Source organism: Melospiza melodia, chromosome 10 (genome assembly GCF_035770615.1).
Source record: "Melospiza melodia melodia isolate bMelMel2 chromosome 10, bMelMel2.pri, whole genome shotgun sequence".
Classification (NCBI taxonomy): domain Eukaryota; kingdom Metazoa; phylum Chordata; class Aves; order Passeriformes; family Passerellidae; genus Melospiza; species Melospiza melodia.
In genome coordinates this window covers 12,176,751-12,298,646 of record NC_086203.1, presented here as the reverse complement: position 1 = coordinate 12,298,646, position 121,896 = coordinate 12,176,751, and the positions used below count along the sequence as shown (strand labels likewise).

Genomic DNA, 121,896 nt, shown 5'->3' with positions numbered 1-121,896 from the left:
GGGCTTTGAGGAGAGTGGTTTGCTCTGAAATATTGGCACCCATCTGCTGCTAAGGCAAACATTTCCTCTTCATTAAACCCAAACCAAAGGAGCCCACTGCATTCACAAGCAATTGCACTTTAATATCAGTGAAGGCTCAAAATCCTGTGTGCTGTAAGGAGGATATGAGCCAGAAAAGACCGTGATGTTGCTGAGTGGATTGCTGTCCAGCACAGGGATGATTTACATTTTAAACAGCTGGGAGTGTGGGTTACTCTGTGTATTGACATTTCACAAGGTGTGCCCACAATGCAGGGAATGCCCATTTCCCAAATGCAAATCCTGTGTTCTGTAATTTTCAAGATCCAGTGAGAATTTCAGGACTAAAGAGGACCCAAAAGGCAGAACCTCCTTTGTGACCAGCTTTCTGTAACTCTTTTGCCAAAACCCCCTGGAAAGCAGGAAATTCTGAGCAGGAAAAGTGGCATTGACACGAGCAGCACAGCGGGACCCTGCTGGATTTGTGAAAGACACAAACCTCAGGTTTTATTGGGGAGCAGAGATCCAGAAGCTGTGGGACCCTCCCCAGACAAACCCTGGGGTGCAGCAGGGGAGTCCTGAGGGGAGTGGGGACACCCCAACCCTAAACCGGGTCCCTTGGTGGCACCCTCACCCCAGAGAACAGCGCAGGGCCCTGCTCTGAGCACATCTTCCTAAAATACATTCAAAAATAAATAAAAAGTGGGAGGTGCTGTCTGAGGAATGAAATATTTTTCAGCCTTATCTGTTTATATGTTTATCTCACTTTATGTTTATCTGTATATGTATATGTTATGTTTATGTGTATATTTTTCACCAGTTCTGTGCATCTTAGTCCAAAACTGCTTTCTGATCCCCAAAAGAAGGGACAGCCCACATCACCCTCTTGCACAACAACATTTCAAATCCATCTGCCACTGCACTCAGTGTTAGTTCCTACTCCAGCTCACCAGCTTTTTAACAGTGCACAGAAAATATGTGCAAAAAACACACTTCAGCAGAAAAGGCCCAGCCTGGCCCTTCCCCAGGGCAGATTTGGTCAGGATGGATTTGCCTATTGCCATTTCACACTGGAGATACTCTGGAATTCTCCTTTGGCTGCTGGCTTCCTCTTATTCATAGAATATCATATATATTTATTAAAAATTCACATGTATATATATATATATATATATATATAAAATTCATATCTATATATAAAAATTCATATATGTATATAAAATCCATACATGTATAAGTTCATATATATATAATTTATATACATATAATTTATATATATATAAAATTATAAAATTCATATATAGAGAGAGAATTCATATATATATAAAATACATATATATATAAAATACATACATATATATATATATATATATAAATATATATATAAAATTCATATAATTACCATGAATTTGGAAAGGAAAACTCTCAGTAAAAATTTCTGTAAAAACACAGGGTCGCAATATTTTTTTTTAATTAAAACAAAGAGAAAGGAAATCAGCAGGATATAATAATTAACTTGTCTGCTGCCTTATCCCTCCTGCAGTGCCCGGAGCTCCTGGAAGTGCTGCTGCTCGTGCGGAATGGATGATTTGTCACTGCCCAGCTGCTGGCCGGGCCCTGGGGAATGCATCCCTCGCATGTTCCCGTTCCTGCATTTCATGAATCACAAACTCCCCGGCAGCAGAGCAGCCCGGGCAGCGCCACCACACCCAGCCCCAGCAGGGCAGGCAAACACCGCTGGCAGCCTGGCTGATGCAAGCAGCAGCAGATCGATTCTATTGATTTTCACATGGCCGCCAACTCATTCGTAATTGTTTGTACAAGCTTTCCACCCAGGGCTTTGGATTTGAACTTGTGTTATCTGTCAGAGCCACTGCTTATTATTATGCCAAAGCGTAAAATATTTCAGAAAAAGGGAAATAGGTGATTATAGAAGGTCAAAACTGGGGATATGTGGAGAAAATCTCCACAAGGCAGATTTCAGTTTAATTTTAAAACAAAGTTTTAAAGCTTTAGTTTTAAAACAAAGTTTCCTCAGAGTTAATACCACGGCAGTGCTGCTGTCACATCTATTTCCTATCTCGGGTTCGGGGCTGAAAAGTGAGACTGGTCCAAGGTTTGGGAGGAGGGATTTGTCCCTAATTCCCTGTGTGTGGTATTTGTCCCCAGTTGCTATGGATGGGATTTGTCCCCAGTTCCTGTGTTTGGGATTTGTCCCCAATTCCTGTGTTTGGGATTTGTCCCCATTCCCGGTGTTTGGGATTTGTCCCCAATTCCTGTGTTTGAGATTTGTTCCCAGTTCCCTGAGGGTGGGATTTGTCCCCAGTTCCTGTGTGGGGGATTTGTCCCCAATCCGCTGTGGATGGGATTTGTCCCCAGTTCCCGGTGTTTGGGAATTATCCCAAATTCCCGGTGTTTGGGAATTATCCCCAATTCCCGGTGTTTGGGATTTGTCTCCAGTTCCTGTGTTTGGGATTTGTCCCCAATTCCCTGTATTTGGGATTTGTCCCCAGTTCCTGTGTTTGGGATTTGTCCCCATTTCCCGGTGTTTGGGATTTGTCTCCAGTTCCTGTGGATGGGATTTTTCCCCATTTCCCTGTATTTGGGATTTGTCCCCAGTTCCTGTGTTTGGGATTTGTCCCCATTTCCCTGTATTTGGGATTTGTCCCCATTTCCCGGTGTTTGGGATTTGTCCCCATTTCCCTGTATTTGGGATTTGTCCCCAGTTCCTGTGTTTGGGATTTGTCCCCATTTCCCTGTATTTGGGATTTGTCCCCAGTTCCTGTGTTTGGGATTTGTCCCCATTCCCGGTGTTTGGGATTTGTCCCCAGTTCCCTGTGGATAGGATTTGTCCCCAGTTCCCCATGCGTGGGATTTGTCCCCAATTCCTGTGTTTGGGATTTGTCCCCAATTCCCTGTGTTTGGGATTTGTCCCCAATTCCTGTGTTTGGGATTTGTCCCCATTTCCCGATGTTTGGGGTTTGTCCCCAGTTCCTGTGTTTGGGATTTGTCCCCGGTTCCTGTGTTTGGGATTTGTCCCCATTCCCGGTGTTTGGGATTTGTCCTCAGTTCCGGTGTTTGGGATTTGTCCCCATTTCCCGGTGTTTGGGGTTTGTCCCCATTTCCCGATGTTTGGGATTTGTCCCCATTCCCGGGGCTCGGGCTGGCCGCTCGTGGCTCGGTTGCGCTCCCGGCCGTGCCCAGCAGGCGGCGCTGGCGCTCCCCGCGAGGCTCTGCCGGGGCCGCTCCTTGGAGCCACCGGGGAGAGCCCGAACCGCGTCCGAACCGCGTCCGAACCGCCCCCGAACCGCGTCCGAACCGCACCCGAACCGCCCCCGAACCATGTCCGAACCGCACCCGAACCGCATCCAGACTGCACCCGAACCGCCCCCGAACCATGTCCGAACCGCACCCGAACAGCCCCGAACAGTTCCCGAACCGCACCCGAATCGCCCCCGAACCGCCCTCGATCCACATCCGAACCGCCCCCGAACCGCTCCCGAACCGCATCCCTCAGCCCGAGCTCCATCCCGAACCACAGCCAGAACGGCAGCCCGAACCCCATCCCGTACTGCATCCTGAACAGCAGCCCGCACCACATCCCAAACTGTACCCGCATCCCGAACCGCATCCCAAACTGCACCCTGCATCCTGAACTTCATCCCGAACCGCACCCCGAACCGCATTCCATCCTGCATCCCACATCCCGACCGCATCCAGCCCCACAGAGCCGCTGCAGGATCAGCCCTGGCAGCGACCAGGGAGTCACCGCATCCCGCATCTCCCCGCATCCCGCACCTCCCGTATCCCTCACCTTCTCGCACCCAGCTCCAGATGCAACCCCACAACCAGCCTCGTGTCCCACCCTCCATCCCACACCTTCATCCAGCTCCTCATCCCACCCCTCATCCTGCCCTGCACCCAGCTCCACACTCCACCCCACACCCAGCCCCACAAACTGCTCAGCATCCCACCCCACATCCAGCTCCTCATCCCACCCCATCCCATCCCACCCACCTCATCCCCATCCCACCCCACATCCAGCTCCTCATCTCAGCCCTGCACCCAGCTCTTCATCCCACTCCATCCCACCCCATCCCATCCCACCCACCTCATCCCCATCCCACCCCACATCCAGCTCCTCATCTCAGCCCTGCACCCAGCTCCTCATCCCACTCCATCCCATCCCATCCCATCCCACCCCACCATGCCATCTCCCATCCCATCTCATATCCCACCCCCATCCCACCCCCACATCATCCCATAACCCACCCCTATCCCACCCCATCCCATCCCACATCCCACCCCCATCTCATCCCATCCCACCCCATCCCGCCCCCATCCCGCCCCCCCATCCCTCCAATCCCTCTTCCCAGAGCCGTGGGGACATCCCAGGTTATCCCAGTGTCCCACAGCAACAAACTCCTGTCAGTGCTTGTTCCAAACTCACTCAGCGCTAAGAGCCCCAGTTAAAACTGAAAGAATGATCAAATTCAAGCACCATTAATCATTTCCTCATTTTTCCTCTTTTGTTAAGGCTCAGATTGGGCAGCCGTACCTTGGAAACTTCCATGTAAAAAAATCATATGAAAAGAGGAAATAATAAGCAACAGAGAGAGAGAAGGCTACAAATAACTGAGTGACCTACAAAAATATTGCCAAATCACGCACCGTGTCTTACCTCTGATAAGAAATTCCTTTTGAAAATGATTGCATTCTTTTTAAAGCCTTCTGTAAAGGGAAAACCTTAGGTAGAACTCTAAATTAAAAAAGAAAAACCACACCCATCCAATTAAAAATTCCACGTTCAGTTCTTTGGCTGAGCACAGGCGCTCAGCACATTTCACTTTCTTTATTGCAGCTGCAGGAAGGAGGGTTTTGGGGCTGTTCCTCCGGCCCTGACCCAAGTGCACCTCAGTGCCAATTCCCCCTGTTCACAACAGGGAGATGGAAGGGAAACGAGGGAACAGAAAAGAGAAACAGGGATTGGGGTTTTTTCCACCCATGGGCTCTGAAACTGATCTTGGCCACGCCACCTAAGGAAAGTTACAACTGCAGTTAAACTCAGAGCTCTGGAGCATCCCAGCTAAAAGAAACAAATCCCATTTGTAGGAGTTTTCCCCCACAGTTTTGTCCATAGATTCTGCAATCCCTGCTTTAAAAGGACGAACACCTTCAGCACCAAGCTGTGTGTTCAGGGAATAACTCAGCCCTGGAGTGCAAGACAGCTCATGGCAGGCCTGGGATTATCCATCCACACGCAGGAACGTTCCTGCCAGCAGTGACACGCTGTGTGCTGATTTATCCTCTGTGTGCTCCCAAATGCCACTGCAGCTCTGCTCACCATGGACTGGGCTTGGGCTGCGAGTGCCTCAGCAATGCACACTTTGTGTTTTAACAAAATATTATCCAATAAATAAATAAATAAATAAATAAATAGAATAGAATAACTACATTTAGGTTCTTTTGGGCATATAGAGCTGAAACGTCATCGTGTGTTTTCCTTTCCTTCCTAAAACCAAATTACAGCTGCGTACATATTGCGATGAAATATTTTTGTCTGCCACACGTCTTGAAAGGAGCAAGCCAATCCCATCAGTAATGAAGGATGTGTTGATGAAGAATTGGTTTGCTCTGTCCTGAAGAGCTCAAACTCCTGCCTTTTGTACTTCCATACCCACTGGGGTGGCAGAAAACTCGCATGGAATGTGCAGAACAAACTGTGTTTAAAGCCACCAGTCCTTACAGGAATAAAAAAGCAGGATCCTTTTCGAGTGTTTTCATATAAAAAAATTAAGATACCGATATTTGATTGTGAGCTCTGGCACTCCTTGCCCTCCTCCTCCTCCCCGGAGCAGGAGCCAGAGCGACCAGCAGGAGCTGCAAGGCAGTTTGATCTTTGTTACATTGGGACTGGGGGATCCGAGCAGCTCTTTTACAAGGCACCGTAATTGTTTGTACTTGCAAAACTGGATTAAGAAATCGGAGCTATTCTTAAAACCCATTTATCACACACACACACAAAAGTCAGCACATTTCCACCCGGAGCGCGGCCCCAGCCAACCGGAGCGAGCTCCCGCGTTCCGCCCACGCTCCCGCTCTCATCCTCCCCTTCCCCAGAGCAATGCTGCAGCTGGCCCTGCGGCCCGAGAGGGTCCCCCGAGCCCCAGCAGGGCACACCTGCCCCGGGCTGGCCCTGTGCCCCTCACCTGGGCGCTGCTGCTGCTGCTGCCGCCCTGCCCAGCTCCCCCGGCGCTGGATTTGGGAGCTCTGCACGGAGAAGGTGAAGCCATGGAAGGGTCCCGAGGTGGGGAAGGCACAAACCCTCTGCTGTTCCAAAGTCGCCAGGAGCTTCAGCAGTCCTGCAATTGAGATGAGGGAAAAAATGGAGTTCTATGTGTGGTGTCACTGGACCCGCAGGATTTTTAAATTTGGGGCTTTACTGAACTTCTCAGAGTTTCACGAAACGCGTTTTCCTGTTATTTAAATCCATTTGTTCTTCGACTGAAGCTTAATTTAAAAAACATGTCTCTGACTAATTCTGTTGTAAATGCTGCTGAAGATGAACAAAACTAACACTATAATTGAAAAGAAAAACCCAGAAAAGGCCTCATGCCTGCACAACAGCCACACTCAGGCTGCTGCCCAAGCTGTGAGAGCACAGCTCTCCTCTTGTTAACTGACTCTAAATCAACACCCGTCCTGCTAAAATCTGTACCAGACATGGGGAACTCTAATGACAGAATCCAGAAGATGGAGTTCCTCTACTCATCTGTTTTCTCTTTCTGTTTCTTTCTCATTTGTGTGGCTCCTCTGTTTCCCTTTTGTGGAAACCCAGAGCACAGGGAATATTTCTCTGTCTGCTCTGAGGTGCCCTGACCCCCAGGGAAGCTCTGACTTTGACCCTCATTCATGGAGAAAGTTTCCCAGACTTCAAGATAAACTAGAATCCACAAAAGTGTGAAATAGATTATAGAGAGCAGTGCAGTTGTATCACTTGGTGAGAAATTTAGTTTTGGGATTTTTAGTGTGTTGTGGATGGAAGCAAGATGGAGGGCACAGGGTGTCATCCTGGGTTTCTTCTCCATGCTTCTTCTTCCTCCTTCTCCATGGGTTTGGGTGGCATTTTGTAATCGGGCAGAAAAGTCCACATTGCAGCTCTTTGGGATCAGTTATTGGGTTAAAAGGGAAAATAATCCAGGTGTCAGTTCTTAATTGGATAGTTTAGTCTTAAAAGACCTTGTAACAAGAGCTTGTTGGCCATTTTGTGCCTTCTAATGAAAAGCTGCCGAACTCACCGTAATGAGACTGCTTTACTGATGAGAAATAATAAACACTTGAGTCTGAACACAAATTACTGTCTCAAGTGCCTTCAATCCAGACCCAGAAAAAACCAATGACTGGGACCCTCACATCCATTCCCAGTGAAGTGGGAAAGGGTGTGAGGGTCCCAGTTGATAAAAATGTAAAATAACATGTAAGCTATGTAAAGTAAAATGTAAATGTAAAATGTTAAGGTAAAATGTTGAGATAAAATGTTTCCATTTCATGCCTCCAGCCCTTTCCTGATCCACTCTCCCTCTCAGCACAAACCAAGTCCTTCAGCACTTTCATCTCTGTGGTGCTGCTTCTCAAAGGAGTTTTCTCCAGACCCAGCCTCCGTGGTAGCTGTGCCATTCCTTCCCCACTCTCCAGGGAAAAGGAGGGAAAAATACCATGGATATCATCCTTGCTTCTCACCTCAACCCCTGTGTCCTTCTCCCACGCAAGGAAAGCATTTTTGGGAAGCAGAAGAACCAGCAGAACCCTGGAGTAGCAGTCCTGTGCATTCTCTTGGCTGTTCCACACTTCCAGAAACTTCCCATGGGTATTCCCAGTCATGTTAGAATTTCTGTTACCGATATTTCATAAGCAGTATTATAACTTGGGAAAGCTGAAGAAAATGACATTTTTGTTTGTTATTTTCAGCTCAGGAATGTCTGTTTTCCAGACATACTCTGCCTACAAGCAAGATGCCCTCATGTTTTCCATAGGCACTCTAATTTAAATGGCATTTCTTTCTACCTGCAGGGCACGTTGAGAATTGAGATGCCCGTGGTTTCCTTTCTCCTTAAATGTTTGCTTTCCATCCTTCTTTATTCTCTTTATAGAACCTCCTTGAGCAAGAAAAGTCATTCTAGACCCCTTCACTGTCCATGTTTTCCGCAGGGCACCCTCTATTTTAGATGGCATTTCTTGCTACCTGCAGGGCAGGTTGACAATTGAGATGCCCGCAGTTTCCTTTCTCCTTAAATATTTGCATTCGAGTTTTCTTTCTTTTCTTTATAGAACCTCCGGGAACAAGAAAAGTCATTCTAGACCCCCTCATTTTCCTGGAGCAAGAAAATTCACTCTAGACCCCCTCACTTCCATGGTCACTCAGGGCACCCTCTATTTTAAATGGCATTTCTTGCTACCTGCAGGGCACGTTGACAATTGAGATGCCCACGGTTTCATTCCTCCTTAAATGTTTGCATTCCATCTTTCTTTCTTTTCTTTATAGAACCTGCTGGAACAAGAAAAGTCATTCTAGACCCCCATTGCCCAAGAAAAAAAGACATTTTGTCGACTGAACCTCGACGGCAGCCAAGGAGTGTTGTGGTGCCCCTCTGGCTGGCCAGGGCCGTGTGCAGCCTTACCTACATCCCAGCGGTGCCAGAGAAGGAAATGGATTTCTTTCCCCTCTTGGCAGCTCCTGGGGAGGTTCACTATTGTGTTCTGGGAGTCCTCTTTCCCCGGGGCTATTGTGAGGGCTGCAGTAAACAGAACTTTCAGCACCAGGATGCAAGAACAGGATCCAAGGCTGCGAGCAGGAGCCAGCAGGGGATGTGACCGCTGCCCCATTGCGGGGATGGCCCGGCCCTCCATCCCAGCTGCTGCCTGAGCACATTCCCTCTCCAGGGGGACAAAGGTGGCAGCACCGACAGCCAGCCCGCACACAACAGCACCAGGATGTGGAAAAAATTTCCTTCCCATCAGGGGAGGGAGGAAGAATGGATGTGGATTGCAGATAGGGGCTGCAGCTCCCTTTGTGTCAGCAGATTCCCAGCGAGTGTGGGGAGCCCTGGAGCCGATGGCAGTGGGGATCTGGGCCAGGGCTGGGGGGCTCACAGGGTTCCAGTGAGCTGCTCTGAGAATTCAGTGAGCTGCTCTGAGAATTCAGTGAGCTGCTCTGAGAGTTCCAGTGAGCTGCTCTGAGAATTCAGTGAGCTGCTCTGAGAGTTCAGTGAGCTGCTCTGGGAGTTCCAGTGAGCTGCTCTGAGAGTTCAGTGAGCTGCTCTGAGAGTTCCAGTGAGCTGCTCTGAGAGTTCCAGTGAGCTGCTCTGAGAATTCAATGAGCTGCTCTGAAAGTTCCAGTGAGCTGCTCTGAGAATCCAGTGAGCTGCTCTGAGAGTTCCAGTGAGCTGCTCTGAGAACTCCAGTGAGCTGCTCTGAGAGTTCCAGTGAGCTGCTCTGAGAATTCAGTGAGCTGCTCTGAGAATTCAGTGAGCTGCTCTGAGAATTCAGTGAGCTGCTCTGAGAGTTCCAGTGAGCTGCTCTGAGAATTCAGTGAGCTGCTCTGAGAGTTCCAGTGAGCTGCTCTGAGAGTTCAGTGAGCTGCTCTGAGAGTTCAGTGAGCTGCTCTGAGAGTTCAGTGAGCTGCTCTGAGAACTCCAGTGAGCTGCTCTGGGAGTTCCAGTGAGCTGCTCTGAGAGTTCAGTGAGCTGCTCTGAGAGTTGCAGTGAGCTGCTCTGAGAGTTCCAGTGAGCTGCTCTGAGAACTCCAGTGAGCTGCTCTGAGAACTCCAGTGAGCTGCTCTGAGAGTTCAGTGAGCTGCTCTGAGAACTCCAGTGAGCTGCTCTGAGAGTTCCAATGAGCTGCTCTGAGAACTCCAGTGAGCTGCTCTGATGTTTAGCACAGGGTGGGGTGTCAGCCAGGCCAAATGTTCACTCTATAGAGGAGCAGATAAGGAGCAGAAAGGGGTGAATGTGGGTGGCTGGGGAGATGGGATTAAATGGAGTTATACTGAATTAAGCTGTAATGAAGGAGTGGTATTTTGTATTGAATGGAATAAAATATTTTATCGTATATCAAATGAAAAGTAATGAAATAATTGGAATCATTTCATTTTATATTTATTGAAGTATTTATTATTTTATAATAAAGAAATTGAATAATAACAAAATAAATTGAATTATTTTATATTTATTTATAGTTATTGAAGTCTTCATTCTTTTATTATAAATAAATTGAAAAATAACAAAAATTGAGTTATTTTATATTTTTTTATATTTATTGAACTATTGATTTTATAATAAATAAATTGAAAAATAACAAAATAAATCGAATTATCTTATTTTATATTTTTTATATTTATTGATTTATTATTTTATAATAAGTAAATTGAAAAAGAAAAAATTAATGGAATTATTTTATTTAAAATTTATTTATATTTATTGAAGTCTTTGTTATTTATTAATAAATGAATTAAAAATAAAAATGAATTATTTCATTTGATATTTATTTATATTTATTGAATAATTTAGTAATTTATAATAAATAAATTGAATAACAACAAAACATTGAATTATTTTATTTTTTATATTAATTGAATTATTTATTCTTTTACAATAAATAAAATGAGAAATAAAAAAATAAATATAATTATTTCATTTGATATTTATATTTATTGAAAATTTTATTTTATAATAAATGAATCGAAAAATAAAAAATTAAATTGAATTATTTAATTTAATATTTTTGAATTATTGACTATTTAATAAGAAATGCATTGAAAATAATAAATAATATAAAATTAATAACATAAATAAAATACTGTGAACAGTTCTGAAGTAAAGTGCTCTGTGTTAAGTTTGCTATGGACATAGAGGTGTTCTTGTAGCTTCAGGAAAGAATGAAGGAAATCTGATGATAAATTTAATGTTTATGGAAATATTACATGGATTTCACTGATCATGAAATTATTCAGCATAGAGGAAAGAATGGATGAAAGCAACTCTGGATGAAGGAAATTAATTCCTTGGTACTACCAATCTTCAACACTCTGACACACAAAGAAATAAAGATATTGGGGGTCTTGAAGACAGCAAAGGTTTGATCAGATTTGATCCCAATCTTTACCTTCTCCTGTCACTCCACATCCCTGCTGTCTCCAGGCCACACGAAAGCTGGAAATTGCTTTTCCTTTCCTCCCACACACTGTCAAATACCCTCAGGTTGTACCAACAGCCCTCCAGTGCCCTTTGCAATGTGGAAGCCCATTTAAATTGCTAATTAATTCAGAAAAAGCCATCACCTGTTTTCACTGACATTTCATCACTCCTCGTGTCACTGTTAACTGGATTATTGGGTGGTGTGGAAACCAAACCTAGAGAAGCTGCTTGCCATGTCTGCAAGGCCATTGTGGCCCAAACCAGAGCCCTGCACCAAGCAAAATCCTTCTGACCATGTGAGAGGCTCTGTGCAGAAATGCCAGGGCCTCTTCTCAGTTTAACTCCTCACCAGGAGCCACCAACACAGAATATTGGGCACAGTTATCAGGGAGAGAGAGAAAAGAGGAGTCAGGGAGGAGATGCCACAAGGAGGACAAGATGAAGGTCATTTCCAGAAGTAAATTAACCCTTGAGCAAAACAGGAGTGCACAGAGCATCTCTGAGAACTTCACACATCTGTGGAAGCTGCTTCTCTCACCTCATGAGTTTGTCACCTTCCTCACCCTCAGGAAGGAATCATGTGCTGGAATCCAAGAAAAAGCTGGTTCACAATTCCCATTGCTGAAGGAATTTGTCTTCTGTACAAAAGAAGTGGTTTGGGTTTGAGCAGGAACGGATTTTTCTGTCTGCACACCAGATTTCATCCAGGCACCTTTAGCTGTGCAGGAGTCTGAAAGGGCTTTTCAGACTTGGGAAAGCAAAGCTGCAGAAAACAACATTTCCCTTTGTTGTTTTCAGTTCAGGAATGTCTGTTTTCCATAGTGGGCTGCACATCACCCACCAAAACAGAGCTGGGGCAAAGAGCCCCCTCAGAGCCTGCCCACACTTCTGAGAAAAGGAGCAAGACACTGAATTCTGCTCATCTTTCTTCAGAAATGAGCTGAAGCCTTGATTCCTGCAGTCCCTGACCCCCAAATCACCCCATGAATATCAAATATTCCACGGCAGTGACAGCAAACATGTGTCACCATGTGTGGCATTGGGGGACAAGTAATAATGCCACAAAGATATTTTTAAAAATTGACAGAAAATACAGAAGAGCTTTGCTGACAGAAAACTTCTGTAGCATTCAAAATCCAGCTTTATCCTTCAGCTCTGTCCTTGAAGGAAATCCCTGAAAAGGTCAAATCACCTTGCTGCTTTAAGGAGTAAAAAAATCAATAAAACCCAATAATTTATGGAAATGTCTTTATTCTCTTATATTCCAGGAATAACTAAAGGAATTTCCCAAATTCTGCTTTGAGCAGAAAACATCCTGGAAACTTTGGCTATGGCAATGCTTTAAAAATTACCCCCAGCCTAATTAACATCTGCTTCAGGAGCTGGAGTTATTGCAGGGCCATTTATCTGCTCCAAGGATCTTGTTCACAACTGAGCAGATTTTTAATGTTTAACATTTCTGCCCATAAACCACCAACAAGAGCCACTCACCTGAGGTTGCATGTAAGGGGTAATTCAGGGCTGTGTTCCTCATCAACATTTCCCATTAAATCCAGATTTTCTACTCCCAGGAGAGCTGACAGCACCCATGACAGAAGTGCAGCTCTTTTTAGAAAGCTCAAAGAAATTTTGGAAATTTTAGCACTGGAGGATAAACAACAACAACAAAATTATTAAAAAATAAATATTAAAACCCAAATTGGATATTCAAAAATTTAGAAAAGTCTTTCTGCAAAAGGCCTGATGTGAATGATCTCAGGTGCAGTAGGTTTAATAGGAAATAAATATGGAAATATGTTTTGCTCCAAAATGCAGCTTTGCCCACCTGCAGCCTGGCTTTTCTGGGACATGGCTGGTCAGAAGGTGACAACCAAATCTTCTGCTACCCTCGGTTTTTAGGGGAATTTTTCCTCTATCAGGGGAATTTCATTTGTTAGACTGGCCAGTTGCTTGGCAGGAGAAATGGAATTTTGGGGCACGTGGCACAGGATAGACCAGTCAGGCAGGGAATAAATTCCAGAATTTGAGAAGATTCATTTCCCTCAGCTCAGGCAAACTGCAGCACATCCATGGTGTCTCCAGGACTCAGAAAGCTCAGATTTTACCAAGGGTGATTTCAAATTTAAGAGATCTGAAGTCAACACTTCTTCAATTAACTTTGGCTTTTCCTAATGTTCTCATTATGCAAATCAATCTAAAGCCTTTGCAAGAACTTTTTGATCATTATTCTGCCTCTTCCTTCAGTTTTGGTTTGGTGTTTGGGATTTTTCTTGTTATTGCTGCACCCCACATAATGAGCATAAATTTCTAGAGTAAGGAAGTATTTCTTCTACCTGGTTTGTGTAGAAACAAAGGATAAAAAGAGGATTTTTAAAATCTTGGGGGCTGCTGATGTTCCTGCAGCTGAAACCCAACAGGTAAAAGGTGATAGTGGAGCAAATCAAAGATCCCCAAACAATTTTTTAGTCCTGTCTCACTTAAAAGGGATTTTAAGCCTGGCTTAAGTCCAGAGCAACTCTCTACCTTTGAGTCACACATTTGAATTTGAAATGAGTGCTGGGGAAGTTTCATAATTTATTTAAATGGCCATTCAGAAGAGCTCCAGCAGCAGCTCAATGGCTGTTATTTAAGCTCAAGGGGAACAGATAATTGGCTTCTGGAAAAGCAGAGCTCTGGGAAAGTGGGAAGGAAAAGTGTAGCTGGAAGCCAACAACACTCCAGAAAAAAAAAATCTATAAAACAGGATTTAGGCATGTGAGGGAATAATTATCAAATATTGTCTTATAAATAACTTGAGCAGGTATTGGAGAAACACAAATTATTTAGATAATCATTTTTAAAAGATGTAAAGAGGTGAATTTAACAAGTGGATTTGCTGCCATGCCCACAGATCCCAGAGCAGCTTGTGCACATTCCTACTCTCACCTGGCCACCAGAAATCATTATTTCTTTTCTCAATTTAAGCAGTTTCAGAGTTTTAGAGAACCAAATAAATGTCTCTGGGAAATAAGTTTTAATGCTGTCTAGTTGAAAAAAAAAAAAAAACAACCAGGTATTTTTACAGAAACTGTTTCTCAAATATACGAACATTAATTTAAAGTAAAGTTTGAGACCATTTAAAAACCTGAGCTGGTAAATGGATCAGACAAAAACAGATCATATCACACAAGTTAAAATAAGAATATTATAAAACAAAACCAGCTGAGGTAAAATATCAATGGAGCTGAAATTCCCAACAGCATTTAAAAAATCAATGAAATTAAAATGAATAAATGATTACGAATATGAATGAATGTGAATATATTTTTATGAATAAAACTCCAGCCAAAACCAGCCTGGAGCTGCATGATGAGTAAACAGGAAACTGGAACCAGAGAACACAGAATGGAAGGAGGCTGCTGTCATAGGTGAGAGCAGTGACCCCAAGTTTTTTCTTTCTCCTGAGCTAAGATCAGCAGGTTTAATCACTCAGTTCCAAGGAACAGGCTGAATTCTTAAAACAAATAACTTGTTCTCCCAATTTCTAGTAATTTTTTGGATGTATATCTACAGACAAAGCCAATTTTTAAATCTTTTTCATTCTCCTGATGTTAATGGAAGTTTAAAATCCTGCATTACTCCTGCTCTGTGTTACTGCATGGGATATTAAATCTGAAATTCTGCTTTTTACTTCTTGGGAATTTGTTATTATGCTTTTTATGTTCCATTATGAATCCTTGTTGTTTTATCCTGCCTGCCAAAATGTCCTTGCAGAGCAAAGCTGCCCAAGCCCCAGCACACAAAAAGCCATTTTCCCCCCAAAATCTCTCCTGTTGTAACTTCCCCCTGCTCTCAGTAGTGACCCATCTATTTCTAGGAGTGAAAGTGAGAACTAGCCCCAGTGAGCTGAAACTTATGTGCTCTGGCTGGAAGGAAAAGCTGTACATTGTTTTTCACTCGTATTTAAAGTGATGTTTTGCTCTCTGGAAGCAGGAGTAAATTATTCTTGAAAAAAACCCAAAATTATGGAAAAGCAGCTGGTACCAAAAAAGTGATTTCAATTGTGACCTGATTGGAACTGTTACACTCTGAGGAGAGGGGTTATGATAAGGTAATCTTGATTTCCGTACGCTTTATTATCTGTATTTTATCCTTTAAAAAATCAGCTTTTCAGTGATTTATGGCAGAAATTGAGTTACCTAAAAAGTCTATTTAGAGGAAAAAAATTCAGCAAAAGGCCAAACTCCACCCAATACAAAAAGTTTTTACAAGTGGATAGTTTGCTGCTAAGCATATTTGAGGGGGAATAAATCAAAATAAATTATAATATACCATGAGAATTTCTCACTAGAATCCAATTTTCTGTCCTACCATTCTACCCCTATTTTTGCACTTTTCTTCCACAGGTTTGGCTCCAGGTTCAGCTGCTGGAGCACAGAACTGTGCACAGAACAATGGCCAGGCCCAAACCTCCACAATTCTCAAATAAAGCAGGGAATTGATATTAAATTTACTGTGGATCCCTGAAACAGCAGTGGGTTGCCAGGTTCTACTCCATGGTGTACTGAACTGCTGCATTTTATTATTTATTGCTTTATATAAAACTCAAATGCAAAAATCAGCACAACGTCCTCTGTAAATTCCCAGAATTTCATTGTTTTGCTCACACAACCACAGGGGAAGAAAATACTCTTAATGAAGTTCACAGAGAAAAAAGTTTCTATAGGAAAAATGAGTTTGATGACATCTGCTCCTCATCCCATAGAAGGGATGCTTCTATATTAACTTATGCAAATAAAATTAAACATGCCAGAGTATGCAAATGAGCTATTAATAAAAAATTACCATACCTCACATGTGTATAAAAGACTTTTGGAAGAGCTTTTTCAGCTCTCCTCTGCTAATAGTGAGGACTCAGAGCCACAGAGAGCAATTACAATGCTATTACAATAAAATAACTCAAATTTCATTCTGAAAAACATTTAAAAAAATGTTATTTGCATTATCAGCTAGCTACAATCTGGGGGAATAAAAAATCCCAGCAATGTGGAAATATTTTTAATTGGGCTTTGAAACATATTAAAGCCATCAACCAACACTACCCTCTACTCTAGACCTGCCTTTATTTAATCAATTGCATCTTGTAACAAAGAAATTTTCAGCAGGGAGTATTTATATCCCAAATTAGAAATACCAGGTTTCTGGCTGCTTTGTGTGTTGTTCCTGACCCAGTGTTATTTTTCCTCCATTTCTGATCCAACCAGCTATTTAAATTCACCAGGATGTTTGCACATGCTTCCTAATTCACTTTATATGTTAGCTAGCACTTTTTTTTTGTTTCTCATTTTAAAAACTTCTTTGGCACTCAACCCTTGACATGAAAAGGCAAATTCTATAGAGCTCAGGTTGAGTCAGCAGAAGGGCTGCTGCTATAGAATGGCCAAAAAAAAACCTCCACAGAAAGTGTCAGATATCCTGAGAGAGCAAAACATGACAAACCCAGGAGCTTCTCCAGTGATGATGAAGGGTTTCAGGCACACAGTGGGCAGAAGTCCTAAAACACTTGAAAAATATTTAACTGAACAATGATGGAGCAGTGCCAACTACTAAAAGTTACCAAAGATAATTTTAATTGTTGTAGATATAATAGTGTTCAATGACAGCTGTTTTGGAACAAAAAGGTTATTTCCTGAAAATTATTGTAATATTTTTCTCCCCAAAATAGCCCCTGATTCACTGCTCAAGTTACCTGGCATCCTCTAATGCTCAGCACTGCCTAACAACCAGTTATTAACTTTATTTTTTAGGAGTTCTTCAGATCTTAAATGAAAGTAATGACTTATTTGAAAGACTACCAAGAGTCAGTTGAGCAGGGGAGCAGACAAAGCAGGAGAGCAATTTGCATGGCTGGAACATGATGCCTTTAATGTAACACCTATTCCAAGCTGCTTTGCCTGGCCATATTCTGTTTTCTTGTACTCTTACAAAGCATAATTCAAGTAAGGATTAAACTCCCTGTTTCTCTGCCCAGCAGAATTCCCTGCACATTTTTATGATGTAGGTTTAATCACGGAGTAAGGAGATATTTATTACACTTTTAAAAATCTCATCTGAGGTCTTTGGGTTCAGCATCTGAGTGCATTTACACCAAAAAAAAAAAAACCTGGGAATGGATAAAAAGGATAAATATTGGGGTGATTTTTCACTGAGTTCTGTCTGGATCTCCCATTCCTGACTGGATAAATCAGAAGGCAGAGTTTGGTGTGTATTTTGTCAGCTCACAACACCTGTGGATAAAGAAAAAAACACATTTTATTGTGATCCTTTCAGAACTGACAGGACTAAAATGACATTGTTTTAGGATGCTCAGTATTATAATAATGTATATTAATTACAAAAACAATCAAGAAATTGCTCTCTTCAATCTTTGGTCTTTTATCAAAAGCCATGCAACCCATTCACTGCAAAGACTAAAGAAAGAATTTCAGCAAACATAATTAAATCTATAGGATAAGCTGAATGCCATATACTGCTCTTCCAGTCTTTGCCACCTACACCCACCCTAAATAATCCCAAAATGTCTTTAAGCCTTTAAGTCAATAAACCTGCTTCACAGGACATTTGGGAGAGACCCTGATTTCCTTGGTTCAGAACTTCTTTACAGCAGAAATGCAAATTGTGGTGATGGGAATGAGAGATCCATGACAGGAATGCTGAGAACTGCTCCTCGGGAGGAGGAGATGCTCCCCATTGCAGGATTTTCCTGGGACTGAGGAGCTGCAGTGAGAACTGCTGCTCCACAGCATCATCAGCATTTCATGGGCAGGCAGCATTTCCTACGTCCATCCCAGCACCCTGGAGATTTGGGGAAAATATGTAAAAAGCAGGGGGTTTAAAAATAGTGCTTCAAATTAACTCCATCACAACAATGTATAAAAACTATAAAGCGGGACAAAGGTTATAGGAAATGGAAGTACCAAGAGATCTTCAAGCAGTCCTCCAAAAGAAACAATGGGAGGGGGGGGATTAATTATTTTTTCACAATTATGAGGGAGTGAGTACCTTTCTCATACTCTGACAAGGAAAACACAATCCTCCTCGTGAGCAAATGTCTGATTGCAATCTGGAGGCAAAGTTCTCCAGGTGTTTTGAGTAAAATTTGTACTTTAGAGTTTTTTGTCTTTACTGGAATCATTGACTTGCTGTGTCAGACAGCAAATTATCCACAGGAGTTACTTTAGAAATATAGCTTTATAATTATATATATATATATTCCTAAAAATTTGTGAATATAGCTTTATAAGCAGATATATTCCTATAAATTTAGGAATATAGATTTATAATTAGATATATTCCTATAAATTTAGGAATATAGCTTTATAACAATATATATTCCTATAACTTTAGGAATATAGCTTTATAACTAGACATATTCCTATAAATTTGGGAATATAGCTTTATAACTAGGTATATTCCTATAACTTTAGGAATATAGCTTTATAACTAGACATATTCCTATAAATTTGGGAATATAGCTTTATAACTAGGTATATTCCTATAACTTCAGGAATAGAGTTGTGATCTGCTGATACAATTATACACAAATAATGAGCATAAAATAATTGTATAGACAGCAATGGTTTGGCTGACAGTGCTTTAGCAATGCAATACTATTTCTGTTTTGTATATGAGTAAAATGAGCAGTCCTCCAAAGGAAATAATGGGGGGGATTAATTATTTTTTCACAATTATGAGGGAGTGAGTACCTTTCTCATACTCTGACAAGGAAAACACAACCCCTCTCATGAACAAATATTTAATTGGAACCTGGAAGAAAAGTTCTCAACACATTTTAAGTTAAAATTTGTATTTTTGAGGTTTTAGTCTTTAGTGGAATCATTGAATTGCTGTATAAGACAGCAAATTACCCAAAAGGAGTAACTTTAGGAATGTGGCTGCGATCTGCTGACACAAATTTCTCTTATGAGCATAAAACAATGGTACAGACAGCAGTGACTTGTCTCGCAGTGCTTCAGCAATGCAATATTATTTCTTTGTTTAATGAGTAAAATGAGACAGAGCTCAGTGACTGCAGTGACCCACAGGAAGTCAGTGACACAACCAGGAATAGAAGCAAGACCTCTCAGCAGCTCAGTCCCATGCTTTAACCACAAGCCAGCCACCTCCTTCCCATCTCAGATTAGCACAACCCTGAGCCCTGGTTGCATCAGCTCCTCATTTCAGATGTCTAAGCATGTATAATTGTAGAAATCTGGATTTCTGAAGTTGAGTTACATTCATAAATCTGTCTCAGCTCAATCAGCCAAGAAATTTGGATAAACTGGTTTTAAATTAGGCTCAAAACGACCTTTTGGTTGCTTTAAAAGGATTCCTTCAGAAATGAATTTTGGATGGATTAACACATCTGACATATCAGTTTGTGCTTGAGCTCCTTATTCCTATATTTCCCTTTGCCTGCCAGCTGTCTGTGAAGTGCAATTTGGGCACATTTAATCAGAATGGGAGTGGAACAGCAATATCATATCCCACTAGAGAAGAGCCAGGCAGTCCTAGAGAGAAAGTTATTCCCTCCAAGAAGAAATCAGAGAAGAGCTGGGGGGAGACTGAAGGCGAGGAAGAAAACCATTAAAATTAGACAAGAAAACCTACCTAAAATCAGGTAGGCAGGCTGGTGTGATCTTGGCTTTAGTGAATTTAAAGCAGGCATGGGTTGGATTTTGCTCTCTTTTTACCCAAGCCTGGAGGTTCAGGCAGAGGAGGCTCATTTTGAAGGGCTTCTTGTTTTGACCCGCTCTGCAGTTATCTGTGCAAAATCTGCACCGTGCCTGCTGCTCTCCCTCCTGCTGGATCCCAGCAGGGACTCACCCAGCACTCCCCTCTGCCCAAGGAATGCACTTCACACCCCAGCCTGTGCCATGGATCTGTGTAAAATGCCACTGATAGCGGCTGAAACTCGGAATTCCCTGCAAGAAAAGAGTGGGCAAGCTGCAGATAGCAGTGTGCTGTGATATTATGACTTGCTTTTTTAAAAACAATCCCTTCCCAGACCAAAAACCTGCCAGTTAAGACAGAAGGAGATATGCTGAGGCAAATAAGATATGCTCTTTATCAATAAAAGGACGCCAGATATATGAATTAAAATATTGCAGTACCCAAGAGACAGAACACGGGGTAACTTTCAAAAAAATGCAGCAATACAGGACATTTTTAACTTATTGAAACTCCATTCCTTTAAAGCATTGCATTTTGCACAACCAGGGCTTGCTGCTGAGGCTGTCAGATTTCTGGCTGCACTCTCAGAGCAGGAGATTGCCCTCTAGATGTTAAAAGTTTGGCTCCTTCTCCATTGCATCCCACAGCACCAGGATGGGACACACTGCGTGAGGGGTGGTTTTAAACTTGAGTAATGCACCCAGAGAATGAGCACAAACCCAGGGGAAGCATAAAAAGTCAGTAAAAGATGGTATTTGTGTCTTTGCAGAGATGGGAAGGGGTAGAAATCCTTGCAAGGTTGCCAGCGTGTTCAAAAAAAATGTCAAAATCACAGCATCACCTCCAATAAATTAGTTTTTCTAACCATAAATGCCTACCTGGAATTCCTTAGGAATTGTTGCACAGAAATTCCTTCACCAAGATGGGAAAGAGAAATGAAACCACTCAGGGGAGGTTATTTTGTCATTGCTAACACCCTGATCCATCTGGAGATTCCACAAAGTCCTCATTTCAGTTTCTCATCTCAGTGAGAACTATTTTTGCCACATGATTCAATTTAATCTACTTCAAATTTTCTGAATAATTGAAACACATAATGTACAGTCAGTCAGTAATAACTGCAAGCAGAAATAATATTTTTTTTTCAGATGCAATAAATGCTTCAAAAAGACTCACCAAGAAAAACGGGCTGATTAAAGAGAGTTTAAAATGCAATTCTTTCACATGAAAAGAATTAACTAATGCTTTTATACCCAATAAAAAAAACAGAGTATAATTGATCTTGTGTGAAGGCAAATTATCTTCTAATTTTAAAACCAGGAGTGATGCTGAGAGAGTCTTTTCTGCTTGTCTTTGAACTTAGAGGAGAGCTGCCCATGGTTCAGCAAGGCCTGAGCCTGACATTTCATTCTTGTTTCATAACTCCCAGAGCTCCCAGCCAAACTCAGGAATCCTCTCAGATAAGCAGGGGAGAAAGTCTGGATCATCAGAAACTGCCCAGCCAAACAATGCAAACAAAAACTTACCAGAAACTGATAAATGTCTTTATTATGACCATTTCAGTACTGTATAAAGCAACTTGATTACAGGACAGATAATACATTTGTAGCCTGTTTTATTTCTTTACCAATACAGAAATGATTGGCTTTTTCTGAAAAAAAAAAAAAAAACCAAAAACCACTCTGTTAAGGAAAAAAAAAACAAAAAAAACCCCAGATTAATTAAAATTATAAATAAGGCATACATTTAATTACCAGAGAAAATGTATGGGTTCCTCATCTCTTCATTCGTCAAATTAAGATTAGCTGTCCAAAAGAAACATTTAATTATTGAATATCAAATCCTACCTGAAAATCCGTGTTAAGCAGGAAATCAGGCTAAGTAATCTTTTCCTTTCCTATCTCAATCTGCTAAAATGCATATTTACAAAATCTAAGTAATTTTTATATGTTATCATTCTGGTTTTGCTTTATATTTAATGAGTTCAGTTCAAAAGATGAACTTGCTAAAGAAAACAATGCTTAGAACAGAAACAGACTGAGAGTGTATTTGTAATATTTCTGTGGAAGCTGTGTTTGGCTGATTTCTCTGGGCTGACAGGGATATCTGTCTCACCCGTGCCATTTAATTAAAATCCAAACTGTTCTTTGTATTTCTGCCTTCATTAAAAGCTGGGCTCAAAGCAGGGCTGCCCAGTCCACACTGGATATTATCAATACCTGCCAATTTCTGGAATGCTTCCAGTTGCATGGAGTTTGAAAGAGTTTGCAGGTTAAAACTTTGATTTTGGGGAGGGATCCCCTTTTTGCAGACACTTAAACTAAATGGGGATTCTCCAGCAGCAAAGCAGCAGTTCTGTTCTAACCAGAGATAAATCAGGACTCTGTGAGGGTCCAGCTCAGATCCTTCTTCTTTTAACTTTCTATTGAAACTCTACCTCAGCTATTGCTGTAAAGTGGTAGAAATATTAATAACTGAGGCATTTAAAACCTCTTTGTTAAGATTGTTTTACCCACATTTGCTTCTTTGTTCATCCATGATAATTCTGAGGGTTTGTTTTACTTGTTTTCAGGACCTGGCTTCTAATTCTGAGCCAGGGTATTACTGGAATAGGTTATTACTGCAGTATGTTAAAATAATTTTTCAAATACCCAACCCAAACAATAAAAAAGAACCACTTAAAAAAAATATTTCCACATTTCCAAGGCTAAAAAAATTTCAGATGAAAGGGGAAAAGCAGGAATTGAAAAAAAAAAAAATCCTTGATCTGTCAAGGCAGAGGTAACACCTCAAGCCTATACAAATAGACAGATAATTCTCATAAAAATTAACACAAGGCTTCAAGCCTCTGCAGACAGAGAGATTGTTCTCATAAACAAAAGGCTGGAGGCAAAGTTAGTATCTGTAGGTAGTCCAGGTATTTTGACGTGTTCAACCCTAATCTATAAATTGCCTTCAGTATACAAATAATAAAGCAAATGTGGGCTCTCTTTCAAAACTCTTGATGACTAAGAGACATAATGAGGCAAATTTGGGATCCTCTCAACCTTGCAGTGATGTCCAAGGGATCAGGAGTTTTTCAAGATAAACTGTTGTATCCCGGGGCACCTCGAGTTCCAGGATGACTCTCTTAAAGCCTGTTGATCTTATGCCTTTTTTTCCACATCTAACTTCTTTTTCAAAGCCTCAGAGGCTGCGATAGAGGAGGTGACAGGCTTGTTGGGGCTTGCTGCCTCTGGAGAGAGGTACCGAGCACAGCCTATACCATAGCTCGGCTCTGCATTCCTGGCAGGGGGGAAGAGCGCCCACAGATAATCTCAAGCAAAAAAAAAAAAAAAAAAAAAAAGAAAAGAAAAAAGAAAAAAAAAAAGTTAAAAGAATTTGCTTTACCTCCGTTACCGCTAAGAACCTTGTCAGAAAAGCCTTTACTCCTGTCACGGCAGGACACAGCCTGACGTGAGGCGAGCCGGCCAAAGCAAACCGCGCAGCGCGGAGCGGAGCCGGCTGCAGCATGGCAAGGCAAAAGAGAAAGCAGCCGGCAGGCGGAAAAAGTGAATTTTCAGTTACGGGAGATTACAGGGAGCAGAGATCAAACTCCAGCTGCGCTGCGGGGCCGCGCTCTGCCCTCGGCTCCACGCGGCCGATAGCGCTGTGCGGGCCGGGCCGGGCCGGGCGCAGCACGGCCCGAGGGGACAGCGAGGAAGGAGCCGCCTCCTCCTCCTCATCATCCTCGTCCTCCTCCTCGCTGCCCGCTGCCTGTCCCGTCCCGCTCTGCTTCGCCATCCCGCGGTCCCCATCCCTGTCCCCATCCCCGTTCCCAGCCCGGCCCGCTCCCGGCCCGGCCCCGCTCGCTGCCAGCCCCGCTCGCCGTGGGCCGGCGGAGGCGGCGCCGGGGGGAGGCGGGCCCTGCCCGGGAGGCCGGGCCGAGCGGGGGAGTTTATCCCGCTGGAAGGGAACGGCTGCTCCCGCTGAGAACTGACAGCGCCAGCGCCGTGCGGCTGCGGGGACCGGCCCCGAGGTGAGGGGCGGCGCGGGCAGCGCGGGGCTGAGGGAGCCGCGGGCCGTGAGGGCACCGCGGGCTGTGAGGGCAGGGCCGCGGGGCTGAGGGGGCTGCGGGGGCTCGGGGCGGGCGGGACGCGGAGCCCGGGGCCGCCGGGGATGGATGCTCGGTGTGCCGGCCGGGCGGGCCGGGCGGGCCGGGCCCCTTGGAGCGGGCAGAGCGGAGCGCTGGCTGGCGGAGCCCCGGCGGGATGCGGTGCCCGGAGCGCCCCGGCCGCGCTCCAGGTGCGCTCCCGGCGCTGCGGCCGGGGCAGCCCGGGCGCTGTGTCCATGGTGCTGCAGCAGCGGGTCCGGCACGGCGGCAGCGGGGGATGCTCGGGGCCGCCCCGCTGAGGTGAGGTGGTGATGGGCAGGAGGATGCATGGATGGATGGATGGATGGAGGCATGGATGGATGGATGGATCCGCTGCGCGCCGTCCCTCCCTGCCGCCCGTGGGGGAAGCACCGCCAGGGCACTGCTGGGCTCACCTGGCTGCTCTCGTAATGAATGAACAGCTCGTTCCTCTTTTTTTTTTTTTTTTTTTTTTTTTTTTTTTTCTTTCCTTCAATTTCCCAATCGCAGAAAGTCGGGGAGCCTCTCACAGCCTGCAACAACCGAGATGCTATGTTGAAATATATTGTGTCTTGATGGCATGCCTCAGGTTCGCAGGAGCGTTTTGTAATCTTCCTGGTGTCATTTCTCCCCAGGGGATTCTGCAGCTAGAGAGTGCAAGTTCCTGTGGTGTTGTAACTTTGTGGCCCTGTGTACACACGACAATACTATGCTGACTTAACAGGGATGCGTTATTAATATCAGTGATGTAAGGCTGGTATTTATTGTGATCAAAAGCTCAGGGAATTATCAATTTCTGGATGTCCTGTGGAATTTAGATTCCTTTAAATCAGTTTTAATTCTCCTTGAAATAACCAGGGGTTTGGATTTATATTTGTGATTGGCTATCCCATCTCTGAACGAGCTTTTGCTGTAGAACATTGTTACAATGTTCCATTAAAAAATATCTATTTTGAAGTAGCAATAAGCCTATCATTTAATAAGTAATTTACCTTTTAAAAGGTTACTATGATTTGTTACTAGTTAACCAAAAATTCCCAGCGTACACCAAGCAATTGTGGCATATGAAACTGAGTGCTCTCCTTTGAAAAGAAGTTTCACATGGCGTGCTCTCGTTAATATCAGAATTTGGTGCATCAAGTGATGTGTTTGACATCATTATTCACTTTGGCTGTCACAAAAAAAAAAAATTGCTGCAAAAATTGCTCAGAGATTTAATTATGAGATTACAAGAAATCACTCCTAGCAGTGTGTTAAGGCATGTGGCACAATATAAGCATGGGCTTGTCAAGGGGAGAGAGAGCTGAAAAAAATAGTTGGCACTGACTTTGAATGATAACCAATCAGAAATATAATATAAAGGCATTTTTACACAGACAGCTTTTGAATTTGAATAGTTTTAGGCATCAGTTTTGTAAAATATCTCACTAACTTGTAGTGGTTCAGAGATTCTGTACTTCTAAACAGCCTTAAGATGGTCTGTGTTCCTTAGAAATGCCAAATTCCTGGATAATACAATGTATTTAACATCAGCATTCCATGAAACGTCCATTATAATACAGAATACACAACTAACATTTTTCCTGATATAAATTTGTGTTCCATGTAACGAATCTGAAGTGAAGGCGGTGAAATATTAGAATTTAATTGGAGGATATCAAAGCTGTGCCTTTTAACCTTCCTTGTGGGACTGATAAATGCACCCCTTATCAACAGTGCTTCTGAATCTGACTCTTTTGTGGACTTTTCTAAATAACCATAAGTCCATTTCTAAGTCAATAAAATAAATTTAGGCACTGTTTCAATCACTTTTAGTGTAATTTCCTCCTTATAGCAATGGCTAATAAAATGAATTTTGGAAACGATTTTATTGTAAAAGCAAGAAAAATTTAAAAGTGGAATGAAAACTTTGTCTTGTACAAAGCCGGACCAAATAATGAAAAGTGAAATTAATGCTTTTTTTCACCTTGATTGGTGAGGCCCTCTTCAGTTATTTTTTAAAATGTAATATGCTCAGAGTGGAGTTGAAGATCTTTCCTTGCCCTTTTTAGTGGGCTAATTGTGAATCACTAACTGTGTGTGTTTGATATTCAGAATCTGAGTTTCTTTTACAAGCTTTTTCACAAGGATTGTTCCCATGTCCTTCTCTGCCACGCAGTAAAAGTTTCCAGTGCAGTTACTCAAGAGGAATCACCCTACAATTACAAATTCTCCATGAGGCTTTTGAAGTCATGGACACAACACTTTCCATTAGTTATTGCTGCTGGTTTCATTTTTTAATCACTAATAGGTTTGTTAAATCCAGCAGGATATTAGGTGATGAGTGCTGATTATTTCACTCTGTATTTCCATGATGGTGTCTGGTTTTTAACAGCAGGACCTGGTTTTCAGGTGCTTTGTGCCAGATGTTCTCTGTGTGTCAGGTCACTTTGTGTGAACTAAGAGGAAGAGTTAGAAACAATCCAAAACAAGACAACATTGATGTACTCAGTTCTACTCCTCACGCCTCAGACAGAACTTGGGGTTCCCAATAACAGGACAAGTTAAAGGAGGTAATTTACAATTTAAAGGACTCCATTTACTTGGGGAAAAACTCAAGTTTTTTCCTGTGGAGGCTTTTCCAAGGCAAGATGAAAAATGGAAATGCCGTAAGATTTGTCTTCGGATTCTCAGGAATATGAAACATCAATTGATTCCTGCATTAAATAATGAACCTTTTTTATTCCTTTTCTCTCTTCCCCCTTCCACTTTTTATTCTCCACAAAGAGAAGAGCCCAGGGAGTTTTTCCAGTTGTGCTTTGTTTGAAATGTAGGGTAGTCCACCTTTTCCCAGTGGTGCTGCTCTCAGGTACCAGGGACAATGCAGAAAATGCTGGTGCTAAGCAAATGATCACCCTGGTACTCAGCCCTGTGGTGAGTGGGCTTGGGATACTCCCAGGTCTTGCAGGTATGAGGAAATAGGAGGGAGAAAATAAATGTGGCAACCATAGGAAACACTAAGTTTCTACTTCAGCATCAGCTCTTCTGCTGCAGCATGCGCTTCCCTCTCCCTCCTGCTACAAAGTTGTCAGCTCTGCTCACACTGCAGGGCAAATTATAATAAATCTGTCGTGGAGTTTTGCTCTTTGAATTTAGAGGGGAAAAAAAAAAAAAAATGAAGCAAGGCCTATTCTGCAAGTCTTCCTATCCGGAAACTTTCGCAGAACTGAAGTCAATTTGATGATGTTCACATTTTTCTCCCACTCCGCCCACACCTTCCATTATATTATTTGGCCTGTTTGCCCTCTCATAAACCACTCTATAGAACTGAACTAAACAATGACATCATTCTCCAATTAAAATTCGTGATACATGAACTATATAGATATTTTTAATTACCTGTATTGCACTAGTACCGAGCAGCCTAGTCAAGACTGGGGCCATCTTCTTACTCAAATGAAATAATTGAATAATTGCCCCTGTCCTCAATACTGTGTGATCTGGGATGTGAGAATGCAAAGAATTCCCCGTTTGCAATGGAGAAACAATGCAGGATTGAGACTGAGGCAGAAAATGAAATTTAAAATTTTAGTGTGTACATTTATGCTTGCAAGAGTAAACGATGCTGATAATGGTAATAGATTACAATCAGCATTATGACAAAAAAAAAGTTAGGGGTTTGTATAATAAATCTCTAAATTTGCAGCAAAAAACATCTCAACTTCTAAGCAGTATCCTCTTTTCTTTACCTGGCAGTTTTTAAGCTTTCCCTGGAAGCAGGGGAATATCCCCCTTGGACAGGGGAGGAGAAGGAGCAGCTCCAGGGCCGGGCTGTGAATTTCTGGAACGGACTAGCAGGAGATGCTCTGTGGACTTGCATAAGCCACCCCCTTTCCTCATGACTAAGCAGATCTCCTCCATGCCATGCAGGCTGCACATTCAGGACAAAGTCTATGAATCCAAGTCTCTGAATCCCAAAGTCTACTCTGCTGGTTGATAATTAGCAATTTACAAAACACAAAGCGCCGCAGCTATGGGGATGTACGTCCAGCACTGCGTGGGGTGAACATCCCTGTGGGGTTCTGGACATGCTTATAGGGGATGTGTGTGTGTAGGGAAGGGATTAACCCTGTGGTAGGAATGGCTTCCTGCTAATCTCAGCAGTGCTGAAGGGCTCTGTGTAATTTCTGATAACACAGGATAATAAATATTAGGTAATATCCCAACAGAAAATACACAGAGCACTCCATGCCAGCAAAGGAACTTCTTGGTTTCATGGGAGATGCATAGAATCTAAAAAAGAGATCCAAATCCCAGCTTCCTTGAGGTCAGTGGTGGATGTGCTGTCTCAGAAGGATCAGGTTTGCAGTGATAAAAGCTCAGTGCTCTGTACAGTTTGCTCCCTTGCAATTACTGCTGGATTCCTGCGTGGCTGTGGGTTTAGCGTGCTCAAAATTGAGGCTCCGGCTCTAAAGGAATTACTGCTTGCCCTGTGAGACTAAATGCCTGAAATTAAATAACCATGAGTATGTATTATAGCTTAAGTCCTACATATTTTTCTTTAAACCTTGTGAGAAATGCCAATGTAACAGGAGGAGTAAATTCATCTGCCTTTTACGTGATCAATTTCTTAACGTATTTCAGCTCCAAATGAAACGCCAACATTTTGGTGCAGACGTTGCATTTGGTGTTGGTTTATTCTAGACTTCCAATTAGGCATGGATTCTACTTTTGGTCATCTCACAGCTATTATTGTGCCATTGTAAAATAGTCTCCTTCGTGCTGCTGTACAGGCTGCTGGAATTTCATGGGCTCCGTGGGGATTGGTGTCTTTCCTCTTTATCACAGATCAGATTGGGACACATTTTAGAATCCCTTTTGCCAGAATCTTAGAATTTTTTTAGACCTCCAGCTCCAATTTGTCTAACTCACCTGTGTGTGTTCAATGCAAAATATGTGATTTGCATCAGTCATACTTTCAGCTGTATGGAATATTTATAGGATAAGGCAGAGCAGTGGAAATTTTCTTCTTGTATCTTGTGTTTCCCTCTGAGTTTCAGCATTTACAGATCAGATTGGGACATATTTTAGATTCCCTTTTGCCAGAATCCCAGAATTTTTCATAGACCTCCATCTCCAACTCCTCTAACTCACCTGTGTGTATAAAATCCGAAATATGGGATTTGCATCAGTCATACTTTCAGCTGTGTGGAATATTTATAGGAAAAGGCAGAGCAGTGGAAGTTTTCTTCTTTCATCTCATGTTTCCCTCTGAGTTTCAGCATTTACTCTGCAGAGAATTTCATATTTGCACAGAGCAGTCCTGCCCAGAATTATGATCTCGTCTTAAACTTTTTACACAATGCGTGATTACAGCGCGTTGCATAAAATGGGATTTTTTTATGTTATAATATTGCATGAGGAGTCCATAGTACTTGTGTGTTTGTTTAGATTTATTGAACTGAGAGGTTGTGTAACTGCTGTGAGGATTTGTGGCCGTGTAGCAGCAGTTCTGAAGTTTGAGAGGCTTTGAACTCAGGTGCCATCTGTGTACAAACAGAGGAACATTTTCACTCCCTGTGCTGGGGGAGGATTTGAATATTCTGTGAGCTCACCCATGGTGCTGTGAGAGAGATGTCAGCCTACCAAAAGACTCGGATTGTTCCACCAAAAAAAGGAACTATGGAAAGAAAAATGTTAATTACAGGCTTTAACACTCACACCAAGATCTTCTAGAAGGGGTGGTCAGAAAAACAGGTTTTACTACCTGGACCTGGTGCTTTGTGGTGCTATCTAATATGGGGGCTTGTGGAAAAATGCAGCCACTTCTATTTACTGCCTTTCATAATGTACATATTTCCTCATGATAGGTTTAGGTCCTGACTTTTTATGTCTACAGTAAATAAAACTGAGAGTTTATCCTTCCATCTCGAATGTGTTTTCCTTGGAGTTGCTGTTCCCTACAGTGGTATTTCAGTATTTCAGCTACAGCGTTTTATGCTGAATCTCAGTTTTTAAGCTTCATGGAAGCATATTATTATGTGGTACGTTGCTAGATTGATTTTGAATCCTACCTATGAATGTAAAAAAAAAAAAAAACCAAGAAACCCAAATTTTATTTTCAGTTACACCCAGAGAAATCTATAGATAAGCAAGTACAGAAGTACATGAGGGCAAAAGGCTGCTTTATTTACTCAGGGTTTATCTGTATTCTCTAAATTTATTCAGGGAGAAATTTTGGAGAGGCTGCAGCAGAGAGTCTCATTCCCTTCAGGATTAGGAAAAAATATAATATTTATTTGCTTTCTAGCAGTTATTATGTCTAAAACAAAGTTCTTACACTGAATTAATGATGAATGCTTCAGTCCCCCTGAGGTTAACCAGTGACAGGGGATGGATTTATTTCATGGAGTCACTGAAGTTCTGCAAGGCTTTCACTGGTTTTCTTCCCTGTTGTCACTCCCAGATGCCAACATTTGCACTTAAACTGCATTTCTCAGATGCCTTGTTTGTACATCAGGGCATGGTAACGTGTTTGAGGTTTGAAATTATTGGGAATACTAAGAAAAACATGCAAGTGTTTTATTTCTTTTAAATATCCCATAGTATTGTCAATATAAATTGAATTTTACAAATGGATGCATATTTGGGGGTACTCATATGGAGGTGCAGACTTTTAAATTTTTTCCTAGAACAGGATTAGAGAATGTGGAAACAAAAGTTCTGCAAATGTGCTTTCACTTTCAGAATTTCCAGCTGTTGCTGAAGCTGGTTTGAGATGATAAACAAGAGGAAACTTTAAGCCTTATTTAAAACAAAAGGATTTCACATTAAATCAGCTCTCTGAATGAAACAAGCACCGTTTGAAAGGTTTATTTTCCTGCATTTGGTTTAGATATTTTTGCATTTACATTACAGCTATTGCCAGAATTGCTGAATTGGCCTGGAGTGGATTCTTTAGTAAAGATCTCCTCTAAGTAGGAGTTGTTCATTTGAGTACAGAAAACAATTCTCCAAACTGGTGCTACAAAAGTTTCAGGTCTTCAATTTAAAACAGGAAAAAGCAAATAATCAGGAATTCCATTTAAAGGCTCAGGGATTTTTACCAGCAGCTTCAATATATTTTTTATTAGTAAGGCAAGGCAAAATAATTTTTTTTAACCTGATGGAAGCTCAATTACTTGTTCCTACCTTGCTTCTTTGGGTTATTGTTGTTGCTGCTGTTATTAGTATTATTACTATATTTAATTAATGCTACTGGAAGCAAATTCCAGCCTTGCTTTGCCAGCTTTTGGAGCATTATTTGTGATGTGAGCTCGCCTGTTGTCTCAAGCTGGTGAATTGTTTTTGTGACACAGAACATTAGGCCATGATGAACAGGAAACTCAGGAGGGTTCCTTGCACAGCTTCCTTTGGGCACTGCCCAGATTTTGTTCCCTGACCCTCATGTGGCCAATCCAGCAGGATATTTATGTGCCCAAAATCTGCTTTGGTGGTGTCAGGCTTTTAGCAGGGATCCAAGCCCTCGGATAAAACCCACACTTGAAATCCTTGCGCTGCTCCAGGTTTTCAGGCAGGGTAACACATCAGGTTATGCAAGCTGCATTCTGACACAGGTAATGACATTTGAGGAATTATTTTCTTAGATCAGGATTACTGATTTATTAAGAAATAGTGATTACAGCACAGCTGGCGTGGGCAGGAATTCTTGACAGTGCTTGAAGTACTGGGAAACCCTTCAGCACCAAGAGCCCACTTTTCCTACAGCAGAGATATTTTCCTGTAGGCATCTTCTTGAAAAAATTTTGCCAATGAAAATCATAATCCAAAAATAGAATATTAAATATCCACATGCTTCGTTTATATAAAAAACCCACTTAGCAGGGGAATGTCAGAGTCCACAGCAGCAGGTCCCATTATGAAATGAGCCTATCACTGTTTTCTTTGGTATCTGTCAATTTTTTCATGAGTCACAGTTTTGTTGAGAAGGGCATTTTTTGTGCAAGGCAAGAGTTGCACCCAGCACAGCAGCTGTGCCGTGCACTGTGAGCTGTACACAATCTGCTGTTTCATCCTTCATGATGTAACACTGAGGATGTGGAAGTCATGTGCACTTCTCGCCATTCTTCATTTTGGTGCCAATTTCGAGTAGGTGAGAGATCAGACAAGACCCCAGAGAACTCCTCTGTATTTTCTCAATTCTGCTTTTAAAAGACAACAATATCACCAGTGCTCTCCTCTTTTCTAACATTCGTAAAACAGAGTTTATGCAGAATAGGTGGAGTGATGTGTGATGTTAAGATTGGCTCTGGCTTTTTTAATCTTGTGAAATAGCAAGATTATCTTTAATCTTAATGGAGGCTACTGGTGTGCAGTGTGATTAGATTAATTGCAGTGGTGGATTAGGGCAGGGATCGAAGGCCAGTGTGGGACTCTGGAGGCCCAGCAGAGCAGGGGCTTGGGAAAATGGGAAGAAGCTGTCCACAGTGAACATCAGGAAAGGAAGTTAATTGATTAATTAATTAAAGGAAATTTCAAAGGAAGGCAGTGGGCAGATTAGCTGTGCCTGCTGAGTTTCTGTATTTATTTAGCCCTTTTTATTTTGGCCAGTGAAAAGTATTAAAAAACGGGGGAATTCTTTAAAAAACTACAGATGTTTGAATTTCTTTCTCAGAGCCTAAAGTTTATTGTTGGAACCTTCATGATTTTGAATTCTTCTCTCTGGTCTCTTATGAGAATTTCAGCTTTTCTTGGTTTCAGATATGCTGACAATGCCATAACGTGGTCTTTCACTGTATTTTGGCATCCTTGCTCATTGTTCTTTTTCTGCCCAAGTTTGCTCTGTTTTTCAAATCTAGCCTTACTTACGACTCCTCAGAGAACAGGAACCGTGTGATCTGCTAACAACAAGTGACAGCTTTCCTGTCACTGGGGACAGCAGGGCAGGCAGGGAGCGTTGCTGCACTCGAGGTGAGTTCAGAATAACAATAACTCGTCCGTAGCCCCAGTTTGGTGTGCTGAGCGTGCCTCTGACGCAGGCTGGCCAGCAGATTCCTGTCTCCTCCCCTCCCCAGCAACAGGAAGGCACAGCACACAAACCATGTGGCAATTTGGAGTTTCTGCTCCAGCCTGACCCTTAGACACGAGGGTGACTCTTGTGTTGGCGCTGGTGAAAGAGCTGGACTGGGCATCTCCACAGAATGGCAGAGTTTTCATTTGAATTTCTAAAAATATTTAACAGTTTTTATATTTCAACAAAAAAACCAAACCCTCAACAAACCGCTAAATGTGAAAACATCAGAACCATCTCTCCTTTTCCTCCCCAAAGTTTTGAAGAGAGGAATAAAGGGAGGAAAAGGGTTGAGGTGAACAAAGGAAGAGAAAGTAAAGAGAGCCTTTCATTGTCCTGGAAGGCAAGCAGGAAAAAGCAAGGAGGAAGAAGGAATTGATGCAGGCATGGTTGCCACTTTCCTGACAATTACTCCAGGAAAGGCTGATGAATGTAGTAATTATACCTGGCAGTGACTCTGTGAAATAAAGGGATTCTCTGGAGTTCAAAACAGCCAGAGTGATAGAGCACTCATTTAGCTATGAATATGGAAATGAAATAAATGAAATAAAGACAATGTAGGCTAAGTGCTAAATAGCACTGCTGTCTACTTCCAGGGTGTCATTTAAACAGAGGAAAACATCCTCTGAGTAAGAATTCCTGAAATTAAATTAGAGAGAAAAAAATTGGGAGATATGCTGCAGAAGGGAGGGTGGCAGTGGGAAGAGGTACTGACAGAGCCCACAGGATTTTCCTCCCTTCGTCTTCTAAAAGCCATTCTTCAGAACAGATTCCCTTATTTCCTTTGGTGCTGAGCAGCAAATCCAGTGAAAAGGGAATTTTCCTCTGCATCCATGGAGAATGTGGGTTATCCTAACAGCTGGGGGTGATTTTGAGGTGCCAGTATGTAATTCACTATTCCCAGAGTAGGAGATGAGATTAATATTTAGAAATATGAATCATTAGAAATATCAAGACTTAAAACTGCGTTCCAATTCACTGCAGGGCTGCCATTCTTATACATGGAGTCTTGAAGCAGCAAAATGTCTCCTGTGTTTTTATGAGACACAAAGATGGATGGGTAAATGCCTCTGTTGGATGGCAACTACAGGAATTTGATCATTATCAAGAATGGAATTTGTATTTTAGACTTTTCCATCTGTGCAGGGGTTTCTGCACAGATATTTCACTGAAATGGACTGCAAATTTGGGAAAAAGAGGTCAGTGCCTTTCTAGTGCTCAGTAAAGTGATGGACAAGAGAAGAGCATCTCTGGTGGGATTTAGGAGAGCCCTGTTCATGTTCACACTGGGGCTGAAGCTCCAGAGTGGTGAGAACCCCCCACAGCAGAACTGGGAGCACTGGTAGGAGAAAAGCTGGTTCACAATGAAATAACTGAGTGCATTTGAGTTAAACCAAACAAAACCCCAAAGCTTGGGAACAATGATGTTCCCCAGTCTCACCAAAGCCTTGGAGCCACCAGTAAATCAGAGAGTGCTGAATTTGGGCACAGCTGCAGGAGTGAAGGTTCAGTGGATGCATTCTAGACCTGTCCCTGCTCCAGTTCTAGCCCAGCTAATTAAGAGCCACTCAATCACTGCCCTGAAATAAATCATTTAGGAGCCAGCAGAGCCCATGGACCGTTTGCAAAAGGCCATTTACAATTTCCACCCAGTTTGCTAAAGGGACAAGCGTGGCCAGAGTGGGAGCCCTGGTGAAATTCTTGTTTATTGGCATGGAATCAGCTGAAACCCCTCCCAGAGCTGTCAGCATTTCTTTTTGAGTTTCTTCCTGCCCTCAGAGCAAGATGAGCTGTGCCTGAAGTTCTACTCCTAGATTTTTAGCTCTAAAAGAGGAGTGATTTTTAATGTGGAGATCTTTCTAAGAGAGCTTGTGGCATCCAAGACACGATTTGTATGTTTGGTAAAGTAGAGGTTGGAGTTTCATGAAAAGAAAAATCTCTGCAGGTCATTTTAGCCTGTGTTGCCTGTTTATTTGGCTGCCATGTAAATAAATAAAAGAGATAAAGCCCAGAATTTTTTAAATTACTCCATTTTTTTTCTCACCCCTGGGGAAACAAGTTACAAGAGTTTGTGGTGTGAATAAAGAGCAATAATTTGAGCTAAACTTGTAAAAAAATATAAATCAAAAAATCCAAATGAAGAATTCCAAAAAAATACCCATAGGCAACTAATGGAATTGCTTCTACTGCTGAAAGAACTCTTTGGATACGGGCAGAGCCACACTTTTTAACAGCCACAATAATTCCCACATTATTCCTTTTATTTCTCCTTCTGTGTTACCCTTAGTCCTATTACAAACCATTGAAGTTGGAAGATTTTGATTTGATATTAACACCCCAGATACCCATTTTTATGTTTTATTTTCCATTTTAGCTTAAGTAAAAACAAAAATTTATTCTATTTATTCATCTGTCCTGAGCAGATCTTAGTGCAATACTCATATATGATACGGTCACAGCTCTGAAAAAATAATTTGAGTTTTTTATTGTCCTACTGCCTGTTCCAAGAGCCAGAGACAACATTGTAACTCACCTGTAAAGAATATATTACAAACTGTTTGCTCTGAAAATTCCTCCTGGCTCCAGTGAAAGCGCAGAGGGCAAACAAAGTTCTGAAATGTGTGCACAAGGTGTGAGAGCAGGGGGTTAGGCCTGGCTTTAATTCCTGCTCTGGTCCTTCAGGGCAGCCTGAGCTCTGCTCACCATCCCCTGCCCTCAGTGGGATTGCAAAGGGCAGCAGGGCCAAACTGTGTCACCAGATAAACCATGGAATTTTAATTTTGTGGTTATAGAAAGCATTTCACCCAGAAGTGTAAAATCTAAAAGATGACTGTGTATTTTAACACCTGAAAATTTGAGAGCTAAAATATTTGACACTGTTGGCACTGTTTTAAATTTCATTTTTACCTTAAAAGTTGAGAAATATTTTAAGTTGTAAATTCTTTCTGCTCTGTGATCATTGATTCAATTAAAGGAGCTGAAATCATTATGTTGTGTTGAGACTTAAAAAGAAATGTCAAGAACCTTGGACAGGTAATGAAACGGGTGAAGCGTTCAAGAAGAAATACAGAATAAGGTATAAGATTTTTCAAAATAATTAGACATTTACTTCATAATAAAAATTGGGCAATTCAGAGACTCAAAGCACAACTTTGGGAGAAAATTTTAATATTTTAACTTCAAATAATTGGCCGGCAACCTCAGAAACATCACAGAGAGGAGGAAGCCGTTTCCCTTTGTAAGGGCAATGTCTTGAATGGGGAAAGCATTTATTTCTGTATGAAAAGCATTTATTTCTACAGAAAAAACACCCCAGCACTCCCCAAGCCCCTTTATTATTCTTAATTAAAGAGGAATTTTTAAAGGATTTAAAAAAAAAAAAAAACTTATCATTTTTTTATCCACTAAACTGAAAGAAGGGGATTAGGGTTGGATGTTAGAGGGAAATTCATAACTGGGAGGCCCTGGCACAGGGAAGCTGTGGCTGCTCCATCCCTGGCAGTGCCCAAGGCCGGGCTGGACAGGAATTGGATCCACCTGGAGCAGGAGAAGGTCCCTGCCCATGGCTGGGGTGGGACTGGGGGATTTTTGAGGTCCCTTCCAGCCCAAAGCACCCTGGGCTGCTGTGAAGCCATCACCCCCTCCTTCCTGTGCTGAGGCAGCAGCACAACCACAGCCACTCCAAACTGGAAGAGCAACCCAGAAACGCACAGTTCTGGGAGATCTTTTCCTCTTTTCTGAACCTTTAAGGCATATTTTTCAAATTTTTCTCCATCCACCTTGAAAAACCTGAGCTGAAGTGGGAATTAACCGTAAAAATGTATGTCTGATATGTTAATATCAAATCAAAATTTTCATATTTACTAAAGCTAAAATGGGGAATAAACCATAAAAATGGACATCTAATGTGTTAATAGCAAATCAAAATTTTTGTATTTACCTGAGCTGAAGTGGAAATTAAACCATAAAAATGGGTTTAATTAATAATATGTGGTGTGTTAATATCAAATCAAAATTTTCCAACTTCAATGGTTTGTAATATGACTAAGAGTAACACAGAAGGAGAAATAAAAGGAATAATGTGGGAATTATTGTGGCTGTTAAAATGTGGGGCTCTGCCGTTATCCAAAGAGTTCTTTCAGCAGTAGAACCAATTCCATTAGTTTCCTATGGGTTTTTTTTTTTTTTAATTCTTCATTTGGATTTTTGGAATTCTTCATTTTGGAATTCTTCATTTGGATTTTTTGATTTATATTTTTTTACAAATTGAGCTCAAATTATTGCTCTTCCAGTGGTGACACCAACAACACTTTCAGCCCTTTGTGTTCAAACTCCTCTACATTTTTAGTCAGTTCTGGCTGAAAAAAGCCAAGAGTTTCCAAAGCCCTCAGGATGATGAGAAAGAGCCCAACAAAGACACAATAGGAGTGAATATTTTAAGCTTATTTTCTTTACAATGGCATTGTCAACTGAAACATTATTTTTTAATGGGCATTATATGAATCAATCTGTTAAACAAATATTGGTGTTTTAGGATGCATTCCAAAATCTGAAGTATTCTGCATACCTTTGGGATGTGCTGGCCAGCTTCTGGAGCCACCGAAATCTGGGACTTCCTACACGTTCCTCATTTCAGAATGAGTCTGGATCTGAGAATTTCACTACAGGGAACTGGAAGCACCAGAAATCCCACAGGGAAACATTTCCCTTTTGGTAAATCAATCACGGCTTCCAGAGCAGAAGGCCCAGAAAGGCATCTAAACATTTCCACTTTAGTCTCAACTACTTTGTCCATCTTTTGAATTTCCTTCCTCTGTATCTGAACCACGAGCTGCTATTCAAAAATTGTGTCAAATCATCGTTTCATAGAGCCTGAAACTTTTCCAAGAGAATAAAAAAGCAGTTTGTGGCCTCTGGGAGAGTAAATTCCAGGGTTAATTTATAACTAAAGCAAATGTATCTATAAAAAGAAGAAAAGCTCCATAAGAAATATGTTAACAAATGACAAGAAAAAAGAGGCTTGATAAAAGATATCAGGACTTGTTTGGCACCAGTGATTTTATGACTGAGGAATTCAATTATAGGTGTGTTGGGAGTAGCAAATCACAATCCTTTAAATTACTAATGGGAGACAAAGCTCTTTATCATGGCCTGAATGTGCTCACATGAAATGTTCAGTCCTGCCCTCTGTAAATAAACTTTTAGTGCCTGCACTGTGCATCTGCACCAGCCCTGTGTCAGCACCGTAAAAAAGATACCCCAGTCTGTTGAGTCACTCCTCAAACACTGCTGGAGCAGGAATGATGTTATCCGTGAGATTCCTTCCTGTAACGTGGGCTGTTCAGCTGGCCCTTTTTCCTGCTGGATTATTGTTGATTATTGTTATTATTATTATTATTATTTTTCTGGAGTGGTGCTGGGTTTGTTGGCAGGGCAGCTCGGGCTGTGTGACCCCAGGGCCCGCGGCGATAGGCCCTGAATGCTATCGGCGGGGATTTGTTTGCTCTCTTGTTCGACACACGAGTGTCACAGAGCTCCTGGGCTGCTGATGCAGATAATGACTTTGGACTTGCCCAGGAGAGGCAGATTAGGCCGGGATCAATTGCAGATTAAGCCCTGCCTAGAGCCTGACACCATGGCAAGGCTGTCTGCTCCCCGCTGTGGGAGCAGTGAGCCCGTATCAGTGTCAGCCCTGGAAGGAGGAAGGACTGCTGCTGGAAATGCAAATTCCCCTGCTGGGGAGATCCCCCTGCTCCCAGCTGGGCCAGGGGAGTGCAGAGAGCTCCTCCTGAGCCCTCCAGACACGGAAACTCGTAAAGGTGGCGGGGCTGGTTTGAGGCTCCTTTGAGTCTTTGTGGGCTTTTGTTGGTTTTGTCATTGCCATGACCTCCTGACCCTCTCTTTCTGCTGGGCCATCCTCGCACGAATGTTTTATGCCCACCCCAACCTATTAAGCCAGCCAGTTATACAAGTAATAGTAACAAAAGTAGTAAAAGTAACAAAATGTAATTCACTTTATTTCATCATCGCTTCCCTTTCTTCTTTTAGCATCCAAATAGCTGACAAAAAAATGTTGTTTGCCTAGCAAAGGTTCAATGCATGAAGCTTTCACCCTTAATATCCAAAAAGGAAACCATGTACTTCTTTTGTGTTGACACTTCTTTTTGGTCATCTCTTTATTGGCCAATGGATTTTGATGTTAGTGAGAAAATTTAAGAGCTTATTAACAGTTGTTGGTTTTTACCATCTGGAGCGTTTGAAAAATTTTAATATAAGCAATATCATTCAACTTCTAGTTATTTAACTAATTGTCTTTGTTGGTTTCATTGACATACAGGCAGAAAGATTAAGTGTTGGAGTATCCCTATCTTAAACTATCAAAAATGTTTATTATACATAATATATAATAAATATGTAACCACTGTGATTGGTAGCTGCTAATCAGCCCATAGCACAAATATTGAGAATTAATTTTACAACCTCCTGCTTTTAGATCAGGTTCATGAAATCCCAGGGAAGTGTGTGGATTTCTGAGACAGAATCTGTATTGTGAAGAGGGAAAAGCAGTGCTGTAGAGGTAGATATTCCACACAGGAATAGGAATGTGTTCCACAAAGCCAGTGCTGCCCTGGTGCTCTGCATGCAAGCTCACAGGCCTTAAAACTCCTCACAGATGAAACTGAAAAAAAAAATTAAAAAAAAAAATAAAGGTGAAAGATTTAGGGAAATACCTTTGTTAAAATGCTGGGGTTTTTTTGTTTAACTCCCTCTCAGCCTCTAGGAATGCACTGGATGTCTGTCAAGCCCACAGGGCTGTCCATGCTGCAGGAGTGTATGAATTTGTCTCTATGCAGAGCTGCCATTGCTATTTTCCTTATCTGTGAAGGAAACACAGCAACTCCCACTGGGGAAATTTCATCTTAACTTGATCTTAAAATAAAAAAATCAAGGGAAAGGTCATATCCTAATAAGCTGTGCAAATCTAAATTCCCAGGGAGCTTCAAAATGACATTGTATGACTAGGGCATTAACAATTTTCCAGCATGTATTTTTGAACTGCTTACAATAGTGGTTTTTACATCCCAGAACAAATAGTAAAAGCAAGACACAACTGGCAGGATCCAAGATGTGATTCACAGCACGTGGCCCATTGATAATCCAGGGGAGCTGACAAACACAGTGGGATTGGCAACTTTCTCTGCTTCCATTGAGATGGAGATCTCGGGAGGAAGCTTTTTATTGCTCACTCCGTGTGTTAATGTGATGGCAGGATCAATAATTTGCACCTTTTCCCCCAGTCTCAGATTTTGGAGCAGTGATTCCCTCAGGTTGGCTGAGGAAGGAGGAGTTCTGTGGTACCTGCATGCTCTGGATGGAGATTTTGGGTTGTTCTGGTCAGGTATTGAGCAGGAGGCCCAGCACTCCTGTTCCAAACAGATGCTGCCATTGCTGCCCTGCAAAAGGTAAATTGAGTGCACTGGTGGAAATTTTACAGCCAGGTTCAAAGGAGCCAATGTTTGTCTGCAAACTATCTCGTCTGACTCAGTGGCCATATGCAGAGAAAGCAATAAAAAAGAATCCATAGTTCTGAAGTGAACCAAGCCCAGTAGCAGATTACATCAGAAGCAGTTCAGAAATCAGAATTAGACCAATTTCTGGTTGTGTTAGTTCTGCACACCATGCCACAGAGGTTTCAGCAGCCCATCCCACACCCATGGGAAGGTGTGCCATGAGCCCGGCACTGCTTGGAGCCCAGTGAACACCTGTCTGCATCACAAATACTCACTGCTTAACCTAATTTGTGATTTGCTGTATTGACAGCAGAAGGAGAAGGTGAGAGATCAACCAGGCTCTACATTCACAGGGCAGTTTGGGTGGGTGGAATGGAGTTAGATCATGGTTGTGCTTATTTCCATGCTGCTCATGTCCCTCTACAGCAGGCACATCACTGCTGGTGAGGAGTCACCAGAGCTGCTGCAGAATCCCTGCTCAGCTTGCCCAGAGTGCAGGGGTGAGGTTTAAAGCAGATGTTCTCACTTTGTCAGCAAGGGCAGGAAGGGTGTGGGGAGCACTGGAGACCCCTTCTGACCTCAGGGACTGATCCCAAAGTTGCAGGGGCAGTTCTGCACCAGCACAGTCTCACCCTGACATCCAGTGCTCTGTTACACTCCCCCTCACTGGGTGTGATCCAGTGTCCCTTCACAATTTGCTTCTTGGTGATATTCTCAATAGTATTTTAACAAATTTCTTTTTAATTACAGCTGGATCATTAAAGAGATCAACCAATAGAGAAATTTGTAACTACTGAGCTTGGTTTGGCAACTAAAGAAAACTGAGAGCAGTAAAAAGTGCCAGGAGCTCACGCTCAGTCCACATCAGAGCCACATGTTTGGCTGTTCTCACGCCTGCTCCAGGGGTTACAGAAAGTCACAGAAATCACTTTTGGTTCCTCACACCAAACTTGCTTGCCTAGAAAAGGAATCTTCTAAAAAGAAAAATGGGGTTATGACAGTAATCATTTATTGCAAAGTTAACTGTTGGTATTCTGGCCCAACTGAAGATAAATTGCTGATTTAAAAATAAACCAATCCAGTCATCAAATATGCCAGAGTCTGTGGGCAAAATTGCAGTGTGTGATTTGTGGTTTGTGTGTGAGAATGGCACATGCATTTAGATTAAAGAAATATACTTACACATAATTATTCAAAACAGCACTTCTCAGGAAGTTAATTAATGTATTTTTCAGTAGAAAATAAAAAGGCAAGAAATTACCTATCAATGTTATCAACCATAGTAAATTGTAACTCTAGTTTTTAGTTTTCTAGTTTCTAGAAACTCTACATTTTTGGCTTGAATTGTGATATATCTCTGTATTTAACACAATATGAAACTGAAGGATTTGCTGTTAGTTGCCCTCTTAGGTTCCTTGCAGAAGAAATTCCTACAGCAATTTAAATATAGCAAAAACCAAGACGATGTCAAGAGCACATGACAGAGAAGGGAACTGAAATTTTCTCAATCTCTTTCTTCCCCTCTTTTTAATGCTGTTAAAATTTAACACAGCTGCTTTGCTGGTACCACTATTGTTAATGTTGCATAACCCTATAATTATTAATCTTTTTGAAACACTGTTCAAACCTGATTATACACTTTTCTCCTCAAGTGAAAGCAGCAAATGCTGTCAAAGACAGGATGGCAGCTGAGGTTTTTAATGACAGCAGGTGAGTTTCCATGGGCTGGGATCTCTGTGAGCTGTCATCTGAAATTCAGAGTTTCAGAGGATTCCAAATCCATGGGAGCAGAGGTGCTGGGGCACCCTGAGATTGCCACTCTCTCCGTGAGACTTCTGTGTAAAACACAAACTGCAAGGGCTTTACTGCTCCACTCAGGCACTGGGAGATTCTTTCCAGCTGCAAACACATCTCCAAAAATGACTGGTTAGGAGCAGCTGTTAAAAATAGCAGAATTGTGAAATTGGCCAGAAATAGCTTTCTCCTGAGCTGCTCTCAGCGCGGATCCTCCGCTTTCCGTCGGTGTCCTCGAGTGATGTCACTTGAGCTCTTGGGCATCTCAAAAATAGCAAGGCCAGTTCCCATCTCCTTGAACAGTGACTGGGACAGTGGCAGGGACCCTGGGGGTGGCACTTGCCACCTGCTGACTCTGTGGGCCAAAGATCACCAGTGTTAAGAATCACATCAAAACCATTTTTAAAATGTTTGGTTTAGTGCAGAGACAAAGAACAGTAGCAAAAGCCATGGAATTTTGTGTGGCAGACACAAATGTTTCATTTATTTACTTATTATAGATATTATTTTATATTTATTTATTTTAAAAGAAATAAATTTATGCATAAATGTTTATTTTATTTATTTAAGCACATATTTAAACAAATATGAATACAAACAGCCCCTGCTTTGGACATGAGGGACACTCACAGGAGTGACAGGCAGCTCACAAGTGTGGAATCATTTTCCATACCTTGGCAGGTGAAAATGTTTTCTTTCTTTCTTTCTTTCTTTCTTTCTTTCTTTCTTTCTTTCTTTCTTTCTTTCTTTCTTTCTTTCTTTCTTTCTTTCTTTCTTTCTTTCTTTCTTTCTTTCTTTCTTTCTTTCTTTCTTTCTTTCTTTCTTTCTTTCTTTCTTTCTTTCTTTCTTTCTCTCTTTCTCTCTTTCTCTCTTTCTCTCTTTCTCTCTTTCTCTCTTTCTCTCTTTCTCTCTTTCTCTCTTTCTCTCTTTCTCTCTTTCTTCCTTCCTTCCTTCCTTCCTTCCTTCCTTCCTTCCTTCCTTCCTTCCTTCCTTCCTTCCTTCCTTCCTTCCTTCCTTCCTTCCTTCCTTCCTTCCTTCCTTCCTTCCTTCCTTCCTTCCTTCCTTCCTTCCTTCCTTCTTTCCTTTTCCCATAAGGGTATTGGAAAAATTTTACTTCCAAATAGACAGGTTGACAAAAGTAGGAACAAATCACACCAGACATATTCTTAAGATATTAATAACACAGAGGAAGAATAACCCAACAGAAAATAAGATCAAAGAAATGTCTTCCTTTTACTTTTCAGACACATTATAAAATCCAAGCCATGCCAGATACTTTATTAGAAAATACAGCAAGTTTATGAAACTGTAACTAAGTCAGGACTTTGTAGATTTTCCCATTAATGTATCATTATGCAGGTTATATTTAAGTTCTTTTTGAAGTGCATTAATGATTTTGAAATTAAATAAAAGATGAAATTGTGTTCTTTCCCCACAAATATTTTGTCTTTTTTATTGTTATAAAAGGGCTGCAGGGGGAATATTCATCTCTTAGTTCAGGTTCAGACAGCACTTCCCCATTGTGTTTTCAGTAGGTTCCTTCTGTGTTCTGAAGGGAATGGTGTCTTGGGGTTTTTTCCCTTGAAAAGAAGGGGAAAGAATTCAATATTTGCAAAAGAATTCAATATTTCCATCAATTCTGGGCTGTGTTACAGGGGAACTTTTCTCACAAAACTGTGAGGGGAAGTGGCAGGAGAATTCAGGTCCCCTTCTTTAATTATCACCTAAAGTGAGCTGATAATCCCCTGTCTGAGCCATGAACTGTGGTATTTTCTTTTTAAATGGTAAAGGAAGTTGAGAGTTTATCAATTTCAGAAGGAAAATCACATCACTGAAAATAATTTTATTTTCCCAAAGTATATATTGACATCCAGGACTACTTGGAGTTTGGTAGGGAAGCTGTTGGTTATAAACTTACAATATTAACCAATATTATAAATTATTAAATTGCAGTATTAATATTATAGTATTAATGATAATTGTTTAGTTTGGAGCTCAAGATGAAGCAGTTCTGTTCTGGGGCTTTCTGGTATCATTACTTCACAGAAATTCAGATCCTGGCTGCTGGATCTAAGGGTATTTGAGGATTTTTTTTCCCCTTTGCTCAGTAGCTACTATAGTTTCAGGTACCAGTTTGCACAAAGCTTTTCTGAAATATGTAAACCAGAAAAATCCTGATGAAATTCCTCTGTTTTTTGCTGAAAGTTAGAAATACAAAAGGAGGTGTGCTGGTGCTAACTTAATTCCCAGTTTTTATAGCTTTAGCATTCTTTAGAATGCTTTAGCATTCTTTCTCCCAGTTTGCTATTATTTTGTCAAACACAGGCTTTAAAATTAATATTTCTGATACCAATTCTCAATGCTAATTTCCTTCAGAAATTCCCCACCTCTTTTTTGGAATAAAACACTGAGCACAACATTACTTAATATTGTATTTTACACTGACCCCCCTAAAAAAAAAAGAATGGGGAAGATTCTCTTGAAGCTTGTAGTCTAGTAGAAGACTGAAAACTGTTGAAGGTAACTTAAATCTGGAGCAGAACTGCACATTAATTTCCTGGTGCTCACGAAATCCTCCCCAGAGTGTTGCAATTGCAGTTGCAGCAGCTCACCCTCCCCGTGCCCTGAGCCCACACACTCCCAGCCTGAAGCCACCTTGACTTCAGGACACCCTGAAAGCTGCCTGGAAAAAAATTACAGCTCAGAAAGAGGGAGCACACGGGAGGCAAAGAACATTGATCTCAACCTGCGATAAGCATCCAGCACTATTGAGAGCAATCACTCTTGAATCACATGTGAAAACATGTCAACATGCTTCAGCTGGGAGATTTTTGGAGGGTCAAAAGTACAGCAGTCAGGTGACAAGGGATTGCTCTGCTGCTGGAAAGTGGCTGAGCAGGTTGGATGCTTTGCAGTCTGTACAGTTGAGAAGGTTAATTTTATTATTTTTTTTTTCTAATTTAAAAGATGAAAGGGATCCATTTGTGCAACAGATGATGGGTGTGCAAAAGTTCATGTGTGTTTATTATTACATTATTTAATTGTAATGAATGATTACATTATTTATCATGTGTATTTATTATTATATTATTTAACCCTACTCAGTGTAGGGTAGAAAGCCTGCTGTTGGCTATAATCCATTTTGGGGATCCATTTTAATTTATCTGGTCAGAATAATGTTGGGATGTCACCTCTGCTTCCCCTCCAAGCCTAGGAAAAGAATTGCAGCCCCTAATGAAAATACCCTTCAAAAACTGTGTCTAAAAACCAAAATCTGATGTTCCCCAATAAATTAAAAACAAACCAATCCAGTTACCAAATATCCCAGAGTCTGTGGGCAAAATTGTAGTGTATGGTTTGTGATTTGTGTGTGAGATGATGAATTTGGGGGCAGCTAAAAGAGGAGAGTGGTGAATGCTGAGCCCTCTTTGGTGCCATTTATCTGCTTTCTCAGGATTGGTGTGTTGGAATTATCTTGCCATCCCAGTGGCTGCAGAGGCACACAGAGCATTGTTTTACACTGGATGTACAGAAATCCTGTAGAATTCTATAGAGGAAAGTGTATTTGCTGTTTCTCTGAGCTCCCTGTGTTCAATGCAGAAATGCTCAGCATGTTTACGTTCATGAATGAGTTTTGCAACATGGTGCTTTTTCACTTTTACAACTTGGTGATTGTCCAACAGATTAAATATTTTGCCAAAACCCAGCACTCAGTCAAATCACGTGGGCCCTCCCTCCAGTCTTGCTGTATTCAAATAATTTTGCATTTTTAGTGTTGGGAAGATGAGAATGTGATGGAAACGACTCATCCCAATCAGAGAGATGCATTTTTATGGATTACTTGCAGTGTGTTTGACTTCCAGGAAAAACTTTAAAAGTGGGATTTAATTCAAGGAATGAGTTTAAATTCATGTGGCATTTTCCTCCTCCTCCTCCTCCTCCTCCTCCTCCTCCTCCTCTTCCTGTGGGAGTATTCAGTACTCTGCCATGGCAGGGAAGTGCATTTAGGATATTAATGAGTGTATTTCACCCCAGTCCAGTTGTGTGCCTTATTAGCTCATCTCTTGGAAACAATACTGAAGTTTACTGTCTTGTGAACATTAAAAAGCACTGACACGACAGAGTCTGAGGAGAGAAAATAATCCCAGGCTTCTTCCCAACAGAATTCTGCATCCTTAAATTCCCTATTACTACAACATGGATTGAGAAAACTTGGTGTGGTTAGTTCACTATTAAAATTACAAAAATTCTTCAGGGTTAGTATCAAATTCATCACATCCACAGTGTTTTAAAAGAAGATTAACTGGATGTGGTGCACGTAACATTTATTATGAAAGTTATTAACATTTCAAAAACAAATGCAAACTTTGGGTTCTGAATTCCATAATGGACTACAACCATTTAAAATCCCCTCCTAAATTGATACCTCAGCTGTTAATTATTGGCCAAGCACCATTTCCAGAGAATGGAGTCTATTATTAATATATTAAACTGCGTTAAGAGACATGTTGATAATGCCCTAATGAAAGCAGATAAGCAGTGGAGCAGCAGATTGTGCTGTCAATAGCTGTGGTGCTCACACAGGTTTGTGCTCTGAGATCCTGGAAAATCACATTTTCATGCAACACACCCTGTGTGAGCACAGGATAAACTCCTGTGTGAGCACAGGATAAACTCCAGGAATGTTTTTGTGCTGTGTTTGAAGGCTTCAGACAGAGCTGCTCCCTGCTGAAACATCAGCAGGCTGCTGGCTGACAGTGCCGCTGGGACTCTGTGCTGCTGGGAGTTTGTTTTATTAACTCTGGGCACAGCCTTGCCACTGCAGCACTCATTCTACACAGGAAATGGAGCATTTTATGAGCCCCTAGTTTCTGATGGATGTGTGTTACGACACACATTGATTTATCTGTGTGTAGGAGATGTAATTTAATCATGTATCTTGGCCAAAGAAGTCCTTTCTTAGCCAAAAACTGAGGTTTTAGAAGTGTTCAACTTGAGGCAGGTGTTTGGATGCCATTAGCACCAATGCAATATTCAAAATGAGCGTTTTGCTCAATTTTGAGCCAAACACTGAATTTCTGTCAAAGCTGGAAGACTTTCTGTTGAGCTCAAAGCAAGTTTGACTCCTGCAAGCACAGTCACAACTCGTGCAGATGAACCTTCTCGATGGGTCACTTGCTCTTAAAATACTTTTAATGTCAAATATGATATTTTGGAAATCTATGAATTCCTTGTAGTTGGTAAAACTTTTACTAGAGCCAGCAATACGAAGGCTGCCCAGTCGAAATAAATGCCAATTATTAAAGTATGCTGAGCCTTGGAGCCAAGCACAGGCCTGAGAATGTTAACACTCTTATCAATTGAATTGTGTGCTGCTGTTCCAGCTGACAAAGCCCTGCTATCTTGTGTCCCACACGGCGTTTTTGGGGATATTTTAGAATCAATGACTTCCTTCAGCCTGGGGAGGCACCTCCAGGGCTGGAGCAGACCTTCCCTCAGCTGCCTGCCAAAGGGGGCAAAGGGCTCTCCCAAGAAGTCAGCCCTTGCTGATTACAAAATCCAAAGTGATTCATTGCCTGTCTATCAGGATCCTATTTTAAATCACAATGATTCATAGAGAGCAACGCCCACATTTTCTATAATGAGGCACTTTTACAATACTGCCAGCGCAAGGCAGGGACGTGCTGCTTGTTCCTGCTTTCCTCCAATCCCTCAAAACCAACAGGAGCCACATTTCACTTCTGCTGGGGCACTTTGTAAATGCCAATTTATGCTCTTCGCCCCTCGGAATCCTACAGAGGTTTATTCTGATTTTATATTACCAACCAGATGATACCTTATTTTTCACATTTTTATGCTTCTTATGATATATAATATCATTTTTTTCCCTCAAGGGACATAAATAATCATCTCTATTTTGAAGAGTAGGAGAGATTTTGAAGACATTTTCAAACAAAAGTCTTTGGAAGAGAAGCTTTTCTTCAGAATCACACATGGTGCCTCACAAAGCATGACTGGAATTAGGAAAGTGCAGTTTCACTGCTCAGGGATTTCTAAGAACAGTTGGAGGATTCTTTCCCACAAGCTTTGAATCTGATTTAACAGAAATCATCTCCTCATCTCCCTGTTCTGCCAGTGCTGTGACTGCAGTAGAACATTTTATTTCCCTTGTAGTCAGATTTTACCACCAGGAGCCCAACTCTGTCACTTCCAGGAATTTGTAGTTAAGTTCTCCATGATTTTGAAGTGCTTTTCCTTTTAAATCTGAGTTGCCTGTGAATTTTCAGATCCATAAATCAGTATTTCTTATACAGAAATTTTCCATTGTCCAAGATTCTCAATTTCTATTGAAGCTCCTTGAGCACAGCCTTGCAATCAGTTTCTTTCACATCCTGGAATAACCTGAAGTTTCGTGGCTCTCTATCCAGTATCAGAATGCAACAAACCCTACATTAACAAATTAAAATAGGATGGGAGAATTTGTAGCATATCTGAGTAGCCTGTGGCATTGTTGAACTTGTTTCTCATTTGCAATTATATTTACAAGGGTTTATGTTGCTGCAAGGGTATAAAATGCTGCTATTCCAAGTAACCCAGGCCATTTTGTGTGAATTCCATGGAATAGAAAATTTATTTAACACTAAACAGCTCTATTATTCCCTGAATGGGCTTTTCTTCCTTGTTTCTATTAACAACTGCCTCTTAAACACTGTGGTAAATTTTATGGACTGTGCTTTTAGTGAGCACAGCTTGTAGTTATAATTCAGCTATAGGAATAAAATACATTTCCCACTGATTTATGAGTTGCTTTCTTTTGGCCTTTCCAAGTGTTTGGATTTATACAGTTTCTCCTGGTGTTTTACTGTGCAGCCTTGCTGAGAGGACGAATGGATTACCTCCCCTTTTACCTTTTATTTGCCTTTTTGAAGGATGTGCTTTTAAACACAAGGACTCTGCAGCCCTTGCACCACTGGGATTTCTGAGGCACCCAGCACTGGTCAGACTGGGAGATGGGGCAGAACTGAGCATCCCCAGCAGTGGTTTTGTTTTTTGGACCATCTAGCAGTGGTCAGAGGGGAGATGGGGCAGAACTGAGCATCCCCAGCAGTGGTTTTGTTTTCTGAGGCACCCAGCACTGGTCAGACTGGGAGATGGGGCAGAACTGAGCATCCTCAGCAGAGTTTTTGTTTTCTGAGGCACCCAGCACTGATCAGAATGAGCATCCCCAGCAGTGTTTGATTGTTTATTTTCTGGACCATACAGCACTGGTCAGACTGGGAAATGGGGCAGCAATGAGCACCCCCAGCAGTGTTTGTTTGTTCTCTGAGTCTCTCAGTCCTGGTCAGACGGAGATGAGGCAGCAATGAGCATCCCCAGCAGTGTTTGTTCATTTGTTTGTTTGTTTTCTGGACCATCCAGCCCTGGTCAGAGGGTAGATGGGCAGCAATGAGCATCCCCAGCAGTGCTGCAGCTGTTTCTGGGTTTGCTGGCACACCTTGAACATTCCTCTCACCCCAGGTTGCTGCTTTTCCTTTTGCTCTCAGAGTCTGGGCCCTGTGCTGGTTCTGCAGGTTGGACAGAGGGTGGGAGAGGAGCTTTCTTTCCTCAGCCCCTGCCCCTCCTCCTCAGTGATTAACCCTTGAGGTGTGCCCTGGGCTCCAGAGCCCTCCTTTGATTTCATTGATTGCAAACACTGAGTGTTTATTCCCTTCTTTCCAATGTGTATTCTCTGGGTGCCTTCTTTTGGGGGTTTTCAGGTGGACACGTCAAGTTTTTGGGGCCATTTTTGGATGGATTTAGAGCTGGACCTGAGGAATGGAGAGGAAAATGTCATCTCTTGTGCTTGGAGTCAGCAGTGCTTTTAAAGTCATCTATGTCCAAAAAATGCCATTATTGGTCATTTGTGAACTCATTTTTTTTCATTAAATTACTTTTTATCATGGACCTGTTTTGACACCCAACATTTGCTAGAGACCCTGGATATTTTCTTTGTTTTCACAGCTAAATTAAGGTGTGAGGAACTTCCGTTTGCAGTTCTTTATTTGAAACAAACCCATAAAAAGTGGTCAGTTTTCATTCCTGTGAGTGTTTTTGATAAATTCATGCTTGAAAAGGAAATTCTCAGGTCTGGTGAGGCAGTGCTGCCCCAGGAGTGTGCCTGGCTCTGGGCTGGGTGCAAGGGGGCAACACTGTGGCTTCAAAAACCTTTTGAATTTCCAATCAAAAATTTAACAGCACTTATCCTCTCAGTAGCCTGGACCCTTTTCCCACATCCATAGTGGTTTCCAATGTGTGATTTCTTTGGGAAATTAGTAGTTTGGATAATATTTTATCCTACCAATATTGCTGTTCAGTGTGTTTGTTCATCATCACATCATTGAAACAATTTTTGTCTCATTCTAAAAATGTTTTGAGTGTGTGTGGTGTGTGGATTAAAAACTAAGAAACAAAAAGAAATCTTTCTATCTCTCCTTTTAAATAATAAAAATTATGTTGGGGTTTTTTTTTTTTTTTTAAGCAAGGTTTTATAGGTTTTTGTTGTTGTTCCTTTGCTTTTCCTGCTGCAGTTGGCAGAGCACTGATTTTGTCAGACTCAGAATTGGGGGCATCAGCCACCGAGGCTCTTTCTCCTCCCTTTTTGTGCTTGTTTGTTTGCTCAGGAGCATCTCTGGCTGTGCCAGCGGAGTTCTTGGAAAGAGGTTTTTGTTTTTAGTTACGTTGTGCTCCCTCTGCTGACTCTGCAGCCACAGGACACGGAGAGGTTCGGTTCCTGTGCCGGGAAATGGGGGGAAATCGGGAATGTGCGAAACAGCAATGGGCAACAGCTTTGAGTCATCGTTTGGGACACAAAAAAATTCACAGAGTTTGGTAAATCCGAAACAAAATTATCTCTATTTGATACAAATGATGTCTATTAGATAAAGTTCGTTATAGTGGCGGTTGCTATTAGTGAAAAATATATCATTTTTGTTATTGAGGAAGGTGTCTCTTACAAATTTAAAGCTTAGAGCTCCACTGTACTCTGGCATAAACAGGAATATTCAAAATCTGTGGGGTAATCCCACAGCTGCTGAGAGGAGAGATGTTCTGTGGGCAGCACAGGGAATGGAGGGTAGGGAGGGAAGGTAATGTTCTCCTGCTGGAAAAGCAGAGAACTGAGGCAAGAATCTGTGGGGGTTTGGCCAGGAAAAATCAATGCAGTGAGAGGTGATTTTCTCTCAATAACCTGAAGCTCACATCCCTCACTGGGAGCTGCGGGCAGCACTGATAAATGCAGAATTGAGCTGCTCCAGCATTGCCACACGGAATTTGTGTGCCAGAGGCAGCGAGAGGACTCGGTTATTGGGAGGGGGATGCAGAGGGGCATCACAAAACTGTCTGCTCGCTTTGCAGAGCCCCTCTGAGAGATCAGTGCAGCTCTTCAACTCAGTGCCTGCGGAGCCATCACTCAGGGGAACCGTGGTTTTACAAGGCACACATAAAATGTGTTGCTATTCTTCCAAACAGATCCATAAATTGGATCTATGGGGTACCAAGCTGCCCCTTCACCATCTCCAAATTCCTCCTCAAAGCTGAGGATGATTGTGTGATCTTAACCAACTTTTGTAGAGATTATTTCACAGAGGGTCTCAGCTGCCTTAATTAAATTAATTGGGGAAAGTCCCATTAATTTCTGTAGGACTTGTATGTGAGTTTACTTGACAAACTCTGGCACATTTATACATGAGAGGAAATCCAATCTATTCCAGGAAATTTGTCTTCATTAAGAAAACCCCACAGATTTTGAAAAACCCATGATTTTGAAGTGTTTTTTCTTTTAAATCTGACCTACCAGCCTGTGAGCTTTCCAGAACCAGTATTTCTTATATAGTAAGAAATATAAGAAATATAAGAAATCAGTATTTCTTATATAGAAGTAGCATTATTTAGTTCACATATTTATTTTAACACATTTATACATGAGAGGAAATCCAATCTATTCCATGAAATTTGTCTTCATTAAGAAAAACCCACAGATTTTGAAAAACCCATGATTTTGAAGTGCTTTTCCTTTTAAATCTGACCTACCTGCCCGTGAGTATTTCAGATCCATAAATCAGTATTTCTTATATAGAAATAGCCTTATTTAGTTCACATATTTATTTTAACACATTTATACATGAGAGGAAATCCAATCTATTCCAGGAAATTTGTCTTCATTAAGAAAACCCCACAGATTTTGAAAAACCCATGATTTTGAAGTGTTTTTTCTTTTAAATCTGACCTACCAGCCTGTGAGCTTTCCAGAACCAGTATTTCTTATATAGTAAGAAATATAAGAAATCAGTATTTCTTATATAGAAGTAGCATTATTTAGTTCACATATTTATTTTAACACATTTATACATGAGAGGAAATCCAGTCTATTCCATGAAATTTGTCTTCATTAAGAAAAATCCACATATTTTGAAAATCTCATGATTTTGAAGTGCTTTTCCTTTTAAATCTGACCTACCTGCCCGTATTTCAGATCCATAAATCAGTATTTATACAGAAACAACATTATTTAGTTCATGTATCAATTTGTTCAAATTTATTCCTGCCCATGTCATGCCATTACACCTTCCTTGACTTTAATAAAGCTGAGAGGCTTTACCTATTTATTTTTTTGTCTTCTCATTTTCTGTAACTCCCGTGGGTTGGGATGTTCTGGTTGCTTCATTAAATACCTGTAGGGTCATATTTTGGTAGTTTTGTCTGGAAAGAGCGTGTCCAGAATGCAGCACAACAGGCCCTTCAGGTTACCTGAGCACAGGTAGTGTTTATGGCAAGGAGCAGCTCGTGATCCAGGATGTTTTTCATACCGTGGCGATCTCCTCTGTTAGATTTTCTGTTCTCCTAGCAGGGAATAACTGTCTGAGGAGCTGGAGAGCAGATCAGTCAGGGGATGAGGTGATGATGAGATGAGATTTCTGCCTATCAGCAGCAGAGTGACCAGGGCTGGCTGTGCCAGGTGAGATCAGTGCCTTGCACATGACCCTGAGCAGCTCCACAGGAATTAAACAGGGTGAAGGCACTCAGCAAGCTCCATATCTCAGAATTAAATGTTATCTCAGCAGCATTATCTCTTTCACTCCTGCCCTTTTGGAGGATTTAATGTCCAAGCTCCTCCATCTGACTTCCCAGACAACATCTCTACTGCTGTTCTGCACAGCCTCTTGCTGGCTGAGAAGGGTTTTAGCACATGAAAATCTTCTAAATCACAGAAATACTCACAGATCTATTACCTGGATGTCACACAAGCTGCTGTGAGTTATAAAAGCATTCTCTAATCTGTTCATTGGACTTGTCCATTGGATTTTTTAATCTTGGTTGTTGGTTTTGGGATCTTTTAAAGCCATAAGAAGACTACAATTAGTTGATTTTCTCTTTTCCAGAGGGAAATGTTGTCATTCCCCTGGCACTCAGCAAGCTCCATATCTCAGAATTAAGTGTTATCTCAGCAGCATTATCTCTTTCACTCCTGCTCTTTTGGAGGATTTAATGTCCAAGCTCCTCCATCCCAAAAAACATCTCTGCTGCTGTTCTGCTCTTGCTAGCTGAGGAGAGGTTTTGTACATGACAATCTTCTGAATCCGAAAAATATTTACAGATTATTGCCTGGATGTCACAAAGCTGCTGTGAGTTATAAAAGCATTCTCTAGTCTGTTCGTTGGACTTGTCCATTGGATTTTTTAATCTTGGTTGTTGTGTTTTGGGTCTTTTAAAGCCATGAGAAGACTACAATTAGTTGATTTTCTCCTTTCCAGAGGGAAATGTTGTCATTCCTCTTTCCTGGGGAGGAAAAAACAAAGTACACAGCAAAAATCAAGTAAAGCTATGTGCAAAATAGAAGTGTTTGTAAAATAACCATGAAACATAGGAACAGTCTTCACATTTGGGTTTTCAATGATGCAGGAATAAAAATAGCATGAAAGATATTTCCTTCATTTGAGTATCTCTAATATAAATTCATCTGAAAATAAAAATTCATTGTTTCTATTGTCATACAAAATGTTGTTAAATTGAACAAGATACCCATAATTTGCTTAAATCGTATGTGAGGATTGAAACTTTAAAACTTCAACAAGATGGTTTGTGTTTTATACCCAAAACCTGAGCAAACCTGGAAGTTCCCATCATTCAGAAATGCTTGTGAACAATATTACTGGGAGATCTTGAGAGTCATGGGATGTTAACCTCTGGAAGGGGTGGAGTTTACAGGCTTTACACTAAAGATTTGTAAAGATTTTATTACCTTGCAGCAGAAAGAGGAGCAGGATAAAGCAGAATTGCTCAGTGTCCTGCCGTGGCTGATAGGTGCAGCCACAATTCCTTGGTTTTCCCTTCAGGGTGATCTTGGCATTTGTGTTTCCTCTGTTCTCTGTGTGTGATTTGGACAGACACAGAGATAAAAACAACTGGCAGGGGAAAAACATGAAGCACATGAAGCCCAATCCCTTCTATTCTATGATGCTTAAACAACAGGTTACTTGCTAGTTATTACATTTTATTTTGTTTCTTCTAAAACTTAACAAAAATCTAAACCATCACACTTGTAGGCTAGAGATACTTTTACCACAAAACCACTCTGGCATTTTTTGGTCGACTTTGCTGAAATGATTTGGCTGTGCTGACTGGGAAGTGAGATTTCTGATAAGGAATTACTACAAGCCCTTAGATTTTGGAGCTTGTGAGTACCAAGCCAGACCTCTGGACTCACCTGCTTATCTGAGTTTGTCTAAGCTGTGAGATATCTGCACCCAGGGAAGTTCCTGCACTCTCTGGGTTGTAATGATGCAGGAGTGTCACAGAATTACTCATGTTCCACATCATGGACTTCTCCAGAACATCCCAGCCATGGGCTGAGTGACGTGAAACCCAGCTCAGCTCTACATTGCTGCTCAGCCCACAGGAGTTTGAAACTCGAGCTTTTCAACTTGAAAAGACAAAAGTGCTGAGGTCTCCAGGTTGTGAGGATGTTTTTCAGAGGTTTGATGGAGAGTGCAGTAAAACTTGTTCATTTTTCAGTGGGATCAGGGGCAGATGACAGAGTTCTCCTCTCCTCAGAGAGTGGCCCCAGCTTGTCCTTGCTTTCAGCAGGTGCTGAACCTCTCCAGGAGCTGCCTCAGAGCAGGGAGGTGTCTGTGCAGGGGCAGCTGTGCCTGTGGGTCCTCCTGTCTTTGGATGTTTTGGTTTTCCTTGTCCACACAGCAACCTGGGAGTTCCTGGGATGAACCTGTAGCCATCCTTCACCCTTGAGGCAGAGCTCCAGCACAAAGCAATAACCCTTGGTGTCTCTTGTCTAAAGGAATGTAAACCAATTTAAAATGTCTCTTGGTTTCTGTATTTTTTAAAGATGAGTCTGACCATTGCAAGAAATGGATTCCTAAGAAGGAGTCTGTCCTGGTTTATTGTTTCATAGGGAAATCTGGTTTGGGAAAACATTTCCTAGTGCTCATGGCCAGGGATTTCACTTTGTGCTCACAGAAAATGTCATCAAATCAGAGAATCCCCTGAGCTGAAGGGACCCCCAAGGACCATCCAGTGCAGCTCCTGGTCGCCCCAACAATCCCACCCTGGGCATCCCTGGGGGCTCCTGGAGCTCTGGCAGGGCAGAGCTCATGGTTTGAGCCCTGCACTTGAAACTTGGCCATTTGGGAGATAACCCTCAACACCAAGGTACCCTGACAAGCTGCCATGAACTTCCCCAGGGATTTATGGCGATTTCACACCCTGTTGTTTCCCTCCTTTCATTAAGGATAACATCCCTGATACATCCCTGATATCCCGTCCAGTGGGACTGGGGGTGGCTGGGGTGCAGCAGCCCCTGTTTGTTCCCACTGCAGTGAGAATCTCTCTGCTCAGATTGAAGAATTTAGAAGATCCCTATCAAGGTCAAGGCAGAAGAACTTCAGGGTTGTGCTGGGAGTCCCAAAAGTGGGAGAATGCCGATGCCATTCCTGAGGGAAGGCAAAGTGCCACCATTTCTGGGCACTGGCATTCAGCAGAGCTGATGGGAGGGCAGGCACATCTTCATTACCTGTCAAGAACAGCTGAGCTCCAAACTCTGGAGCACCCCTGTTCCAATGTCTTTATTTTGCAACAGCACTTCTGGCTGTGTGACTGAGTGGTTTTGATTCAAAGCAGATCAAATCAAAGTTTCTGTTATCTGGAGGTTAAAGGCCACTCACTTGATTGGGTTTAAAGTCCAAATTAAACAGCCAAAGTGACCAAGCTATTTTAGTTCTGAAACATCTCTGCTATTTTTAGGGTAGAATGTTCTTTTTATAAATAGTGGAAAATTAAACACAGACACTGGTTATAAAATAGCCTTTGCACTTGCTGTAACTTCCAGACGTTTTCATTGTTGAAATCTGTCTAAATCAAGGATTTTGGTTTATTTGCTGTAACTTACAAACTTTTTCATGGTTGAAATATATCTAAATCTAAGATTTTGGTTCACTTGTTGTAACTTACACACTTTTTCGTAGTTGAAATCTGTCTAAATCAAGGATTTTGGTTCACTTGCTGTAATTTACACACTTTTTCATAGTTGAAGTATATCTAAATCAAGGATTTTGGTTCACTTGCTCTAACTCACAAACTTTTTCATAGTTATATATCTAAATCAAGGATTTTGGTTCAGCTATTTGTCAAAAGAGGACTTGGAGAAACATTTCATATCTCAAACTAAATTCACTCAACTTGCGGAAGATTTTTGCAGATAGAAGTTTGTTATTTGCTTTCTGCTTTTAAGGTTTGCGTGAATATATATGGAATTTGAAAAGTCATAATTTACATTTCCTTGATCCTTTTGGGATTAAACTTTTGGCAAACTCGAAGGAGCACAATTTTCAAATATTTCTGGTTATTTAGAGGAAAATCACCACTATTTAATACCAGCTACTTTGGGGCTTTTCCTTAATATAAAAACCCTTGAGATTTTCAGGCACTTGGGAAGAATGGTGCTGAGAATTTGTAAAAATGAGAATTATTTGTGGAAAACTTCTAATTTTATTGATATGAATGCTATGGAGGGATGCAGTTAAAGTTTTAATTTTGAGCCTGTGAACGTGGGACACTTGGAGCTCAGCTTTGGGCTGAACAGATTGCAGATAAACACCCTAAAATGTCATTTTCTTGTTGGTGTTTGCAGGGATTACAATGGTTGACACAGAAATGCCGTTTTGGCCCCTGAATTTTGGAATCAGCCCCGTGGATCTGTCAGCCATGGATGATCACACACATTCCTTTGACATCAAGCCCTTCACCACCGTTGACTTCTCCAGCATTTCCTCCCCTCACTATGAAGATCTCCCCCTTGCCAGAGCTGACCAGTCAGGCCTGGATTACAAATATGATATCAAGCTCCAGGATTGCCAAAGTAAGCTCTGCCTTTTTCTGAAGCGTTTCCCTCGTGTCCGTGTTGCCTTCATTCCCTGGAACGTGTGCTAGCAGCAAAGGGATTTGGAATTCAGATCTCCTGTGTCAGCAGAGATGTTCTTGAGGGCAGAGAGAAAAGGGAAGATGCTCATAGCAGACCTTCACCCTGCCAGAGCAGCAGCTGGAGTTTGGGAGAGGTACCATAAATATCCAAAATTATTGTAGACACGTTTTAGCAGACACACGAACCCCCATGTTGTCTCCTGCTCCTGCACCTCATGTGCAGCTTTTCCTTTGGACTCAGTGCACCCAGTGCAGAATAAACTCCCTGAATGTTGAGCATAATCTGAATTGTTAATATGTGCCCCTTTTCAATTCCAAACAGCCTCAGAAAGGGATGGAGTAGAAATTTTGGCTACATCTGAGGCACAGCACTGTTCCAGCTCCATCACAGCTCCTGGATGGCTTGCCTGCTGTGAAACATGCTGCTCTTCCACAATTTACACTGAAAAATTACACTCAATCCTCCTTTTAAGAAAGGAGGTGACCTATTCCTAAATAAATTGTCACTGCATTCCTGCTCTGAGTAGGAATGTGAAGGGTTTTTTTGAGGATCCACTTCTGCTTCAATGTGACCTCACTTTTATTTGTAGTGATCTGTACAAGAACTCTTTCAGGGAATTCTTGCTGGAGGAATTGTGCTGTTTAATTTGGGAAGGAGTGAAGCAGGAGCTGTGTGTCTCTGCACTACTACTGTAATAAATGAATGGACATTTTTCCACCAGTCATTTCTTTTTCTTTTGTTTAATTAGAAGTATTCATAACACTTCAATGCAGAGTACTTTTAAGGAGTGCAGCAGAGATTAGACAGCATAAATCCTCCTCATCTTTGCTTAGATAATTTCTTCCCAGTTTATATAGGAATAAAGCTTTCTAGTTTGTTAAGTATGGCCAATCTGGAAATATTAAAATATTCACCTTCTTTAAAAGTGAATAATTCTTCTTAATACTTTTCTTTAATAATCTTCTTTCTTAATACTCTTCTAATTTTTCTTTAATACTCTGTCTCTGTTGCATCACTCTGATGTAATGTAATTTTCAAATGTCACAGCTCTCTTCTATAACCAGTGATGATTGATTTAAAGACATCATATTTACTTGCTTGAGACCATTCAATATTAGAAATTGCTCTCTTAATTAGAAACTTTCAGAAGAGAAAATTTATCTCTAAACTGCACCTGAAGTTGAAGAGTTTTCCCCAGGAAAGAGCTAAATTTTTGGAAATATCGGATATTATTTTATTTATATATGTATATGTATATGTATATGTATATGTATATGTATATGTATATGTATATGTATATGTATATGTATACGTATATGTATATGTATATGTATATATGATATTTATTGAATAATATAATAATATAGTATATATACTATATATATACACCATATATTATATAGTATATATATACTATATATAATCATATATAGTATATTATATAATATTATAAATAATATAGTATATTATTATATACAATAATATATTATTATTGAATAATGTATTGTTGAATATACAGCTCTATTAGACACTTGACTATGTTTTAAACAAGATTAGACACTCCAGCCCAACTCCCTGTAGGAGTTTTCAACATCTTGAAGGAATAAACCAGATGGAGACCGAGTAAAGCCTGAGTTCTCCATACATTAACTTTTAGTATCCATCTTGAAACCCTTGTGCACTCCAGAGCTGAAAGCTGGATCTGTAACACCCTTTGGCCAGCAGAACCTGCCCCTTCCAGCTTTTGCGGCCACTGCAATGCAGCTCCAGCTCCTTCTGCAGCTTCTCCAGCTCCTTCTCCTGGTCTGCTGCTGGCTTTGCTGTGGAGCAGACCTGGCCATCCCAGCCCAGCATCCCTGGGATGTTTTGTGCTTATTCCTCACTGCTTCTGGTGCCTCAGGGTTTAACTTTGCTATTTTTGCAATTCTGTGCTGCTTTAGGGTCTGGGTTCACATTCAGGGATGGTGAGCTCTGTGCACAGAGCAGGGAGACAAAACAATTCCTGCTCCAGCTGGGCACCAAGGACAAATGATCCCAATCTCAGCCCAAGAGCACAAACACCGTGGGCTGGAGAGAGAAAAACAAGCAGGGTGGGACTGCAGGGCTAAAGCTGGAATGGGACAATGAACTGCAAGGTGCAAATGGAGCAGAACTGATCACAGGGAGAGACCCTGTGTCCATTTTGGGGCCATTTTGGTTCATCTTGGGTGCAGCCCTGGCTGGGCTCTTGTGCTGCCCAAGGTGGATCCATCGAGGAGAACCTTTGAATAAATCCCTGCTTTATTCTCTGACTCTGACTCTGCCCAGCTCTGCTCAGCCTTCCCAAGGCATACTTGCTGCATGAATTCAGCTGGAATGTACCCCTCACCTCTCCCCTGTGCACAGGTGCCATCAAGCTGGAGCCTCCATCCCCGCCCTATTTCCCCGAGAAGGTGCAGCTGTACAACAAAGCTCACGAGGAGGCGTCCAACTCGCTGATGGCCATCGAGTGCCGCGTGTGCGGCGACAAAGCCTCCGGCTTCCACTACGGCGTGCACGCCTGCGAGGGCTGCAAGGTGAGCTACAAAAACCTCTTGGACTGACGTCTGATACTGTGTTCGTCTCAGTAATCGCTTGGGAGAATCACACCTTGGTGCTTTTTTAAAAAAAAAAAAAAAAGTTTTAGGTCTTTGCGTCAATTTTCCTGCGTATAGCTTACGGGTTAATCAGCAGGAGTTTCTTACGGGTTAATCAGCAGGCGTTTCTTTAAAACTTGTTTTTTTTTAAACCTTGTTTTTTTAAACCTTGCTTTTTCAAAACCTTGTTTTTTAAAACCTTGCTTGTTTTTTAAAAGCTTGGTTTTATCCTTGTTGATTGTATTGTTCTATTCAAATTTTTCGTGCATTTTTCCCTCTTCTTTCAATCATGCAGGTACGTTTCATTCCCTTCCTTGGGTGTCACGTGCAGAAAATCTGAATTCTTAGAATGCACCAAACTTATGCCCAACTCCAAAGCTCTAAACAACTAAAATTCAGGCTCTGATATTCTGATTAATTCAAGTTTTTTACCCATTTTACACATTTTGGGTGACTACAGAATGGTATTGAGGAATGTGCTTGCTGCTTTAAAACCCCACTGATTTTTTATGTCAGTGATATTTAGTGTTTATAGTATGTAAAGGACAATGGTGTAATAATTGCAGTCCTCAAGAATGAAGGGAGAAATGTCAGAGAATTAAATTATTAATATCTCATTGAATTCAAAGAAAAACATTAGAGTTTAATGTCAAAACTCCATTTTCAGTATCTTGAGGAAAATAACTAAAAGGAAAGAACCAATCCAGAGCTTAAATAAAATTCTTAGTGGTGAATTAGGAACACACATAAAGCAATAAGTACAAAGTACATTACTTAAATTACAGTTAATTATATAAATAAAGGTTGGCATCATCTTTGTACTGTTATTATTCCCTGTGAGGAAAAAATAATTTTTACAAGGGAAAAAAAAGGAGATAACTGTGGATAAACTTTATTAATTAATTATGACTGATCCAAGAAAACAGCTTTAAACTGTAGAAAAAGAAATAAGAACCATTTTCATTTATCAGAAATCGAACTGCTGTTGGCAGAATTTTTGGTTTGTTATCGTTTACAACGAATTTTCTACACTGGTAGTGAACTTTATATTTTGAAAATGTCCCTTTTGGTTTGTAACAATTTTCCCACAAGCAGTGGGACAAACAGAGCTTTGCTTCCTTTGGAGTTGTGCCCTTAAATGCCATCCCTAATGTCCTTTAAACCCCACTGATCCCCTAAAGCTTCTCCAGCTTTTGGGGTATTTTATCCCTCTACTGAATGTGGTTGGAAATACAAAAGGGGATCAATAGGAGCAGAGAGGATGGTGACAGGAACTGTGCTTCCTTTGGAAATCCCTCTCTCAGGTGTCCTGGGTGGGTGGAGCAGGGCCAGGATGCACTGGAGGCTCCCTGGTTCCATCCCTTTCCCTGTTTTCCTGGTCCCATACTTTTCCCCATTTCCTGGTCCCTCCCTTTTCCCTGTTCCACCCCTTTCCCTGTTTCCTCATCCCACCCTTTTCCCTGTTTCCATCCTTTTCTCTGTTTCCTGGTTCCATCCCTTTCCCTATTATCCTGGCCCCATCCTTTTCCCTGTTTCCCTGTCCCTGCAGGATTTTTTCCCTGTTTCCTAGTCCCATCCCTTTCCCTTTTTCCTGGTTCCCTAATTTTCCCTGTTTCCTGTTCCATCCTTTTCCCTGTTCCCATCCCATCCTTTTCCCTGTTCCCTGTTCCATCCTTTCCCTGTTTCCTGGTTCCATCCTTTTCCTGTTTCCCTCTCCCTGCAGGGTTTTTTCCCTGTTCCTGTTCCATCCTTTCCCTGTTTCCTGTCCCTGCAGGGTTTTTTCCCTGTTCCTGTTCCATCCTTTCCCTGTTCCCTGTTCCTGCAGGGATTTTCCCTGTTCCCTGTTCCATCCTTTCCCATTTCCCTGTCCCTGCAGGGGTTTTTCCCTGTTCCCTGTTCCATCCTTTCCCTGTTCCCTGTTGCTGCAGGGATTTTCCCTGTTCCCTGTTCCATCCTTTCCCCGTTTCCTGTCCCTGCAGGGTGTTTTCCCTGTTTCCTGTTCCATCCTTTCCCATTTCCCTGTCCCTGCAGGATTTTTTCCGTGTTCCATCCTTTCCCATTTCCCTGTCCCTGCAGGGGTTTTTCCCTGTTTCCTGTTCCATCCTTTCCCGTTTCCCTGTCCCTGCAGGGGTTTTTCCCTGTTTCCCTGTTCCATCCTTTCCCTGTTTCCTGTCCCTGCAGGGTTTTTTCCCTGTTCCTGTTCCATCCTTTCCCCATTTCCTGTTCCTGCAGGATTTTTTCCCTGTTCCATCCTTTCCCGTTTCCCTGTCCCTGCAGGGATTTTTCCCTGTTCCCTGTTCCATCCTTTCCCTGTTTCCTGATCCATCCTTTCCCTGTTTCCTGTCCCTGCAGGGTTTTTCCCTGTTCCCTGTTCCATCCTTTCCCTGTTTCCTGTCCCTGCAGGGTTTTTTCCCTGTTCCATCCTTTCCCTGTTTCCCTGTTCCATCCTTTCCCTGTTTCCTGTCCCTGCAGGGTTTTTCCCTGTTCCTGTTCCATCCTTTCCCTGTTTCCTGTCCCTGCAGGGTTTTTCCCTGTTCCTGTTCCATCCTTTCCCTGTTTCCCTGTTCCATCCTTTCCCGTTTCCTGTTTCTGCAGGGGTTTTTCCGCAGGACCATCCGGTTGAAGCTGATTTACGACAGGTGTGACCTGAACTGCCGCATCCACAAGAAGAGCAGGAACAAATGTCAGTACTGCAGGTTCCAGAAGTGCCTGGCTGTGGGGATGTCACACAATGGTGAGTGATGGGGACTCTGCAAAAGAGCCTGGGACAGCAGCACAGCTCCTGAAAGCGCTGCTGGAATGCCCACACCTTCAGTTTAGAGAGAGATTGCCCTGATTTGGGAGCCTCTCCATGATTTAAAATTGCTTTCACATCAAAATCAGATTGGTGGAGATTTGCTTTTATTGCTTTAATACCTAGTGTACATGAGTTGGTTTTACTCTCCATCATTTCTGCTCACTGCTAGCTCCTCCTGAATATACCCCTTGTGTAATTGCTATTTTTCACTTCACTATCTCATCTTCTGACCAGACCCTTTTTCCTCCTGGAGCTCAATATGCTTTTCCTGGAAGCCAAAGACTTTATTAGGAAATATGGATTAGAGAATCTGAAGCCTTGTGAATAACAGCCTCTTTCTAATTTAAAATTGCTTTCACATCAAAATCAGATAGGTGGAGATCTACTTTTCTTGCTTTAATACATAGTGTAACATGAGTTGGTTTTACTCTCCATCATTTCTGCTCATTGGTAGCTCCCCCTGAATATATCCCTTGTGTAATTGCTATTTTTCACCCTTTTGCCTGCTGGAGCTCAGGATGCCTTTCCTGGAAGTCAAAAACTTGATTAGGAAATATGGATTAGGGAATCTGAAGCCTTGTGAATAACAGCAACTCGAATTTGCTGCACAGGTCACTTACCAAGGGCTGTTGCCATCACTGAGTTAGCACTTCTCATACTGAAACACAGCAAATTTAAATCAAAATATTCATTTTCATGAACTGTACAGTTTTAAATATCCCCATCCTCATCCTCATCCTCCTCCTTCCTAGGGCACTCCCATCTGTGGTCACCTCCTTTACCATAAGTAATGGCAGGAAGAATATCACAATCCTGCTCTAGGAGAAAATCCCTCTAAACTTTAAAATTACCAGAGCAGTTCATGTGGAAATACTTATGACTGTTTGGGCAGAAGGACATAATGAAGATTCTTTGTTGCCTTGCTTTGGCAAAGCTGAGTAAAAACAGGAATTAAATGTCATAACATAGAGACTTATGTAATTCTAAGGGTAAAGAATTGCAAACATGACTGGGAAAATAATTTCTCTGTGGTTTTTTTAGAACTTTCATTATTTTCAGTATAAAAAATGAGTGTGCTGTCCCCAAGAGGGAAGCTGGATTGTGGTTTGCAAAGTTTAATACATGCACTGAATATAAATTGGTCTGGGAAATGTTTTGCTAATGGAGAATATGGTTTTCAAATTCCTGGGATGCAACAGTAACACTTAAAAATAAATCTAATTTTGAAATGCTACTGTGGGTATTTTTATAGTAATTTTTATAGTAATTTAAGAGGGTTTTTTATTATTATTTTCAAGGTGCATGCCAAATTCTCCCCTGGCCTGGCAGCACAGCTCCCAGTGGTGTCCGTGGGATCCAGGGGCAGCTCCATCAGGCAGGGATGGCCCAGACCATTCTCTGTGCCCTATAACATCTAGAACAGCTTTAAAATTCATATTTCACCTGAATTTTCCCTCTTTAGCCACTACCCAGGCAGAAGCTGTGGCACCAAAATGTTCTAGGATTTGGGGAGGCAGGAAAAGGGCAAAACCATTTGCCCCAGGGCTCCAAGGAACATTTTCCTTTGCTCCAACCAGGAGTTCTCCCAACAAGGACTCAGTGTTTTTATTCAAACATTGCCTTCTACACTTGCCTTTTTTATTTTGCCCACTTTGGTTACACTGCCTTGCACAAAACACCCTCATTCCTTCATAATTTATAAACTAATTTATCAAAAAAAGCTGAATTTCACTTTTGAGGACCCAGAAGCTTAAAGAAATTCAACAATGGATGTGTTCTACCCATAGCTAACAGAACTTTAATATCTTAAATATTCTTTTAATATCTTAAATATTCTTTACATTTCATGTAGATTGGAAGTAGAACCAGGGTGTTTCACCAATGACACTGAGACACATTTTAATGTTGCATCTCCAGATTCCACTTCAGCCACTTGGGGAGGGAAATTATCAGAATTTTGAATGCTTTGAGGCAGAATGTGGGTTATTTGTGCCTGAGGGTTCCAGTCTTGTGTGGATGTATTATTGCAAAAGGATCAGGACAAAAGGGGGACTGCAAGGAGACACTCAGCAGCTACAGCCACATTTTTTCACGTAGAAATGCTCCATAGCACTTGGCTAAAGGTTAAAAAAGACAGTGGTGTTCTCATGCCTGGAATATTGTTTTCCTTTCCTTCTCTAGCCACAGTGCAGCTCTGGCCTTAACCCTGAGTGGTGCAGACTGGGTTCTCAAGTGCCACTGAGCAGCAGCTTGGTTCTGTTTGTGTTGAAATGTCATTTATTTTGTTCTATTCTGCTAAAAGTGCTGCTGGTGTTAGCTCAGCTACTGGAATGGGGAAAAAAGAACACATGGCAATGTCTTTGTCATTTGGATTGCTCAATCTGGGCACATCTCCACCACCAAAATCAGACAGGTACCCAGCCTGGCTTTACCTTTGTTTTCTAATGTAACAAACTGCATTTATGGCCTTTTGGGAGTCTCCTTTATGCCCAGAAATAATCCAGACAATCAGAAGAGCAGTGCCCTGCAGAAGAGTCTATAAACAATCATCTTTTTTCATTTAACTTCTCCAAGAGGTAAAATCTGGGCTGTGGATGAATATTGCAGTTCTTCACAGAAAGGACAGAATGCAGCACGAGGGACTGACTGTGTTCACTGCTGGCTTTGGGCTCCTGACATTTGGGGAATGCTGGAATTCAAGGAAAAGGAGGAACTGCCCAAGGAAAGAGAGAAATCCCCACTCCAGCTGCAGGCTCCTGCCCAGACCTGCAGAGTCTGGGATTGCTGGGAGAGAATCCTCTCAGCCCGATTTCCAGAGCTCTCCAGGCTTTTCCCTGCCCTCCTGATCCCTCCCCAGGCTCTCCTATCCCAGCCTGACCTTTGGCAGTGGCATCATCATCAGCTCCTCCTCCTCCTCCCATCCAAAATCCTCCTTTCCCAATTCCTCCCATCAACCTCTCACTGCCTGAGCTCTCTCTGGTTTGTGTCTCAGCCCCCTGAAAATGACAGGGACAAGGATTTTTACAAAAAGAAACTGCTAACCTAGTCCTGCAAAATCGATTTTGCCCCAGGTTTTGCCTGCAATGCTAATAAACATTGAACAGAGTCTGCTGCATCTGATATCTCACCAATAAAATATATTCCAAATCTATTTAGAATAATTTATTCTGTGGAACAATAAATCCTATGTCTATGAAATTGTAAGATAGGATTTCTTGATTCGCAACCCTCCATGTTATTAACAAATTATTATATTTAAAACATATTGTATAATGAAATGTTGTATTTAAAATGCATTTGAGTCTTGATCACCTTTTCTTTTGATGGAATGGCCAGTGGGATTCCAGATTATGAATCTGCTTTTTCAAACCTCAGCTCTCAGGAGCAGGCCCACAACAGAATCATTTCCTGCTGGGTGTTCAGTATCATTTAATATCAAGTACACCCAAGTAATTCTGAAATATCCAGCAGATCTCACTCCCAAGTTGCTGAAAGAGTTCAGTCATAAAAATAAACAACTTTGTTTCTACAGCCATGAAATAAGACAGTTGATCAATAAATATAATATAGGAAAAATGGAGAGGGGGGATGTGTTCTGGCATAATTATTTATTCTTGGAAAAAAATGTCCTGTTTGCCCATCAACACATTGCAGCAAACACAGAAAAGTGGCTGCTTGTTTCCAAAATAAACATCCCCACTAAAATCATCTCTATATGATCTTAGCAGCACTTTTCCTTTATCCAAGGAACACACTAATCACTGGAAAAATATTCATAATATTTCTATTTCCCCCTAGGGTCAAAATGCAAACCTTGATTTCTTCCTTCCGTCTCTTGTTTGGATGCTCTTTTGTTCTGTTTTTTTTTTCCATAAAACAAACTAAATTCTGTTTACTGAATTATCATGTGATAAATCAGTCTTGATTTTGATGGCTCATATGGAACATTCTGCAGTCAGGCCCCACATGGATAAATAATCTTGGCTAGGAAGTACATGATGGAAAAGTAGGAGGTGCAGAGGAGATCTGAGCAACTTTGAGCTCATCTGATGAGGTAGAACCAATTCCTGGTTTTTCAATACTACACATGCATAGAGGTGCCATTAACAACTCAGCCTTTTCCAGGTTTTTATTCCCTGCACAGCCTCCTTCCCCATTCCTTCATTCTGATGTTAACAATTTATAGCGCTTGCTGTGTTCAATTCTGCTCAACTGTTTAGGAATTCCTTCCTGCAAGGCATGTGAGGGTTTTGTTTCTAAACAAATGAAGAACCTCAGATCCATGGGGTGATTTGCCCAGAACAATACAAAGCTCAATGGTGGTTCCCATCCTGAGCCAAAAGAACTTTCATATCTTAAATATTCTTTGCATTTTATGTAGATTGGAGGTAGAACCAGGGGGTTGGCATTTCTAAGCAAGGTATGATAATGGGCACAGAGATGATTTGTTTGTTTACATTTCTTTACAGCTCTCCAGCTGTTTTGCCTAAATGCAGAAAATTCTCTTTCCTTGCTTGCCTAACCCCGTTCAGCACAAACTTCTGCGACAAAAGGCGACAAAAACTCAAAAGTGCTTCTTGAGGTGCAAGTGCAGGTGCAAAGGTGGCAGGAAGGCCCCTCAGGTGCGGGTTTTTGTAACTCTGTGGTGCTCTCAGCCATCAGGTTCGGGCGGATGCCGCAGGCGGAGAAGGAGAAGCTGCTGGCGGAGATCTCCAGCGACATCGAGCAGCTGAACCCCGAGTCGGCCGACCTGCGCGCGCTGGCCAAGCACCTCTACGACTCCTACATCAAGTCCTTCCCTCTGACCAAAGCCAAGGCGAGGGCCATCCTGACAGGAAAGACGACAGACAAATCAGTCAGTTCCCTCTTCTTTCTGTTTCTTCCTTTTTTCCAGTAAATGATTCGCCGAGCTGACAGCGCAGTTCTTAAAAAAAGCCAAAATGCAAAACACCGAAACTAAAAAAATCACCACCAAAAAACCCCACTTTGCTGTTGGCAGTTACACATTTCAAGCTGTCTCTGAAACACAGGAAATGTTTTTAGATAGGATAAGTAAACATTATTTGAAAAAACTCCAAGTTCACCTAATAAAATACTTGAAACCAGGACAAGAATTTGAAGGTCACCTTAACCTTTTTGTATTCCCTGATCCTCTCTTCCCGTTTTCCCTCTCCTTGCCCAGAGGTTATCTCCCACACTATCTGTTTGAGGTGGCTCTCCAGCTGTCAGGAATTGCTGCTCCCTGAGGAATATTCCTTTTCCTAAGTGGCAAATGATTCCAGCCCCAGCACATTCTTATGTGATGCTTGTTCTTATGAAGCTCTGATGAACTCCTGCTTTTCTCTGGTTTAGCTCAGGTCACATCAGTGCCCTGTGTTGGTGCACTTGGAATTTTAGGAGAATGGACAGGAAAATCTTGGAAAAGCAAGGAATAGTGATAAGTGGATTTGTGGGTTGCCTTAGAAACTTCATTTGGCATCCATAATAATCTTCTGTATCAGTGAGAGGAGCATAAATAATATCTGATCATGTTGGTAACAGTATTTTAATACATAAAGAACAAAATAGTTTTCCACAACTCATAACTCTTAGCATGATGTATTTTCTGGAATCGTTGGCAGAAATTTTATTGTCAGGATTACAACAGAGAGTGTATTTTATTTTCCTTAATAATTTCAAAGACATCACAGAACTCAGAGATACTTCAGGCTCCAAAAAGGCTTCCTTTCCTTAAATGCAATTAAAATAACAATTTTAATGTTGTCCAGAAATTGGTTGACCCCTCACATAAAAGATGTGATGGGCACTAACAATGTAACTTTTCAGCATAAAGTTTGAATTAGTTAAGTTTATTTATTCTGCAGAAACTGATGTGCAGCCAGCTTGTGCCTGAAAGTTCCACCACTGAAATTCTCACCCAGTAAATGTATAATTGCATCAATTAATTCTCCTTTTTTTCTTGGAAGTTTTTAAACTTTGGCACATTAGAAGCAGCAATAAGGCAGTAGACAGAATCCAGCTTTTCAGTGCTGCCAACTTTCAAGTCTTTCTTGAAGATACCACTGCAAGAGTGACATTCAGGATTTAATGGTTACAACTTTCATGTTTTTATCAATGGATGTGGTGCTCTGGAGCATCAAAGTGTTTACTATGGGCATAGTTTAAATTCATGTTATTTTTTAGTTGCTGTATGATCTGAATTAATTTAAAATGCTTGGATATGCAAGTGAGTGTATCAAACCTAGAATTAGTTATTCATCATCTCCTGGGGTATACAGAGCTCATTTGACATATGATTTTACTCTCAAGTTCATCTAAATCCTTATATTAAAAAATCTTTGGCTATTTTGAGCTCTTTCTTGATTTTCATCTATCATGGATAGGCCAGTGGTGTAATATTAATATCAGCTTTCTAAAGCACGTGGGCACAGAATAATAATGACCTTTTCTTGTACTTGGTGCTCCCACTAGAAAGAGCAAGAAGAAATTGCCCACTAGAACCAAAACATGCATTTTGAAAGCATCTGCTGCAGTCCTGTTACTCCACTATTCCATGTGTGCAGATATGTATTTAATGGCTTTGCTGCTGCCAAAATGCCATTACCTGAACAATTCCTGCTCTCCTGGCTTTTCTCAGTGCACTGTGTTTGTTGTTTCAGTTTCACACTGAAATCCTCAGTGCAAGTGGGAAAATCATTTAATCCCTCCTGGAATGTCGTGGTCTGGAGCTGTAAGCATAAAACCATGAGAATCAGCATCCTTTTTACAACCTGCAATCATAAATGACCCTCCATTTAAAAATCATTTCTTTTGCCTGATTGTTGGAGTATAATTCCTTGTATTTTAATTAATTAATCAAGTATGTTAACAAACCTATTCCTATCAGTGAGATTTGTTCAGTGCAGCAATGAACTATTCAGTCATTAATCTTCTTGAGGAAAAGATTCTTCAAATGAATTTGAGAAATCCTCACATAACCACTTCTTTAAACCCAGGAACTTCTTTTGCATATTCTAGAAGAGATTGTTTCCAGATCCTAATGCAAGTATTCTGGCACAACTCTTGCTAAGCTGCTTTCAAAATTGATTTGTTCCAGTTGAGTTTATTTCACAGTCAGCCTCATTTTTGTGTTCTCAATTGTGGTTTGTAGCATGGTATTTGTTTTTGCTTTCCCAAAGACAAGTTGAGTGGGTTTAAACATATCCTAATGTTGTTATTTTTACAGGAGTTAACAGCAAAAGGTCTCATTTATCAGTTAATCAATATCATAAAGTTGATATTACTTGCAGTGTTTCCTAGGATAGAACATGGAGGGAACATGAAAGTAAATAAAGGAATCAAAATGAGATTTTCTCTGTCTCTCTACAAAAAAAAAAGAAGGTTCCTTTCCACTCATTAGATTCTCTTTTATAGAAGCTGTTATAATTTAGGTAAAAGTAGTATCATTTCAACCTTTTGTTCAACATTCCAAACTTTGAGTTCTGGAATGACAGAAAATTCTATAAAACAAAAAGCAAACAAACAAAGGAAAAGGCAAAACTCTGGGTACTTTAAAATAGCGTTCCTTCCCCCCTTTGCTTGGCCTTTTTGTAAATCATTTTAACATTGTGAGGATATTTGTTTTCATAGGTTTAGGGCAATTTAACTCTTTGGGGAGCCCTTGATGGGTTCCTCAGGAAAATTTAACTCTTTGGGGAGCCCTTGATGGGTTCCTCAGGACAATTTGGGGGCCCTTGATAGGTTTTTCAGGACAATTTACCTATTTGGGGAACCCTTTAGGTTTCTCAGGACAATTCAATTATTTGGAGAGCCCTTGACAGGTTCCTCAGGACAATTTAACTATGTGGGGAACCCTTGACAGGTTCCTCAGGGCAATTTAGCTATTTGGGGAGCCCTTGATGCATTCCTCAGGACAATTTAATTTTTACGGAACCCTTTAGGTTTTTCAGGACAATTTAACTCTTTGGAGAGCCCTTGACAGGTTCCTCAGGACAATTTAACACTTTGAGGAGCCCTCAATAGGTTCCTCATGACTATTTAACTCTTTGGGCAACCCTTTAGGTTCCTCAGGACAATTTAACTATTTGGGGAACCCTTGATGGGCTCCTCAGGACAATTTGGGGAGCCCTTGGTAGGTTTTTCAGGACAATTTTACTCTTTGCGGAACCCCTTAGGTTCCTGAGGACAATTTAACTATTTGGAAACCCTTGTTAGGTTTCTCAGGACAATTTAACTATTTGGAAACTCTTGACAAGTCCCTCAGGATGATTTAACTATTTGGGGAACCCTTTAGGTTCCTCAGGACAATTTACCTATTTGGGGAACCCTTGACAGGTTCTTCAGGACAATTTAACTATTTGGGGAACCCTTGACAGGTTCTTCAGGACAATTTACCTATTTGGGGAGCCCTTGACAGGTTCTTCAGGACAATTTAACTATTTGGGGAACCCTTGAAAGGTTCCTCAGGACAATTTACCTATTTGGGGAGCCCTGGACAGGTTCCTCAGGACAATTTAACACTTTGGGGAACCTTTGATCAGTTCCTCAGGACAATTTGGGGAACCCGTGACAGGAGAATTTAACTTTTTGAGAAAACCTGATGGGTTCCTCAGGAAAATTTACCTATTTGGGGAACTTTTAGGTTCCTCAGGACAATTTAACTTTTGGAGAACCCTTGACAGGTTCCTCAGGATAATTAAACACTTTGGGAACCCTTGACAGGTTCCTCAGAGACGTCTGAGGAGTTGCTGCTGAGTTCTCTTGGGGTTCCTCAGGAGCCCGACGCTCTCGGGGAGGACATTTGGGAGTAACTGGAATTTCCCTTTGTTTCAGCCCTTCGTTATTTATGACATGAACTCTTTGATGATGGGGGAAGACCAGATCAAGTGCAAGCACGTGTCCCCCCTGCAGGAGGAGAACAAGGAGGTGGCCATCCGCATCTTCCAGCGCTGCCAGTTCCGCTCCGTGGAGGCCGTGCAGGAGATCACCGAGTTCGCCAAGAACATCCCGGGCTTCGTCAACCTCGACCTCAACGACCAAGTGACTCTGCTCAAATACGGGGTCCACGAGATCATCTACACCCTGCTGGCCTCCCTGATGAATAAAGATGGGGTTCTCATATCCGATGGACAGGGGTTCATGACGCGGGAGTTCCTGAAGAGCCTGAGGAAACCTTTTTGTGACTTTATGGAGCCCAAGTTTGAGTTTGCTGTGAAGTTCAATGCACTGGAATTAGATGACAGTGACCTGGCAATATTTATAGCTGTCATTATCCTAAGTGGAGGTAAGTACTCTCTTATTTATGTGGGATTTCAGAGAATTTTTATGGAATTGACACCTTTAACTCCTGCCCAAACAGCAAAGTTCTCAGCACTGCATACTGGGAGCGAGTGCATTTACTCAGAGCTTTTTTAATCATCTTCAAATCTCTTTTTGTTGTTCACCTTTCATTCAATTCCAGACAGAAACTGAAAATGGAAATACCCTGATATTAGTGATGGAGCTGGAAATGCCTGCTGAGTCATCAGTTCATTTAGGCACAAAACAAAATCAGGACTATCTTTTGGAAAACAGGAAGAGTGGAATTTTGCTGCCAGGAGCTAAAATTCTGCAGGAGATTTTTTGTTTTTTGAACCCTCAATTAGATTGTGTGGCTTGCTAATTGCCCACAAACAGCTTTGGCTCCAGAACAATTCCAAAGCATAGGTGGTGTTGGGCTTACAGTGTTATGGTGCTTTTCAGTGTTCTTCCATTTGTGCAAGGTTTTGTTTGCATTTAAAAGAAAGGGGAAATGCATTTTTCAGGAGAATTATGGTCCCCTAAAAAAAGAAAACAACTTAAAAAGAGAAAACACACAAAGGCATTGTATGCTTGTTCAGCTTTCCTCAGCTGTATCTTCACACATCATGCTTTGAGCAAAGCATGAAATCCCAGGTATCAGACTGCCCACATTCAACTGAAAACTCTGAATTTCAGTTTTTCTGCAGCCAGCCAGTGTGTTCTGTGCTCCTGAGGTGATGTCACTCCTCTGGTTTGGGAATTAGTGCTGCCTACCAGGATTTATTTCACTTAGACACCTCCAGATTTATTCCAGGCACATTGAAGCTCTGTTCCTTTGGCCAACACTCCCAAGGCAGTGATGTTGCACAAATAAAATCTTGCCCCACTGATTTGTGTGTATTTTGGCCCAAGGTGGAGCTGCACGCATCCATGGCAGGAATGTGCTGAATGCTCTGGATTCGGCTCCTCCGCAGAGCAACCGAGGATTTTGTTATTAAATTACATTTCAGCAATCAGACACAACCTCGTGCTGTTGTTCTAAAAGCAGCCCTGCTGCTGGCAGGACACTCTGAGGTATATCTGCATTTAAATTCACCTCCAGCTCCTCCTGGCACTGGGTTTCATTCAGGAAAAACAAGGGGTCACAGCAGAATTTGTGCTGCTGATTCTGCTCCCAACAAGAATTCCTCCCAGGAATTTCCTTGTGCAAACCTTGGGCACTGTGATCCCCCAGGGCTCTGCATTCACTCAGGAAGGAAAACACCTTGCTGAGGTATTTTTGGTTGGTTTTTATGAGGAGAGGAAAAGGAGAAATGGCACAAGCCTCTCAGGGCACTGCTCAGAACATGCCAATATTTTGTGGGTTTGGTATAATGAAATGTGACAGATGAGCAAAGGCCTCTCAAAATTCACTCCTCGCTGCAAAAAGGGAACTTGTGTTCAGCAGAGCCCTGTCCTCAGCAGGGTTTGGTTTCCACCAGAGGAAACAGGAATGATGTAAGCAATGTCAGGTTTTAGATTGCAGGAGGACAGTGATTCACACACAATCATTAACTGGGTTGAACCAGATTTGTCAGCATGACTCTTTCTTTTTCCAGAATAATTTGTAAACAGAGGCTTGTAAAGAACTAATGAATTCCAATCAAGTCACTGTAGCAAAACTCTGAAACAAATCTGTAGAGACATATAAATTCATTTAAATATAAATCAATCCTTTCTAGGAAGATCCTTTAATTTCAACAAAGACCTTCCTATCTTTTTGCCAAACTTTTTTTCAAAAAACATGACAGCTGCTTGAAAAAAACAAAAAAGTTTATGTTTTGAAAACAATTAAGCTTTGTTGCCAATTAAAGAAAGCTTTTATCATGGAATTTACAGCCAGATATGATATCTATTGAACTGGGTGTTAAAATATCTTGTGTGATATAAAACTAGGTCCAATTTCTCAGCTGTCTCAGACATTTCTGTAAGAGCTTCACCCTTGCAAAAATGGATTTGTGTAAGAACTGTTTGAATACAGCAGGGGATTTCACTGAGAACAGGATTTCCAAAGCAGAGCACCTCAAGGACTTGACTTGCTGCAGGAACCCTGCAATGCTTAAATCCCTTCACAAAATCCTGTGTACAAACATCTCTAACACAAAACCACTTTGTGGAACACAAAAAGCCCTAAATGTCAGTGAATCTGTGATTTCCTGGTGAAATTTTGCTAATTCTGCTGGCTCCAGGGGGACTGGCTCTTGTGCAGCTCTAACAGAAGGGGAGAAAGGAAAGGGAAAGATAATTCCAGCTGGAACATCACACATGGAAAGCTTTTCCTTGGGAAGTGTTTGGAATTTGCCACAAATCCTATAAAACTCTTTAGCCTTTTGATAACCAAACAGCTGCTTGTGCATGTTATCTCAAAAGGCAAAAAGCCCAAATCACAGCAATAAGGAGCTGACAAATTAACTGTAATAGCAACAGATGGGAAATACTCCCACAGTGGATTTTACTGTTCCTCAGTGCAGCCTCTCTGTGCCTCAGTTATTCCAAATGTTTCTCTGAACTCATCTCTGCAGAGCTGCTCTTACTGTTGGTGCTGTAAAACAAAGCCAGTGGCAAACAAAGTCTTGTATTCTGAATTTAACAAAGTCTTGCATCCTGAATTTAACAAAGTCTTGCATCCTGAATTTCATGCTGGTCAGACAGAGAGGCTGTGTGTGAGCATGGGATTTCACCTGGTCTGCACAAGAGAAATGCTTTTGGCCAACAGCAGCAGCAGCAAACCCTCCTTACAACATCCTTCCAGCTGGGGTGACTTTAAAAGACACTTTGGTTAAATGAGATTTGGAATGGTTCTTTTAAGAGATTTTCTTCTTCTGTGCCACTGAGACTCACCCTCAGTCAGTAGTGAGTGCTCTGCTACACATGGGAAAGAGCTTTAAAATATCTTTAAAATATCACATCCACCTGAGCTGAAAATGAACTCTGCCACAAGAAGGTTTAGGGAGAACGAGCTGGATGGCTCAATTTGGGCAGGAAAGATAATACTGCAAACCTTAATGGAATAATTCAATTTGTGAGCTGGGCAAACTCACTCAAGCAGGCTGGGGTCAAACAAAGAGAAAGCTCAAAAGGGAATTTTGCAGCGTGGATGGACTCGAATTTTTGTGTATTATCTTCTGCAGTGGTTGGATAGAGGAGGAATGTTTGGATACAGGAATTTTGGGATACAGAAATGTAGAAATGTTTGATACAGGAATTTTAAGATACAGGACTGCTTGGATACAGGAATTTTGGGATATAGGAATGTTTGGATACAGGAATGTTTGGATACAGGAATGTTTGGATCCAGCAGTGTTGGGATAAAGAAATGTTTGGATCCAGCAGTGTTTGGATCCAGGAATATTTGGATACAGCAAGTGTTTGGATACAGGAATGTTGGGATGCAGGAATTTTAGGATACAGGAATGTTGGGATGCAGGAATATTTGGACACAAAAGTGTTGGGATACAAGAATATTTGGATACAGGAATGTTTGGATGCAGGAATTTTAGGACACAGGAATATTTGGATCCAGCAGTGTTTGGGGCAGAGTATCCCTGTAAAGACCCACACCCTGCCAGTCCATGAGCAGTCAAACTGGTTTTTAAATCCAGAGGTGTTTCTAAAGTCACCTTTTCTGTTTTCTGTGTGGTTTTTCCCTTAAATTTTAGTCACAATTTACTGCTTCTGGTGTATAAAACTATTCAATAATTTTGCTGCATTCTCAGCTCAGCAAAATTTGAATTTTTTACCACAGACTATTACCAGGAAGCAGTTCCTATTTCAGTGCCACACAAACCCTGCACTCTGGTTCAATGCCTGCAGTGATGATCTGCAGCTCTTGCTCGGATTACGAAGCATTTCTTTGTTCTGACAAACTCCTGGTGACTCCAACGCATGTGACAGTCTCAGAAGACAAACCTCAAAGTGCTGAGTCACATCTGCCTCAGCAAAAGAAAAAAGAAGGAGCACATGTGTTCTCTCAGCCAGATCTCTGAGATTTTAAAATGGGCTTTTAAAAGCAAAATGCATTTATTCAAAGATTATAAAATGTAAAGACATGCAGGTGGCACTTTCATATGTGAGGACCAGGTAAAAAAGGTTGTAATTATTGTAGGGACATGAAAGGGGCATCCAAATAAGTAAGTAAACGAACAAATAAAGTATTTTCCCCTGAGACAGTGTAGAATATCAATTTACACAAAGTGGTGCTGCTTGCACTCAGAACTTTGGGGTTATTGGCCTTTCCCAGTCACTGTGAACATTTTTAAAAACAATTGAAGCAGCTGTATGACAATGAATGAAAACATAAAGAAAATGTGAGTAAATAAACATGATAAATAGCAGGAAACTGTGGTGCTCTTTTTCCTGCAAGGCACATCCCTCTGCAGCTCCTCACCAGAAAAAAATTCATCTTTTGGTACAAAACCAAATTGGTCTGGAGCAGATCTATATTTAAGAGCATTTTAACAGCTTGAAATATTCCATAATAGCTGGATGTTTAAGCTTTTGCCTCTTATTTCCTTTTTTTCCTGATTTAGATAATTTTCTTGGAACAGAAGCAGCATTTCCCTCTGTGAGAGGTTTTTACTGAGAAAGTAAAGCAAACTGTCAACACCCAAAAAACACTGCCCATATCCTGAAGTTCTCATTCATGAAAAATCTCCCTTGCCTTCAATGGGAATTTTCCTTCCTCTTGAATTGCCTTATACAAAAATAACATCTGATGATCTCCTAGGCTTTTGTCAGAGTCATCTTTTCTGCCTCTGGTCCCACTGGGCCATTAAAAAATCATCAGATTGGGGTTTTTTCAAGGGGTTTTTCAGGATTTTATCCACTGCAGTCTCAGGCACCCAAATTCAGGGGGCTCCTCATAAATCCCAGACCCAGAGGAGTTTCCTCCTGCACTCTGAAGCCCAATGTTTGAATTGGGATTGGCTCCTGAAAGACTCACACCCCAAAATCTTCCCAGCCCAGAGGAGCAGGGGCAGGGGGAGCTGGATCTCAGGGGAAGGCGAGGCCACGTCTTGGTGCCCTCTGATCCTTTCTGTCCCTGCACACTGAGTCATGCCCAGCTAGCTCAGAGTTCAGCTGCAGCACACCAGGGGAATTTAAAGCTATCACAACCCTAAATTGTTACCAGCGTTGCAAAGGCTGAAATTTGGCAATTTTCAGAAAGACTTCGACTCAATTCTGCAGCCCATTCAGGTAATCGAAAAATAAATACCTAATGCTTATCCAAAATTCTTTAGGTATCCTTAAAAAACTGCTCAAACATTCATAAAAATGAACCTTTTTTATATTTACTCCAGCCTTTCTGAACCAGATTTTGTGGTGTTATCAGTTGGATGGGATAAATAAATGATGTCTGCAAGATGAGCACATTGACAAACAAATACCCAAGTTCACACTCAAAATTACTTTTATCCCTATCTTTGAAAAAACTCTGCCTGAAGCTCCCCTCCTGGAGAGCTGAGTATCCTTCCCTGATCACTGACCTTCGTTTTCATGGCTCCCTCATTGGTTTTCCTGCCAGCTTTGCCTTTTAGTTTGCACTGCAGTTTTTCCCCCATGAGGTAAAGCCGTGTATTTATAAAGAGCTTTGTTTGCTCCCTGCCTTTCTGCCAAGCACAACTCGAGCTGCTCAGAAAGGTTACCAAGATCACAGGAAATAACAGCTTATTTTTGATGTTCTTAATGGAGATCAGCCTCTCCTCCTTGTTGAAATGGAATTATTGCCTCAGGGAAGTGATTTAAGGCTTGCAGTAGGCACTGTTCTTCATTGATCAAACTATGAAAATAATGTCATAGCTACACAGCAAATTTTATTTAAATTATTGACTCTTTTCATGATTCATTATGATATTTGGGACGTGTTTCCCAGTATAAAGTATTTTAGCAGTAACAAATTCATGGTGGTCATTGTCATATGTGAGATTTAACAAAGTTAAGCATCTTTCATTGCTTAGATGTTCAACATTTCATTAACTTTCAGTGCTGGAGAATCAAATATTCTGCATGAGCTGAGTTTATGCTTTCTTTTTTTTTTAATTTTGATGAGTTCACATCCACTTTAGCAGGAATCATTTTTAGTGGCAGCAGCTACACGCAAATCCATCAGTACATACTGATTTTCCAGAAGTGAATTACCTGATACAGATTGTTTATCCCCCAACAATCTCAGTCTTTTTTTCCCACACACACTCCCACTTTACTGTGGAAAATCCGCTCGTTTAATTCACTGCAGTAGATTAAACCTAGAGAAGTGTCAGTGGATAAACCTAGTTCTAGAGTATAAAACTAGTTCTAAAAACCCCTCTGAGCAAATCCCAATGAAATCTTACAAACTACATGATGGTCAGACAGTTCTTAGGAAATACCATCTGTAAAGGCTTCATTTGCTAAGAAATGGGTAAGAAATTAATGCGTGGGATGTATGCTCTGAGGCTGATAAACTCCCAAGCCTTTTTTTCCCCAGACCAGCTAGGGGAAACATTTCCAATTCTAAAATTGGGATCTAAATCTAAATCCTAAAACTCCTTTGAGCAGATCCCAGGGAAAGTACCCTTTGCAAGCAGATCCTTTACAAAGTACCTTTGTAAGCTAAGAATCACATAAGAAATTAATGCAGAAAATCAATGTTTCAGTGCTGATAAACTCCCAACCCTTTTTTTCCCCCAGCCACCTAGGGGAAATATTTCCAATTCTAAAATTGGAATCTAAATCTAAATCCTAAAACTCCTATGAGCAGATCCCAGGGAAACCTTACAAACTGCCTGATGGCCAAGCAGCTCCCAGGCAATGCCATCTGAATTTGCTAAGAATCACATAAGAAATTAATGCAGAAAATCGATCTTATGGTGCTGATAAACTCCCAACACCTTTTTTCCCCCGACCACCTAGGGGAAATGTTTCTAAGACTAGTCCTAAAACTCCTTTGAGCAGATCTCAGTGAAACCTTACAAAGTACCTCCTGATGGCCAGACAGCTCCCAGAAAATGCCATCTGAGTTTGCTGATAAACACGCAAAAAATTAATGCAGAAAATCAATGTTATGGTGCTGATAAACTCCCTTTTTTCTCCAGACCACCTAGGGGAAATGTTTCCAAGACTAATCCTAAAACTCCTTTGAGCAGATTCCAGTGAAACTTTACAAACAAACTTGTCTGATGGCCAGAGAGCTCCCAGGCAATGCCATCCGAACTTGCTAAGAATCGCATAAGAAATTAACGCAGAAAATCGATCTTATGGTGCTGATAAACTCCCAACCCTTTTTTTTGCCCAGACCACCTAGAGGAAATGTTTCCAAAACAAATCCTAAAACTCCTTTGAGCAGATTCCAGTGAAACCTCACAAACTACCTGATGTCCACGCAGCTCCCAAGCAACGCCATCTGAATTTGCAGATAAACGCATAAGGAATTAACGCAGAAAATCGATCTTATGGTGCTGATAAACTCCCAACCTTTTTGTTCCCCAGACCGCCCGGGGTTGCTAAATGTGAAGCCCATTGAAGACATTCAGGACAACCTTTTGCAAGCCCTGGAGCTGCAGCTGAAGCTGAACCACCCCGAGTCCTCGCAGCTGTTTGCAAAGCTGCTGCAGAAAATGACGGACCTGAGGCAGATCGTGACGGAGCACGTGCAGCTCCTGCAGGTCATCAAGAAAACCGAGACGGACATGAGCCTCCACCCTCTGCTCCAGGAGATCTACAAGGACCTGTATTAATGAGCAGAGCAGCTGTTAATGCCCTGACATGATGTATGTTCTTCAGATTGCACTATTTCTATGAGGGAAAAACTTGGCGTACCTAAGAGATTACTGTGAAACAGCATTTAAAAAGAGAGAGCTTAGTATAGTAGATCTATTTTATGCATATTGTTTATAAAGACACATTTACAATTTACTTTTAATATTAAAAGTATCTATATCATGAAATTGTTGGCAGTATTTTCAGAATTAATTTTTTAAACTACATTATTTCTTACAATCGCTTGTCCGAGTATGATCGATGCTTCACTCAAGCATGCACTTAAATTTTCAACCCAATAAAAACCTTTCTCCTTGAGCATTCCCAGGGAAATGTTTGAAGCATTAACGTTCAGTTTTGTGCTCCTGAGGCAGCAGCAGAGTGAAATTCAGTCCCAGATTGGTGCAGCTTCCCAGGAGAGTCTGCAATGCCAAAGGGAGAAGTGTCAGGTGTGAAAACGTTCGTGCCTTCCGTAACAAGGTTGGACACTGGCAGAGCTCTGCAAAGGGTGTAAGGAGAGATCAGGGCACTCCTTTGGGGGCAAACTGAGAAATCAGATGCCATTTCAAGAGCTCATTAATGAGGAATATGCACTGCTCAGCACTCCTAGGAAACAGAGAGCTTTTGATTCCTCTGCAGGTGGAGCAGCAGCTACTCCAATTCCCACCCCACAGCAGCCAGGGCTGAGCTGGAATGGGCTGGTAAAAACCCCTTGGCCCAAGACCTTCCCTAGTTATTGGATAAACTGCCATTGAACAGCAGTCAAAATATCTTGGAATATTGCAATGCTGTGACAAATTAACTCCTAAGCAAAAGCAAGGTTTAGATTAATTCTTGTGTAAAGATAAAGCTGTGGTGGAGACTCTGCACCCTGAGTTCAACTTGATCTCCAGGTGTTCATCCAGGGGTGCTGGGAGATGTTCCTGCTGTTGAGGCCAATGGCTTTCTTGAGTGTGTTGCCCTGTATTGTCACCTAAGAGTTCCACAGGGGAGCAGAGCACAGCAGAGTGAACAAATTTAACAGAAGATAAATTTCCTAACAATGTCATTTTGGGGTATTCTTGGTGCTAGGGTGAGAGATTCACATTTCAGCTGCCCACCTTTGATAGTTTGTGAATGTGACCCCTGACTCCATCAAGCAGGGGGGACCCACAGTGGTGGACCAGGAGAGGGAATACTGGGGGGAAAAGCCATTTTTTGTAATTTATGTATCAAAATAAGGAGAGGTCCCCAATACCCTTGGTTTCCTCCCCATGTCTATATTTTATTTATGTAGCAAAAAATGTGCCTTAAACTGAGACAAGGGGAGTGGTGATTCCCAAGTGGACAAAGAGGTGATGTAGGTGTGAGCAGGATCTTCAGGGAGTAGAAATTGGCTCGGCTCCTAACGCAGGCCTTAAAACTCTTACGCCAATGCAAATTATGCAATAAAGGAGCTGAGAGAGGTAAATGTTAAAATTAATCCTTCAGCTCATGCCTGCTGCACCTGGAAAGGTTTCCTGCTGCAGATTCCGGGGAACCTCTGGGCCTGAGGTCAGCAGTGAGCGCTGTTCCCGCCAGGAAATTTGGGGAATTGGATCATTCAGCTCCAGGTGTGCAGCCCAGGGGCGGAATTGCACTGAGATAAATCACTGCCAGGCTGCAGCTCTGATCCTGCCAGGCTTGCAGGGAGCTCATCTCAGGTGGCTCAGGAGGGCTGGCCCTGGAGCACACAGAGCACTGCAGCTCATGCAGCTCATGCAGTTCATTGCAGTTCATTGCAGTTCATTGCATCTCATGCAGTTCATGCAGCTCATGCAGCTCATTGCAGTTCATTGCAGTTCATTGCATCTCATGCAGTTCATGCAGCTCTTGCAGTTCATTGCAGTTCATTGCATCTCATGCAGTTCATGCAGCTCTTGCAGTTCATTGCAGCTCATGCAGTTCATGCCGTTCATGCAGCTCATGCAGCTCATGCAGCTCATGCAGTTCATTGCAGTTCATTGCAGTTCATTGCAGCTCATTGCAGCTCATGCAGTTCATGCAGCTCATTGCAACTCATGCAGCTCATGCAGCTCATGGAGTTCCTGCAGTTCATTGCAACTCATGCAGCTCATGCAGCTCATGCAGTTCATTGCAGTTCATGCAGCTCATGCTCAGCCCTGCAGCCTTGCTGCACATCTCAGGTGGTTCCAGCTGAGCGTGGCCCTGCAGGAATTGCATCCACGCTTCCATGGCTGTCACACTGCAAAGGGAGCGTTCTCCCTCTGGAACGTTCTCCCTCTGGCTGGAGTCGTTCCCCGCTGTCCATTTGCAGCGTGTCCTTCCCTCCCTCGGGGGAGAATTCCCAGAGCTGCCCCTGCCATGGGAGGGGGGTCACAGATGGGCTGGCACTGGGACGGGCCCCAATTCCAGCTCTGAATTCCTGTCACAGCAGCACCCAGCAAGAACCATGACTCTGAGCCTGCGTGTCTTAAACAATCCCATTTCCCACCGGCTTCCCTTCAAATGGAAGCCCAGAAGTGGTTTCAAACAAAAAGGAATTTTAGGGCATGTCCTTACAGAAGTAATATTCAAATTAATTTGAAAATAAGTGGCAGAGATGCTCTGAGAGGGAAATTGAGTTCAGTACTTTGTTAAAGCACTGAAAAAGATCTGTGTGACCCACAGCACATTAACCAAAGAGCTTCATCCCTCTCCTGCAAGGGGTGATATTTCTGAAACTGTCCATTCAGCAGGGACAGTGCCTAAGGCACTCAGCCCAAAAATCCCTGCATTCTGAGAGTGCTGATGGAGTCAGAACCAGAAGAGTTTTGCAGGAATGGGTGTTGTTATCCTTTATGAGGATGAAGGCACTGAGTGCCCACAAGCCTCAACTTTTCTTTCAACTGTATCAGCTGCTCTAATAAAGTCTGTTGTTGTCCCCACACCCTGTCTGCTCTCACATATTGACATTATTCACCATGTTTTCCTCAAGCCATGCAAAGTGTTAATATTTCCTGTGAGTTACTAACCACTGACATGCTCTGATTCTGAGTGGTTACATCATGGTTAAGAAGTTTTGCCTGAAATACTTTTCTACAAGAATAGGTCTTAAGGGAAAAATGTTCATTTAATGGACAATTGCTATGTACCAATTTAGAACAAATGACTGTTATGAGGATATGAAAACATCTTCTCAAAAAATAGCATTTTCTCTTGTGAATTATATTCAGAATTTTGATCTAATTGTATATACTTTCTGTTTCTATGGGACTTTATTTATTAAAAACACAAACTTGCTAATGGGAGTTCAGCAGTAGGTTGTAATACTTTCAGACTCTCTGGAGTTTTGGGTAGAATGGGCTGTGCCATAAATGAACAATTTGGGTTTTGATCTTCAGTGCTACTAAAAACATTTAACAACTCAAAAATAGCAGCAAGACAGCTGGTACATGAAGAGCTTCATTTTGCTGGTGCTGTGCTGCCCCTCGGTCCTGTGTGAAATCCTCAGGGATGCTGTGGGATCCTGGGCGTTCCCACAGGCTGTGAGACTGCTGGGCTGCCGTTCTGCCTCGTGTTCCACACTGATCTGCTTCCTCTGTGGGAAACCTGCAGGGAAATGGAGCCCAGGCAAAGCCACTGGGTGTCCCTGTCACACCCAGCCCCTTCCCCTGGCCCTGAAAGGCAGCAGAACATTCCTTGGAGGAGCATTCCTTCCTGCTCAACAGGGAGAGTCTCCTTCTTCAGGCAACATTGGTGACCATTTCTCCAGCAAATGTTGCTGGGAGGGCCTGGAATGGAAATTGAGAGGAGAAAAAGCATTTCCAGCATCCCCATTGCTGCAGCCCAGACCATTTTAGTCACAGTTTCCATAAAACCGTGGAAAACCCTTTTGTGCCCCTGGTGCAGGTGTCTCACCTCCCTTCAGCCCCCTCTGACAGAACCTTCTCCCAGCACTCCAAAACATGGGAAAATGGAAAAATGGGAAATGGGAAAATGGGAAAATGGGAAAATGGGAAAATGGGAAATGGGAAATTGGAAATGGGAAGTAATGGGAAATGGGAAAATGGGAAAATGGGAAATGGGAAATAATGGGAAATAGGCTTGCCAGGAGCTGCTGAGCACCTTCCCCAGCTAACACACCTCAGGACCAGCGCTCCAAAACATGGGAAATGGGAAAATGGGAAAATGGGAAAATGGGAAAATGGGAAAATGGGAAAATGGGAAAATGGGAAATGGAAAATGGCAAATGGGAAAATGGGAAAATGGGGAAATGGGAAATGGGAAATGGGAAAATGGGAAAATGGGAACTGTGAAATGGGAAATGGGAAATGGAAAATGGGAAAATGGGAAATGGGAAGTAATGGGAAATGGGAAATGGAAAATGGGAAATGGAAAATGGGAAATGGGAAATGGGAAGTAATGGGAAATGGGAAAAGGGAAAATGGGAAATGGGAAATGGGAAAATGGGAAAATGGGAAAAGGGAAAATGGAAAATGGGAAAATGGGAAATGGGAAAATGGAAAAATGGGAAATTGGAAATGGGAAGTAATGGGAAATGGGAAATGGGAAATTGGAAATGGGAAGTAATGGAAAATGGGAAAATGGGAAATGGGAAATAATGACAAATAGGCTTGCCAGGAGCTGCTGAGCACCTTCCCCAGCTAACACACCTCAGGACCAGCACTCCAAAACATGGGAAATGGGAAAATGGGAAAATGGGAAAATGGGAAAATGGGAAATGGAAAATGGCAAATGGGAAAATGGGAAAATGGGAAATGGGAAATGGGAAATGGGAAAATGGGAAAATGGGAACTGGGAAATGGGCAATGGAAAATGGGAAAATGGGAAATGGGAAGTAATGGGAAATGGGAAAATGGGAAACGGGAAATGGAAAATGGAAAATGGGAAATGGGAAATGGAAAATGGGAAAATGGGAAATGGGAAGTAATGGGAAATGGGAAAATGGGAAAATGGGAAATGGGAAATGGGAAATGGGAAATGGGAAATGGGAAAATGGGAAATGGGAAAATGGCAAAATGGGAAAATGGGAAATGGAAAATGGGAAATGGAAAATGGGAAAATGGGAAATTAGAAATGGAAAATGGGAAAATGGGAAAATGGGAAAATGGAAAATGGGAAATGGGAAATGGGCTTGCCAGGAGCTGCTGAGCCCCTTCCCCAGCTAACACACCTCAGGTCCAGCCACTGTGGGCACAGACAAACCCTGAGGGATCAGCATTTAATATTTGATATGTAGATGTAAACTCTGTCTTGAGGTTGAGTGTGTTTCAATGGGACTTTTTTCCTTTTAAATAAGAGGTGATATGCCTTAAATGGATGTCACACCAACTTTGCAAACACAAGCAATTACACAGCTGCAGCTAGAAGAAGGAAAAAAAATATGAGGGGGGAAAATCCCCAGCAAACTCCTCCTGGCTCAGCAGCTCAGTCCCACACCAGTCAAACAGCTCAGATTCTCATTCAAACACTGGAAAAAATGATGGGTCTCATCACAAATCCCATTCCAAGTGGCTGTTGTGAAAACCAGGGGTTAAAAATCAGCTGCACAGGGCTGAATCCAACCCTACAGACACAAGGAATGTGTAGCTCCACTCTTCTCAGCCCTGGAAATGGTGGGTGCAGGAAAAACAACTCCTGAACTTCTGGATTTTCCTTTGGACACGCAGGGGATGCAGAGGAAATTAGGCAGCACATCTTCAGTGGCCTGAGGTAAACACTCAGGAGGCAAAGACTGAGCCAGCAAAGGAAGAAAGGAGGAAATGATTCCACAGCTTTGGATGCAGTGTAATAGGGTTAGATCTCTCTGTGTGTGTGTGCAGGATTTTACCTTTATTTTTTCCTAAAGAGCCAAATGCCCCATGGATTTGGAGTTTGCAAGAAGTTTCAGTGCACCAAAGCCAGTAAACAGCACCTCTAAATTTATATGCTCCCAAAATAGGAAAGGTTTCCTCAAATCACAATCTCTTTTACTGCATCTCTTTATTGCTGATTGTGGTGAATATTGAAGTTTTGCAAGTCTGTAGCTTGGCTGGATCCTGTAGCAGGAACTCTCTGGGCAAGTCTTGCTCTGGGCAGGCATTAGTCAAGGCAGCAGCTCTCAGATTTTTGGGGTTAAATGCTCCAGGACTCCTTTGAAATGTGAAATTAATTTGCTTTGAGAGCTCTCTGCGAGCGGCTGAGATCAGCTCCCAGCTCTCAAGCAGGACGAGTTTCCAGTTGGGGTTTTGCAAACTGAACGTGGCTCCAAGCCCTGCTTCACAAAAGGGTAAAGCCAAAAAAAGAGCTTCGGCTGCCAGTGAAAATAGCCCTTCCATGGGGACACAAACTGGTTAAGGGCTTTCTTTTTCATTATTGAGCTCCCTCACGGTGCTGGAAGTGGGGAGCCCTTTGAGCAGAGCGTTGGCCAAGAGGAGCATCCATTGCTCATTCCGTGCTGTGCTGTTGCCCAGGGAGGCTTTTCCAGCTCATGGAGACAGCAGGGAGAGCTGGAGTCCCCAGAGGCAGGGAGGGAAGGAGGAGCACGCAGCTCCATTGGTTCTCGCCCTGGGAAGAGCTGGCAGAGCAGGAGAGGATCCTGTCCTGCTGCTGCAGGGGTGATTAAAGCATTCTGTTGTGTCAGCATATCCTCAGCCTGTTAGTGCTAACTCTCAGCTGGCCATATCCTGCCAGATTTGCGAGCAAAGCCTGCCAAGCCATCTCAACAAAAATGTAGCTTTAAATATTATAAATGATGCTGCATTTTGCTGTGGAAATGTTTCCTGAAAAGGCTGTTCCAAAACATCCTTTATTGTTGGGGGAGGGGAGCGAAAGGGGCCTGGGAGAGGGAGGAGGGAGGAAAAAGAGCTACTTTTAATAGACTTTTTTTTTTCCCTTTTGAGGCCACAGATTCATTTCACATCATTCTGTAAGACCAAATGGATATTTTATTTTTTTTCCCAGTGACTACAAAACATTACAGTAATAATTTTGTATGTAAGTTTTGGCAAGTGAGCTGGAGTGGGAGGAAGGACAGAGGGCATCTGATTTTCTGAAGGATTGCAGTGAGGGATTTTGCAATTGATCAGTTAGCAAAACCTTCTTGGTGAACATCTGCTTGCTGGCAAGGGAGATCTGAGTTCTGCCTGCTGCAATAAATGAGAAATCTCAGCAGAGGGGAGGAGGTGGCTCCTGGAACAAGGGCAAGCTTTGGGTTCTGGACCTTAAAAAATGGATTTGGGTCTCTGTTGATAACAGGATGGTATCAGGGACTGATCAGTGAGATCCCCTTGAATCAGCTGCTCCTGGTGGAGTTTGGTTGCTGGGTTTCCCTCCATGGCACAGAACCCAAACCCGAGCTCTGACCCCCAGCAGAACCCTGAACACAAATTTGTGCAGGGACACAAATCCAGAGCTGTTCATGGTCACAGCTCCAGGGAGATCCTTTTGGGAACAATGCAGACTCCCAAAATTCCCTCCCAGCTCAAAGCAGAATCAATGAAAGGAGAGGAATGATCAGAGTCCTGCAGTCAGAAGAAAATTGAGATGTACAATCCAAAGGAATGGGATTGTTGCTGTGTGTTGGAATCCAGGTTATGCTAAACTTGCTGTCTCTTTGCTGAACTCCAATCAAAAGATCCAGGAGCTCTTCAGCTGAATATTTCCCCACCTGAATCTTTCCCCTTTTCTCTTCAGTTTTCACATTTTAATGTGGATTAATGTGATTCTTTCCAGACTGGTAGGAAAGGCACAGGGATGTGCAGGTTCCTCTGCATCTGGACTCTGCCTGAACAGCCTGAATAAAATATTTGATATTTTCAGTCTATGCATTTTTACAGCAAAATATAAACAGAGGTAATAAAGCCAGATTCAAAGATGGGACTTCCACAGTGCTTTGACTTTCCAAGATCAATTTATGAAATTTAATTCCCTGAGTTCTCCTATTAAGCTTCCACTTGCAGTTCTGTGGGAAAGGACAATGAAAAATGACTACCAGAGACAGGTTTGTTCTAAGTATTAAAAATAAAACTAAATTAATAGTAAATTAATAGCTTTTTAACCTTGTAGTTGTTCTGGACAAAAAATAAAAATAAATGAAGGTGGTGGAAATTTAACTGGGAATTCTTCACCTTCTTTTCTGGGAGGACTCTGCACTGAGGGCTCTGCATTTCCCATGCAATTCCAAGGTGCAGAATCTGCCTGCAATGTGATTCCAGAGCTCAGATGGCCTGGGGGCAATGGCATCCCTCCCAGGTGAAGTGACAGGGATGAAGCTGTGCTAAGAAATGGACTTTGGAGACACCACAGGGTTGCAAATGTGGCTTGAAGGAGTTTACCTGGAGGGCTGGGTGCTGAGGAGGGCACTGGCAGCAGCCAGCAGTGAAAGTTCTGTGTCACAAAGAGAGGATTTTCTGATGGCAGCTGTTTCTGGTTCCCAAAGGCATCACCTTTAATTTGCCCCTTGGATTGTGAGATGTTCATAAGAGGTACCATAAGAAATTGTCAGTAGTGGAAATTATACAATTTAACCCAAATATTGTCACAGAAAGGGTCAGGTTGGGTTGGGTTGGGTTGGGTTGGGTTGGAAGGGACCTTTAGGAACATCCAACTCCAATGGGCAGGGATGTGTTGTGAGGGAGGAGCCAGTGGGCTGTAAGGCACCCAGTTATGAATTTTATATAAAATCTCTCCTCCCTGTTTGCTCTGCACTCCCTTTGGTACACAATAAAGCTGAGCTGAACCAGCACCAAGGCTGGCACAGAGTTCACCCAGAGTTTCACTGGAAATTGCCCAGTGCAGGGGCAGAGCCTCAAATCTGGGATCAACCTAGAATGGGGAACTGCTTAAGTTTGGAGAAAAATCCCATTTTTGCTCCAAGTGGCACCACTCAGGGCTCTGTGGTCTGTCACTCTCAATCAGAGGAGGATTCCAGAAGTCCTTGAGCCAGGATTTGTAGGATTGGCCCCCATGGGATGATGCACAAATGGGGTTTGTGTTCCCAGGGAGGAACAAATGCACAAATGGGGTTTGTGTTCCTGGGAGGAGGGTTTGGGTGCCCAAAGGGAGCAGGATTGGATCCTAAATGGAACCCTGGGGATACCTGCCCCAAAAACGCAGAAGGGATGTGGCTGAAGAACAGGAAGGGCAAAGTGATTTGAAGGATAAATCGGGCATTAAAACGGTGAAAAGGGATTGCCATGAGCACAGTGTGAATCCTGCACTGACCCTGGGCTGGGCTCATCCTCCCTCAATTCCAGTGGCTGAGAAATCTCTTTCTGTAGAGCCAGAATGCTCAGATTGCCCTTGCAGGAGCTCTGTCACCCAGTTTGAGCACTGTTAAAGCAGGAGGGGCGAGGAACTGCTGTGACCCCGAGGTCTCAGATCCCTGCACAGGAGCAGTGCCAGGGCCAGCCTGTGCCCCCCAGACCCTCCCATTGTCCCCAGCCTGTGCCCCTGCTGCTCCCCAGACCCCCCCATTGTCCCCAGCCTGTGCCCCTGCTGCCCCCCAGACCCTGCCATTGTCCCCAGCTGCTGTCCCTGCACCCTGCTGTCCCTCAGAGCGTGTCCTGCTCACAGCTCCGGCCCTTTGCTTTGGGGACACGAATGAGAGCAGATTTCCTGCCCAGCCCGTGGTGCCAGGGCAGGAGCTGCCCCTGCCCTCCCCACACACCCCGGGCACCTCTGGAGAGCCCCTGGGCAGCTCCAGCAGGGCAGAACTGTTGGGAGAGTAGCCAGGAATTGGAAAAGTGCAAGGCCGTGGCTAATTCCAAGTCCTGCACCTGCAAGATAGCGTGTCCTTGGGCCTAGCTGTAGCATGATAACAAATAGTGAAGGAGACATGAGAAAAGAGAGATGTAACCCCTAAGGAATGGGGAAGAGCTGATGTTGTGGTGTGGCCAATGGACGGTGTAAATTACAGAATATTCACGAGCTCATTACTTGCTGTGTAAGTGTCTGACGCTCCCTTCAATAAACGGAGCTTGCCGATCTCATATTGAGCATCCCAAGTTTCCCCTGCACCCCACAAATGGCTCATTCTGCAGCACAGAGCCTTCTCCAGAGCTCTGGGAGGGAGGGAGGGAGGGAGCTGAGAGCCCCCAGGGCTCCTGCCCTGCTGGGAGTGGGACAGGAGATCCCTCCTGCACGAGAGATCCCCACACAGCACAGGGAGGCCGCAGCCTGCCCTGGGCACCAAGGAGGCTCCAAGAAAGGCCCTGGTGGGGCTCAGGCAGGCTCTGATTCTGAGCCCCAGCACTGGGGCTATTCCCACTTCCATTCAACAACCTCTAGGACACCCTCAATACAATTCCAAACACAAAACCTCCTTCTTCGTCAGCCTCGTCCCAATAACAATCTACATCCACTCTGAACAGAGAGCCTCACCTCCTTCTGACAATGAAAATTCATTATCAACTTCAAACTGTCACAGACATCTTTTTCACTAAAAATCCTTTCTTTAGGATTTTCCCTTCTGGGAAGCTGAGGCCCCAGAAAAAGAATGCAAACAATGGTTATCTGCTGCTGTGGAATGCAACAGGTGGATTCTTGATTGGGCCATCTTGAATGTTTATAATTAATGGCCAATCAAGGACTGAGCTATCTCGGACAGAGTCTGAGAGAGCTGGCTTTGTTATCATTCTTTTCTATTCTATTCTTAGCTTAGCTAGCTTCTGAGGAACCTTTCCCTTCTATTCTTTTTAGTATAGCCATAATGTAATATATATATCAAAAAATCATAAATCAAGCCTTCTGAACATGGAGTCAACATTCTCGTCTCTTCCCTCACCTGAAAAGCCCTGTGACCATGGTCACATCCAAATCCCCATCAGCCTAAAAACAGACTTCTACTCCCTTACCTTCCTCCCCATTGCATTGTTCCTGCCATGATCTACCCTACAATTAGCAGCAGGAGACACGGCCTCAGACCCCTGCATTACAACATTTCTCACCCTGTTGTGCTCATTGCAGGCCATTCCCTGCCCCTGCCTCTCCTGAGGGAGCTCTGGCACAAACAGCAGCCTCAGGAGGTGCCAGGGCAGGGATGGAGCCCTGTCCCTGTCCCTGTGTCCCTGTGTCCCCATCCCTGTCCCTGTCCCCATCCCTGTCCCCTCTCTGTGTGTGCCATTCCCGAGCTCTGCGATGTCACACAGAAGGTCTCACACCCCAGCAGGGCTCACAGAAATCACCGGGGCTGTGCAGAAATGCACATTTCAGCCCCTGCCACGGTGTGGGGACGGTGTTGAAACCCTTGTGCAACTCACACAGTGTCCAGGAGACACAACAAACATCCCCCTGCACATCAAACCAGCCTTCCAGGAGCAGGGCACGCAGCTCTTTCCCAATCTGCCATGCTCTTTGTTGCTCGGTTTTTGGGTTCATTTTAAATTTTTTAATTTAAAAGACATTCCAAAGTGCCCGCCAGAATTTTGGAGAAACTTCTTGCGCACATTTTATTTTTTTTTTTCCCCTTTTCATTAAAAAAAAATGACAGCGAGCAAACAAACGAGTCCCATGCTGCAGATCAGACAATGTTTCTTCACAGGGTTTGAAAGCTGTTGGTTACACAAACACAATTCCTGCTGCCAGCAGAGAGCTGACACATCCTTGGCATGCCTGGGGAGCCTTAAATCAGTGGGTGCATCCTGCCTGACTGCAGAGCAGCAAAATCCCCCTAGATAGGTGCAGGGGAGAGATTTTTATTGAAAATCTCCTTGGATAGAAGAGATTTTTGTTGAAAAATATTTTTTGTTGAAAATCTCCCCTGGATAGGTGTAAGGGAAGTGTTTTTGAGGAAAATCTCCCTTAGAAAGGTGCAGGGGAAGAATTTTTTTTTAAATCTCACTTGGATAGGGGGAGGGAAGAGCTTTTTGTTGAAAATCTCCCTTAAAAAGGTGCAGGGGAAGATCTTTGTTGAAAATCTCCTTTGGATAGGTGCAGGGCAAGAGTTTTTTGTGGAAAGTCTCCCTTGGATAGGCGCAGGAGAAGATCTTTGTTGAAAATTTCCTTGGATAGTTGCAGGGAAGAGTTTTTGCGGAAAATCTCCTTGGATAGGTGCAGGGATGAGATTTTTGTTGAAAAATATTTTTTGTTGAAAATCTCCCTTGGATAGGCGCAGAGGAAGAGCTTTTTGTGGGAAAATTTCCCTTGGAAAGGTGCAGGTGAAGGGTTTCTTGTTGAATTCTTCCTTGGATAAGTGCAGGAGAAGAGTTTTTTGTTGAAAAAGATTTTTTTGTTCAAAATCTCCTTGGATAGGGGCAGGGAAGAGCTTTTTGTGGAAAATTTCCCTTGGATAGGAGCAGGGAAGAGCTTTTTGTTGAAAATCTCCTTGGATAGGTGCAGGGGAAGAGGGATTTTTTTAAATTCCCCTTGGATAGTTGCAGGGAAGAGCTTTTTGTTGAATTCTCCCTTGGAAAGGCGCAGGGCAAGAGTTTTTTGTTGAATTCTCTCTTGGATAGTTGCAGGGAAGAGATTTTTGTGGAAAGTCTCCCCTGGATAGGTGCAGGGGAAGATCTTTGTTGAAAATCTCCCTTGGAAAGGCGCAGGGGAAGAACTTTTTGTTGAAAAATATTTCTTTGTGGAAAGTCTCCTTTGGAGAGGTGCAGGGAAAGAGTTTTTTAGCTTTTTTTGTTGAAAATTTCTTCATTTCACTGGTGGAGGAGGCAGGAGCAGGTAAGGGATCACCCCAGGTCATCCAAAGATTCCAAACTAAACCCCATCCTCAGTTCCCCTTACAGGATCTTCTCCAGGACACCAGAAAACGCCCATTTTTCCAAGGAAAAATCCATTAGAAAGCACCACCAGAAATAATTTTGTTTACAAACAAGAAAGCTAAATTGGAATTTTTCCTTTAAAATTCTATTTCCCCAGCTGTGTGTTCACTTGGAGGTGAGCAACTCTTTGGGGTCCAAGGGTTTTTTTGGTTTGGTTTTTTGGGGTTTTGGTTTTTTTTATTTTTTTTTTTTTGGGTTTTTTTTTTTTGTTTTTTTTTTTTTTGTTTGTTTGTTTTTTTTTTTTTTTTTTGTTTTTGGGGGTTTTTGGTCGTTCTTTTGTTTTGTTTTGGTTTTGGTTTTTTCGGGTTTTTTGTTTTTTTGCTTTTGTTTTGGGTTTTTTTAATTGTTTTTTGGGGGTTGGGTTTTGTTGTTGTTGTTGTTGTTGGTTGGTTGGTTTTTGGGGTTTTTTTTGTGGTTTTTTTTGGTTTGGTTTGGTTTGGTTTGGTTTGGTTTGGTTTGGTTTGGTTTGGTTTGGGTTTTTTTTTTGTTTTTTTCTCTATTTTTTCCCTCCTGATGGTTTTTAGTGTCACGTTCTCATGTCCTGAGTGTTATCCAGGGTGCCTAAATCCAGGTACCCTAAATCACCTCAGATCCCTACAGCTGTTAATAATTAAAATTAACCTCTCTGTAAATTAAATTTAAGTAAATTTAAATTAATCCCTCTGGTGATATGTCCTGTAAGCATTGTCATGCCCCCGTTTCTGGGCTGGGGAGCATCACTGCAGCTTTGTGGGGCAGCTTTTCCCACCCTGGCTCTCAAATCCAACATTTCCCTCCTGTCTGTGCAAGCCCAGGGTGGGAAATGTCCAGTGGTGCTCCAATATTAAAGCAGAAAATGACAGCTTGGAGGAGGCCTTGAAGGAGAGGAGAAAAATTCTGCGCTTTAAAACAAAGAAAAAGAGAAAAATCCCAGCAGTGCCAATGGAAGATGGGGAAATAACAGAAGAATAAAGATTAATTGTTCAATAGTTTCTTTGCTTGAGCCTCCACAGCAAGAGGTTAACTCCCACCAGAATAATTCAAATGACAATGAGCGCAGAGAGAGGAAGAGAAGAGGTTAAATTGGAGAGGTTTAATTTTAATGTGTTCAGCTGGGGTGGATTCACTCAAGTGAGGGAGCTGCAGGGAAATTCACCCTGGAATCTTTGAGGAAATGCTGAAACATCTGAGCATTCCATGATTATCTCCAAGAGCTCAGGATCATGGAGAAGGGAGGCCTCAGAGGACTCAGGAAGGAAAATCTCTTCCATTTTTTTCAATTACAGGTTATTCCAGCCTCAAATAGCTGATTAATCACTGATTTATTTAACTGCCCATCTCAGCTATCCAGCCAATAGCAACAGAACAAGTATTTCTTGTCAGGACTGAAACTGTGCCATGTTAATTTAATTTAATTTCCTTTTTTGACAGAATAATTGACCTTGTGAGTGTAGGGGAAGCTGTGCAATGCAACATTCCTATGAACAAGCTGGGGAAGCACTGAAAGCCGAAACTGTTGCAGGTGTGAAAATGGATTTTAAATTATTTTGGAATAGATTTTTGGAATAGTTTGCTGCCAAACTGGGAGGTCAATCCCAGCTGGGGTGCACGAGGGGTTTCCTGGGTGCCATTTGAAAACAAAATACATGATAACAAAATACAGAGTGCAGCTAGAAATTCCAAATCCCATCAGAGACCTGAGCATTCTGGTTTTTAATCCAGGCTGAGCCTGAGCTGCTGGGATCAATGAATGCCTGGGACCCACCTGCAAGGCCCAGCAGGCAGAATGTGAGTGTGAAAATGGCAATTTGAATGTGAAAATGTTAATTAGAATGTGGAAATGTGAATTGTTACCTGTGCAAGGCAGCCCAGCCATGGATTAAGGGCAGAGACAGGAGGGGTGCAGGGAGCACATCCAGGGCTGCTGGGGCTAAAGGGGGGTGGCTTGGTGGCCAAAACATTGGCTTGGTGGCCAAAATATCTGATTGGTGGCCAAAGTATCATCTTGGTGGCCAAAAGCTCTGCTGGGTGGCCAAAACGTCTTCTTGGTGGCCAAGATATTGGCTTGGTGGTCATAAAATCTGCTTGGTGGCCAAAGCCTCTGCTTGGTGGCCAAAACATCTGATTGGTAGCCAAAACATTGGCTTGGTGGCCAAAAGCCTCTGCTTGGTGGCCAAAATATTCTCTTGGTGACCATAAAATCTGCTTGGTGGCCAAAATCTCTGCTTGATGGCCAAAACATCTGATTGGTGGCCAAAAGCTCTGCTTGGTGGCCAAAAGCTTTGATTGGTGGCCACAACATCTTCTTGGTGGCCAAAACATTGGCCTGGTGGCCAAAACATATTCTTGGTGGCCAAAACATCTGATTCGTGCCCAGAACAACTGCTGGGTGGCCAAAGCCTGTGCTTGGTGGCCAAAAGCTTTGATTGGTGGCCAAAACATCTTCTTGTTGGCCAAAACATCTGCTTGGTGGCCAAAATATCTTCTTTGTGGCGAAAAGTTCTGCTTGGTGGCCAAAACATCATCTTGGTGGCCAAAATATCTGATTGGTGGCCAAAACATCTGATTGGTGGCCAAAACATCATCTTGGTGGCCAAAACATCTGATTGGTGGCAAAAACATTGGCTTGGTGGCCAAAAGCTTTGATTGGTGGCCACAATATCTTCTTGGTGGCCAAAGCCCCTACTTGGTGGCCAAAACCTGTGCTTGCCAAAGGCTCTGCTGAGTGGCAAAATGCTCTGCTTGGTGGCCAAAACATTGGCTTGGTGGCCACAACCTCTGCTTGGTGGCCAAAAGCTTTGATTGGTGGCCACAACATCTGCTTGGTGGCCAAAACATTGGCTTGGTGGCCACAACATCTTCTTGGTGGCCATAATATCTGCTTGGTGGCCACAACATCTTCTTGGGTGGCCAAAAGCTCTGCTTGGTGGCCAAAATATCTGATTGGTGGCCAAAACATCTTCATGGCGGCCAAAATATCTGAGTGGTTGCCAAAACATCTTCTTGGTGGCCAAGTCTCTGCTGGGTGGTCAAAAGCTCTGCTTGGTGGCCAAAACATCTCCTGGGTGGCCAAAACCCGTGCTTGGTGGCCAAAACATTGGCTTGGTGGCCAAAGCCCTCCTTGGCTGGCACCCATCTCTGCCCATGGCTGCTTCGTGCTGGGTTCCAGGGCACTGCCAGCCCCAGTGCTGGAAGGAGAATTGGGAATTCCCAAATCCCAGCCCTGGTGCCTCCCCCAGGATGGGAATTCCTGAGGGAAGCCTCCCACCCTCCCAACCCTGCAAGGAACCAGCCCCTGCCCCATCCAGCCTGGCTTTTCCTGCTGCCATTTCCAACCCCTGGCTGCCAGGGCTGCCCCAGATCCAGGCTGTTCCTCTTGGAGCCCCTTTGGAGCCCAGGGCTGCCCCAAATCCAGGCTGTTCCTCTTGGAGCCCCTTTGGAGCCCAGGGCTGCCCCAAATCCAGGCTGTTCCTCTTGGAGCCCCTTTGGAGCCCAGGGCTGCCCCAAATCCAGGCTGTTCCTCTTGGAGCCCCTTTAGAGCCCAGGGCTGCCCCAAATCCAGGCTGTTCCTCTTGGAGCTCTTTTGGAGCCCAGGGATGCCCCAAATCCAGGCTGTTCCTCTTGGAGCCCCTCTGGAGCCCAGGGCAGCCCCAAATCCAGGCTGTTCCTCTTGGAGCCCCTTTGGAGCCCAGGGCTGCCCCAAATCCAGGCTGTTCCTCTTGGAGCCCCTTTGGAGCCCAGGGATGCCCCAAATGTGGCTGAGCCTCCCTGGGCTGAGCCACTGTTCCCACGAATTGCTGCACAAGGGAGGACTTGATGTTCCCCAGCTCAAGAAAAAGCCTCAGGAAATTGCAAAAAGTCCTAAAAAGCCACAGTTTGTTTTCATAACATTCTTTTCCTTTTAGAGAAGTCTTTCTTTTTTTTTTTTTTTTTTTTTTTTTTTTTTCCTCCTTAATATTGTCTCCGATATTCCAGGAGTTAATGGACATCAGTGATTTAATCACAGCAGAAGAAAGGATGGCACAAGTCACTGAAAGGTGTCCTGGCTAATTAGCAAGGCTTCATTTATGTAGGAAAAAAGATGTTTAAGTTGCACCAAAAAGACTCAGATTATTTTTTTTCTGCCTTCATCTGGTTCTGAATGAATTTCTAGGCTCCCTCCAGATCCTCTCCTCTAACTCTTTGATTATTTACAAAGCAAAAATGTGCATTTGTGCCATGCCTTGAGTTCCTAATCCTTGATTTACGTCTGTCCAAAAGCCAAGGACCCAATGAGACTCATTCTGGGATGGGGAGCTCAGCCTGGCATTGATCTCCTGCAGGGATTCATGGCTCAGGCTGGGGTTTGCCTCATTCTCTGGAGGTGCTGCTCCTTCTGCAGGCTCTGGGTGGAAATTTTAGATGGCTGAATAAAAATGAGGCAAATCCCAGTCCCCACAGCCTTGTGCCACCCCAAATCTGCTTTCCAGTCATGTGCAGAAGCTTCTTTCTCTCATTTAATGGATGAGATTTTAAAGAAATCTGCTACTCTAACTACATAATATCATTTATGCATGGAACCTAGCAAAGCTCATGTCATTATTTCATTCTTCTTTCTTTTCCTTCTCACCTTTTGTAAAATAACCTTGTGGTCGGCAAGGAAAACCCAAACCTGAGGCGTGAGAAATTTTGGGCCTGGCTGAACAAAAATCTCAAATTTCACTCTAATTTCCAAAACCTCCACTTGATGTGGCTGAATTTGCTTCTCCCCTGCTGGAATGGGGCTGCCAAGGCTGCTCCTGAGCTTTCAGGGTGCCCGAGTGCTGCAAAGGCTTCGTGGCACTGCAGGCATCTGTCACTGGCTTTTCCTGTGAGCTGGACCAAGCCTTGCTGGAAAAGCTGGGATTTGCTCAGTCCCAGCCAGCAGGAGATCCCTGGGGGGGATCTTTGCCATCCCTGGCTCTTTATTCACAGGAGAATGGCAAAAGAGCTTCCAGAATTTTCAGAAAACAAAATAAATCCTAAGATCAGGATTCAGAGCTGTCGGTGTGGATCCCTCCCATCACAGAGGATCACGGTGAGTTTGTGGCACAGTTTGTGGGATCTGATGGCAATATTTATCATAATAATCAATAAAAACTGTTCAAATCTTCCCTCCCAAAAGCCTGGCCCAGCCTTCCCTGGCTGCCCTGAGCACGTTTCTGGCCCTGTCCCAAAGCCCTGGGTGCTGGAACTGCCTGTTCCGGGTGACAGTTCCCCTCTTGTCCCCAGCTCTTGCATTTGTTATCAGAGCACAAGCAACAATACATTAAATTCTTTCTTAATGTTTGTTTCTCTTAGGCAATGGCAGCTGCCATGGGGATACCACGCAATCAGGGCTGGAAGGAACAGCAGAGTTTGCAAATCAGGGGGGGCTGAGCTGGAAATCCTCTCTGGGGGCAGCCAGGAGCAGAAGGGGAAGGGTCTGAAAGGCAGAATTTGCACCCAAGTGTGGGGAAAATTCAAATGTGGGAATTGCTCCTTAGCAGGGAATACAGAAAACCATTCACAGGTGGAAATGGGCAGCAGATGTCACACCCTCAGCTGCTGCTGGTTCCTGGAATGAGCTGGACTTTTATTGCTCTCAAAGAGAGAAATGTTTGTTTATATATGTTTATATGTATTATATTATATATTTCTTTATAATAGACTTATTATAGATTTATATCTATTTATATATTATATTTCTATGTGTGTAATATAATTATTTAAAATTTCTATTTATATATTTAAATATTTATATTTTTCTGTTTATGTATTTAAATATATATTTTCTATTTATATATTTATAGCTTATATTCATATTTATGTAATACATCTATATTTATTTATAATATATATTTTGTATATGTATATGTATTTTATATAATATATATGTCTATAATTATTTATGTTATCATTATATAATAATACAATAATTATAATATTATTTTATATTATATTATATTATATTATATTATATTATATTATATTATATTATATTATATTATATTATATTATATTATATTATATTATATTATATTATATTATATTATATTATATTATATTATATTATATTATATTATATTATATTATTATATAATATATATGAATAATTCTGTAATAATTATTATATAATTATTATAATGGTTATATTTAATAATAATTGAATTAAATATTCAATTACATTAAACTGTATTTAATCATTAACAAATAATTGCATTTAATCATTATTATTATACTTAAAATGCATTATAATGTTTCTATTGTTATATTTCTGTAATTATTTCTATTATTTATTTAATATATATTTCTAGATTTTATTTAATAGAACGTTTATATATTTAAATGTGTTTATATATGTATTTATGTCCATACTGGCCTCACTAGCCAAGGTCCGAGCACTGAAACAAGCAGTTCCTGCATAAATGTCCTCCCTTGGTAGCAGGAGCTGCAAGCCAAGGGGGTTTAATCCAGACGTGCCCTTAATTTACCTTCAATGTCTTGGCTTTTTCCACCTCCCTGGCGCCCACATTCTCAGCCCCAGAGCTGCAGAGAAATCCCCACGTGTGAGGGAGCAAACAGGTGAATTTCTGTGGGGCTGTGTGGGCAGGGGCAGCTCCCAGAGCTGCTCGTGGAGGGCAGGAGAAGGTGCAGCCAGGGTGGCACCCCCAGCTTTGCTCCTCTGCCCCCCGGAACCCACAGGGAGGGAGGGAAGGGCACAGGGTGCTCTTCTCCTTCAGATTCTCCACCCCAGCTCCTGCTTCTCCTTCTCAGCCCACCGGGAACAGCTCTCAGCTCCTCGGACAGGAGAATGGATCAGATCTCTGATCCCCTTCGAACACTTTTCCCCTCATGCTCTGCTCTAGATGTGATATTGATGTCCTTCACCACCCTGCTTTTCTCAAATCCATCCCTGACACCCCGAGTGTTCTCTGACTCTGCTGTGAGCTCCTGTCCCTCAGAGTGAGGACATCTGGATTCTCCATTTGACCTGCAGTAACAGTGGGCACCTTGTTACACTCAGCCTTGCTTCAAATCCTGGATTTCACTGAGTTTTCCACATCATTTCTGTCTTCAAGTAACAGAAAATAAAAACCCACACAGGACTGGGTCAGCAGAGGCTGAGGGTTGCAGCCTAATAATCACCACAGATTTCCTTTGATTTAGTGATTGATTTCAACACAAAGAAAATAGAAGCATAAGAAAGAGATCATTCTCCTGACTCAGGGCTCCTGGAAATCTGTTCCTGAAGTGAACCAAGGAAATCAGTGTTTATCTCTTTTTTCAGCACAGCTCTTTTCCCTGGAATCAGCAGCCTGAAAAATGTGTGCAATAACCTACAGCTGAAGGGAGCCTCCCAGAAAATAAAATGTCATTTCATTATTGCTCCCACACTGCCTGGGCTCTGTTCTGGAATGTCCTGAGCCTAACACACCACTGGCCACACTGTAATAGAGGCAAGCAGGTGGAAAAATAAAATATGATTTTAGTTTCCCACCATCCACTAGCCTCTTACGACACCCAAAGCAGCAGAGAGGGATTATAAATAAGATTTCTCTTTTTGTTTGTCACTTGATTGATGAGGTGTTTAAGTAATCCTCAGTGAATGTATTTAAAGTATATTTCTCCCTGCCATGGCATGCTCTGGGGCTTCTTCTCTGGGAGATTTTGTTTACAGAGCTCTGCAAACCTCAAGAGCTGGAGCTGAGTGAGCAGAATCCCTTGGCTGGATGGTGCAGGACAGGGCACGGAGACAAAATAGTGGAGAGACAATCTGGGAGAGACGATATCTGTGAGCAGGGTGCCCTGCCACACTGATAGCAGCTCTCCCTGCCCGCTGATAAGGAGGGCACAGCTCTCAGCCTGGGGATTTTGTGCCCTGCAGGCTCTGCTGGCCCTGCTGTGCCTGGGGAGCCCAGGGTGGGCAATGCGTGACCAGAGCAGAACAAAGCCCAGCCCAGAGGGGGAGACTGATTAACTGGTGTAAGAGCTGAAATGAGGGATGTGGGACTCGGGGGCTCTCCAGAATGCAGTTTATTGTATCCAAAATGCAGTTCATTGTACCCAAAATGCAGTTTATTGTACCCAAAATGCAGTTTATTATATCCAAAATGCAGTTCATTGTACCCAAAATGCAGTTTATTCCATCCAAAATGCAGTTCATTGTATACAAAATGCAGTTAATTCCATCCAAGAGGTTACAGCAGTCCAGGGCTGTGGGTGACAGAGCTGTGCCCACAGCTGTCAGCTCCAGCTGCAGCCAGGCCTGGAGACCCTTTGGTTTTGGTTACAATGCATTTCACACTTTTCTTTGCTGAGCATCTTCATACAGCAGAACCAATCTATACCTTAACTTTTATCTCTAGCCTATCATAACTGCTATAATTACCATATTCATGCTACTGTTCTCCAATCACTAAAATTCAGTACATTACAGTTTAAGCTAGAAGTTGTTTTTCACTTTTCTTGCTGTAGAAAATTCTGAGACCTTTTTTCTACTTGCCATATTTGCTGCCTTGTTTGTCTGTGCTATCCGTCTGCTTGGTAAAAACATCTTCTTGTCTGAGGTGGGTTTCAGCCATAAAACCCCCTTTTAACCAACACACCCTTTGCCTCCTTGGTTATCCAGTCAGACTGGCTCAGCAATTCTTTTCTCCTATATCAAAACTTGCTTCCATCTCTATTATTTCATCAGACTCTACATGCAAAATCTTTCTGCCAAGCACACATATCTGTGAGACTTTCTTGTCAAACTTTCATCCTTCCCAACAAGCTGGGGAGCAGAAGCTCTGCTGGAGCAGGGTGAGAGGCACAAGCTCTTCTTTCCTCCTTGTTCTGTTTGGCACCGGGGTCTCTGTCCCACATGCACAGAAAATCCAAACTCCTTTTTCACTCTGCTCAGAACTGCAAGGTGCAGGCAGCTTCTCACAGGCAGGACATTCCCTCTTCCCAGGCTGAGAAACAACATACATTGTGTTGCTTCACTAAGCCAAAAACGCACGAGGGAAAATTGCTCTGAGGGTCAGAAAAAATGGAGTGAAACAGAAGCACTTTTAATAAAAATAAATGCTGTTTTGATTCCCCGGCTAGAAAATTTCCCTCTCCTTGAAGGACAGAGTATTCTGTGACAAATGTTCTCATTCCTCTTTTATTTTTAATCCAAATTCCCAGCTGTGATTGGCCTGGGGTCACATGCCATTTGTTCTGCCTGAACATCCTCAGATGGTGGCAGGAGTGCTGTGAGTCATGTTCTGGAGAGGCTGTGCCCAAAGCAGGGCAGAACCCCGGGAGCTCCTGAGTGTGCACAGAGGGGATTTGGGCACATCGTGTCCCCCAGAGAGCAGCCAGGGCAGGGGGATGGAGCCCTGGCCCTGCCTTGCCACAGACATCTTTTATGAAAAATCCTTTCCTTAGGATTCTTCCTCCTGAGGAGCTGGGAGGCCTCAGGAACAACATGTAAACATTGATTATCTGCTGCTGTGGGATGCAACAGGTGCATCTGGGATTGGTCTCATGTGGTTGTTTCTAATTAATGGCCAATCACAGCACAGCTGGCTCAGACAGAGAGCTGAGCCACAAACCTTTGTTATCATTCTTTCTTTTTCTATTCTTAGCCAGCCTTCTGATGAAATCCTTTCTTCTATTCTTTTAGTATAGTTTTAATGTAATAATTGAATTACATATTTAATGATATTAAATTGTATTTAATAATTAATAAATCGTTGTATTTAATAGCTCTTATTATATGTATAATGTATTATAATTATTATACTTCTATAATTATTTCTATTATTTATTTAATATGTATTTCCATATTTTATTTAATATAATGTTTCTATATTTATATGTGTTTATATATGTATTTATGTCCATAATGGTCCCACATGTATTATATCTATTATTATTTATTATATTATGTATTATATTATATTATTTATTATATTATATTATTTATTATATTATTATATTATTTATTATATTATTATATATTAAAGCTATTATTTGTTATATTATTTATCATATTGTTTATTATATTATTTATTATATTATGTATTATATTATTTATTATATTATTTATTATATTATTTATTATATTATTTATTATATTGTTATATTGTTTATTATATTATTATTATATTTATTACATTATTATACATTAAAACGAAATTCTTTTATTTATTATCATAAAATAATAAATCAAGCCTTCTGAAACATAAAGTGAGGTCCTCATCTCTTCCCTCAGCCAAAAACCCCTGTGAACACTGTGACACTGCCTGGCTGCTCGCAGGGCAGGAAAGCCATCCTGGCACACAGGGGACAGCAGAGGGGACAGCAGAGGGGACGTGCCAGCTGGCAGGGACCCCTCCTGCCAAGGTGCTGCTCTGTAAACACAGAGTCACTCCGGGATGAATTACTGCCATCCTCTGAAAGCTCAGCAGGATGGGGACACAAACAGCTGGGGAAATGCTGAGCAGAGAGGAGCTGGGACTCATGCTTGGAGCATTTCTCCTGCTGCTCCTCTCCTGCCTCCTGACTGTGCATTTCCAGCAGCTGCTGACATCTAAACATCCTCAGCGGGCTAAGCTGCTCTGATCCCTGCATTTCTCCTCTGCTTCCTCGGCCTGTGAATTTTTGGGGGCTGACCACTCAGTGTCACTTTGTTTTATGGACAGGAAAAGCCGCTGCAGATGCTGAGCAGCACTGAATTTATGGCTGGATGCCACTGCTCTGCTCCTGAACATTTACTCCATGAAATATTTGCTATTTTTTCCTAATTCAACAAAAGAACAACTCACTTTAAACTTCTGGTGCCATCCCCATGGCCTCTGAGGCATTTTCTGCTCTGATGCAGCAGAGCACAGGGTGCCTCACAATAAAGGATTTATTGGGACCATGGTGTGACCAAAGGAACCCAGGAGTTATGGGGAATCTTTTCAGCCTGGTCCTGGATGTGGTTCCACATGGGCCACCCCAGCAGGACACAGAGCTCTCCTGGGGGGGTTTGGGACATCTTTGACAGGGCCATTCTAGATAACAAATCCTCCAGATTTAATAGCCTGGATCTACCTCACAACCACCCAGGAGCTGGGAGATTTGACAGGAATAATTTTTATTGTATTTTCCCAAGGAGCAGCTCTAATAAATGCACTCAGTGGGGTCAGCAGATTATTTTTCAGCTGCTTCTGCCACATTCCTCCAAGGATTTGAGGAGAATGGCTGAGGAGTTTTGAGGAGATTCCATAAACCCTACTCAGGTTATGGCTAACCCATTTGTTTCCTCCTCTTTTTATACAGGTGAGATGGATCAAATCCCTGGGGAATGAAGCCAGCACAACAGTGGGATCCAGCAGCAAGGCTGGCTGAGAAGTCCCTCTCTGCAGAAACCACCCTGGAAAGTCACTTTTAGGGCCCAGGTTAATCCAGAATTTGTAACCATTCCCTCCTGGTCCTGCTGAGCCTACTGACAGCAGTGCTCACCAAATTTCTGGTCCTTTGCTGTAAGGACAGGGCTACAACCAGGTTGTTTTCTGTAAATTTGGCTGTGCCCATATTTCATCCTCTGGGCAATAATCAATAGTTTTGCTGCTGTGGAAGATCTCTTGCTTCATGTCCAATACATGGGGTTTTTTTCAAGGAACATTTGTATGGATTTTTAATGCAATTTTTCCTTTTTAGTTTTTTTTTTTGTTTTGTTTTGTTTTTTTTTTTTTTTTGTTTTGTTTTTTTTGTTTTTTTTGTTTTTTTTGTAGCATTTTTATGAAGCAGAAATAAGCAAGGCCAGCATCAGCCTATTTTCCAGGTTCTGGAATCGTTGTAGTTTAACTCAGTGGAATTTCTGGAATCCTTTTGCAATGAGCACAGCCCCTGCTGCATTTCCCAGCTCAGAATCCTGTGGCAGCCACAGACACCTGCACTGAACTGGGACCCTGCAGTTCTGTGCACCAGAAGCTGCAGATAACAGCAGAGCTGAGCTGCTGCTGATTAGAGATAATTATAGATTGGCCTGCTGATTCCAGAGCCATTTTAAAGCTGTCACAGAAGAAGGAATGGAATAATTGGAATATTTTTCTGTCTGATCAAATGGCAGCTGTTTCTATGCAATGGTGTTAAGGAGAGCTTTGACTGGAACAGAGCCAGAACTCAGAGGCAATCAGTGGGGATGGCAGGATGCTGGCTGAGGGGAAAAGTGACAAATTTCTCCTCTTCCCATTTCACCCAGCAGATTAAATAGAGAGAATTTCAGTTGCCTTGCTCTTCCAAAGCCCAGAAATTGCTGTGCCCTGACTCAGCAGAGGAGGGAAATTGCCTTTTGCAACTGCCCCACGTCAAGCACTGAGCCTGGAGAGCAAAATTAATCTTTTACAGGCACTTCTGGAAGTGAAACCTGTTGACCAAGAGGGTTCAGGGCCTTGTCACCACAGGGGTGACTCAGCAGGGGACAGGGTGGCAGAAAGGAAGTGATGGAGCAGCAGGGACAGCACTGTCAGGTGACACTTGTGCTGGTCACACGACACTGATGGCACAAGGGGCTCCTGGGGTGGTGATTTGAGCGGCCTGGTTTATTCTGGAATTGGATACAGAGCCCTTGTTAATGAAGAATCATCATGGGAGAAGCTGAAGGGTTCACGCAGAAAAACGTTAAATTATGCAATATTGCTTTAAAATTTGTTTAAGTTCTAGAAGAGGCCGTGCATGAAATAACAACCTGGTTATACTTTATCTGCTTGTGCCAAAGTGGAAAATAAGTTGTGGCAGAATGGTTCATGCCTTGCTTTTGGTGCTTCTTTGGGACAAGGGGCCAAATGGGGAGGAGCAGAGGTGAGCAGGGCATCACCACTGTCAGACCTGAGAGCCTCAGTGTAGCTGAGATGTGAGGGTGTTCACAGGGGTCCCAGGGTGAGGGGAGAGATGAGGATCTGCCCCCATGTTTCAGAAGGCTTGAGTTATTATTTTATGATATATATTATATTAAAACTACACTAAAAGAATAGAAGAAAGGATTTCATCAGAAGGCTGGCTAAGAATAGAAAAAAAAAATGATAGCAAAGGTTTGTGGCTTGGACAGAGAGTCCGAGCCAGCTGACTGTGATTGGCCATTAATTAGAAACAACCTCATGAGACCAATCCCAGATGCACCTGTTACATCCCACAGCAGCAGATAATCAATGTTTACATTTTGTTCCTGAGGCCTCCCAGCTTCTCAGGAGGAAAAATCCTAAGGAAAGGATTTTCCATAAAACATGTCTGTGACACTGAGACTTCTGCTTCAGCCTTGAATTGAAATTCTTGGTGAATATCCTGAACACCATAGCCAAAAAAAACCCTCTGGGGACACTCTTGGAATAATCCTGGTGCTGCAGAAAACCAAAGGATAATTCTTGGCAGGCCTGTATTTAATGAGAGCCCTTCCAATCCCGCTGCTTTATTAAACAGAGAATTCTGGATTCTCCTTCCTCCAAATCCCAGCCCTGTCCATGTCCATGGAGCAGCTCCTTCCTTCCCCCAGCACCCAGGCTGCCCCATAAATCACACTTGTACAGCAAATAGGATTAATTACAGAGCCAGAAATATTCCTGCCCACATTCCCACCCCTGCACAGCCCACAAAGCCCTGTGGCAATTCAAATATGTGGATTATGGGTTGCTTCCCCAGGGTCACTGGCAAGCTAAGGACAGATGCTTGGAGTCCTCTGGCTGTCAGGAATGCTGCTGCTCTTTTAGACATTAGTCCCAAATAAATAAATAATCTAAAGCCAAGTTGGTTTTTACTCTATTTTGAAACCTCACATTGATGCAACAGGGCCTTGCAATAGGGCTGCTTGAAACAGGCAGTGAAAGTTTCACCTCAGGAGCAGACAAAATCTCATTGCTTCTGTCAGCAGCAGGGCTTTGGTGCAAATCCAAGCTGGGAGGACCTGCTGGTGGTACACCACACTTGGTGGCCTTCCCAGGTCTGCAGAGTGATGGGAATCACAGAATTCCCACAGGTTTGGGTTGAAAGGGACCTTAAAGCCCATCCCATCCCACCCCTGCCATGGCAGGGACACCTCCCACTGTCCCAGGTGCTCCCAGCTCCAGTGTCCTGCCTGGCCTTGGGCACTGCCAGGGAGCCAGGGGCAGCCAAGGACTTTAAATGGGTTTTAAGTAGGTTTTGAAAACAGTTATCAGGGTTTTTGTAAGGAGCAGGGGAAAAAAATAAATAATAACAACAAAAATAGTTAAACAACAGGCTGAATATTTGACAGAAAGCAAAAGGACTGGGATTTGGTGCTGTTCTGTGGAGAAGAACTCATTGATATCCACTGAACTAAACAAGAACTTCCTGCTGCATTGCTTACACTATGGTCACCGTGGTTTAAAGGCCAGAAACTAGAATGGATTTTATTTCTGTCTCTGTTTATGTCCTGTGGTCCCAATGACTCTTTTTCCTTGCTTGCTTTGGTTTTGGTTGCTTTACATCGTTGTTGTAGCTTTGTTTCTCCTTCCTCAGGAGGAAGGCCTGAGAGCAGGCCCTCTCCATGGCCTCACAGGAGGGTGGAGAGGAGCAGACCCTCCATGCCATCACAGGAGGGTGGTGGGGTGGAGATCTTCTCCCTGGCATCACAGGAGGGTGGAGTGGAGCGTCGAGTTGACCAGATCATCTCCATGGCCTCACAGGAGGGTAGAGAGGAGGAGCAGGCCCGCTTCATGTCCCCACAGGAGGGTGGTGAGCAGCAGATGTCCTCCATGGCACCACAGGAGGCTGGAGAGGACCAGACCATCTCCATGGCCTCACAGGAGGGTGGTGAGGAGGAGCAGACCTGCTCCTTGGGCTCACAGGAGGGTGATGGGCAGGAGATCTCTTCCATGGCATCACAGGAGGATGGAGCGGAGACGGCCTCACAGGAGGGTGGAGCGAACCAGACCACCTCCAAGCCCTCACAGGAGGGTGGTAAGGAGCAGTCCTTCGCTCGGTCCTCACAGGAGGGTGGTGCCTTCTTCTCCACCACCTCACAAGGTGGGCAGGTCTCGCAGGGGGGTGGAGAGGAGGAGCAGGCCCTCTCAATGGCATCACAGGAGGGTGGTGAGAAGGTAGGAGAGGAGCTGCCCTTCTCCGTGGCCTCACAGGAGGGTGGAGAGGAGGAGCAGGTGTTCTCCATGGCCTCACAGGAGGGTGGTGAGAAGGGTGGAGAGAAGCAATCCGCCATGGCCTCACAGGGCGGTGGAGAGGAGGAGCAGGCGTTCTCCATGGCCTCACAGGACGGTGGTGAGCAGGCCTTCTCCATGGCAGCAACGGAGGGTGGTGAGAAGGGTGGAGAGGGGTAGACCCTCTCTATGGCATCACAGGAGAGTGGAGAGGAGGAGCAGGCCCTCTCCATGGCAGCGCTGGAGGGTGGAGAGGAGCTGTCCTTCTCCATGGCCTCACAGGAGGGTGGAGAGGAGGAGCAGGCCCTCTCCATGGCCTCACAGGAGGGTGGAGAGGAGCTGTCCTTCTCCATGGCCTCACAGGAGGGTGGAGAGGAGGAGCAGGCCCTCTCCATGGCCTCACAGGAGGGTGGTGAGGAGGAGCAGGCCCTCTCCATGGCCTCACAGGAGGGTGGAGAGGAGCTGTCCTTCTCCATGGCCTCACAGGACGGTGGAGAGGAGCTGTCCTTCTCCATGGCCTCACAGGAGGGTGGAGAGGAGGAGCAGGCCCTCTCCATGGCCTCATAGGAGGCTGGTGAGGAGCAGGCCCTCTCCATGGCCTCACAGGAGGGTGGAGAGGAGGAGCAGGCCCTCTCCATGGCCTCACAGGAGGGTGGAGAGGAGCTGTCCTTCTCCATGGCAGCACAGGAGGGTGGTGAGGAGGAGCAGGCCCTCTCCATGGCCTCACAGGAGGGTGGAGAGGAGCAGGCCCTCTCCATGGCAGCACAGGAGGGTGGAGAGGAGCTGTCCTTCTCCATGGCCTCACAGGAGGGTGCAGAGGAGGAGCAGGCCCTCTCCATGGCCTCACAGGAGGGTGCAGAGGAGGAGCAGGCCCTCTCCATGGCCTCACAGGAGGGTTGGCCTTGCCAGAGGTTTCCAGAGAGCGCCCAGTGCCACCCAGAGAGAGCAGGGGCACTGCAGGAGGCCACACAGGGAAGCTGCTCTGGCAATTCCAGCCCAGCCAGGAATTCCCAATTATCTCCCATCCAGCCCTGCCCTCTGGCAGTGGGAGCCATTCCCTGTGTCCTGTTCCTCCATCCCTTGTCCCCAGTCCCTTTCTGTCACAGACATCTTTTATGGAAAATCCTTCCCTTAGGATTTTTCCTCCTGAGAAGCTGGGAGGCCTCAGGGACAAAATGTAAACATTGATTATCTGCTGCTGTGGAATGCAACAGGTGCATCTGTGATTGGTCTCATATGGTTGTTCCTAATTAATGGCCAATCACAGTCAGCTGGCTCGGACAGAGAGCTGAGCCACAAACCTTTGTTATCATTCTTTCCTATTCTATTCTTAGCCAGCCTTCTGATGAAATCCTTTCTTCTGTTCTTTTAGTATAGTTTTGATGCAATATATACCATAAAATAATAAATCAGCCTTCTGAAACACGGAGTCAGATCCTCATCTCTTCCTTCATCCAAGAACCCCTGTGAACACTGTCACACCTCTCCAGCTCTCCTGGAGCCCCTTTGGGCTCTGAGCTCTCCCTGGAGCTTCTCCTCTCCAGGTGAGCCCCCCCAGCTCTGCCAGGCTGTGGATGAAGCTCAGTGACCAAATGTTCCCTGCTGAGAGCTCAGGGGACATTCCCATGGGGAAGGACACGAGGGGCTGGGTTTGCAAGCACAACTGGAAATAATGGAACACAGCGAAGACAAAAAAACTTGGGTCAAATCATCAGGGAATGCTGCAAGACCATAAATCAGAGGATTTTTTTTTCCATGAAGTTCTGTTTCTTGGGATCTTAAAAGCAAATGTCCACTGGATTTTAGGGTAAACATTGAAGTCACCTAATCTTCCTGAGGTGACCCTTTCTTACACAGGAGTTCCTCACAACTGGAGAAGGCCTTAAAGAGGAGTCAGGGGTTTGTCCATTGCATGGAATTCCTGACATTTCTCTCCTTCTTTTCTCTTCAGTCATTTCTCTGCCCTCAGATTATTCCCTCCTTCCTGGCAGCCATGTGAGGAGCAAATCAATGTTTCAGAGCCAGGAAGGGTAAAGGGCCCAAGGGTGGGATTGTGCTGGCACTGCCTGTATCACATTGCTCAAACTCTAGGAAGCTTCAGAAACACTGAAGTTTTCTTTATGGCAAGTAGCTCTTCTAGGATTTATCATGCTATTTATGTTCAGGTCAAAGAAATAGACAGAGGCAGATTTTGGAGCCTTGAAAGAAGCTTAAAAAAGCTTCATAAAGGCAGAGCAGGAGATGATCCAGATCAGGTTTGCTTTCAAAATCCTCTGTGATTTTCCCAATTTTAGCAGAAAGGAGGAATTCACTTCAGCACCATCAGAAAATTTAGTTTGAGGACATATTGATATTAATGATCAGTACAGACCTAAAGAGACCCAACAATTTTACTGTAGAAAACTGCCCTGTGTGAGCTAAAAATCCTTTTCATCCCTTTCACCTCTTTTCTGCTTGTAAACATTGCAGCACTAATTCCATAAAATGAACATTCTGGACCCTTGTCTGGAAAAACATCTCCTAGAATTAATGCCATCAACGTTGTTCTGTGTTTTAAAGCATTCATTTGCTGTGACTGCATGGATTTTTGAGAGCAGCTGATGCACCAACACTCCCCTGAGGGCTTGGTTTACTCCAGTTTCCAGATCTGACTGGAAATTCTGCAAACAGGTGGGAAATCCCAGGTCCTGGTGATGCCACCAGGGGATTTTGCTGTCCCTGTGTGTCCGTGGCACTGCCCAAGTCAGCGCTGAGGGAGCTCCTGCTGTGGCACCTCCTCTTTGTTTTGGCTGTGCAAGGATAAGATCCAGCACACTCCTGGTTTTCTTGGGATAACTGGGCACCCACTGCCTGCTTTCTTCACTGATAATTAAAATTTAACTGTGAAAAAAATGGTGTTTCACAGAACATCCTGCACAGCCACCCCTGAACTCCAGTTCAGCAGCCTGGACTTGGCCATCCTGTGGTGCAAACAGATGTTGTTGTTGTTGTATTTTAAGTAGGGAAATCCATATATTTCAGATATTTCTGTGCACTGGCATGATTTCACATTGCAGAGACTAAACAGTGGGGTTTGCCTTGAGCTCCTGATATGGGGAAGCACCAGGGGTGAGATTAAACCGAGCAGTCCAAATTCCCGTGAGGGGCCGCGGATCTTCCCTGCCCCTAAATCTCCTGGCTGAAGAAAGGAGAGGCAGAGCTGAGCTGGGTGCCAGGCACCTTCCAGGGCTGGGTGGCTCTCCTGCAGCCCTGAGTGAGCAGCTGGCACTGCAGGGAGAGCACAATTCCCAAATCCAGCTGGGTTTGTGGGCACAGAGCCTCTCCTGCTGCGTCCCTCCGGAGCTGGCAGCCAGGGGAGGATTGTCCCCTCTGAAATGTGGGCTAACCTGGCTGTTGTTGGGTGAGAACGAGCTCACACCCAGGCGCTTCAGCTCTGTTTGTCAAATTTCACTCATTTCTCCCACAGCCATGGCTCCCATTCTAGCAGACAGAAATTTCTGCAGAAATGCAACATTTGACGTTCATTTTTTACACCTTCCTTTGAAGCAGGAAGAAAGCTCACGTTGCAGGTTAGAAATACCTGGGGGCTGGTACAGTTTAGCAATTCCTGAACTTCTTTTCTTTCTTTTTTTTTTTTTTTTTTGGCTCATTTGAATACTTCAATTTGCCATCCATAAAAATCTGGATTTCCAAGGGAAGACTTTGATTAAAAGTGCTTTAGAGAGCCTTTTCAAATTCCTGCTGCTCACCTAGGAGAGAAGAGCATTCCTTATGGAGCAGGGAGGTTTATGAGGATTTTAAATGTGCATTATAAATTTTAAATGTCCATTATAGATTTTAAATGTGCATGATAGATTTTAAATGTGCATTATTAGATACTTAACAGGTTGAAGGAGTAAATTTGCATTTAGATAGATGCTACTATTGTTGTGAGTACATAATCACTTGGAAATGAATTTTTGGCAATTAATTGCTTTTAAAAGAGTCTTAAAAGGAATTATAAGAAATAATAAGTCTCAAATAAGACTACTGTTCTCTGTTAATACCAAAGTTAGTGGAATGGGAGTGACTTCATTCCTTTCTGCAGATGGAGGAGTGAGTAACTGAGGTGTTCCCCATCCAGTGCCTGTCAGAACGGGCAACAGGACCCACAATTCAGATTTTTTATCTGCCTAGACCCTGGTGCCTCTAAAGCCTGCTGGAAAGGTGTCAGAAATGTGGCATTTTTGTGAAAGTCTGTGAGGAAAGTGTACAGGCCTTGCACAAGAGGCAGTTGCTGGTTTATTTATCCCAAGTACTGGAGTGGAGCCACGTTTTAATCAGCCCCTGCTCTCCTGGGGGCTCAGGCACCCATTGCAGGAATTGTTGCAATCCTGCTCCACTCTTGCAGTGAGCTGTGGTCAGAGTTTGCAAGAGTTTCCCTAAATTCCCATTTCTGCCATCAGGCTGTCACTGGGTAACCCTGCTGGTAACACAGATGGGATCCAGCACTCACATCCCTGATTTTTGCCTGAAAACAAGGATATTTCCTTTGTATGGTTCAGGTTTCCTTTGTATGGTTGTGTAGTGATTGGCACTTCACTGTGGTAGGTGTTAGAAGACAATAATCACATATTTATGTGTATAAGAAATTACACTGAGCCAGCACTCACATCCTATTTTTTTTTTTTTGCCTGAATCCCAGGATATTTGTATGGTTCTATAGTGATTGACACATCACTGTAATGGAGGACAATAATCACATATTTATGTTTATAAGAATTTACAGTGACCCAGCACTCACATCCCAAGATTTTTGCCCGAATCCAAGGATATTTCCTTTGTATGATTCATATTTCCTTTGTATGGTTCCTGTAGTGATTGACACATCACTGTGATGGAGGACAATAATCACATATTTATGTTTATAAGAAATTACACTGATCCAGCACTCACATCCCAATTTTTTTTGCCCGAATCCAAGGATATTTCCTTTGTATGGTTCATATTTCCTTTGTATGGTTCTTGTAGTGGTTGACACATCACTGTGATGGAGGACAATAATCACATATTTATGTTTATGGGAAATTACACCGACCCAGCACTCACATCCTAATTTTTTTGCCTGAATCCAAGGATATTTCCTTTGTATGGTTCCTGTAGTGATTGACAGATCACTGTGATGGAGGACAATAATCACATATTTATGTGTACAAGAATTTACACTGATCCAGCACTCACATCCCCAGATTTCTGCCTGAATCCAAGGATATTTCCTTTGTATGGTTCCTGTAGTGTTTAACACACGACTGTGATGGTGCTGGAGGACAATAATCACACATTTATGTGTATATGAATTTACACTGATTACAGACATTGCAGAAACCTTTTGGTTACCAAAGCCTGGCAAGTTTAGCTTGGGCCCTGGAGCACAGGACCAGAGTTTTCCAAGCTCCTTGCGTGTGCCCAAAATTAAAAGGTTCCAGAGGTCAGGCTGGACCTCAGATTCCTCCATGTCAGCAAAGCCTGGCGACCCACCTGCCACAGGGACTTTGTGCAGGTGTGGGTGGCAGCAGCTCTGTCTGCAGGCTCAGGGGGTGAGCTGAAACCAGCAGTTGTGTCAGCTCTACACTGTGAGAAAAAATGGACAAAAATCCACTTATGAGCTGTCCTGAGGCAGCAGCGCTGAGAGCCGACTCGTTCCTGAGGGGAGCTGCGCTTCAGCTGAGCCAAGCAGCTCCAGGGTGGATCTCAGGGGGGCTGGGGAGAGTTCCAGCCCTGCTGAGAGCCAGGTGACAGCAGAGAGGATGCTCTGTCCCCTGATGGTGTGACAAACGCTTCAAGCTGACCACCCAGCACTGCTTGCAGTGTTGATTCAAGGGGATGGGGACAGGAAGGGAAAGCAGAGGCTCAGCACCAGCTGGGCACAAAAATCTTGCCCAGGAGAGGAAAACCACGCAGGGAAAAGCTGCATTTTTTTGGATATCTCCTTTTAAAATAAAGGGAAAACAGCCTGCTCAGAAAAACTGCACCAACAGCCTAAAAAAAAAATCTGTATTTCCCACCTGGTTCCCAGGCTGTCATTGGTGGAGGCAAAACTTTTGCGAGCTGTTTCCTGTGTCACACACCCTCTGATATTTCAGTTCTGAAAGGGCAGAGTGAGGGCTGTGCCCACCCTCCCACACTTCCACAGGGAATAAATAAATAAATAAACAAATAAATAAATAAATACATTTATATTTAATTAATTAATTAATTAATTAGTAACAGCCTGTGCCAGGCAGTTCTGCTGTCAGACCTCTACCAGGCAAGGACAATGAAATTCCTGCTCACTCTGACTCTCACACCAGGAAATTAAAATCCTGGAGCTGCAGAAGTGGGAGATGCTTTCAGCAAGATGAGAGCAGCTCTGAGGAGCTTCAGAGGGGATTTCAGAGCCCCTTGTGACAGAAAGGAGCTGAGCCACAGGAGATGGATGAGCTGACAGCCAGAGTTCAAGTGTGGGGAAGTTTATTTGGCCTGCACACGTCCTGATTTCCAGCCTGCTGTCTATCCCCTTCTTGGGACTAAAAATAAACCTCCAGACACAGTAAAAAAGGCATTTGCTGGCACTCGGGCCTGATTTAAGAATTAAAAAAGAAGGAAACATTAGTTGCATTTCTGGAAAAAGCCCTTAATCAGCAAACCAGAGTTCCTTTAAAACCTCACTATGGTTAATTCTCCTTCCTTTTACGAAGCAGCCTTCCCCTTCAAGCTTCAATAATCATTTCTTTTCCCAACAAAAGACAGAAATAGTTTCAGAACAACTTTTACTCATGTTTACTGTGGCATGTCGTGCTTATAAAATCTTTTTAATCTGTAACCATTTAACTTTCCTTGGCGAGATAAATCCGGGGCCATGCAGATATTTTGTAAACACCGCTCCAGCTCAGCATCTGAGTCAGAGCAGATGATAAAAGAAAGTGGCATTTCAGACAGCCCGGGGCTTGCAGGGCAGCAGGACACGTTGGGAAAGAATTTGGGGATGAGGCAGAGTTGAGAGTTCAGGATGTTGTGCCCTGTGCTGCCATGGGGGCATCTCTGAGCTCAGCAGCCCTCCCTGGGGAAGTGAGTCAGCAGCAGCCTCAGGGATTTCAACACCTTTGGTATAAATTCCATCCATCTGTCATAGGAACCTTACAAAACTCCAGCTGACTCGGGGGCTGTGAGATTTCCAGCGAGTAACTGTGAAAACGCCCCAAAATCTGCATGGCAGCAGCCCTGGGGGCTCCAGCAGCACCAAGGGTTTGAAAGCCACCAAACTGCTGGGGTTGGAACAGCCCCTGGCCCACAGAACAAAGCCTGGCTCTCTGAGCCTGAGCTTCACCTCTGATTTTGCTGTGCCAGAAATTTGCCGTGTGGCTCAGGGAAGGTGCGGAATCATCACCTGTGCCTGCACCTAAAAATGCACAAAACACTCAAAAATCACCTTTAAATTGCACATCTCAGACATTCAAACCAGTCCTGTAAGGGCTGGCAGATTTTCAGATATTGATTATTGCTTCTCTTGCTTTTTCTAATGTTTTTCAAACTATTACGTGGTTTTTATTGACTTGTAGGAACAAACAGAAAAAGCTTTCCAGATTTTTAGTGTTTTTTTTTTAATCTTGTAAAATCCTCCCCAGCTCACACCCAGGGATGTGAGATGCTCCCAAACCCCACAAAAAACCCCACAACTCTGCCCATTCTTTCCAGCCTGCCTGTCCTTTACACAGCCTGATAAATGGAGATTTCCCTGCTGTTTGCACTTCCTTTTATGAGTTATTTACTTTTTTTCTTTTTCTTTTCTTTTTTTTTTTTTTGAACCTGGAGCCTGGCTTTGAGACACTCCTGTGCCCACAGTTGTGCTCCTGGGGAATCCCGTCCGTGGCTGTTTGTGGTTTAGTCATTGTTTAAACAGCCCCACAGCACACAGAGCTGTGTGAAGAGAGCTGGCCTGCTTTATTCAGTTTATAGCTCTGTCCTACAGAAATAAAACTGCCTTTTTTTGACATTATTAGACCCAAATTTGCCACAGCTGCTGCATTTGCCACAATAAAAAAGGCAGGGCCAAAATAAGTTCAAACACTTCTGTGAGAAGATTTGAAAGCTCTTTGTCATTATTTCTTCCAGAGTCCATTCCAAGGAAAAATCAGGCCTTCAGTTCCAGGTTTGTGACAATATTCAGAATATTGTCAGAATATTCTGATCTGGAAAGAGCCCACAGGAGTCACCAAATGTGGATCCAGCAGCAGACGGGTGGCAAACCTTCAACCCCACCTTCCCACACCAAGAGCAGCAGGTGATGGGCAAATGGAAAAGGGGATTTAAGGGAAAAAGGGATTTAAGGAAAAAGAGATTTAAGGGAAAAAGGGATTTAACCTGCCCTGGAATTCAGGAGGAGCAGAGCACAGGAAGGGCAGAGCCAAGGAAGTGCAAATGAGGCAGCCAAGGCATCAGGAGCTGCTCCCTGGGTTTATGGCAGCAATTGTTTGCCTTTGTGTGCTCATAAAGGCATTTCAAATAAACAGAACATTTCCTACTATAGGCCACAGCACTGTTTTCTTCCTGGTAAAAGTTTCAAGAATACCAGAGGAATATTAAGATGCTGACATGTGAAACTCAACAAAAGAAGCAACGAGCCTTTTCCTGTTGTTAAACAAACGGAAAGTAAATATTCCAGATTGGGATAGATTCCATAAGAGGATGTTCTGGGTGGTTTTTTTGTATTTAAAAACATATATACCTTTGGCAACAAGTTGGTTTATTTATTTCAGTTCTTAGAATGTGATGATTTGGGGGTTTTCCTTGATTTGTTTGTTATTTTGTCCTTCTGTCAGCCGTGACAGATGACCCTAGAGAGCATTTGGGACAAGCTCTGAGACACATTTCAGGTAAAATCTGAGGTCCACAGGATTGTTCCTGGGCAGAGAAAACTTAAAGCACATTCCTGGATCAGGCAGAGTCCAAATCAGAAAGAGTGACACCAGATTTTGGTTTCATTCTGTAATAAAAGAACCTAATCTGCTTCCTTAGCATTGTAAATGAGGTAAAAGTTTTGGAGTCAAATTCGGTTTTAGATGTTGCACTCACAGCAATGGGAATTATAAATCACCAGAGCTTCATCTGCATGTGGTCCTGGAAGCTGCCTCCAAATGCTCTGGCACATAGCATTCCCCAAAATTCTAAAATATTAAATATTCTGTCCCTTACATTTAACAAAAATGCCTGGGGAACCAGAAAAAAAGCAGCAAAAAGAAAAAGGAAAAGAAGAAGAAAAAGAAGAAGAAAAAAAGAAAAAGAAAAAGAAAAAGAAAAAAATAAAAAGAAAAAAGGAAAATAAATATAAAAAATAAAAATAAAAACATGAAAAAAAAAAAAGAAAAAAAAAAAAAAAGAAAAACCTAAATAAATCCTTATTTACAGCTCCTTGGAATTCCCTGGTATCTGAATGAAATCCCTGCTCTCTGGCCTCTTATTAATGAATGGGGTTGCAAATGACAAAAACAAGCAGTGAAAAACACCTTCAATAAATGAGCACTAAAGGCTGCTGCCTACAGCTTCTTTGAAATTGGGAGCATGAAAAAGTCCCTGAGTGCACAAAACTCTGCCTGCCAGCATCCATTAGACAGCCAGGAAAAGTAGGTAAATATTAGGCATCAATATTTGAGGAGAAATGTAATGAGCAAAGCAGTTATTTGACAATTAAGCAGGTGCTTCTAAAATTCTGAGTCACTGCTTTAGGGCTCTGTGCTCACCTGAATGCAAAAAAAAAAAAGGCTGTGCTGAGAAAAACTGTGAGTCAAATAAAAAAAGACTTTTAAAACCCACTAAAAACCTGGAAAGCTTTTTCTGTTTGTTCCTACAAGTTAATACAAAGCATCTAATAACTGGATGTGGAATTCTCGCAGGATCCATCCCATCCCAGAAAAACTGGGAGTCAAATAAAAAAATACTTTTAAAACCCCACTAAAAACCTGGAAAGCTTTTTCTGTTTGTTCCTACAAGTTAATACAAAGCATGTAATAATTGGATGTGGAGTTCTTGCAGGATCCATCCTATTATCCTATCCCATCCCAGAAAAACTGGGAGTCAAATTAGAAAATACTTTGAAAACCCCACTAAAAATCCGGAAAGCTTTTTCTGTGTGTTCCTACAAGTTAATATAAAGCATGTAATAATTTGAAAAACATTTAAAAAAGCAAGAGAGGCAATAATCAATATGTGAAAATTCTGCCAGCCCTTACAGGACTGGTTTGGGTGTCTGAGATGTGCAATTTAAAGGTGGTTTTTGAGGGTTTTGTGCCTTTTTAGGTGCAGGGCCAGGTGCACCCCTGACTGATATAAAATCTATCTCCCATTTCCATCTGGCAGTGGAGCAGAGCAATTGCTGTGCATTCTGCAGGGCTGAGTGGAGCCTTAAATGAAAATTGCAGAAACATGGACACCTAGTGGAGACTCCCAACCCTTACTGTGCCCTTCCCAACTGGATACACACCCAAAAAATGAACTTTTGCTGCTCATCTCGCTGGAACCTGGAGGGTTCTGTGCCCAGCTGTGTGCTGAGCCACACGAGGTGAAGGTGAGGGAATCAGGATTTGGCCAAAGAGAGGATTTGCCTCATTGAGCAGCTCAGCCAGGGACTGATGGAGCAGAAAAACTAATGAGGCACGCAGAAACAAATGGTTCTGCAGCTAAAGGTAAATAAATGTGGCACTGGAGCTGCAGGGCTGGGAGCAAATCAGCGGGTTTGAGTGCCCTTAATTCCCCTGGAGTGGCCAGCTCAGAGCTGTGGCTTTTTGTTTCCAGGGGGAGAAGGGAAGCAGGGGCTCTGGGCAGGCTGGGGCAGAGAAAATCAATGTTCCCATCATTTCAGTTAATTAATGGTCACATCATTTCAGTTAATTAACGTTCACATAATTTTCAATTAACGGTCACATCATTTTCTAACACATCTGGAACAAAAACTGAGGGCAGGGAGTGACTGGGATGGCCTCAGAGAGCCCGGATGGGGTGGGATGGGATAATGGGATGGGATAATGGGATGGGATAATGGGATGGGATGGGATAATGGGATGGGATAATGGGATCCATGGGATCCATGGGATGGGATGGGATCCATGGGATGGGATGGGATCCATGGGATCCATGGGATGGGATAATGGGATGGGATTCATGGGATCCATGGGATCCATGGGATGGGATAATGGGATGGGATTCATGGGATCCATGGGATCCATGGGATGGGATGGGATCCATGGGATGGGATGGGATCCATGGGATCTATGGGATGGGATAATGGGATGAGGTCCATGGGATCCATGGGATGAGATGGGATCCATGGGATCCATGGGATGGGATAATGGGATGGGGTCCATGGGATCCATGGGATCCATGGGATGGGATAATGGGATGAGGTCCATGGGATCCATGGGATGAGATGGGATCCATGGGATGGGATAATGGGATCCATGGGATGGGATGGGATGGGATCCATGGGATCCATGGGATGGGATAACGGGATAGGCTGGGAGGGGATGGGATGGGACGGGATAATGGGATGGGATTGGATTGGATTGGATTGGATTGGATTAGATTGGATTGGATTGGATTGGATTGGATTGGATTGGATTGGATTGGATTGGATTGGATTGGATTGGATTGGATTGGATTGGATTGGATTGGATTGGATTGGATGGATGGGATGGGACAATGGGATGGAGGGATGGGATGGGATAATGGGATGGGATCCATGGGATCCATGGGATGGGATAATGGGATGGGATGGGATAATGGGATAGGCTGGGATGGGATGGGATGGGATGGGATGGGACGGGATGGGATAATGGGATGGAATTGGATTGGATTGGATTGGATGGATGGATGGATGGGATGGGATGGGACAATGGGATGGAGGGATGGGATGGGATAATGGGATGGGATCCATGGCATCCATGGGATCCGTGGGATAATGGGATGGGATAATGGGATGGGATAATGGGATGGATCCTGCAAGAATTCCACATCCAAGTGTGTTTCATCTCCAAGAACGCACAATCACTGTCCATGTCTGAAGCAAACACAGCCATGCCATTCTCATCTCTAAAATCCTCTTTTCTCATGCTGCTCCCTTCACTGCCATCCTCCTCGGGATTGCTGCTATTATGGGATTCCTCCCTGGGTTGATGCTTGGCCAGTATTTGACTTCTCTTTTTTTGTCTCCTGTGAAAACCATCTGAAACTAAGCAGAAACCAACCTTGATTTATTTCTTTAATAAACAAAATTAAGATGCTGCATGTTAATAAAAATGAAAAGTATTCCCTAGTTGTTGGTGTTTTTTTAAAGTTTCCAAAAACAGTCCCATATCTCTGTCAAAGTTAATGTAACCAGAATTTCCATGGGAATTTCTGTCAGTCTGGGGAAACTGGAGCTGGCTAATGTAAATAACTACAGCCCATCCTCCCACTGCTGTCTGCATCACCTTGTGAGAAAGAAAATCCCGAAAGGAGAGTGTCATCATGGGGGCTTTGTGGATTACAACATGGATGGGACAACAAAATTTTACAGGAACATTCTGTCAAAGCCAGACAGAAATTATTACAAGGACAAATCATGACTTGAATTTCATGCAAAACCCTTTTATTTCTTGGCAAGGATTCCAAAATTACCTAAAGACACTGTAAGAACAGATCATTCTTTTATGATTTTATGAGTGGCTTTCTGCATGAGCAAATAGTTTTACAGGCTGACATTTCTGTTTCTTTTAATAAGCCTAAGCATGTAAAATATGTATTTAAGGAGTACCTGGCCTGTATGTTTTGGCTGAGGTAGGACTGAGAATTAACTCCCAACTGCCTCTAAAACCCCCAAACACTCAAAAAAACCACCCTGGATAACAAAACCTCCCTGTGCCTTCCTGCACATGGCAACTCCATTTTACTGGGGTAGAAACTTCACAGCACAGCCCCTCGTTAATATTAGCTGTTAAACATTAGTTCATATAATATAAAATGAGCTCCTATTTTATAAGGGGTGTATTTCTTCCAGATGGGCTTCACAATGAAACAGTGCCTGTGGAAGGACACAAACCACAGGCAGGCTGAGAGCACAGCGCTGCAAATGCTGTGCAGATTTTAGAGGAAATCACCACGTGTGTGGTCACAGGAGGAGTTCAGTGAGCCTGGCAGGGACGTCGTGTCCTGCCACTGGAACTGGTTTGCAGCTCTGTCTGAGAAATCCTGGGACAGCACAGACAGGAGCATCCAGCCCTGGAAAGGCAATGGGAGTTCAGAGGGGTTCCTGTGGATCTGACGTGGGTGCCATAACACATCCGTATTTATATCCATATTTCTGGGATTTATATCTGAATTTCTGGGGCTGGCAGTGCAGACAAAGGGGCATTGAGAGTCAGGCAGCAAAGGCAACTGTGTCAGGGTTGAAGGGTCACAGCCACGGTGGTTTAGGGGAGAGTCCTATCAGCCTTGGCAGGAAGCTGACATTGCCTTGGACCTTAATTTAATAATGCAATAAATCAGCCCAGTATCAAGAAATGCTGTGTGCAGTTCTGGGCCCTCAGTTTGGGGAGGACATTGAGGGGCTGGAGCACATCCAGAGGAGGCAACAAGGCTGGAGAGGGGCTGGGAACACAAAACAAACCCTGTGGAGGCAACAAGGCTGGAGAGGGGCTGGGAACACAAAACAAACCCTGTGAGGAATGTTTGAAGGGAGGTTGTGCTCAGG

The 121,896-nt window shown here is 42.8% G+C and overlaps 1 protein-coding gene across 1 annotated transcript; it reads left to right on the top strand.

Annotated features, from left to right (window-relative positions):
• Positions 1-23,838: 23,838 nt before the first annotated feature.
• On the top strand, positions 23,839-80,644 carry PPARG (peroxisome proliferator activated receptor gamma). Its single transcript, XM_063164401.1, has 7 exons — positions 23,839-23,940; positions 57,566-57,793; positions 60,242-60,411; positions 63,067-63,205; positions 67,924-68,123; positions 72,101-72,551; positions 80,054-80,644. Exons 2-7 carry the CDS (start codon positions 57,574-57,576, stop codon positions 80,299-80,301), a joined length of 1,428 nt encoding a protein of 475 aa, XP_063020471.1. The 5' UTR covers positions 23,839-23,940; positions 57,566-57,573; the 3' UTR covers positions 80,302-80,644.
• Positions 80,645-121,896: the final 41,252 nt, after the last annotated feature.

Bases quoted from the DNA above. Each gene is read 5' to 3' on its own strand.
- PPARG (XM_063164401.1), top strand. From the start codon at position 57,574: ATGGTTGACACAGAAATGCCGTTTTGGCCCCTGAATTTTGGAATCAGC. The intron at 63,206-67,923 runs GTGAGTGATGGG...TGGTGCTCTCAG, and splicing joins TGTGGGGATGTCACACAATG to CCATCAGGTTCGGGCGGATG. The intron at 72,552-80,053 runs GTAAGTACTCTC...TTTGTTCCCCAG, and splicing joins TGTCATTATCCTAAGTGGAG to ACCGCCCGGGGTTGCTAAAT.